Genomic DNA, 122,330 nt, shown 5'->3' on the forward strand with positions numbered 1-122,330 from the left:
CCATTCCTTTCCCGTCCATATAACTATCCAATTTATTTTTAAATGATAAAATCGAACCTGCCTCCACCACCTTCACTGGAAGCTCATTCCACACAGCTACCACTTAATCAGTTCTGTACATGAACAGTTGATTGTGGCCTTTAAAAAGCAAACTAGATTGGTGTATTGTGGGCTGAGGAAAATGTTAAGGAAAATTAATAACTACCACCGATTCCAAGTAAAACAATTGTTTCAATTTTAATATTGCAATTTAATATGATGATCCTGGGATACAATCATTTTATTTTTTTTAAATCAGCTATGGGATCTGTGCAATGCCATTGAGTCTAGCGATTATTCTCCATCCAATATTGCCCTTGAGTGTGTGGTGGATCACCACTTTAAACCACATCAATCCTCCTGTAACATTACCAGAGCAGGACATCAGCTCCTGAGCAAACATTATGGGTTCCCAGTTACAATTTACTTGCATACCGTCAAGTTGATGCATACTGGTTTAACCTGATAATAATTCATGTTCGTTCCCGACTTTGGTCTTTTCATGGAAAGCGACGTCCGTTTTTTTATATTAACTGCAGTGCAAGGATGAAGCAGGAAAACTAATTTTGGAATTGAAAGTCTTGATTTTCAAAGTAACTTACAAGCAAACATTGATTCTAATGTGTTTAAGAAGGAACTGCAGATGCTGGAAAATCGAAGGTAGACAAAAAAGCTGGAGAAATTCAGCGGGTGCAGCAGCATCTATGGAGCGAAGGAAATAGGCAACGTTTCGGGCCAAAGCCCTTCTTCAGACTGATTGGGGGTGGGGGGGCGGGGAGAAGAAAGGAAAAAGGAGGAGGAGCCCGAAGGCTGGGGGATGGGAGGAGACAGCAGGAGGGCTGAGGAAGGCGAGGAGACAGCAAGGACTAACAAAATTGGGAGAATTCAATGTTCATGCCCCCAGGATGCAGACTCCCCAAGCGGAATATGAGGTGCTGTTCCTCCAATTTCCGGTGTTGCTCACTCTGGCCATGGAGGAGACCCAGGACAGAGAGGTCGGATACGGAGTGGGAGGGGGAGTTGAAGTGTTGAGCCACCGGGAGGTCAGGTTGGTTATTGCGGACCGAGCGGAGGTGTTCGCCCAACCTCTGCTTGGTCTCACCGATATAGATCTGCTGACATCTAGAGCAGCGGATGCAATAGATGAGGTTGGAGGAGATACAGGTAAACCTCTGTCGCACCTGGAACGACTGCTTGGGTCCTTGAATGGAGTCGAGGGGGGAGGTAAAGGGACAAGTGTTGCATCTCTTGTGGTTGCATGGGAAAGTGCCTGGGGAGGGGGTGGTACGGGAGGGAAGGGAAGAATTGTTGATTCTAATGTGATCTTTTCCCTTTTGTTTTAAATAGGGCAGTATAAAGAATTGAACCAATTTGGGTGATAAATCCTGAGAACTCTGTTTCCAAGTACAACTTCCCTATTGTTAGGCAAATGTTAGTCCAGGTTAACCGACCTCAAATCATAATTCATATCTAAACTGAATTTCATTTTCATTTCATTTTAATATAGAAAGGTAATTAATGATTTAGGCCTTGTTTTAATGGCTGGATCTGGCACAACTTTTGTTTGTCTTGATAAGATCCATTGCACCTTTGATTTGTGGCAGTTCTGTAGGGAGCAATGGAAACAGGCCCAACCCCACAGATAATCCAGTTGGCCGCTGAATGTTGCCACCAGCATAGGCAAGTTTCACTTTCTTTTTTAAATCTTGACTTTTAGATATAGTCATAGTGATACAGTGTGGAAACAGGCCCTTCAATAGGTGCCTGATATTCAACACACATTTTGCAAAAAAAAAACAAGTTCAAACTGAAAATGTTATCTTGAATGGTTATTAACATTTAGTTATGAATGTCACTGGTCCCGTTTAAATTAATAGGGTCGGTGTTTACCTGTCAGCCGGAGGTAACATAAAACCAGCGGCTAGTTTTATGGTTCATCTACCCAGTATGATCTGGAACTGCAATCGAGAGGCAGAGTGGAAAGTCAGATCATGCAGCACCTACTCTTTTAATGTGTTATCTGCTTGTGTATCCAGAGGTCTGAATGCCGCTAAAAGAATCACCGCCTATACTGGTGCACATTCTGGAACAATAATGTGTTCTAATCATGTGGTCTGGTCATTTGTCTTTGCTATGATCTCATTTCAAAATAGTATCCTCTGTTAGAGTCAATCAAAAGATTGTAGCAAAACATGCAAATTGGTTTTAAAGAATTTAGTTTTTTAAACTAAATTACATTCTGATGAAAGGTCTGAACGAAAATATCAACCGTTTTCTGCAGATGCTGCCTGACCTTTTGTGTTTTGACAGTTTTTATTTCAGATTTCCAGCACCTGCATTTTTTTAAATTTTATTTTCTATACTTCAGCTTCTGCTTATGTACAAGATGTGTAAGAAGGAACTGCAGATGCTGGTTTAAACCGAAGATAGATTACTGAAGAAGGGTCTCAACCCGAAACGTCACCCATTCCTTCTCTCCACAGATGCTGCCTGTCCCGCTGAGTTACTCCAAATGTTTGTATCTATCTTCTGCTTATGTGCAGACAGGACTCATTTGACAGCACATCACTAATGAGCAGTTTTGACTCATTCTATTTCTGCCAAACAGCAAAATAGTTTATTAGGATTGTGTTCAGAAACAGGTGTTTAATTGAAGAATACCTGATTAGGATTTCACTTCCATTAATTACTCTTAACAGATATCCTGCAACACCAAAAAATGGGAAATCAGCCTTCTGTTGGCATACATCACTTTGTGAGATGCACTTGGCTGTACTAGTAGTGTTCACAAAACACCTGTCATGCCATCTGTTTGAAATAACTATAGACACACACTAATGTTCAAGTCGTGTTTGGTTTATCAAGTCAAAAAACTAAAAACATGTTGGTCCCTCATTTCTTTCAAACTGTTAATTAGCACATCAGAATTGGAGTAATCAAATGTACAGGTAGCAAAATGATTTTTAAAATATCAATTAACAGATTGAACTGTAGTGAAATAATTCATCAATCCATTTCAATTGTCTACCACTGCGCCTAAATGGTCCCAAGAGTGACTTTCTCTTATAGGAGGTCAAAAGGACAGCCCGATGGCAAAACGGCAGAGACCCAGGTTCGATCCTGACTTAGGGCACCGTCTGTATGGAGTTTGTACCTTCTCCCCCTAACCTGCGTGGTTTTTTTCCAGTTTCCTCCCACACTCCAAAGATGTACAGGTTTGTAGGCTCATCGGCTTGGTAACATTTTTAATTGTCCCGAGTGTGTAGGATAGTCTTAATGTGCAGGGATCGCAGGTCAGCGTGCCAAAGGGCCTGTTTCCACACTATCTCTAAGCTAAGAGAAACTGGTTTGGTGGGATCCTAATTGAAGTTGGTCATGCTCTATTCTCTGGGACTGGCAAGTTTTTTAATTTAAAACAAGGTAAATTATTTAATGAAGATTGCTCGTTTAAAAGCAGATAAAAATCACATTTTAGCATATTTTTGACCAAATAATGTATTTGAGCTCTATCTTGACAACCTTCACAGCAATAAAATGTACATGCATTCATTCCTGCAGGTTTGCAGTTCTATTCACTATTTGGCTCCTATTGCAGTTTAACGTAATGCATTCCATAGCGAATTTCTGGCTCCTCAGTGACTATTGTTTTTTAAAGGTAAGCTCTAATGATTGTGACATTTGAGGTTTTCTTACAGGAACTGTAGTTTCCCAAAATGCAATTCAGATTGAAGATGCTGAGAGAAGAAGAAAATGTCGTAATGATTGGTTTAATCTTTGTAACTAAAGATTGCGTGGTATTATCAGAACATATCCTGTAAGCAAAAACAATAAGCAGGCACGGTTTTATAATTCTTCAAACAAAATGACTAAACTAGCAAGATGGCTTCCACGGTAAATTCATTATTCCAGCTACAATTTGGTGTGCATTGTATTAAAATATATCTTGGAAGAATTTGATTTCCTGCATTTTAACACAATGGTCAATACCTTGCACACATTTTAATTGAACTTCAATTTGGTTTCTTTATTGCATCTTCAGTATACAATATCAAAACAAGTACTGAAAATAGATTCATTGAAGAGTAACTACAGTATTTCATTGTGATTAAAAGCGGGTCTTTTAAAAACCGGTAACCAAATTTGTAAATTAGCTAATTAGTAAAATTAATTAATTGAACAGCAAATACAAGTAGGGTTTGCTCTAAGGGGAGCAGCCTTGTTGAGGTGAAGTGTCTTGGTGAGTAAAGTGCGAGTCTTTGGCTCAAGAGTCTTCGGTGAGGAGGCTACACTTCTTCTGTTGTGTGTTTAAATATTGAAGCGTAATGGCAGGGAGGCGAGAGCAATGTTATGCTGCAGGATGTGGAAGTCAGGGCGCTGCTGGTGTCACTGGCCACCTGCGGGAAATGTGTCCAGGTACAGCTTCTCAATGCCCGAGTTAGGGAACTGGAGCATCAGCTGGATGACCTGCGGTCCATCCGGGAAGACGAAAGCTTCCTGGACATGACCTACAGTCAGATCGTCACTCCAAGAGTGCAGATGGTGCAATGGGTAGGGACGGAAAGAAAGGGGATGAAGTAGGTGCAGGAGACCTCGGTGGAAGTTCCACTTGCAAACAGGTACGGCCTGTTGGGAGCTGTCGGGCAGACGATGCTTCCAGCCCGAGCGGTGGACTCCAATCCTAGCGATGAGACTCGACCGGCAAGACCGACGCGGACAGAGCCATAGTGGTGGGTGACTCCATTGTCCGAGGTGCGGACGGGAGATTCTGTGGCGGCAGGCGGGACTCGAGGATGATGTGTTGCCTCACTGGTGCCAGGGTCCAAGATGTCTCCGACTGACTTCAGAACATCCTCGAGAGGGAAGGTGAGCAGCGGTCATGCATGCAGGCACAAACGACGTCAGGAAGAAGAGGAAGGAAGTTCTGCAACTTGAGTTTAGAGAGTTAGGAAAAAGGCTGAAAAGCAAGACTTCTGGGGTGATTATCTCTGGATTGCTGCCAGTACCTCATGCTGTTGAGGGCAGGAACAGGGAGATAGGGGATCTGTATGTGTGGCCGAGGAGCTGGTGCAGGGAGCAGGGATTTAGATTTATAGACCACTGAGATCTCTTCTGGGGTAGGGGTGACCTGTACAAAAGGGACGGGTTACACCTTAACTGGAGGGGGACCGACATTCTGGCAGGCAGGTTTGCTAGTGCTACACGGGTGGGTTTAAACTAAATAGCGGGGGGGGGGGGGGGACGGTTGAGAAATTGGGTGTATAAGGATGGAGTTAAAGGGGAAGAGAGTATAGGAAAAGTTACGAAAGACAGCCAAATTAATGCGACGGAATGTTCAAGAAGGGATAAGAGTAAGGTTAGATGAAATAGGAACCAGTGTGAATACAGAATTAAAAGTGTTATATATGAATGCATGAAGTATAAGAAATAAAGTGGATGTGCTTGAGGCTCAGTTAGAAATTGGTAAGTATGATGTGGGAATTACAGAGACATGGCTGCAAGAGGATCAGAGCTGGGAACTGAATATTCAGGTGTATACATCCTATCGAAAAGACAGACTGGTAGGCAGGCTCTGTTGGTAAGGAATGAAATTCAGTCCCTTGCGAGGGGTGACATAGAATCAGAAGATGTAGAGTCATTGTGGATAGAATTGAGAAATTGTAAGGGGAAATGACCCTAACGGGAGTTATCTACAAGCCCTCAAACAATAGCCTGGAGATAGGGTGCAAGTTGCTTCGGGAGTTAAAATTGGCATGTAACAAAGGTAATGCTATGGTGGTTATGGGAGATTTCAACATGCAGGTTGACTGAGAAAATCAGGTTGGTGCTGGATCCCAGGAAAGGGAGTTTGTAGAGTGCCTACGAGGTGGATTCTTAGAGCAGCTTGTACTGGAGCCTACCAGGGAGAAGGCAATTCTGGATTTAGTGTTGTGTAATCAACCAAATTTGATAAGGGAACTCAAGGTAAAGGAACCATTAGGAGGTAGTGACCATAATCTGATAAATTTTAATCAGCAATTTGAGAGGGAGAAGGTAAAATCGGAAGTGTCAGTATTACAGTTGAGCAAAGGGGACTATGGAGGCATGAGGGGGGAGCTGGCCAAAATTGACTGGAAAGGGACCCTAGCAGGGATGACGATTTGGGTACCTTTGGAAATGGCAGACTTCTGTGAAAAAGGACAAGCTTTGCTGAGGTGACAGAGTAAGTGCCTCTTGCTAAGTGGTTTCATCTATACATTGCTTGCAACTAAGCAAAGTAAGTGCCCCTTAATGTGATCTCTTTTGTGTAAGAAGTGATTGACATGTCAGGATGACCATCCCATTGTATTTTCTCGCCCTTAGTGTCCCCGCCTCTGTTTAGGGGTATAAAAGTGTAAGTAATTTGTTTGGGCATGTCAGTTATTTCTTTCTGTTCTGTTTACGCGAGGCTGCTGAGGGCTCGAGAGAGTAGATCTGAAGCCGTCCCCGCTGAGTTGTATACGAATAAAGAAAGAGTTTGGAAACCAGTGTTTGACTCGGTCATTGACTGAACCAGACTAAGGGGGATAATATTAGATCCGGAATCAACAGAACTGCAATGGCAGGTATTTCTAGCAATAATCCAGAAGATGCAGGATCATTTCATTCCAAAGAGGAAGAAAGATTCTAAGGGACTCCCCTTAGAATCTTTCTTCCTCTTTGGAATGAAATGAAAGAAGCAACCGTGGCTGACAAGGGAGGTCAAGGACAGTATATATATAAAAATAAATGAGAAGACGTATAATATAGCAAAGATGAGCGGGAAACCAGAGGATTGAGGAACTTTTAAAGATCAACAGAAGGTAAGTAAAAAGGCAATACGGGGCGAAGGTAAGCTAGCCAAGAATATAAAGGAGGATAGTAAAAGCTTCTTTAGATATGTGAAGAGGAAAAAATTAGTTAAGACAAATGTGGGCCCCTTGCAGACAGAAACAGGTGAATTTATTATGGGGAACAAGGAAATGGCAGACTAGTTGAACAGGTATTTTGATCTGTCTTCACTAAGGGAGACACAAACAATCTTCCAGATGTACTAGGGGACAGAAGACCTAGGGTGACGAAGGAAATTCACATTAGTCAGGAAATGGTGTTGGGTAGACTGATGGAACTGAAGACTGCTAAATCTCCAGGGCCTGATGGTCTGCATCCCAAGGTACTCAAGGAGGTGGCTCTAGAAATTGTGGATGCATTTGGGATCATTTTCCAATGTTCTATAGATTCTGGATCAGTTCCTGTGGATTGGAGGGTAGCTAATGTTATCCCATTTTTTAAGAAGGGAGGGAGAGAGAAAGCAGGGAATTATAGACCAGTTACCCTGACATCAGTGATGGGGAAGATACTGGAGTCGATTGGTAATGCCCGTCCCACTTAGGAAACCTGAACGGAAACCTCTGGAGACTGTGCGCCCCACCCAAGGTTTCCGTGCGGTTCCCGGAGGTTGCAGGTAGTGGAAGCAGGTAGGGAGACTGACAAAAACCTCCGGGAACCGCATGGAAACCTTGGGTGGGGCACAAAGTCTCCAGAGGTTTCCGTTCAGGTTTCCTAAGCAGATGCAGTATAATGTGGATAAATGAGGTTATCCACTTTGGTGGCAACAGCAGGAAGGCAGATTATCTGAATGGTGTCGGGTTAGGAAAAGGGGAAGTACAACAAGACCTTGGTGTCCTTGTGCATCAGTCACTGAAAGTAAGCAGGCAGTGAAGAAAGCTAATGGCATGTTGGCCTTCATAACAAAAGGATTTGAGTGTAGGATCAAAGAGGTCCTTCTGAAGTTGTACAGGGCCCTGGTGAGACCACACCTGGAGTATTGTGTGCAGTTCTGGTCTATTCTTGCTATTGAGGGAGTGCAGCTTAGATTCAAGAGGTTAATTCCTGGTATGGAGGGACTGTCGTACAATGAAAGAATGGCGTGACTGGGCTTGTATACACTGAAATTTAGAAGGATGAGAGGGTATCTTATAGAAACATATAAAATTATTAAGGGATTAGACACGCTAGATGCAGGAAACATGTTCCCGATGTTGGGGGAGTCCAGAACCAGGGGCCACAGTAAGGGGTAGGCCATTTAGAACTGGGATGAGGAAAAACTTTTTCACACGGAGTTGTGGAGTTCTCTGCCTCTGAAGGCAGTGGAAGCCAATTCACTGGATACATTCAAAAGAGAGGTATATAGAGCTCTTGGGGTAACAGAATCAATGGATATGGGGAGCAGGCAGGAATGGGTTAATGATTGTGGATGATCACATTGAAAAGCCGAATGGCCTACTCCTGCACCTATTCTATCTATATATTAATGACCATTACCTACAGATTATAACCCCATCAATAAAAGCAGCATGGTCTCATTAACTTTAAATTAGTATTGAAGCACATTGAGCTGAACTTTACTTAAATACCTAATTCTGTGTATTCATCCAGTCAAACATTTCACCAACACCTAACAGAACCATCTCATCTGCCTCTTTGACCAATGAACCTAAGAAGTGCTGTGGTGGATGGTATTTTTAAAAGACAGCATTCCATCATTGAACCATTTCAGAGTTTTATAGTTCACTAGACCAAGTGCAGACCCGTTGGGTCTGTTTCCCCAACGGCGTTTGCGGGGGGGGGGGTGAGAAGAGGGGAGGAAGGGGAGAGGAGGAGGAGGAAACGGGATAGATTTGGGAGAGAAAGGAGAGCGGGGTAGGGGGTGAGAGATGGGGAGAGAGATGTGGGGGAGGGGGGATGAGGAGGGAGGGATGGGGGGAGAGAGGGGAAAGAGTGGGGAGGGAGAGTGGAGGGGGAGAGAAGTGGGGAGGGAGGAGGAGAGGGGTAGCGGGAGTGATGGAAGAGGGACAGAGGGATAGGGGAAGGGGGTGGGGGGAGAGAGGGAAGGGGGTAAGGTAGAGAGGGAAGGGGGGTGGGGGAGAGAGGGATGGGAGAGGGGTGAGGAGAGGGGGAGGAGAGAGTGGGAGAGAAGTGGAAGAGTGGGGAGGGAGGGGTAGCGGGACGGGGGAGTGGTTGGAAGAGGGACAGAGGGGAAGGGGTGGGGGAGAGAGGGGAAGGGAGCGGAAGAGGGGTGGGGGAGAGAGAGGCGTCAGGTAAGGGGATAGAAGTGGAAGAGTGGGGAGGGAGGGTAGGGGGAGTGGTGAAAGAGGGACAGAGGGGTAAGGGGGTGGTGGTAGAGAGGGAAGGGGGGTGGGGGAGAGAGGGATGGGTGGGAGTGGGAGAGGGAAACATAGAAATTAAGTGAAGGAGTAGGCCATTCGGCCCTTCTAGCCTGCACCACCATTCAATATGATCATGGCTGATCATCCAACTCAGTATCCTGTACCTGCCTTCTCTCCATACCCCCTGATCCTTTTAGCCACAAGGGCCACATCTAACTCCCTCTTAAATATAGCCAATGAACTGACCTCAACTACCTTCTGTGGCAGAGAATTCCAGAGATTCACCACTCTCTGTGTGAAAAATGTTTTTCTCATCTCTGTCCTAAAGGATTTCCCCCTTATCCTTAAACTGTGACCCCTTGTTCTGGTCTTCCCCAACATCTGGAACAATCTTCCTGCATCTAGCCTGTCCAACCCCTTAAGAATGTTATACGTTTCTATAAGATACCCCCTCAATCTTCTAAAATCTAGCAAGTACAAGGCGAGTCTATCCAGTCTTTCTTCATTTGAAAATCCTGACATTCCAGGAATCAGTCTGGTGAACCTTCTCTGTACTCCCTCTATGGCAACAATGTATTTGAGCATTGGGCATTGTGACATCACACGATGGAACGTTCACCAGGGGCTGGGGCTCCTGCAAAGGCATATGTAAATGGATCCATTCCGATTGGACATATGTGAACATTGGGCATTGTGACATCACACGATGGAACGTTCACCATGGGCTGGGGCTGGTGCTAATTCTATGGGTGAGAAGCCAGTTTATGTTTGAAATATTGGGGGGGGGGGGGAAGGATTTGATTAAAAACGTGTACTTAAACACGACGAAATGTAATGAGGAGCGGATACTTAGAAAGAAAAGTGAAATCTCTACCGAAATGGAAAAGATGTCGGCGATTCTGCGTCTGGTTTCGGAGTTGCAGGGAATCAAAGGAAGAAATGCGGTCGGAAGCCGTACATGTAAATGGATCCATTCCGATTGGACATCTGCGAGCGTCGGGCATCGCGATTGGACATCTGCGAGCATTGGGCATTGTGACATCACACGATGGGAACGAATCGAAAGGCAGGCAGGCAGCCGGACGGACGGCAGGCGACATGCACACAGTTTTAAAGATAGATAGATTTCATGAATACATGAATGAATTTGAGGAAACAGAAGAGCCAGGAAGGGTAAAAATCAGCTTAAAAGAGGTAGTTTGTGTGGTTTTTGAAAGAACTGCTGATACAGAATCTGAAGATTGTACCACAGCAAGACATTAGTTGGTTTTAAACTTTTTTTTTTTGAATGGTCCAATACTCAACTTCGGCTCTTATTTTTCATAACAAATTGAGACAACCTGGTTGACTAAAAATGTCACGCTTTTTAAGGCACAGGCAGGAGCAACTTTGTTTAAACATTATTATTTGATTCAAAATAAGGTCAAGAATTTCCTTTAGGCAATTATAAATCTTATTAAAATAATAGGAGGAAAATGTAATGCCATACATCAGATGTACTGTGAATTTTTTAATTTTTTTTCCCCCCTCCAATAAAAAACTATTAATTTTTTTTTTAATTGTTTTTTTAAATAATAGCCTAATTGGAAAAGCTGCATCGTCGTGATGAAGCTACAACAGAGATTGTAGTAGAGTGAGATGGACATTGCAATGTCCAGTTAATGCAGATTTACAACAATACCCACAAAGAGCAAATTAAATAAAGTATTTCAAGTTCAAGCGATGAATTATTCAATTGACCATTACAAAATCTATTCCATTCACAGGACCACCATATTTAGGGGATTTATTTTATGCATTATTCAAACTAGTTGCTAGGAAGAAATAATGAAGATTAAAAATAATTATGAGACTACTGCAGCCCTAGTGCAATTACAGTATATTCATGCAGTTTCTTTGTTCATTACATATCATTGAGGTACAAATTCATGACTCATCAGTACCATTGAAAGAGAACAATGTATTTCTTCACACGCAAATCTTCCTCGTCTCCCAAATCCTAAAATTAGTGGGAGTGGTTCAAAGGTTTCTTTATTAGTCACCTACACCAGTTGGTGTAGTGAAATGCTTGTTGCCAATGCAGCACATAAAACAAGAATACAAACATGACAATAATAAATAAATTTAAACATAAAAAAACATCCCCCCACAATGGATTCCATTATGAGGGAAGGCACCAAGTCCAGTCCCATCCCCCATGTCCACCCATAGTCGGGGCTATTGAGGCCTCCGCAGTCACCGCTATGGAGGTCTGATGTTCCAGGCCGTTCTCGCCGGGTGATGGTGCTCCAGCGTCGGGAGAATCCTCTCAGCGGCATGGGACATCTGGAACGGCCGCCTCCTCACTCGAGACTGCGGCTTCCAAAGCCGACAGGCCGTGCCGGATGGAGCTCCACAACTGGCGATCTCGCCGAGAGATCCCAGGCTCCCTGTGTAAAGTTCAGCGGCGCCGCCCGCAGCCGGCCGCTCCACAGTCCCGCAGCTCCGCGATGTTTTTCGTCGGTCTCGGCTCACCGGAGTTCCAGCGTGACGACCCGGGCCAGGCGTCGCCCACTCCGCTCCTCGATAGCGCTCCAGTGCTGCGCCGCTGCCGAAGCCGAGGCTCTGGGCGGCCCCCTCAGGAAACGCCGCTCCAGGCCCGCTGGTAGGCCGCGAGGACAGGTCGACGGTGCAGCCCGGAAAAAAGCTGCCTCTCCGACCAGGTAGGGACCCTGAAAAGTAGTTTCCCCTTTCCCCCTCCCCCCCCTCCTTATAACTGTGACTGAATATCCTTATAATATTTAGAAATACTACGGGGCTAATTGGACATTTGTGTCTCTTGCCTGCAATTCACTTGAAAGTTGAAGGATTCCTTAGCCAATAAAGGAATTGCATTATTTTTTCTTCTTCTCTGGCTGAATTCAAACTTCCAGGAGCTCACATGAAAGATGTGTTATAGCCCCAGGTTTATGTCTGTGCCATTTATAGAGAAAACATAAAAACTGAGAAATTGCTGCAGTTTTTTGTCAAAGTTGCTGTGACAAGGAAGAATGGCTCTTTTCATTGCAAAAAATAATGTAATCACAGCACCATCAATGCTATAGTGTATATATTAGACATGCAAAAAGTGCATGTGATGGCCTTTTCTGGAAAATAGCAAGGGAGTCTAGAACACTGATCATTTTCAGTCTTCTGCACTGAGACCTCAGCAGCAATATCCAACCATATAATTGGAGAGAAGGAACTGCTGATGCTTGTTATGGTCTGGTATGGTTTGCCTCAATCACACAGAACAAAGTTTTTCACTGTATTTCAGTACACATGACAATAATACATCATTGTCGATGCGAATAAGTCTGGAACATGGAACAATGGGTTATTGGGATATTCCTTCCTCTGGTTTCACAATTTTCACCTCTTCCTTATTTCACACTTTTTGCCTTTTTATTTCTGGCCTTTGTCCAAACATCTGCCTATCAAAACCACCCTCGCCTGTATCCACCGATCACTTGCCAGATTTTGTTCTGATCCCACCTCTCTCTTCCCCGCCACCCCCACCGCAATCAGTCTGAAGAAGGGCCCCGACATGAAACATTACCATTCCATGCCCTCCCGAGATGCTGCATGACCCGCTGAGTTACTCCAGCACCATCTCCAACCATATTACTGTTTGCTTGTTTTTGTGTTTTATGCTCATTATGATCTCGTGTATGATTAACGGCAAGTTATATTATTGAAAATAGAGTATGAACTGTACATTGCTTTTGTAACAAGTTAGATCCTGCTGGTTGAGCATAAATTACAAATGATATTGAGGGATGTATTTAATCATATATACTGTGCACTATCTGAGAAGAATCGCTCTGAATCAATGTTAGTGTATCCATTTTTTTTAGTCTCTATCTGACTTGGGGGGTTTTCTCTGCACTCTGCTGCAATTTAAACCCATGCCAGTTTTTTATTTCCCTCCTCCCAGTTCTGATAAAAACTCAACCTGAAACATCAACTGTTTTGGTCTTCGTGGATGCTGCCCGACTTGTTGAGTATTCCCAATATATTCTGTTGTAATTAGTTTCCAACTCGCCATATTTTCCACATATCGGCACACACAGAAAGTACTTAGGCTTGGGTGTAGCAACATGCAAACATTACAAGACCAGTAGAGCTGCTGACAACCTGATTATGTTCAGAGCTGCCTTTGTTAATAAAAAGGGTTCATCAAATATCGGATTATGACATTCTGGTGACACATAAACATCACAAGGGTGAAAAGGACACCAAAAAACTGATGCAACCTAAACCAACAAAATTATTGTCCACATTCAGCAATTGTATACTTGTGATATGTGGATGAGTCTCAACAAAACATGCAGACTGAAAGTAAGGTACATCACTTTAACCTCAAGCACAGGAAATTAAGTGACCTGACCATGACCTGAAACGTCACCTATCCATGTTATCCAGAGATGCTGCCGGATCTGCTGAGTTACTCCAGCACTGTGTATCCTTTTCTGTATCCGCCAGCAGGCCGCTCAGTTACATAACAATACCACCCGCACACTGAACTTTGCGTGTGATGCCTCCAATGATGGAGCAATCACAGATTTTATTGCAGATAATGGCTGAAACACCCATTGTTTTTGTGTCATACACATTAACAGCGACAGAAAATGGACATCTGGCAATCATGTTTAAGATCACATGTTGCCACAGCTTCTTGCGATTGACACCAACAGCATTGCCAGGCCAACGCTTGGCTGGACCGACCCCGCAACGTCACCAGGACAACGGGCCTTCGTGGTCAGGCCAGGAACCCTGCACTTACAACAACTGGGACTTGAAAATGGCACTAAATTGGCAACTCTATACTGTCTCAGTGTACCTCTGCTATACACTTGTACAGTATCTGAGATGCTTATCTAAGATGTATCTAAGGTCTAATGTATAGTGATACTTGTACTGAACTGTATACAAAAATTAATTTCACTGTACCTCAGTACATGACAAATAAAATACCATACCATACCCCTGCAACACTGACTCAGTGCCGCCACCAGGACAACTGGCCTTTAAGGCCAAAATAGACGCTGTACTATTAAGAACTTTGAAACTTGAAGGGCACAAGTTGGCGGCAGAAACGTGGTGACTTTGTGTACGGCCTCGGTGAAGTAGACTATTTTTACACTATAATTGTTGCAATTTGGTACTTATCTGTGGTCTAATTTTACCAGTTTGTATGCAAAACAAAGAATTTCATTGTACCCAAGTACATGTGACAAAGTATCATTGAATAAAATTATTGTTAGGTACATGGACTGAAAATCCTTGTTGGTCATTCTTAGACTCAAGACTACAATTACAACAGTGTCTGCCTCAAGAATGCAATTTTAGGCCATCAACCTGCCCCAATACGATTACGGCATTGAATAGAGCATTTAAATTGAAAGCGAATGAAGTGAGAATGAGGAATTGGAGGAAATAGTTATCAATTATGGAAGTTGAGGTTGAAAACTGATAAATCCCAATAACCCATTGTGCCATGTTCCAGACTTATTCGCACCGACAATGATGTATTATTGTCATGTGTACTGAAATGCAGTGAAAAACTTTGTTCTGTATGATTGAGGCAAACCATACCAGACATGAGTACAATAGGTCATGCAAAAAGGGGAAATGAAGTGCAGAATAAAGTGTAACAGCTCTAGAGAAAGTGCGGATTAATATATAGTCCAAGGGCCACAATGAGGTAGATTGGGAATGTATCCTTAAGGGCCTGTCCCACTTGGCCGTCATTTACGCGACAGGCCGGTAGTGACTGACACGGGACAGTCGCGCGCGTCATCATGCATCAGCACAGCCGTCTGGAGCATGTGACGTCATTTGAATACCCAGTTGATGATATTTACCCTGTTGATGATATTTATGGTGATTTTCTAAAATGTTCCAGTTTCTTGAGTGGTGCTAGCAATTGGAAAACTGCAGATGTAATGCCCCTATTCAAAAAAAAGAGGTGAATGAAAAGTAGCAAGCTACAGACCAAATTAATCTGTAGGAAGGAACTGCAGATGCTGGTTTAAATTGAAGATAAACACAAAATGCAGGAGTATCTCGGCGGGACCGGCAGCATCTCTGGAGAGAAGGAATGGATGATGTTTCAGGTCGAGACTCTTCTTCAGTCCCATTGCTTCTCTCCAGAGATGCTGCCGGTCCTGCTGAGTTTGGTTCGGCGGTGGCGCGACTCACGTTGCTGCGGCCCCTACAGCCTGTCTGTCCTTTTTTTATTTTTTGTCTAGTTAAATGTAGTTGTTCGTGTTTATTAATACTGTTTTTAACTGTGTATATGTGGGGGGCTGGGGGGCGGGGGGAGGGGAAACTTTAAAAAATCTCTTCCCTGCACGGGAGACCCGACCTTTTCCCTATCGGGTCTCCGTTGTCGTTGGGGCCTAGCAACGTGGTGCAGCCTCCAACTGAAACGACCTGGGGTATCCAGTCGCGGAGCCTGCGGCCTTACCATCGTGGGGCTGGCAAGCTTCAGAGCGTGGGGAGCGTTGGTGGCTCGCTGCTGCGGCCCGACTCCGGAGCTCGGAGGCTCCAGCTGCAGATTGGGAGCTCGCGGGTTCGGGTGGAGACCGCTTTTCGGAGCTCCCGCAACGCAACTTCTCCAGCCCGTGTCGCGGGGTTGGAACGACCCGGAGCGGGGCCGTACATCGCCCGGTGCAGCTTTAATGGCCGCGGGACATTCCAGCGCCCACCGGGGGCTCCAACTTTATGACTTTTGGGCCTGGAGCGGGGCCGTACATCACCCGGCGCGGCCTGGGGCTTCGACATCGGGAGAGAAATGGTGCAGGGGAGAGAAAAGGCTTTGCCTTCCATCACAGTGAGGAGGAGATTCACTGTGATGGATGTTTGTGTAAATTGAATTGTGTGTATGTCTTGTAGAAGTTGTCTTTGTTTGTATGGCTGTGGAAACGGAGTTTCGTTTGAGCCTCACTGAGGTTCAAATGACATGTATTAAAACATTGTATTGTATATATTGTATTGTATTGAGTTACTCCAGCATTTTGTATCACTTATCTGGTTTGCTCTTCCATTTCTATATTGGTATGTATTGGTATGTAACCTTTCAGGAATTTGTGTGCAAGGATTTCCAGCTCGTTATGAATACAAACATCTGCCAAACCCTCAATTTCTCATTCCTCATGTGAATTGCCTGTTGCCAAAGATTGCCAACTTTCCCATTGTTCTGAAAATGCTAAATAATTATCCACAATATACTCTTACATCACTGATGATGTGTTCAGGAGCATCAATAGATGTATTTTTAGCAATCACTGTGCTGGTGAAACCAGTGGCGACCAGGAATAGACTGGTTGACAACCAAGAATAGGGTGGTGACGACTGGAGAGACAGTGGACAGCTCTGATAGACGGCAACCGGGGCGGGGCGGGTTGGCAGCCCAAACCACATCCTCTGAGAGGAGGAGACCCAAATCACGCTGCAGAAAATCACATGGAAAAATACCCCCAGGGTTGCCCGAGAGGGCGGGAGGATTTGACGGATCAAAGATTAACAACTAATGGCAATGGACAACCGACTATGAGTATCAAATGCAGATGTGGTAAGGTTTGCAAGAACAGCCGAGGCCTGAAGATTCACCAGACCCGGATGAAGTGTTTGGAGGGACAGGTAGTGTCACAACGCACAGGTACTTTACCTGGTGAGACGGAGGAGGAGCCGGGCCCGGAATCACCCCATTGAGCCCGAAGCCTCCAAGTGGCGCAACTAGTCCTTCGGAACAGTTCTCCAGAGAAGGTTCGAGTCAGATGGCCTCAGGCCTGCAAGGCGGCAGTCTGGCATCAGTTCGACGAGGACGTCGACAAGGTGCTAGAAGCAACTGCGAAGGGAGACGTGGACCGAAGGCTGCGGACGATGACGACAATCATCATCAGCCTAGCAGTGGAAAGGTTTGGAGAAGTGGAGAAGAAGCCGGCCAGAACACCTTTCAACATGAACCAACGAGCAACAAAGATCCACAAGATCTGGCAGGAGCTGAAGTCCCTCAAGAAGCAGTATAAAGAGGCCAGGGAAGAGCAACGTCCCCCCTTGGCTGAGCTGCGAACCATCCTGAGGAAGAAGCTGATGACCCTCCGTAGAGCTGAGTGGCACCGAAGACGCCGGAAGGAAAGAGCCAGGAAGCGAGCATCCTTCATAGCCAACCCCTTCGGCTTCACTAAACAACTACTCGGGCAGAAGCACAGTGGGAGTTTGGCTGCTCTAAGGTGAAGATCGACCGGCACATCCAGACGACCTACAGTAACCCCGTCAGGCAGCAGGAGCTGGGCCAGTGCAACATCCTGATAAAACCACCTCCACCCATCAGGGAGTTTGATAGTAGAGAGCCACTCCTGATAGAGGTCCAGGACGTTGTGAAGAGAGCAAGAGCTGGCTCAGCCCCTGGCCCGAGCAGAGTCCCCTACAGGGTCTACAAGAACTGCCCCTTGTTACTGAAATGGTTGTGGAAGATCCTGAAAGTAATCTGGAGCAGAGGGAAAGTGGAGCAGCAGTGGTGATTCGCTGAAGGAGTCTGGATCCCAAAGGAAGAAGATTCCAAGAAGATCGATCATTTCAGGATCATCTCCTTGCTAAGCGTTGAAGGAAAGATCTTCTTCAGCATAGTGGCGAGACGGCTGACCAACTTCCTCTCCAGCAATGGCTACATCGACAGCTCAGTGCAAAAGGGAGGCTTATCTGGAGTGCCGGGGTGTCTAGAGCACACAGGAGTGGTGACCCAGCTCATCAGAGAAGCCAGGGAGAACAAGGGAAACCTGACAGTGCTCTGGCTTGACCTGGCCAATGCCTATGGCTCCATCCCACACAAGCTGATCCAGACAGTTATGGCCAAGCATCATGTGCCGGGCCAAGTGGCAGATCTCATCCTGGACTATTACAACCAGTTCAGCATGAGAGTCTCAGCAGGGTCAGTAACATCAGAGTGGCACAGACTGGAGGTTGGGATCATCACAGGCTGTACCATCTCTGTAATCCTTTTTGCCTTGGCGATGAACATGATCATCAAGTCTGCTGAGCCAGAGTGCCGGGGCCCTCGGACCAAGTCAGGAATGCGCCAACCACCAATCAGAGCCTTCATGGACGACCTGACTGTCACCATTGAGTCAGTGCCAGGAGGCAGGTGGATCCTGCAGGGGTTGGAGAAGCTGATTGGATGGGCAAGGATGAGATTTAAGCCAGGAAAATCAAGGTCACTGGTGCTGAAGAAGGGCAAAGTCATGTACAGGTTCCGCTTCAGCATCGAAGGAACACCAATCCCAACTGTCTCCGAAACGCCAGTGAAGAGTCTTGGCAAGGTGTTTAACAGCAGCCTGAAGGATACAGCATCTGTCCAGGCAACCTGTCAGGAGCTGGAGAGTTGGTTGAGAGCAGAGGACCGGTCGGGGCTTCCCAGCAAGTTCAAGGCATGGATTTACCAGCATGGTATCCTGCCAAGGATACTCTGGCCACTGCTTGTCTGCGAAGTCCCAATATCCATCATAGAGAGATTGGAGAGGAAAGTCAGCAGCTTCCTCAGGAGGTGGCTGGGACTGCCCAGGAGCCTTAGCAGCATCGCCCTTTACGGAAACAACACCAAGCTCCAGCTGCCCCTGAAGTCCCTGTAGGAGGAGTTTAAGGTGACTCGGGCCAGAGAGGTCAGGGCCGGCCTTAAGCCGATTGGACCGATTGTTCCCAATTGGACCCCGCGAGTAAGGGGGCCCCGCGCCAGAGTAATCTACTCTCGGCTCAGGTAGATCTACCCTGGGTGGAGAGAGAGTAGAGGGGTGGAGGGGGAAGAAAGGGATAGACGGGGAGGGGGAAATGGAGATGGGGAAGAGGGGGAGGTGGGTCATTCGCTCACGGCAGCGCTGCTGCCCCACCAGTCGCCGTGCTTCACACACACAGCCCCGGCTGCCCCCATTCTCTCTCCCCGGGGAGACGCGGTGAACAATACACGGAGGGCCGGGCTGGGGGTTGGAGCAACGTTTACAAACATCGGCCTCAGCTCACACCCGTCCGCCTGGGCCCCGGCATCTGCTCCTGCCGACGGCCTTCTCCCTCCCTTCTCTCCTTCCCTCCTTTCTCTCCTTCCCTCCCTCCTTCCTCTCTCTTTACCTTCTCTCATTCGCTCCATCCCTTCTTTCTCTCCTTCCCTCCCTCCTTTCACTACTTCCCCCCCTCCTGTCCTTCCTCCCTTCCCTCTCTCCCTCCCTCCCACACACACACATCACGCACAGACAACTAACACACACAACAAAGTTAGGATGGGGTAGAAGCCCAAAGGGTGGTATGGGGCTGAAGTCCAAAATTTAATGCCTGGACTGGTTTTTCACCAATGGTTATTGGTTTTCCAGGATCTATTTAATTCAATTTTGTTTATTTTTTTTCATTTCACAGTCACTAAAACAAGTGGTATTGTAACTATGTACTTTTCATCTACGCATTTTGTTAGTTACTTGTAGGCTTACATGTATGCAATTTTATATTAAAATGTAGCTTAGATCTGTTTGGTCCATTAAGTCGCAGGCACTTTTTAAGCGCACATTTTGATTACTTTCCATTCTACCAGAGAGATATCAAGTCTATAATAGACTTTAATTATATTTCTATGAAACTACAGACCTTGGCTGGAACCTGGGGCTCACCAAAATTGTTCCCAATTGGGCCCCGCACCTCCTAAGGCCGGCCCTGAGAGAGGTGATACTGTACAGGGACTCCAGTGACCCCAAGGTGGCTCAAGCAGGGGTGGAGGTGAAAACTGGGAGGAAGTGGAGAGCCGGCGAAGCTGCAAGCGGAATCTCGGATACGTCACAGAGTCGTGGTGGGAGCAGTGACTCGGGGAAGAGCTGGTCTGGAAATCTTCCCAACTCGCCAGTTTGACAAGGCCAAGGGCAAGGAGAGGCGCAGGCTGGTCCAGGAGGAAGTGAGGGCAGTGGTGGAGGAGGAGAGGTGTACCAGAGCAGTTGGCTTGAGGCAGCAGGGAGCCTGGACAATGTGGGAGCAGGCCATGGACCTAAAAGTCACATGGACAGAGCTCTGGCAGGCTGAACCACAGCGCATCAAGTTCCTGGTCCAGGCAGTGTATGATGTCCTGCCCAGCCCATCGAACCTCTTCATCTGGGGCAAAGAGGAATCTCCAGATTGCCCGCAATGCTCAGGCAAGGGTACGTTGGAACATATCCTGAGCTGCTGCTCAAAGGCTCTTGGGCAGGGCCAGTACACATGGCGTCACGACCAGGTTCTTAAACCCATTGCAGAAGCCATCAGCATGGGAATCAGCAGCTGCAGACGAGAACGCCCCTCCACCCAGATGATCATCTTCGTGAAGGCCGGAGTGCAGCTGCCAAGAACCACAGCAGCCAGGAATCCGTCAGGAATCCTGGCGACTGCGCAGGACTGGCAGCTTTCTGTAGACCTGGTGAAACAGCTGAAGTTCCCACAGCACATTGCCACGACCACCCTGAGGCCAGATATCCTCCTGGTCTCAGAGGCGACCAAAAACATTGTCTTGTTGGAACTGACTGTGCCGTGGGAGGACCGTCTAGAGGAGGCCCACGAGAGGAAGATGACCAAGTATGAAGAGCTGGTCATAGACTGCCGCAAGCAGGGCTGGAAGGCAAGGTGTATGCCCATCGAGGTTGGCTGCAGAGGTTTTGCAGGGCAATCGCTCTACAAAGCCTTGAGTGCACTGGGCATCAACGGAGTGGCGAGGAGAAGAGCCATCAAGAACACCACAGAGGCAGCGGAGAAGGCCTCGAGATGGCTCTGGATCAGGAGAGGAGGTCCATGGGGAGGAGCGACTGCCACCTGAGCACGTTGTGGTCTGATCAACCATGGCTGGGTGAGGGTGTCTGATGTTGAAAGACCCGAAACACCCAATGACCCCAGTTTACATCACTGATGATGTGTTCAGGAGCATCAAAAGATGTATTTTTAACAATTAAATCACGCTCGTTTATATCCATGACGCGTAAAAGGCGGGCCGACTGCGTATGGTCGGTGAGCGGCGGCGCATGGTTACGCACGGTGACGTAATCATGCGTCACCAGGCACTACACGTAAGAGGTCAGGACGTCAGCGTGCGACCGCAGTACGTCTGCTTGCGTAAGCGATACGCCACGCTGGTGGCGTGCGAAGATTTTGTGCAGCACAACATCCTGGCGCCTCGCGTGATAACTCCACGCCTCTCCACGTGCCCGTCCCACGCTACCCACATGCTACCCGTGCGTCACAACGTGACAACACATTTTTGGATGTCGCGTAAATGGTATGCAAATGACGGCCAAGTGGGACAGGCCCTTTAAGGCGTATGAATCGCGGTGTGACGTATGAATCGCGGTGTTTTTTTCAAGTGTTGCAACACTTTGTCGCCGCTGGTTTTTCAAATGTTCAAAATCTTTTGGCGACACTGATATGACGCCGGTAAAATCGCCAAGTGGGACAGGCCCTTTAGTTCTTGAGATACATGTTTGACAGAGGCACAGTGTAAAGCTGCTGCCTTAGAGCACCAGAGACCTGGGTTTGATCCTGACCTCTGGTGCCGTTTGTGTGGAGTTTGCACATATTCCCTGTGACCATGCAGGTGTACTCCAGTGCTCCAATTTGGTGGATACAGGCAAGGGGAGTTTGCTTGGCAGATGTGTGGAGTAAGTGACAAAGACTACAGATGAAAAAGAGACAAAGGGATGTCAAATAGGAGAGGAGGGTTGAAAGGTAAAGCCAGAGGGAGGAATGTGGGTGGAGGGTGTAGTGGGAAGAGGAAAAAGGTGGGAGGAAGAAAGCTAAATGGGAGATGACTGTTTGAAGGAAGGGAAAGAATCAGGGATGGAGGAGATAGTGGGTAGAATGGGTGTGCACGCGAGTTGGAGAATTCAATGTTTATACCGAAGATAGACACAAAGTGCTAGAGTAACTCAGGTCAGGCAGCATCTCTGGAGAAAAAGGATGGGCAACATTTCGGGGCAGAACTCTTCATTGGACTGAAAGTAGAGGGAAGGCAGGAGGGGGGAACAGACCAGAACAAATCAGGGTCGACAACTGATGACCAAGGGGGGTGGAGCCCATAATTGGCAGGAGAAGAGATGATAACGAAGGGATACAGGGATTTTGCTCAGTTCGCCATGGCCTACATGATCTCCCAGTTGCCAAATATTTTAACGCCCCTTCCCATTTCCATATTGACCTTTCTGTCCTAGACCACCTCCACATTCAAAGTGAGGCCACATACAAATTGGAGGAACAGCACTTCATGTTTTGTTTCTAGCTGCAGAACAATTCCTTTCCAAATGTATTCAACTATACAATTGGGTATCAATATTATCAGGATCAATTGCAACATTCCTCTAGGAAACACAGCTTCAACCAAGTATTTAGCAAGTGGATAGTGGTTAAAGGCGTTAAGAGAAACATGAAATCATTTTTGTGCATAGAGATAAAATGACATTTGAATTCTTCAACTGGGAAAATGTGACAAAATATTTAAAAAAGGTCTATTATCTCAATTTTTCACTTCAGCTGGATCTTAAAGTCTGTGACATTTTCAAATGCCATGGAGACTCCATATAGATCAATGAGAATACTGCAAACTGAATACTGGTCTGTGAGTTAAGAAATCTAATCCACAATGTGAAATTAATATAGTTTCTTTGCCTGCTCCATGGTACGACATGAACACCAATTTACTGTATGTACTACCACTCAAAAAACAGTAATTGCAGCATAAAACAACCTTTTAGCCCAACAGAACCATGCCAGTGTTAATACTTACACAAACAACCTCTCATTCCTCTTGATTTAACACATATTGGGAGAATGAGCAGAGAAGTGGCAGATGGAATATAGTGTAGCAAAGTGCAGTCATGCATTTTGGTAGTAGGAATAAAAGCATAGACTATTTTCTAAATGGGGAGAATCCAGAAAACAGAGGTGCAAGACCATATATATAGTTCCTCACAGCGCCAGAGACCCGGATTCTGATCTCAAGTGCTGCCTGTGTGGAGTTTGCATGTTCTCCCTGTGACCACATGGATTTCCTCTGGGTGCTCCGGTTTCCTCCCACGTGTGGTGGAGACGCCCGTCAAAGTAAGAGAAGGGATTTCACGCCAGTGGGCCACATGAGTGGTAAGGGTGTGGGGTAAAATTGTGATTTGGGAAAACTGTATTGTATATATGTATAGCCTCCAGGAATGTCGGATGGAGTTTTGTAAGGATCATGTATTGTATATATTCATTTCTCGAATAAAGTCTATTTTGAATTTTTTTTTTTAATATTGCGAACTGAGCGGAGGTGTTGGGTGAAGCAATCGCCAAGCCTACACTTGGTCTCACCGATGTAGAGCAGTTGACATCTGGAACAGCAGGTGCAATAGATGAGGTTGGAGGAGGTACAGGTAAACCTCTGCCTCACCTGGAAAGACTGCTTGGGTCCTTGGATGTAGTCAAGGGGGGAGGTAATGGGACAAGTGTAACATTTCCTGTGATTGCAAGGGAAAGTACCATGGGATGGGGTGGTTTGGGTGGGAATGGGCAAATTGACCTGGGACTTACGGAGGGAACGGAAGCCAAAAGGGGAGGAGATGGGAAGATGTGGTCAGTGGTGGGAATCCCGTTGGAGGTGGCGAAATTGTCAGATAATTGGATTTTTATATGATAATGTATTAAAAACAATCGATTTAAAGCAGCTGTTCCATTTTTTTTTAATTTTAGTGACTGTTACAATTTGGCTGATTAGATTATTTATAAATTTGTATTTTGTTGTCAACCTTATACAAATAGATGGCAGAAGTCAACGGTGACGTGAGAGGTATGTATTCTCCTCATCCTACACAACAGTGACACCTTTAGGAAGAGAGAGTCATGAATCCTGTGAACTACAACACAAAAGCATAATAAATGCTTCAATTTTTTTTATTTTTTTTTAATCGCGTAAAATGGCTAAAGCTGATAAATAGCTCTAGATCCTAAATGGACACTTAACTTTAAAGTAATCGATGGAGTTTAATCAGAGATATTATATAATAACCTTTCTAAAGGTGACGGTACATTGTACTTGTGAACATTAGGGCAATTGTTGCAAACTCACAGAGGATCAAAGATCATTGCGTTAGCAAGCACATCCACAGCTCAGCACAATCAGAGGCTACTGGTAGCATTAATCAGCCATAATAATAATAATAATAATGTCTTTGATAAACAACTTCCATTACCATGGCATTTTTATTTTTTCCAGTAAATACAATGAGCACCATAAAAGTACTACTGACGGCAATAAGTTCATTTTTTAAACAAGATGTTACAATCTATGAATAATCACCATCTTCTTTCCGAGTACATATTAAAATAAATGTATTTTCACGGCTGGAGCAAAATGCCACTCTGCATTCTGGCACCCAGATAATATCAATTTCAGGCAGGGATCGTTTTATTTCTAATTTGCATTCTCAAAACTCCTCTCAGATAATCTTAAACCTTGAATAAATACAACCCATCTTTCAGACCCTTCTTCCCCCTTTGTTGATCCGATCACAGAAGTTCTTATTAGCATCATTTGTTATTAAATCACACCAGTCTGGACAGCCAGTGGCCTGTCAAGTCATCAGTTCTTTCACATTTAAATTAAATTGCATACAAAATCCCATTATGCCTGTGAATAAAACCTGTTCTTTGTAAATGTTATCCCAGCAGATAACCTGGCCGTTTTCATTTTAATGAAACCATTAATCAATTCACACTATGCGCACTTGGACTTTAGATGAAGGCCATTTAACACTGTGTTTAATCCAGTGCAGCAAACCATACCATCGTTGTGGCATGAATAAAAAAATTTGGGCGAGATTTGTCATGTTTGAAGGGGCTTGACACTTCATTAGTCAGCAGCTCACTGTTTTGTATTAGTACAAGTCGAGGGAAGAACTACTGTAATCTCGAATGTAGCCAGAAACGATTCCATTTCAGGAATCATTTGTGGCTTTATTTAAACTGAACAGCATAAATAAAATACAGGCAATTGAACCATTCCGCATCATCTTTGTACACAAGTGCAAAGCAACAGTTTTAATAAATGAATGGATTATTGACAGAAATTATTTGCTGAATGCAATTCCAGTCGATCTCTGCAGCCCTTCACTCAAACAATGCTAAAAACAACCAAACTGAAATGGGGGAAGGGGAGGTGTATTTTAATTATTATAATTTAACTATTAACCAAGGCCTAAACTTCTGTGTAAAATACTAGTTTTTAGTTTTAGAGATACAGTCTGGAAATAGGCTCTTTGGCCCACGGAGTCCCAAGCCGACCAGCGATTACCCATACACTAGTTCTATTCTACACACAAGGGGCAATTTTCAAAAGCTAATTAACCTACAAACTTGTACATCTTTGGAATATGGGAGAAAACCAGAGCACCTGGAGAAAACCCACGCCGTCACAGGTAGCATGTACAAACAGCACCAGTAGTCAGGATAAAACCAGGCTCTCTGGCACTGTAACACAGCAACTCTACCATTGCACCACTGACTAATGGGGTGCCACAGGGATCTGTGTTGGGTCCACTGTTGTTTGTCATGTACATCAATGATCTGGATGATGGTGTGGTAAATTGGATTAGTAAGTATGCAGATGATACTAAGATAGGTGGTGTTGTGGATAATGATGTAGATTTCCAAAGTCTACAGAGAGATTTAGGCCATTTGGAAGAATAGACTGAAAGATGGCAGATGGAGTTTAATGCTGATAAGTGTGAGGTGCTACATCTTGGCAGGACAAATCAAAATAGGACGTACATGGTAAATGGTAGCGAATTGAGGAATGCAGTTGAACAGAGGGATCTAGGAATAACTGTGCACAGTTCTCTGAAGGTGGAATCTCATGTAGATAGGGTGGTAAAGAAAGCTTTTGGTGTGCTACCCTTTATAAATCAGAGCATTGAGTATAGAAGTTGGGATGTAATGTTAAAATTGTACAAGGCATTGGTGAGACCAATTCTGGAGTATGGTGTACGAATTTGGTCACCCAATTATAGGAAGGATGTCAACAAAATAGAGAGAGTACAGAGGAGATTTACTAGAATGTTGCCTGGGTTTCAGCAACTAAGTTACAGAGAAAGGTTGAATAAGTTAGGTCTTTATTCTTTGGAGCGCAGAAGGTTAAGGGGGGACTTGATCGAGGTCTTTAAAATGATGAGAGGGATAGACAGAGTTGACGTGGATAAGCTTTTCCCATTGAGAGTTGGGAAGATTCAAACAAGAGGACATGACTTCAGAATTAAGGGACAGAAGTTTAGGGGTAACATGAGGGGGAACTTCTTTACTCAGAGAGTGGTAACTGTGTGGAATGAGCTTCCAGTGGAAGTGGTGGAGGCAGGTTCGATTTTATCATTTAAAAATAAATTGGATAGGTATATGGATGGGAAAGGAATGGAGGGTTATGGTCTGAGTGCAGGTAGATGAGACTAGGGGAAAATAAGTGTTCGGCACGGACTTGTAGGGCCGAGATGGCCCGTTTCCGTGCTGTAATTGTTATATGGTTATATTATATGGTGCCAACCTAGCGGCTTATTTTGTTCTATTCAATAGAATAAAAAGTATTGCAGAGGATATAATGATAATGTGTTTTATGCAGCACAACCAAGTTTTAAATTAACAACTAAATGTCTTCCAGTGAAGTAGTTCCAATTTTAAAATATGGTCTATTCCTTTGACATTTCTGCTGCACATTCAACTAATTGCTCTGGATAGACCGCGATCAAATACTTGTGTTGAACCTCGATGTTGCGCTTTCACATTCCATCAAGCACAAACCGCACAAACCCAAGGCTTATAGCATGACGAGTACTTGCTAGTATTAGTCTCTCCTACGTATCATGTACCAGAAATAAAGGAAATGCAAGAATACATTGTCCACAGTTTTATCTAAGATGTGTGTAGGAAAGAACTGCAAATGCTGGTTTAAATCGAAGGTAGACACAAAATGCTGGAGTAACTCAGCGGGACAGGCAGCATCTCTGGAGAGAAATGGGTGATGTTTCATGTCGAGACCCTTCTTCAGACTCCAGTCAATATCCCTTATTCAATAAGATTGCGATTGAACCAATCTTGGCATTCTGCAAATCCAAATGCACTACACAGTAAGCCAAAGGACCTGTTGCTGTGTTTTATAACTTCATGACTACATATACCGATTCCCCTTTACTCAGCCTACTTGCTTCCTTCTTATCAAGCTGGTCTTGTTGTTTTTTGAAAAATCAGGTCCCGGTCTCTTTTATTGCCACAATTTTAGAACTCCACATAGGCAATTACAACTATAGCTCACCAACTTGCTTAACATTTGGCTCTGTGTTTACTTCTTATAGTCTAATAAATAGCACAGGTGTGCTTCAAGCTGTGAAATATGTTGGTACCGTTAAAGTAAATAACAGGTAGCACTCACAACTAGCAGTCACGGTGGAGCAGCGGTAGAGTTGCTGCCTTACAGCGAATGCAGCGATGGAGACCCGGGTTCGATCCCGACCACGGGTGCTGTCTGTACGGAGTTTGTACGTTCTCCCCGTGATCGGTGTGGGTTTTCTCAGAGATCTTCGGTTTCCTCCCACACCTTCAGAATGTTGTATGGTTCCCACTCCAGGTGTACTCACCATTGCCCCATGAAGTTGTATTAGAGCTCCTCTACTGTTGTACCCAATAACAGAATGCTGTCATTATGTGATTCATCACTACATATAAAATCATCATTTATTTCACCTGTTTTTAATTCCAAATTGGACAGCCTCACATGTCTGCAGATTATTCCTTTCCCCTGCACTTAGCCCATTTTTCTCACATCACGCTAACTCACCTATTTTCATATCATCTGCATATTTGACTTCCAGAATCATCATAACAATTACTCATCAAGAATTCCATAGATACCAAGGATTGATTATGACTTGAAAGAATCTAGTTTGAAAATAATATATTTTCTACATTCTGCAGAGTTTGTGAAGCACAATATAATTGAATATAATTTCCAATAGTTTCTGAAATTATAATCATTTTTGAGATCTGCATTTTGTCTGAGCGATAACAATTTATTTTATGTGATTGTGTGTCTTACTTCCTTTTTACTTGGTGTGGCCGTATGGTAACTCGAATTCCACTGTACCTGACGATAAACCCATCTCGAATCTTGAACACTTGAAATAATCAAATAGTGAATGCATGATTTAAGATCCAAAATCTGTTTTTGATTTACAGAAATAACATTTTGGTTTTAATTTCTATTTCAGGGTTTCAGATTATTCACGTGACAGCATGATAAATGGTTTGCAGCTAATGCTCAACTCTCTTCCCCTAACTGGGAAATTGTAAACAGGGGGACATTGTTACAAGAATACGAGACAGTCATTAAAAACAAGAGGTGCTTACAAATTTCTTCTCCAGAGGTGGTCAAACTCTGGAATTCTCCGTGCCAGAGGGCTGTGGAGGCAACATCATTGGAAATAAAAATAATTTTAAAGATCAGGGAATTGAAAGGCATGGGGAACCGGGACAGAAGATGAATTGAGGCTTGGTGCAGATGATTAATTAGGCATTTGGCAAGGTCAAAGAATGAGGCAGGAAACAAGTTGCAAGGTGGTACAGGTGGCCACATTTCATTTCTGTAATCCACAAATCTACTAGTTCATCGAGTATATACTTGTGTAATGAAAATCAGTGTATATTGCATTAAGAAATAATTAGAGTCATGAAATATTTAGTGCAGTCATACAGGTTTGGACAGTTACATAGAACACAGAAGAGTACAGCACAGGGTCAGGCTCTTCAGCTCGCTATGGCTGTGCCATGTTAAACTAATGCCAGCATGTGATCTATATCCCTCTATATCCATGTGCCTATCTAAAAGCTTCTTAAACAGGACCATCAGGGCGGCACAGTGGCGCAGTAGCAGAGTTGCTGCCTAACAGCGCCAGAGACCTGGGTTTGATCCTGACCTCAAGTACTGTCTGTAAGGAGTTTGTACATTCTCCCTGTGACCGCATGTGTTTTCTCCAGCTGCTCTGGTTTCCTCTCACATTCCAAAGACATACAGGTTTGTAGGTTAATTGGCTTCGCTAAATTGAACTATTGTCCTTCGTGTGTGTATGTTTGTGTACGGGGTGATCGCTGGTCGGCACAGACTCAGTGAGTCAAAGGGCCAAAGGGCCTGTTTCCTTGCTGTATCCCCAAAGTCTAAAGGGATCAGGGGGTATGGAGAGAAGGCAGGTATGGGATACTGAGTTGGATGATCAGCCATGATCATATTGAATGGCGGTGCAGGCTTGAAGGGCCGACTGGCCTACTCCTGCACCTATTTTCTATGTTTCTATGTTTTTGTGTCTATCTTCGGTTTAAACCAGCATCTGTCACAGTTCTTTCCTACACAAAACAAACAAATGATTGGGCTGTACTCCTGTTGTAAACCCGTTGCCAATGGTTATACTTTTTATTTCAAATTATAGATTATATGCATCTTGAAATGAATACATTGAAACATTATCAAATGAGATACACACAAAATCTCTGTGCATTCTCTCTCTATGTTTATAATGCAAAATTGTATCTGATTGTGCTTTCCATTTGATAAGGAAATGCCAATATGAATCTTTAAAATAGCTTGAAACAAATCACATTGAGTTGTTTGAAGTGGAATGACCTGTTTAATTCCCAAGAATAAATGTTTTTTGCAGAAAAAAAAATATTTATTCTAAATAAGACTCCGTAATCTTGGAGATAGACACAAAAGGCTGGAGTAACTCAATTAGACAGGCAGCATCTCTGGAGAAAAGGAATAGGTGATGTTTTGGGTCCAGACCAACCCAAAAACGTCTCATCCCGAAACGTCAACTATTCCTTTTGTTCAGAGATGCTGCTTGACCCGCTGAGTTACTCCAGCATTTCGTATCTATCTTTGGTGCCAACCGGCATCTGCAGTTCATTCCTACGCTCCTTAGCCTCAGATTGGTTAGGCTCAGCAAACCTTCAGTACCAGCATCTACAGTTCCTTCCTACACAGTACCAGGATGTCATATCCATTTTCTCCACAAATAAATTGAACGCCGAACTCCTATTAGTGCAGTTGCTGGCAGTGTCTCATCCTGTTAGCACCCTTGTAGATGATCTCATGTTTGCACAAGGGTTCATTGAATAATGCTGAGCAATTGCTGCCCTTCATCTGAGGATAACGTTTTAAACAGATATATAGGTGTTTATACTGCTGTCTTAGGATACAAAAGTAGAAAAATGATCTATTGCCCAAGATCAATATTATTTACTTCAAGAAAATAAACAACCCAAACATTCTTTTAAAGAAAACAACATTTAAATATTTGATCGTCTCCAAGGAGGTAGGCAGGAGGTCAAAACCACACTCTGGCTAATACGAGGGCCGTTCAGTTGCACACCAACAGCAGGGAAGAAACAGTTCCTGAATCTGCAGGTATGCGTTTTCAAACTTCTGTGCCTCTTGTCTGGTGGGAGAGGGAAAAAGAGGGAGTGAACGGGATGAGACTAACCCTTGGTTATGCTGGCAGTCTCGCCAAGGCTAAGTGAAGTGTAGATGGAGTGAACTGAAGGGAGGTTGCTTTGTATGATGCTCTGGGCTACATTCACAACTGTCTGCAATTTCTCACTGTCTTGGATGGAGCTCTTCCAAAACCAGTCTGTGATGCATCCCGATAAGATGCTTTCTTTGGTGCATCTGCAGAAGTTGGTGAGAGTTGTTGGGGACATGCCAAACTTCATAAGCTTTCTAAGGAAATAGAGGCGTTGCTTTCTTGGCCATTGCTTTGATGTGGCTGGTTCAGGACAAGTTTGCTGATGATATTTAGCACCAAGGTACAAGGTTCTCAATTTCATTTTTGTACTCCATCTCATCATTATTTAATATCCGACCAACTACAGTGGTATCACCTGCAAACTTGTAGATCAAGTTGGATTTGTATTTGGCTGAACAGTCATGAGCATTGAGAATCATCATACGGAGCGCGATTTGTCATCTATCCTCACTGATTGTGGTCTGCGAGTCAGGAAGCCAAGGATTCAGCTGCAGAGGAGAGTGGCGACTCCAAGTTCCACGCATTTGAAGATGAGCCTGGTTGGAATAATAGTATGGAAAGCAGAATTATAGTCCATGGTTTCCAGTTGGGGAACACTCGGATTGTCTTCTTTGGCATGCATCACCTTCACACTTACTTATGAAGTCTGTCACAGCAGCAGCGTACTCATTCAGGTTGGATGCAGATGTCCCAAATATGGACCAGTCTACTGAGGCTGCAAATTAGCTTCAAGGCAATTGAACCCAATTTAGTGAGTGTGCTAATACCGTATAATGTGGAGGTGAAGATGGGTGCTATAAGACATACAAATATGTTTTTCTCCTGGACCCAAAGCAATTCCATTTATCAGGTATATCATTTCACTAACCGAGCTAATTATTAATAGACTGGGGTAAATCCATGTCTGAACCATCGAAGGCTTGCGCTTGAATCCAGTTCAACTCTCATTTAAAAAACTTGGGTGAAAGAATATCTTGCCATGGGGTTCACCAGAGTAGTGGTTCAAAACATAGAAAATAGGTGCAGGAGTAGGTCATTCAGCCCTTCGAGCCAGCACCACCATTCAATATGATCATGGCTGATCATCCAAAATAAGTTCCTTTGCAAATTTGCATTGTTATTCTCAGTGAACATACTGGAACTGCATTTCACCGAGAAGATAAATTGCTCTGGTACAGTGCTTAATATATACCAATATAATTGTGCATTCTATCAATATATAATTTCTGATAATGGCCACTGAAAGCATTCATATTCTTGACCTTCACCATGAAGGTTTTCCAACTGATATAGATTTTTCAACTGATATATGGACAATTACAGCTCAAAAAAGTCCCATTCCAGAAATAATGCCATACATACTTGCACACATGCATTTCTCTTTTTATTAAATCGTATTTGTAGAAACAATAATCGTCTCTAATCATCTGCTGCATTCTTGACCAGAGGTCCCACAGCAGTAAGTACTTTAACCCAAGTGTTGAAGGTTGCTATATTTCTGCCTTTGTATAAACATCAAAGCTTGGAGTGACTCCCTGTCTGCAGTTTCAAGCAGACTAATTCTCTTTTTAGCAATTTAATCTCTCGGCTGTTAGATGATAATTACGTTTTGCCCAGGAAATGTCAATTTTCATTGCTCTTTTGTTTCATAATTAGAAATCTTGGGTTATGTCCTTGGATGAATGGATTTGTTATTAATTCATTTGTAAGTCGTTCCTATGTAAGTGTTTTTGTCTACGAGTCAGGATATGCAATTAGAATTTTATATGGCCTGATTTAAATTACTTAAAAAGTGCTACAGACAAAAACATTAACATAATAAACTGTACCAAGTGTTTACAATTTTAATGTCAATTAAAAACCTGTTTTTATAGTAATTGTATGAGAATTTAGTCATGTGGATACAGTTAATTAGGAAAGAGCAGACTGACTTTTTAAAAGTTACATAAATAAAATTATTAAATGGAACAAAGATATTCTATTGTACACTGGTTCATCTTGCTTAATGACCAGTGAAACAAAACTTTGAATGACTTTTGAACCCTAATTATAATGTGAAACACTCCCAATATAGGTCAGCCCTGAAAATAGCTTTGTTCCCAATCTACACTTAAAGCAGAAGAAAAAAAAATGGAAGACCAAAATTAAATTAAAAATACTGCAAATATTCAGCAAGTCAGGCAGTACTTGTGGAGAGAAAATCCATGATCATCTCAGGTCCAGCATCCTTCATCAAAACTCTGACAGTTTATTTGCTGTGACCAAGCGTCCGAGATTTGAAACATAAATCTGTTTTCTCCTTGCAGTTGCTGACTGATTTGCCGAGTTTTGCCAGAATCTTTGATTTAATTCCTAATCCAAATGTGTTTTATGCCTTGGACTGGTCTGGGATAATAAAACAAAAATCATTGCCCATTGCTAGTTCTGGTTGACAATAGTTGAGTTTAGATATAACGTGCTAATACTTGGGTTGAGTAAAAATGCTGGAGAAACTCAGCGGATGAGGCTGCATCTATGGAGGGAAGGAATTGGCGACGTTTTTCTTCAGACTGATGAATACTTTGCATCTGTTTTCGCTGGGAAAGAGTTATATTACACTAAAACTAACTGTGGAACTATCCCCAAACAAGGATGCACACCACTTCAACAATATGCATGAAAACACAAACCTTCTTCAACAGCCCTGTGCCCAAACTTCCCTTTGTCAGAGTGAGGCCCAGCGCAAATTGGAGGAACAGCACCTCATATTTCGCTTGGGCAGCTTACACCCCAGCATTACACCTCAGGTCAACATTGACTTCTCCAATTTCAGGTAGTCCTTACTTTCTCCTTCCTTCCCCTCCCCTTCCCACCTCTCCCACAGCCTACTGTATCCACCTCTTCATTTCTTTTTCTCGCCCCCCTCCCCCCGACATCATTCTGAAGAAGGGACTAGACCCAAAACGTCGTCTATTTCTTCGCTCCATATATGCTGCCTCACCCGCTGAGTTTCTCCAGCTTTTTTTGTCTACCTTCGATTTTTCCAGCATCTGCAGTTCTTTCTTAAGCATTGTATCTCTGTTTGCTTTGTTGTCATCTTCTCCTCGCTAACAATGATCTATTCTACGTTTTCCTTGATCTGCATCTCTTTTGATCTCTTACACTTCCTTATCTCTGTAACTCCCTCTTCCCTGATGCTCAGTCTGAAGAAGGATCTTGACCCAAAACATCACCCATTCCTTCTATCCAGAGTTGCTGTCTGTCCCGCTAAATTACACCAGCATTTTTGTCTATCTTCCCTTTAACATTGACGTACCAAGGAAATGCATGCAACAATTAATATATTTTTGTTTTTGCCTCCAAATTATATCATATTCAAATCTTTTCAAAATAAAACCCAAGTTAGGTACAGATTGTTTCGTTGCATTTCTCCCAATAAAATTTAAAGGTTTAACATCCAGATATATGTCAAGAAAGCTTGATTTAAAAAAAATGCATGCACCAGAAATTGGAAATGCAATGCAGCAGCTGAAAGTCTTGAAAGTAATAGTCCCAATCTTTCCCACACCTTCCAGGAACCAACAGTTCAAAGATATTCAAATTACAGCAGCAAGGAAGATGGATGTGATTCACTGTAACCAATTTACATATGTAAATTGCAACGTGTAATTGGAGCACTGTGATAGTTCTGCAGCTTCCTGAATATGTATTACTGCGTGCCCCATTGCTTCCAAACAATGCTGAACCAGCAGCATCATGTGCAGTATTTCTGAATCGGGTATGGAATATTATGAGAAATTTAAAAAGCAGTCTCTAACTTGCTTCAGCCAGCCTCCCATCTTCCAGATGGGAACAGATTAACAATATGCCCCCATTGACAATCCATCTGGAAACGTAGTCGATACAGCCAGAAATCTATTTCATTTTTAAAGATTAAATATTCAACAGAATGGGGAGTGCAGCTGTTGAAAACAAATGCCAAGAACGCAGGTGTAAAATTCCATATTGAAGGAATTCTAAACACAAGGCTTTACGTTTAACATCAGTGAGAACATAAATGAACTCAGATCCTGAATGCCGGAAGGAATGCATGCTTCAACCCACTTCAAATGGCTTTGCTCTCTACTGAACTATCAGTTTGTTCCAAATGGACACTCATTTTGGTTTAAAAAGCTGGAAATGATTTAAAATTAAATCAGAGTCAGGCACATATTGCATTCTGCCCATTGATTTATAAATGTGCTGTCGGAAAATGGTTTCATTCGGGCATTTTTTTAGATGCGATGAAAATTTAGATGATATAATATGGAGAATATTCTACAGGCCACCCAAGAGCGAGACAAAAAAAAGGGTTCTTCATTATTCAAATATAATTGATGTTGAAGATCAAAGAGAGGACTAATTCCTAAAATGTGTGCAAGAGATATTTATCGGTGGATGTCTCACCAATGCAATAGGAACATGTTTGGGGAAATCAAATTTTGGGGAATGAGTTGGCATGTATGGAAAATGTTTCAGCCAGAACATTTGGAAAGCTGATTGCAAGATCAAAGATTTAGAGTAGATACAGGGAAAGATGGAAGATAATCAAACACAGAAACACTTACTAGAGCAAGGCCATCTTCATTATCGGAGAGGGGTCTGGCCCACATAGATTGGAATTCAGAATGTGAGCAAAATGCTTATTTAAGAGTGGAATCCCTTTAATGAGCAGATTATTTAATATTTCAGATACAGTATGGAGGTGAGCAAAGGATGGGCAATCCTGTATTAAAGTTAAAATAAGACATTTGTCTTATAAGACATAAATAATAATAAGACATAAGGGAAATATTAAATTACAGAGAACTACTAAAATATACTGTGCAGGAAAGAACTGCAAATGCTGGTTTAAATCGAAGGTAGACACAAAATGCTGGAGTAACTCAGCAGGACAGGCAGCATCTCTGGAGAGAAGGAATGGGTGACGTTTCGGGACGAGACTGTAGAAGGGACTCGGCCCGAAACATCACCTATTCCTTCTCTCCAGAGATGATGCCTGTCCCGATAAAATATATTCTCAACTAAAGAGCTATTAGCTCAAGGATAAATCAACAGCTATGTGTAACCAAATATCGTTTATCAATCATATAAATAGTACAAGGGTAGTTCAAAGTAAAGATGGGATGATTAAGGAGCAAAATTCTCGTGGAGGACGAGATCCCAGTTCAGTACATTGCATTATCTTCACTCAAGAACTGGGGGTTGCTAATGTAGCAGTAAATGAGAAGATGGCAGAATTATTGAAGAAGATAAAAATAGTTAACGAGGTAGTTCTGCAAAACAAATCAAAGCGCGTGCAGAGAAAAAAAAGCTTGTTCTCACACAGCTTCTTTCTCAATAGGGATTGGCATTGTTATTACTAATAATTAACCCAAAGGGCAGCACAGTGGCACAGATGGAGAGTTGATGCATTACAAGACCCAGGTTCGATCCCGACCATGGGTGCTGTCTGTATGTGGTTTGTACGTTCTCCTTGGGACCACGTGGTTTTTTCACCATATTCCAAAGACGTGCAGGTTTGTAAGTCAATTGGCTTCTGTAAATTTCCCCTAGTGTGTAGAATAGAACTAGTGTATGGGTGATCACTGGTCGGTGTGGACTCAGTGGGCTGAAGGGCCTGTTTCCATGCTGCATCTCCAAACTTAAACTTTGTGTCCAAAGTACACACAAACAGAAATAAGCAGCATCCTGTTACACTGCATGCGTTGGAGATTAAGCCTTATACCCTTTTAATACATCGGATGGAGAGAATATTTCTGAACAAGCAAGTTAGCTCTAATTTATAGGTATATGGGTGCCTGTAAATGGGTATATGGAATGAGTTACCAGAAGAGGTAGTTGAGGCAGGTACAATAACAACATTGAAAAGACACTTGGACAGGTACATGATGAGGAAATATTTACAGCAATATGGACCAAATACAGGCAAATGGGACTAGCTTAACTTGGGCATCTTGGTCAGCATGGACAAGTTGAGCCGAAGGGCCTCTTTCAGTGCTATACATCTCTTTGACTAACTGGCTTATTAATTGAGCTGAATACAGAAAAATGATGAGTAAAAATGTACAGAATTACCACCAGATCATGCAACAAATATTCTGATCCAGCATTCATCTGTTTATCCAGTACACATAAATGAAATCAACTGACAGAGAACATCCAGGAGACTAGCATATTAACCAACACACAGAGAATGCCCAAACAGCACAGACATTGACTAATTTAGCAGCTACACATAATCTAATGAGAATCAAAGCAAGGGCTAATCCTACATCAAAACACTTTATGGTCGACTATCCAATTGGTACTTGAATCAACAGTAATACCACAGAGATAATTAAATATCAAACAAGGATAATTTAAATGAGACAAACGTGTTTGGTGCATTGAAACACAAAGTTAAGGCACAAACTAATACATATCAAAAAATAGCAACACTAATTACCTTGGCCTCAAAATTCTAATCAGCTGAAAACTGACAAAATGCTCCAGTCACATTGGTGAGTGGAAATGCTTTTGTCCCCAAGATTTTTGATCTACCACATTCATTATTTATAATAATCAAATCTCCTTCTGAATTACCCTACCCTGCTGTATATCTATAAAAACACAATTTGTGCATCTCAACACATTTCAAATCATGTCATGTACCATACAATCTTGCCTTTTAAGCTGCAATGAGCAAAGAAACAATTTCATTTTCCAAGAAATAAAATATTTATAACTAGTAATCAAAAGTGAAACAATAAAAATCTCAAAATATTGTTGAAAAGGCTTACCGCAAACTTCATACAAGTAGGAAATGGATCCAAAGAACGGTTTGAAGTCCATATTAAAATCCTTCAGAGGGTGACCTTTGTTCAAGTTCAGGTGAAGGATCACTTCTCACATACAAAACAAAGATTAATTTTCAAGAAAAAAACCCCATTCAAACCACACTGAAACAGAAAAGGGCACATGCATGTCTAGGAAAGCAAAATTAGTTACAAATAACCTGAGGCAAGACTGAGAGATTCACTTAAAAATAAAATAAGGGGGAACACCAAAGTCCGACTAGAAAATCAAACAGCACTGAGCACTAAAACCTAAATCACAGACCCTTTAACACCAGACAGTCTCTGGAGCAACATACTGGGGAAAGGACTTTCTGGTATGGGCACAAATGCATGCTGGGTAATCTGACTCTTTTTTGACAGTTATTCATGAAACAATCTTAATTTAAGTATATAGTAGCAAACATTATGTCTGTCAAAGTAATTCAACAAAAAAAAGTGCTTCATTGGGTTTGCCAATTTTGTGCAAGTTCCACCAGGTAATTGGTGGATTGGAGAAAAGTAATTGCTCCATTGGTTGATTTTAATTGAATTCCTTGTGTTTCATCAGCATTCCTTGCTATTTTTTAATTTTAATACCATAACGTTTTCATCACCTGAAAATGTATTACCAATGAATTATGGTTAATATATAACTAATGAAGTAATGGACAGCAGCAAATGGCATGGTCCTAGATATATAAAGGAGACTGTTTGCCATATTGAATCCATGTCAATAACTTGAGGAAAATTAAATCAGTTTTTTTTTAAAGCTGTTGTTTGAGAAGATGTTTCTTTTTGTGAGTAATGTTTCTATTTCAGACTGAGGTGAGAAAAAACGTTTTCACCCAGAGAGTTGTGAATTTATGGAATTCCCTGCCACAGAGGGCAGTGGAGGCCAAGTCACTGGATGGATTTAAGAGAGAGTTAGATAGAGCTCTAGGGGCTAGTGGAGTCAAGGGATATGGGGAGAAGGCAGGCACGGGTTATTGATAGGGGACGATCAGCCATGATCACAATGAATGGCAGTGCTGGATTGAAGGGCCAAATGGCCTCCTCCTGCACCTATTTTCTATGTTTCTATGTAATGCCAGGTAGTCTTTACATCTACTTGATAAGACAGGCAAGTTTTGTTTAAAATCTAGTTAAAACATGGGGATCGCTGGTCGATGCGGACTCGGTGGACTGAAGGGCCTGTTTCTACACTGTATCTCTACACTAAAAAAAGGCAACAGCTCAAAATTCTTCAATGTGCAAGAAGAATGTGCAATCGATGCAGCAATGCGTGAAATAGACCAGCTTAGGTTTTTAGGCTCTACCAAGGAAGAGTTGCTTTACAGAGGGACAACCTCAGGCCATTGAATGGACACTTTTGGTAGTGTTACAGAACTGGTGAAGTTAAATGTAAGAAAAATAATATTGGAGATGCTGGAATCCTGAACAAAAAAATGAGGAACTCAGCAGTTCAGGCAGCATTTGTAGAAGGAATAGGCTGATAATGTTCTGGGTGGAGTCCCTTATTCAGACTGATTAATACTGTTAGGGAATAGCTGCCATAGTCTGAGTGTATAAAACATATCAGATATAGCAATGCAAATAAGAAGCAGCCTTCAAAGTCTCTCAAATGTAACCAACAAGCAATAATCATTTATGACAGCAGCATAGTAGGTGGTAGCGTAGACTGTGAAGATGGTTATCAAAAATTACAGGGGGATCTTTCTCAGCTGGGTAAGTGAGATGAGTACTGGCTAATTTGGAAAGTTTCTGCTGTCTTGCATTTTGGGAAGTTAAACCAGGGCAGGACCAAAAATCTTATAGCATCTAGATCTTTGGGCAGGACCTTCATCCTTCACAGTGTATGGTAGGCCCCTGGGAAATGTTTTGGAGCAGAGCGATCTAGGACTACATGTACATAGTTCCCCGAAGGTGGCTTCACATGTAGATAGGGTGGTATAGGTGGGTTTTGGCCCATTTGCCTTCATCAATCAGGGAATTGATACAGAAGTTGTACAAGATCTGGTGAGGCCACAATTGTAGTATGGTGTTCAATTTTGGTCACCATGCTATAGGGAAGATGCCATTAAGCTGGAACGAGTGCAGAGAAGATTTACAAGGATGGTGCCAGGATTTGAGAGCCTGAGCTATAGGGAGATGTTGGGCAGGCTAAGACTTTGTTCCCTGAAACGTCAGAGGCTGAACGGTGATCTTATAGAGGTGTATAAAATCATGAGGGGAATGGTTAGGGTGAATGCACGGTCTTTTTCCCCAGAGTAGTGAAATCAACCATTGGAGAGCATAGGTTTAAGGTGGGCGGGGAAAGATTTAATAGGAACCCAAAGGGTAAGTTTTTCACACGGAGGGTATGAGGATATATGGAATGAGATGCCAAAGTAGTTGAGCCAGCTACAATAATAACATTTTAAAGACATTTGGACATGCACATGGATAGAAAAGATTTAGAGGGATATGGGCCAAATGCAGTCAAATGGATCCAGATTAGATGGGAGAACTTGTCGGTGTGGATGAGTTGGGCCAAAGGGACTATTTCCGTGCATAATCGTCCACATGTGAACCATTTGGCCACATCAAAATAGGTAAATAAAATGTGCAATTATTACTACTGAAATTGTATTTAATCACATTGTCTTTGTATTTTAAGGGAATAGAGTCGCATTGTACTTTTAGGCCAGGAAGATTCTTCCACTAGGTCTCCCTGCATATCTGCTTGGACTGAGATATCCACAGATCTGCTCTTCGGGTGATCCATCATCAAGATTGAGGAAGGGTTCCAACTCAAAATGTTACCTGTCAAATCCCTCCAGAGATACTACCTATCCTGCTGAGTTACCCCAGCAGCTTGTGTTTTACTTAAGATTCCAGCATCTGCAATTCCTTGTGTCTCCATCACAAAATCCTTGCGTTGATTTTATCACATATTCTATAATGTATCAAAAGATTAGTTTACTTAATATGCATATAAAGGTGTGTTTTTAATCTTATTAACTAAATGATTCTTGGTGTCATCTGATTGCACAGATTGGCCAACTAAATTGAATATTTGCCAAAGAATGGTAAATTGGTTCAAATTTCACAGCTTGCTGTCATAATGGCAGTGTTGCAGAAAAATCACTGTGTGGTGTTTTGCACAATAATTTTTTGGCATGGTGACTTTAAGAATAAGGGGTAAGCCATTTAGAACGGAGATAAGGAAACACCTTTTCCACAGAGAGTTGTGAGTCTGTGGAATTCTCTGCCTCAGGGGGTGGTGGAGGCCGGTTCTCTGGATACTTTCAAGAGAGAGCTAGATAGGGCTCTTGAAGATAGCGGTCAGGGGATATGAGGAGAAGGCAGGAACGGGGTACTGATTGTGAATGATCAGTCATGATCACATTGAATGGCGGTGCTGACTTGAAGGGCCGAATGGCCTACTCCTGCACCTATTGTCTATTGTTATTAGATCAGTGAACTGCAGGTTTTTTTTTTCAAAACAGCAATTAATTAAAGATCAGGCATTATATTTCCAGAGGCCTTGAGTGAATGGTCATTGGGTGGTCAATGGTCAATGTATGGTTTCCCATTTATTAAAAATTTATTGTCCATTATATAATTAACCTATATTTTCTCTCCCATTGGCTTCAGCATTTAAGTTCTAAAACCACATCACCACCTCCTCTTTCTTACCACACTCACCAATATCCAGTCAACTATCCCCACAGGTTGGAATGTAATCAAGATGAGAGCAAACACATGAAATAAATGCAGCAAAATAGCAGGGAATGGACTTCATTTTAAACCATTGATAATTTTTAAGAGTCCAAAAGATTGTAATGTAATTTTAATTACATAGAATAGAATAGAATATGTTTATTTGTCAATGCACAAAACTGAGCAACGAAATTCCACTTGCTTCTCCTCCGTTAAAAGAAATACAACACAACAACCAATACACATATGTACAGTTAATAGTAAAATAATAGATACATTTTTAAAAGAGTTTAAAAGAATTTAGCGGTATTCCTCTAAGTTACTTCTTGCTTCCCAGTGTTCACTATTGGAGTTAAGATCTTTTACCGCACATGGGTAGAAACTATTTTTTAGTCTACCGGTGCGAGCCTGCAGAGACCTGAGTCGCCTCCCCGAGGGTAGCAGAGTAAAAAGGTGGTTGGCAGGGTGGGATGTGTCCTTCTTGATATTTATGGCCCTGCGCAAGCATGGGCCTTGTATATGTCATCCAAGGAGGGCATCCAAGTATTTGGAGATTAAATTGAAGTTTCTAATCATATTGATCCAATGGATTCAATAAAAATAGATTGGAGCAAATTCTTTTTTGGACATGAGATAATATGCAAACTCTAGACAGCCAGCTGTCAAGGTCAGGGGGTAACCCAGCCTACTGGACCCATCACCAGCTGCTACATTACGGTACTGCTGTTTAAGATTCGTAATGAGCCAGGGGACACAAGTTCAGCAAAGCACAAAGGGCTAGAAGAACTCAGTGGGTCAGGAGGAAGAAGGGCCCTTTGTGCTGGAACAACAGTCCCAACCCAAAAGGTCACCTGTCCATTTCCTCCACAGATGTTGCCTGACCTGCTGAGTTCCTCTTGCATCTTGTTTTATGCTCAATTTTCCACCATTTGTCTCCAATTCCTCATGTCTCCATTTTGTGGCAGAACTTGAGGATGTCAAAAGACACTTGGCTGCACTTGGCCTTATCCTTCTAAACCTTTCCTATCCAAGTATTTGTCCAAATGTCTCTTAAATTATGTTATAGTACCTGCCTCGACTACCTCCTCTGGCAGCTCTCCTCTACACACCACCCACGGTGTGGAAAAAGTTGCCCCTCAGGTTCCCATTAAATCTTTCCCCTCTCACATTGAACCCATGTCCTCTGGTTCTTGAATTACATAGCGCAGAGTGTAAGTTAACCAAAGAAACATTAGAGTTGAACTCCAGAATCTTGGCAAGCTTTATAAGTCAAATTATTTGTTTAGGCTGACAGTGACCATTAGGAATATGTTTTATCAAAATATTGTTGTAGAGGCCTACTACTATTACTTCAGCAACACATTTTACCACGTAACCAAATTTTCACAATGTAAAGTCTAGACACAAAATATCCCCATACTTGACCGGCTGAGTTCTTTCAATTTACTTTGAACCACATTCTCAGTTAGGCAACCACATCATGAAATCAATTAAATTGCCTTCATGTTGAATGCAAGGAAAGATCCCCTGAGATTACTTTACACAGCTGTGCTGCTCAACGCTGGTGACATCTGTTATACTTCACTCGTTGTCTCATCATTGGCCATTTGTATGAAACAGATAAATTTTTCCATTTAACGAAAAATTGTGATTGGAGTGTCAAGTCAGTGAGTTTATTGTCATGTGTCCCAGATAGCAATGCAAGAATTTCATTATCCTGCAGCACTACAGAATATTGTAGTCATAAATACAGATCAGATCAGTGTGTCCATATACCATAGAATATATATACACACACACATCAGTAAACAGATAAAGTGCAATAGGTTGTTAGAGTTCAGTTTGTTTGAAGTTGTGTTTAATAGTCTGATGACTGTGGGGAAGTAGCTATTCCTGAACCTGGATGTTGCAGATTTCAGGCTCCTGTACCTTCTACCCGATGGCAGCAGAGAGACGAGTGTGTGGCAAGTATGGTGTGGGTCCTTGATGCTGGCAGCCTTTTTGAGGCAGCGACAGCGATTGATTCTCTCGATGGTAGGGAGGTCAGAGCTGATGATGGACTGGGCAGTGGTTACAACATTTTGCAGCCTTTTCCACTCCTGGACGCTCAGGTTGCCGAACCAAGCCACGATGCAACCAGTCAGCATGCTCTCTACTGTGCACATGTAGAAGTTCGAGAGTCCTCCTTGACATACCAACTCTCCGTAATCTTCTCAGGAAGTAGAGGTGCTGATGTGCTTTCTTTATGATTGCATCAGTGATCTGGGACCAGGAGAGATCTTTGGAAATATGAACGCCCAGGAATTTGAAGTTCTTGACCCTTTCCACTATCGACCCGTTGATATAAACGGGACTTTGGGACCCCATCCTACCCCTTCCGAAGTCCACAATCAGTTCCTTGGTTTTGCTGGTGTTGAGAGCCAGGTTATGACACAAATTAAGAGTAAATGGCTCAATTGTAAACATGTATTGTCTTTCCGCTGACTGGATAGCACGCAACCTCAGTACATGTGACAAACTAAACTAAATCTCGCAGAGCTATGAAATAGGTTCAACTTGAGAAGGTCTAAATGAGAAACTGGAAATATACATACATTTTCCTTTATTCAAATACAGTGCTGTCTCACTATTCTCATTTTATTGAGGACATTTTAGTTTTACTGCAATGAAAAAATTGTGAATATACTTCCACGATAGTCTGGATCAGGAACAATCACACAAACCCTGCCACATTAAAGACCTGAAAAAAAACATTATTCCATCACAAATGTAGATGTAATCTATGCTGCACATGCTGTAGAAACAAAACAATTATTGCTGTCAAGTGCACAAGTGACAATTATAAAAATCTGTTAAAGCAAAGAAAAATAAAGAACATGCGCCAAGTCATTTGAAAGCTTCAGGTTTTATTTTCAGTTTAGTTGTCACTGGAGAGAGAATCTGAATACATTGTTGGATATACTAACATTGTTAGTAATGACAAACAGATGTTGTTCATTAGTCTCAAAAGCTGAAAAGCTGAAGAAAATCAGAAAGTCCAAATGTCAAAGTCTGGTATTTTATACATCAAATCATTTTAACTGATTCTAAATATTGCAGCACATGATTTAATTCCGGTTCTGAAAATTATTGTAGTCTTTCATTGTTTCTCATTCAAAGTCTTGATAGTTGCTATAAAATCACGAATCCTCTTTATTCAAACTTGATTCCTTGTGCCAGAGGAAGTTCCTTGCTGTAGTTGATGGTGCTAAAGCAAATAGGAAAAGGGGTTACTTACTGTCAATGAAGTAAATCACCCTGGCTAAGATACCAAGAAAAATCAGTATGATCCTTATTAAACTAAATTTACGTTGTGATTTATCACTGTTGTCCAAGAATTATTCTTGGCTGTTTATTAAAATAAAGATCAAATACTGCAGAGGCTGGAAATATATTAAAAAGAACAGAAAATGCTGGAACATCCAGATTCTAAAGCAGCATCCGTGGACAAAGGAAAACAACATTTCAAGTTGATAACTTTTCATTAGATTTGATCACGTCATCAACCCAAAACATTTGTCCAGTCCTTGGTGCATCCAATTGACAATCCGTCCATGAAATACAGCAGGTCCAAATTAACAACCAGATCTCAGGTGATGGAATCAGCAGCCATGTCCTTACCTCAGAAGTCATTTAAATATAATTGAATGGATTATAAGGATGAGTAATGTTTCAGGACAGGGTCAGAAACATCATCCATTCTTTTTCTCCAGAGATGCTGCCTGAGCCATTGAGTTACTCCAGCACTTTGTGTCTATCTTTGGCAGAAACCAGAATCTGCAGTTCTTTGTTTCCACAAAGAAACATTCTAATTGGCCGAGTCTCATTTGTAAAATTATAGCCAGCCCGACATCAATGAGCTGAGAATATGCCCTTCAGCCTTGAACCTGCCATCAAAGATATGGCTTACATCTGTGGAATACCAACATTATACCAAGTTACAGGCAAATTGTCAGCAACATGTTATTACATCAGATCCCAAATAGTATAATTGCCCTGTTTTTACAGACACAGCATTTTGCAGACTCAAGTCCCATGAGAAAACTGCTTTGTTTTTTTTTAATTCCTCATTTGACAAAGAATATAATAAATTATTTCTCTCTTCAAATGTAGGCATCAATTTTCAGGACATCAATCGTGAAATGTATTACATTCACCAAATTGAGGCCAATGATCAGATCACTCATGGTATTTCTGAATAATTGAGCAGGATTAAATAATCCTCCTCATGAATACAATTCCCAATTTAAAGCTTTGGCAATTTTTTTAAGTATTCTTTTATCCTGTCTACTGCTCATATTATAGACATTGAGTAACACCAGCCAACTACCCATTTACATACCAGGTAGATCTCCTCATGTAATGCTTCCAAGCATCACTGCCAGATTCTCTGCCTCCACCCGTGTGTTTTTCTCCACCTGCAAACATTCAAACAGTCAGGATAATAAATGAAAGGAAAAAAAAGGCTGCAGTGCCTTGCATCAATAACTTCTGGAAATATCAACTAAAAAATTACAACTCCATAAAACGTCAATAATCCAGTTTAAAAGTAGTGCAGAAAGCGGGGTTTCACCGCTTTAAAAGATGTGCAGGAAACAAGGACCTGGTGAAATTAAACGGAACAGGTATCAGTGCTGTGGCGAGTATAAAGGCACCACGGGAAACAGATACAAGTAGGTCAGATGCCGAACGATCAGGATTTACGAGACGGGGGATAGTGGATTATCAGTTTTGCTGTACGACACAATTATCACCCTTAATGAGGTTACTGTGTCACCAAATCACCATCTAATTACCTACATCAGGGCTGTGCTAGGATTAAAGAGTTTAAAAACAGCTTCGGAAACCAATTCTCAAATGCTCCAAATGTCACAACTCTTAAGTATAAATATCATCATACTTAATGTGTGTTGCCTCATCTTTGAATGAAATTGTCTGAAGAAGGGTCTCGACCCGAAATGTCACACATTCCTTCTCTCCAGAGATGCTGCCTGTCCTGCTGAGTTACTCCAGCTTTTTGTGTCTAACTTTCTTTTCATTTCCTTCAAAATTAGTGAATGTAAGCATGGACAAAACCTAAAACCAGGAAGATTAGATGTTTGAAGTAGGTGTTTAGTGAATTTAATAAATAATAATCATCAGTCTCCGAGAGTAAAGTGTAAAAGGAGAACTGTTTAATGCAAGATGACAAATTTTCCCAGCAGACAGAATGAGGAACACTGGGTCAATCTGATGATAAAGAACAGAAAGACTATGTGAGTAAAGCAATGGCGAGAGAGATTTGAATTCTTTTTTTTTCTTTTTTTAAAAAAAAAATTTATTTTATTAGAAGTACAATCATATGGCACCAAAGTGACTAATATATATTTTCATAATACATTTTATGTACAGATTCTTATTTTTTTTGTTATATTAAAGAAAGATTAGAATAAGAAAAATAAATTAGATAGTAAAGGATAGAAAAGCGTGAGATATATAGTGTGTGAAGAAAAAGAAAAAAGATGAATGAGTGAAGAAAGTTGAGAAAAAGAAAATAGAAAAAAGAGAATAAGACAAAAAAAAAAAAAAAGGTAAGGAGATCATTGTTTATAATCTTGACCAACCCTCGTCCAGTCCTGAAACAGTTAGTTTTTACAATTGTGTTGCACCATATGATTCCAAAAAGACGACAAATGGAGACCAACTCGTTATGAATTGGTCTGATTTATCCATTAGGAGGAATCGCATTTCCTCAAGATGTGCGGTGTCCAACAAAATGTAAAAGCATAGTCAAAAATGATGTGATGGGCATGGCAAAAAAAAACAAAAAACGTGTGTTTGTTTAGGTATAAACTGTTGTGGGTTTTTAAATCAAGAAAACTTAAATCTTTCATCTTTGCGTACTTATTTGCTGTCAATTATGAATAGCTACGTGATGCAAAACCCATGACATTAGTATAAATCATTTGGTTTCATATCATGTGAAGCCTAACAAGATATTGTCTTTTAACACAACGTCACAGTATTGTTGGACATTAATTGGACCAGAGGGTGATTTCCATCATTTTGTAGACACCCCATTTTCTTGCTGAACCATAAAGTTCAGATGTGTTTATTCTGCTACACTTACTCCAATGACAAGCACGAAGTCTGTGTTTGGCTCGTCTACAGATTATTAATTCTGCAACACATTTCCCATAATATTGCAATAAGACACTTGAAATTGTAAATTAAGAAAGTCGCCATGATAAAAGTAATTTTAAAAAGTACCAAAAGCTCCTCCAATTTCAGCACCACTGGTTGGAATGTTGACATTTACAACTCCACAATCTGAACCTTTGGGTCTGAGCAGAAAAACAAAAAAATATTAGGAAGCAACTCACAGGAAACAAATAATCAATAAATGCTTCAGAGGAAGGATCTTTAAAGCAAAAAATCAAATTTCCACCAGGTTTTACTGTGCTTTTTACAATGTGATACTGAATAGAATTTCTCTGCAAATGCAAACAAGAACAAAGATTTGAAATAAAAACTGCTTCAATTCTGCTCGTTGTAAATGTGTATCTGATAAGAGATTAACTTAAAGCAAAAAGATACCGAGTGGCCAAATGTATTCCGATCTTTTAACTTCACTTTACAGCAACAGCAAAATGATGACAAAAGGAAAATTACACTCTGGATCTTTATATTTTTGGTGGGGCTGAGAAGACTAAACCTAAGTGGACAAAGAGAGAATCAGTATTGCCTGGAGATTTGAATACGTGCATTTTACTTAATTCATGCTGAGCAATTAGGTTACAGCCGTGCTTCAGTTTACAGGTATATTAGTGCAAAGTGCTCACTCAGAAATAAATTTAAAAAGCTTACCCAAGCCAACGGAACATTCTACCTACATCCTTGGTGAAGATGCTGCTGGAGAGACCTTGTTTGACCTCATTGTTCCACGCAAATGCTTCTTGCTCTGACTGCAAGATAAATACAGCATTAAGGGATGCATAAAGGAAAACTGAATATTTATGTTTTAATTACGTGCTAAATGTCAATCCTGAATGGGCAACATTTTTTGCATTTACCATTACACTATTAAAATTGCACAATTATATTTTAAAAAGCAGTAACAATAAACTGTGATGGTACATTCACTAACCATAATCAGTACTTTATTCAAATAAAACCAGGATTAAATGCAAATAAATCAGAACATTCAAAGGCCCAATACTGCATTTTAAAGTGCATTCATTCAAACAATAAACTTACTTTACCTTAAATTTGAGAACATAAAGAATTGGTGCAAACGTCTCAGTATGAACAATGGTTGCATCGTGGGGAAGTCCAGTTACAATAGTTGGTTCTACATAGTTGCCTGGGCGATCAATTTTCTAGAATAACACAACAATATCAATATTGGTATACATCATCTTTTTATGTTATAATAAACCACTAGCACAAAGAAAGAATAAGATACAAACTTAATTCATGCTCGAGTATTCTGCTCCTGCAGGAAGAGTTTGTCCATTCAGTCAAAGTCAACTAATCAATGCTTTCACACCAGCATTGATCTGGCATGCTATCTTCATGAAACAGCAATTTAGAATTGGAAGATTCCTCAAGATATGATAAGAAAGACCATTGTAGCGGCGCCAAACGTGGTCAGGAAGAGGCCAGACGTCAGGCTGGTTCAAACAGTAGTTTTTATTCCATTGTTACAGGTAAGTTTGATCCGCTAACGTAATTGTCATTGCTGCTGTAGCTGAGCGAGGTTGTTCTCTTGAGCTCAGCTACCTGTTGACTGCGTATATCTCAAGGTGAGATAAGCTTATGTAGCAGGACACTCCCCCTAGCCCATGACGTCACGTGCCAGCCCTCGTAGCTACTGACGAGGGTTCGACCATAAGTGGTCTGTGTATCAGCTGACGCCACACCATGAGATATCCTAGATCATTTAAGTGCACTGCACTGCTGGTAGTTTATGATAGAGCACACTGGATGAGTAGAAACCAATACTTCTCAATGTTGTCAAATTACCTATCTAACAACAGCTATGCAATCTTCAAATGAACAATTTGAAGGCTTGTAGCTATTGCCATGGCCTGCCAAAATTCCTCATCCATGACGAGGCTGTTTATTTCCATCTCCTCAAAATTGCTCACTTCCGCTTCTACTTCACTCCCTTAGATGCTGAAGTCCTTCATCAGCAACCCATTATCCCAATGTTCTTCTTCATACACACTCTGTAACCATAGAAGTAAAGTGTAGAAACATGCCTTTCAGCCCACAATTCCTGGGCCAACCATGATACCAAATTAAACTAACCCCATCTTCCTGCACCTGATCCATATCCCTCTGTTCCCCGCATGTGCACGGGCCTGTCTAAATGCCTCTTAAGCATTGCTATCAAATCTGCTGCCAACATCTTCCAGGCACCCACCACTCTGTTTAAAAAAAAAAACTTGCCTTGCATATCTCCTTTAAATGTCCCCGCCTCTAACCTTAAAGCTACGCCCTCCAATATCTGCCATTTCTATGCTGGGAAAAGGCCTGACTGTCTACCCTCTCATAATTTTACACGCTTCTATCAGGTCACCTCCTTCAGGCAAAGTTCCAGAACTAAAAAGCAATGAAAGTTTGTCCAACCTCTCCTTAAAGCCAACACTAACATGGAAACATCCTGGTGAACCTCTTCTGCACCTCTCACAAGACCTACACCTCGTTCCTTTAAATACGATGACCAGAACTGTACACACTGCTCCAAGTGTGGCCCAACAAAAGTGTTATGTAGCTACAACTTGACTTTGTGACTTTTATACTCAAGTGTTGTGTATTATTTGATCAAACCAATTACCATATTACCAAGTAACTAACTTCCACCTTTCATTTGCACACATCCTTTCTAAAGAAATACTGATTTAAACCCTCATCTTCAAATTCCTCCACTGTCTAAAGACATCCTGGCTGTGTGAAATCCTGTAACCTAAACTTATTGTTACCCGCCATTTATCCATCATAAGTGGCAAATGTCTTACCATTCCACCACAAGCCATATTGCCACCTTGCTCTCGGGCCTGTTCCACTGCATTTTTGTACATCTCCACTGACTGCTTAGTGTGAAGGGGGCCATATAAAGTATTAGCTGAAAGAAATAAAAATATTTACTTGATTTGGTTAAAACATAGATAGACTCCAAGAATAGAACACATTTGTTATGATACAATTATATTCCAGAACAGATGGTATAATTACCAACAATCATTATACAAGCTTGCCTCAGATGATAAATCATGCATAATTTTCTAGTCACATTCAATTCACGATTGGTTTTCACACATGGCACGACAATGTCCCCAAGGGAAATAAAAAGTTAAATATTTAGTATTTGAAACCTTTAGCAAATCTTTCATGATATTTTTCATGGCCCCTTTCTACTCACTGATGCTGTAACAATAAACATATTTCTTATTTTCCCCTTAATTTCAGTCATATGGCATGGAAATAAGCCCTGCAGCGCAACTGACACACACAAACAACAATGTCCCATCTATACTAGTCCCATCTACCCATGTTTGGCCCATATCCCTCTAACTTTCTTTCATCACCTTCCATGCCAAATTCCAGCCTCCAACCTGGATGGGGTATTGGATCCGCCCCATCCAGCCAACCTAGTTTAAACCCACCCTGGAGCACTAGCAAACCTGTCTATCAGGATATTGGTATAGTGCAGGTGCGACCCATCCCTCTTGTACAGGTCACCTCTGACCCAGAAGAGACCTCAATGGACCAGAAATATGAACCTCTACTCCCAGCGCCAACTCCTTAATCACAAATTCACCCGTCTTATCTTCCAATGCAGGGGAACATTGCCCTCCTGTCCTCCTGTGCTCAGCCTTCTCGCCAAAGCCTCACAGATCCCCTCAACACAGCCTCTCTCCCAACACGGCTGCTCCCAATAGGCCTCTCTAATACATCTGGCCTTCCCTTTCTTGGCTGCTCAACAAGCCAATTTTAATCACTCAACTAATCCAACAGCTGCCTTTTGAAATCTGACAATGTCTCAGTTTATCTGGTAGATAATTCAGCTGATGTTTATCGTCAGACTTCTCCGTGGATTGTCACCTTGTCGTGGTGGAGAAGCTTGTGTGGTCCTGAGATCTTGAGAGTGATGCCGTATGGAGCTCTGCTCCTGGTGGGGTCACCCATGGTGGTATGGTCGAGGGGGAGGTCTCTGACAAAGAGCAATCCAACCAAGACCTCAATGGTGGAACAGGCGGAGGATGATGGCTGACCTTAGTGGAGCGTCACAAAGGGTGGGGAGGCGGATGAAGGCTGCAGCAGAAAAGGGTCCCCGGTCGTCTTGGATTCCATGCCACTGAATTCTGATCCAGCTCTGTCAAGGACCGTGTGGTGGCTGTCTGTGCACCAGTCTCCCCACATTAAACAAAGTCACACACAGGCGTCCTCCATGAGAGGACAGTCATACTCGTTTCGGGTGACCGCCGATGATGATGATGATGATCCTGTCAGTATCCAATTGTAAATAAGGATCTCTCTTAGGCTGTAAGTAATTATGAACTGCCAACTTCTGGGATCTGATTGTGCGGTGCAAGAGTTGGCAGGCTGCCAGCAAATAGATTGGAGAATGGCAGAGAGTTACAAAATGTGACAAAAAAATGGCAGCGAGCACACAAAATTTACTGCATCTATTACTACTACTGGTAAACTCCACCTGGTATTGCCTTTGACCTGGTTGCAAGAAGTGGTATAGGGTAGGGACAGCATTTTGAGTTGGCAGAGATAGCTGAAGAGGTGGGAGGTATTGCCAAGAATAGGAGGCAGAAGAAGAGCAAGCAGGGAGGATCAACACAGGGGAGAAGATGTGAGTGAGTTGGTGGTTTGCTGGAATGGTTGATTTACATCACTTTGGATGGGAAGACCAGAGAGAAGGAATTACCGATTTATCTTTATGTTACAAAAATGTTCACCTTGCACTCTATATACCATCTAATCTTAACTAACTTCTTGTACACTACAGCAATTAAAAATATGCATGACAAACAAAAACAGAATTTCAAAGACTAATGAAGCTCCAGATGATCTGAGGAAATTTAGTAACTTTGTTAACATCCAAGGTGGAAAAATTAAACCTTTCTTCCAGACTTGCAGTGCTAAATTTTGAATACTGCTGTTCTCCGCTTGCTTGCTTTAATGATGATCCTAGCTTTGTTTATTGTACCTTAAGATCCCATTTCATTACTTAAAAGTGCATTTCAGTGTACCTTCAGAACAGCTACTCATATGAATTATTGCTAGCAATGGCTTTCAATCTACAAACAATGTTTCTTTAAACTTACAGTCCAATGGATCTCCAATTCGGACCTGTCTGTAAGCCTTGACCAGTCTTTCCACCACCTCATCGTGAATGCTTTCATGTAAAAACTATAAGGAAAAGCAGAAAATGGGATGGCCCACTTCATGTTGCTGAAATGCAAAACTGTAAAATATAAATTTGAGCCAATGGTTTCTTTCTTTAAGCAAGTAAACCTGCATTACAAGTGACTGACTGTTTACTTCAGAAAATATTTATTAGAAAAATTGTACCAACTGCGATGTAACAACTCACCAGCCGCCTGGTTGATGTGCACCTCTGTCCCGCAGTTCCCACAGCAGCAAACAGAACAGATGGAATTACCATATTTAGATCGGCATCATCAAACACTGCCAAGAAAAAGACAATATCAGTCAAATCCCATGAAGAAACACAGGGAAACAAACATATTGTAAAAGTGTTCATAAACCATACTCTCTGATACAAGTCAAAGTTTCCCATTAGATATTTGGCGACCAGACAATGCAGCAGAAGATTATCTTGATTTCCTAAAAGGATGATCGATGAACATATTTAAAGTCAGATGCTTCAATGCTCAGACCTACAGAGATGTAATTAAATACTTTAAATTGTACATTTGGGTACAACATGTCTGTTCACACAGGGAAACGTAATTTGATAGAAAAAGCTACACTAACTGGACAAAAAAAAGACACAAAGTGCTGGAGTAATTCAGCCAGACAGCATTTCTGGAGAACATGAATTTGTGATCAGTGGGAATCGGTCTATAGAAGGGTCCCAACCAGAAATGTCACCTATTCATGCTCTCGAGAGGTGCTGTCTGACCTACTGAGTTATTCCAGCACTTTGTGCCTTTTTTTGTAAACCAACATTCGCAGTTCCTTGCTTCTAGAACAAACTGCACAACCCTGCATTCATAATTACATGAACATAGTTACATATTAGTCTGAAGAATAGTCCCAACCCAAAACATTGTCTATCCATTCCTCCACAGATGCTGCTGAGTTCTAGCATTTGGGCTTTGCTCACAATTCCAGCAATTTCATGTGTCTCCGAGTAATATATTACTCTTCCAATTGTAGATATCTGTTTTAGGGTTAACATCACATTTGGCTTCCTGCCATGGATGTATTAATATAAGGCTCATTTGTGAATTACTTAAATATTCTCTAAATTATCAACATATGCTCAAAATGTCAATGTCGCAATTGCACTTGAAAATAATGGGATGAGGTGCTCTCCAAAGACAAATTAACTGGGCATTCTTTATTTAAAATATAGGTTACTTTAAACAAGAGGCTGGGACAGTTACACAGCACTGATTCCAGAGTTCAGAAACATTAAAACCCAGAAGTAATAGTTTGTTCCACTTGTAAGAGCTTTGTACAATGTCCAATAGATCCATATATTGTTCATATTAAGAGAAAATAAACATTTCCATAAACCTTTACAGACATAATACATTGCATTATATTCCTGCAAGTGGAAAAAAGTTCTTATTTAGCATTTCCACAGGTGAAGTGTAAAATAAACCCAAGTTACAACAAAACAAATCGAGAAAGCTTCAACCCCAATTCAAATCTGGTAGACTTGCAGTACCTATTTTTTACCAGAGGATGGCAACCAAATTAGGATTCCTTAGCAAATATTATTAATTTTACAATATTGAGATGAGGCAGCAGCAGTAAAGATTTATAGAATCCTTCCTCAGTCTTCAGATGTTAGGCTTCCCCAAAGCAATCTATGATGATGCTTAAGTATTTTGAAGGCAAGTTATTGCTCTCATGTAGAAAATTTTGCACATAAAGGTTTCATAAAGCACAAGGCAATGATGGTCTCGTTATAAGAGTATCAATTATTACAACACAAGATAATTCTCCTCGTCTTCGTCAAAGTAGTGCCACGGAAGCTTGCATGCCCACCTGGGAGAGCAGACAGGACCTTGCTGTAGCATAGGTAGACACAAAATGCTAGAGTAACTCAGCAGTTCAGGCAGCATCTCTGGAGAAAATGGATAGGAGACGTTTAAGGTCTGAAGAAAATCCCGACCCGAAACATCATCTATCTATTATCTCCAGAAATGCTGATTGACCTGCTGAGTTATTCTACCATTTTGTGTCCATCTTTGGTATAAACCAGCATCTGCAATTCCTTGTTATTACACCTTGTTGTAACATCTTGTCCGAAAGATGGCACTCTGACAGAGTAACTACCTTTTCAAACTGACTCTAGTCATTTAAACCAAAATAGAGGGATGTGGCCACCCCAGCAATTACTTTTTCAACAATGTGGCAGCTGGAGTGATAACTCTTTCCAAATTGGTGGGACATACCAATGAAAATATATATTTTATATTTAAACAAGATAATTAAAAAACAATTTATCGACATGTCATATTCTATTCAAGATAGGAGACACCTTCTGCAGATAATGAACAGGTTGAGGATGGATTTTTGGCACAAATGGAAAACTGCTAAAGCTGTAGCTAATGTTGTTGGACCTTTACAAGTTCAGGCACAGGTAAATGTATCAAATGATTACATATATATTGCCTTAGCTTCTGTGTCAAGATAACAACTGCTATAGACTGTCATTTAAAAATTGCCAAAACCAAATTAAAGGGGTTGCTCAAATAGCAGTATACTCGAGATTTTGGAACACCTCTCTTAAAAATGGGGCAACCAGAACTACATATAATATTCCAAATACGGCCTAACCTAAGTTTTCTAATGCTGCAAAGTGACTTCTTGACTCCTTTGCTTAATGCACAGACCATTTAAGGCAAGCATAAAGCATACCATATGACTTCTTTACCATTTTATTTTCAATGAAGTTCACAAAGAGTTAGGTCTCCTTGAAGACCCACAGTGTTTGACATTCTGCACTTTTTCTCCTCCCTCTCCTCTGCCACATTCCTCCTCTCCCTTCTTGTCCATGTTCCTCCTGCCTCTTTACTCCCCTCATGGCCATAGTGGAAACCCGCCAGATCGGCCACCACTGCGGCAAGCATCGCCACAAATGGTTTTTCCAAACTTAGAATTAACTTCCATATATTGGATAGAGGTCCACAGAAGTTAACAAACAACCTGAAAGGCCAAATGGACAATGAATCTGCATCTGCGTGAGATACTGCTTTACAGAGCTGTTGAAAGCACTTTCCCTCTTGCGGATGCTACGAGCTCTTCACGCTCTTTATTATATTGTATGACAGACATTGGAGCAAAAAATTACGATACATTGCATATACTAATTTGTTTATTCAACCTATAATACGTTTCTTACACGCATCCTCGAAGAAATGTACTTCTGCAAAGATTATTTTATTCTGCTATCTCGATGGTTAGGGGTTAAGGAAAGTGTCAGTCAGTGCATGCTCAATTCGGGAAATCTGTCCCTAGCTCTAGAAGGTTAGATTGCATGGGATCCAAAGAGAGATAGCTGAATGGATATGGGCACTGGCATGGACCCTAGCTATGCCTGCCTCTTTGTAGGGTACATCGAACAATCGCTGTTCCAGGCGTACACTTGCCCTATCCCCGAACTCTACCTGCGCTGCATTGACGACTGCATTGGTGCTACCTCCTGCACCCATGCAGAACTCATTGACTTCATCAACTTCACCACCAATTTCCATCATGCACTCAAATTCACTTGGACCATTTCTAGATCTCACCGTCTCCATCACAGGAACAGACTATTGGCCGACATCTACTACAAACCTACTGACTCTCATAGCTATCTATAGTACACTTCTTCCCACCCTGCTTCCTGTAAAGACTATATCCCCTACTACCAATTCCTCCATCTATGCAACATCTGTGCCCAGGATGAGGTTTTTCATACCAGAGATGTCCTCAGTCTTTAGGAAATGGGGGTTCCCCTCTTCCATTATAGAGGAGGCTCTCACTAGGGTCCCCTCAATATCCCTCAGCTCCGCTCTTGCTCCCCCTCTCCCCCATTCGTAACAAGGACAGAGTCCCCCTTGTCCTCACCTTCCTCCCCATCAGCTGTCGCATACAATAGACAATAGGTGCAGGAGTAGGCCATTCGGCCCTTCGAGCCAGCACCGCCATTCAATGTGATCATGGCTGATCATCCCCAATCAGTACCCCATTCCTGCCTTCTCCGCATATCCCCTGACCGCTATTTTTAAGAGCCCTATCTAGCTCTCTCTTGAAAGCATCCAGAGAACCTGCCTCCACCACCCTCTGAGGCAGAGAATTCCATAAACTCACCACTTTCTGTGAGAAAAAGTGTTTCCTCGTCTCCATTCTAAATGACTTACTCCTTATTCTTAAACTGTGGCCCCTAGTTCTGGACTCCTCCAACACCGGGAACATGTTTCCTGCCTCTAGCATGTCCAACCCCTTAACAATGTTATATGTTTCAATGAGATTCCCTCTCATCCTTCTAAACTCCAGAATGTACAAGCCCAGCTGCTCCATTCTCTCAGCATATGACAGTCACGCCATCCTGGGATTTAACCTTGTAAACTTACGCTGCACTCCCTCAATAGCAAGAATGTTCTTCCTCAAGTTAGGGGTCCAAAACTGCACACAACACTCCAGGTGTGGTCTAACTAGAGCTCTGTACAACTGCAGAAGGACTTTGTTGCTCCTATATTCGATTCCTCTTGTTATAAAGGCCAACATGCCATTCGCTTTCTTCACTGCCTGCTGTACCTGCATGCTTACTTTCATAGACTGATGTACAAGGACCCCCAGATCCCGTTGTACTTCCCCTTTTCCCAACTTGACGCCATTTAGATAGTACAGCATATAATCCTCCAACATGTTTGCCACCTCCAATGTGATCCCACTACTGGCTACATCTTCCCATCTCCACCCTTTTCTGCATTCCACAGAGCCCATTCCCTCAGAAACTCCCTGGTCAACTCGTCCCTTCCCACCCAAACTACCCCCTCCCCAGGTACTTTTCCCTGCAACCACAGGATATGCAACACCTGTCCCTATACCTCCCCCCTCGACTACATCCAAGGACCCAAACATTTTTTCCAGGTGAAGCAGAGGTTCACTTGCATTTCCTCCAACCTCATCTAGTGTATCTGCTGTTCCAGGTGTCAACTTCTCTACATCAGCGAGACTAAGCGCAGGCTCGGCAATCATTTCGCTGAACACCTCCGCTCAGTCAGTCTTAACTTACCTGATCTCCCGGTTGCTCAGCACTTCAACTCCCCCTCCCATTCCCAATCTGACCTTTCTGTCCTGGACCTCCTCCATTGTCAGAGTGAGGCCCAGCGTAAATTGGAGGAACAGCACCTCATATTTTGCTTGGGTAGTTTACACCTCAGCAGTATGAACATTGACTTCAAATAGCCCTTGCTTTCCCTCTCTATCCCTTTCCCCTTCCCAGTTCTCCCACCAGTCTTACTGTGTCCGACTACATTCTATCTTTGTCCCACCCACTCCCCTGACATCAGTCTGAAGGGTTTCGACCCGAAACGCCACCCATTCGTTCTCTCCAAAGATGCTGCCTGTACCCCTGACTTACTCCAGCATTTTATGTCTACCTTCGATGTAAACCAGCATCTGCAGTTCTTTCTTACACATAAGATCATAAGACATAGGAACAGAATTAGACCATTCAGCCCATCAAATCTGCTTTGCTCTTCGATCGTGGCTGATTTATTTATTCCTCTCAACCCCATCCTCCTGCCTTCTTCCCGTTACCTTTGATGCCCTTGCTAATCAAGAACCTATCAATCTCAGCTTTTGAAAATATGCAATGACTTGGCCTCTATAGCCATCTGTGGCAATAACTTCCACAGATGCACCATCCTGTGGCTAAAGAAATTCCTCATCTCCATTCTAAAGGTATGTCCGTTTATTCTGAGGCTGTTCTCTCTGGTCCCAGTCGCTCCCACTGCGGTGTCTTGGGGCAAAAGCCTACCAAAAGCACTCAAATATCACTTCTGCTAGACTCTATGAGTTGCACTCCCATTGAATTATCCAACATTGACCAGAGACTGGATTGGCACGAGCATGAAATTTCTGTTGTATTTAAAATATGCTTCATCCAGTAGAATGACGTGCACATTTTAGCTCAGCTTATGATTTACTAACCTTTTTTAAAGGTTTAATAAGTTTAAAAACAGTTCACTGAACATTAAACTGAACTTTAGTTGTCAGCCAAGCATACAACATTAAATTATAGAAAAACAAAGTCAATATTTTCTTTTCATTGTTTTATTCATATAATCAGTATTAGGGAAGAGGTGATTTGTAACAGTGAAACTCCCAAGATATTTCTAACAGAGTATCGTCAACTCAATTAAGCAGATTAGGTAGAATGTGGGATAGTACATTAGAATTTGCAAACTTACTAATCATACCTTGAAATTCTCATCCAAATCATTGATATAGATGGCAAACAATAAAGGGCCCTGTACCTCTAGCCACAGGCCTCCAGTCTGATAAACAACTTTTCACCAACACCTAATGCTTCCTACCATGAAGCCAAACCATGTATCCATTTAGCTAAAGATAGACCAGGGCTCGAAATTAACGGTTGCCCAGTTGCCAATGGCCACCTAAAGTCCCACCGGGCAACCTAAAAGCCGTGTCATTTTGCCTGGCTTGGCAAGCACCCGGGACACCTGCCGTTCAACTCTGAGCGGGCCCCCCCTCTCTATCTCTCTCTCTGTCACTCTCCGTCTCCACCCGCCATCCGTGTTCGGGTCTCCGCTCTCCGCTCGCTCCTCATCCGCCGGCACGGCAGGCTGCCTTACACATGCGCACTGCTCCGGCCAGCACATCATCCCCTTGCACATGCGCACAACCACGGCCAGCACATCATCGGCCGCCCTGCACATGCGCACTGCCACGCAACTGGTCAGCACCAGGCACTTTCTTCCCCCCCTTAGCATTGTGGGAGATCTGGCTGCCATTGCTGTCTGGTCGCCGCCTCGCCGCAACCGCTGAAAACCAACGCAGAATCACTCCCTGGAGTAACTCTTGCTTCTTGGTTTCCTGGTCCTCCAAAAATATTCCAAATGGAATTTAAATTGGAGGTGGTGGAGGATCCATCACCAAACTCCAAACTCTGAACAATAGCAGCCTATTGCACTTTGTCTGTTTATTTATTATATATATAGACGCACTGAACTTTTATCACCTGTTCTGTATTATGTTTACATATTCTGTTGTGCTGCAGCAAGCAAGAATTTCATTGTCCTATCTGGGACACATGACAATAAAACTCTCTTGACTCTTGACTTGGACTTGGGAAAAAAAGAGCTACCTTAAATTTAGTAGCGTCTGGCTGGGTAACTATGGTAGGGTGAAGACTATTCCATGCTTTAATTGTGCAGGGGAACTCAATGGAGCAGCCAGTATCTCTGGATAGAAGAAATTGGGCAACATTTTGGGTAGAGACCCTTCTTTAGACTCACTCTGGTTTTAGTGTTTTTAGTTTAATTTAAAGATAGTGTGGAAAGAGGGCCTTCGGCCCACCGAGTGCACGCCGACCACCGATCACCCGTACACTAATTCTATCCCACACATTAACGACGTAAGTCAAGAATGTTTTATTCTCTCAGGTCCCAGTTGGAACAATGAAATCTGGGAGGGGGAGTTGAAGTGCTGAGGTACCGGGAGATCAGGTTAGTTATTGTGAACTGAGTGGAGGTGTTGTGTGAAGTGATCGCCAAGCCTGCGTTTGGTCTCACCGAGGTTGATCATACGCTGAATAATCCAACCACATTTTTGTTTGGAAATGGAAAGAAATAATAGAAATTGCATTCATTGCAACGTGTAAAAAGAGTTGAGATACTGTATTATAATTTTGCTGCATGCCATTGTGGTATATATCATGTCTTGATTGGTGAATATGTTTAGTTTGTGACTTTATTTGAAGCAGAAATAATATGAGAATGCTTCATTGAGCATAATTCCGACTGGTAACTACGCACTTCGTCCAAGCACATTATCGCACGCATCATCAAGCCGTCTTAAATGACCACCTAAACTGTCATTTGGCAACCTAAAAAGCTGCCTAGGTTGCCCGGCTGGCAACAGAGAAAAAAAGATGTGAGAGCCCTGTAGACACAAAATGCTGGACAGGCAGCATCTTTGGATAGAAGGAGATGCTGCCTGTCCCGCTGAGTTACTCCAGCATTTTGTGTCTATCTTTAGTTTAAACCAGCATCTGCAGTTCCTTTCTACACATCCAGTTAGCTAGCTCTCCCTGAATCCCAGGCGATCAAACCCTTTTGTACATGCATCAGACTCCAGGTTCCAAGTTCCCAAATGATAATAAGAAAATACTGTCAAATGAGTAAACGATGGGCTGAATTGCCTAATTCTCCTACTTTGTCTTATGAAATGAGATGCAAAATTTGTCCTAGATCTGAGAGTATTTTTTATTTGCCTTATGCAAGAGGAATTGGAAATAGAAAAAAATTCCAACCTGGCTCTATAGCTAAAGTGCTAAAATATTAGTTCTACAAATAATTCAATACTTTACCAATAATAGCATTATTGCCACCAAGCTCCAGAAGGTGTCGTCCTAAAAAGGAAAATAGAAGAGATAATTAATTTTCACATTCTATATTGATGAACAACCAATGCAATCCATTTTAAATTATCAAAGAAAAGTTAAACATCAGATACAGCGATAACAATCCCTTACCAAATCGCTCCTGAACTAGTAAAGAAACTTGTTTTCCAACATTTGTACTTCCAGTAAAGGACAAGAGATTTATTCGCTCATCTCTACTCATTGCAGTACTAAAAGCAATAAAGAGAGAAATTTAGAAAGACAATCATTTTCCAGAATACTCTATTATGTACTGATGAAAGTTTATCCAGTTGGCACCTGGCAAGTTTAATTAAACCAACGAGCAATTCTTCAATTCCAAGTCTGCCCCTGCTCTGCTAAGTCCTTGAACATGTCAACACCTCACAGGGAAGTGCAAATCAAACTCAGAATTCCTTGCAAGATGATTTGAGATTTCCATTCACACTATTAAGTCAACTTAAGGTCACAAGGACATTCTAGGTGAGCATGAAACAATTAGTCTATCCTCTGCGTCTTGATCACAACATCCTCCCCAGCAGCTTTTCACCACTATTACATCCTCCCCAGCAGCTTTTCACCACTATACACTTAATTTTAATTCTTATTTATCCATTCAATGTCAATGAGAAGGAGGGGGGGGGGGGGGGGGTCATGAGGAGTGAGCAGGAAGAGATAGGAAAAAAGGGGACAGGGATGCTGTCATCTATGAGGATGCTGCCAGGACTCGAGAGCCTGACTATATTGAGAGATTGAGCAGAGTAGGACTTTATTCCTTGGAGCACAAGAGGCTGAGGAGGTTGGACAGGCTTTTTTTTCCTCTCTCTCTCTTCTCTCCATGCAGATTTCTCTCATAGAATCATAAGAGAGATGAAACAATCATTTTGGTGCAACTCTCCATGTGACCAAGATACTCCATAAAAGCAGTTTCATTTTCCCACGCTTGGCCCATATCTCTCTAAATCTTTCCTATCCATTTACCTGTCCAAATGTTTTTTTAAATGCTGTGATAGTGCCTGCCTCAGTCACTTCCTCTAGCGGCACATTTGATATACCCACAATCCTTTGTATGGACAAAGTGTCCTTCGGGTTGCTGGTAAATTATTCCCCTCCCACCTTAAATCTTTGCCCTTTACTTCGTGATTCCCGCACCTTATCTATTTTCCTCGTGTTTCTATACATCTCTACAAGATCACCCCTCAACCTCCTGTGCTCTAATGAATAAAGTCCTAGCCTGCTCAATCTCTCCGAAGATCTTAGCCTCTCGAGTCCCTTTAATCTCCTCTCCGCAATTTGACCAAATGACCAGCCACCTTAAAATGGGCAACCTGCTCCAACTTTAAAAAAAACTATGCAATGCCGTGCCCACTCCCATTAAGTCAATTGAAGTTTGGAGCAAAATGCAGCAATGCACATTTAGAGCACTCACAAGGGAACAACAGACTGATTTAGTACTTTTGCTCTGGTGTGTAGTACAACAATAACCCAGATGACAACTGGATATATTTCAGGAGAATGAACTTCAGCATTTACTTTTGGTTAATATTCACAATTCACTTACCCAATGTCAGCACCTCCGCAGGTTAAGGAACAAATTGCTCCGGGTAATTTATTATCTTCCAAAACCTGTGCAACAATTCTGGAAAGAAAAACAAGAAACACCACTTGCAGAGTTAAAATTTAATTTCACTATTAGGGAGTGTAAAACCAAAGTGCAGCAGAGTGGCGCACCAGTTAGTGCTGTTGCCTCACAGCTACAGCAATGCAGGTTTGATTTCAATGTCAGTCGTTAATTTTGTGGCGTTTTTGTGTTACCTTTCCGAGGGGTTCCCCTGTGTTTCTTCCCACATCCCTTATACACGGTGGTAAGATAGGGAACTGTGACAGAATAAGTTGCAGAGCTACAGGGAAATAAAAAGGGGAATGCAATAGATGGGATTGCTCTGCTTGGAAATGGTCTGGACTCAATGGGTTAATTGGCCGACTGTATCTAGTTAAGAGAAACACTGTTTTAGTTGCCATGGCAGCCATTGATAAAAATGTAAACTTCTTTCTGCAGCTTTTTGGGTTACTGTTAAATAGATTGGAACAGGCCATTCAAGTAACTTATAGTACACTGCAATGATTATAAAATAGAAACATGTTGGATAGAAAAATGAATCTTAGAAAATTCAGTCAAGTTCACATAAATTTGGACCAGAAAGTTCATGACTGCAAGGTGCTCAAGGGGTAAACTAAGGACAGAGTGTAGACTTTAAATCTGGAACTGGGTTAGATTGGGAATTCAGTGATGTGCAAAATGTATAAAACCAACCTGAAAATGTAATTTAAGCTTAATATTTAAACCCCAAGTTAGCCCTTGGGACACAACTGTTCATCAACATTTGAAAGAGGAATGTTTTAATTGTTTTTAACCACATGTTTCAGCCCCCCCCTTCCCTCCCCCCCCCCCCCCCGCCCCTCCCCTCCCCTCCCCCTCCAAGTGTTTCCGACACTTCCTTTACATGCATGTAAAAAAGGGTCAATAAAGTCTTATGGAACAATTTTACTATTGTATTCTTGATGAACAAGGCCAAAACAACATCCCTGCATAAAGCTTACTTTGTTACAGCAACACTAGTGAGAGGTGTGGTTGGCGCTCCTTTCCTAGAAAAATAAAATGAATGGATAAAATTTTTTAATACATTTAAAATCTCAATAAATCACTGATAAAACCATGCTTAATGCCGGAAAAGCTTTTTTTTAAATGACATTATGTAAATTCCAGCAGTTGTTTGTTACAATGATATTACATTCATGGAGTCATACTGCATGTGAACAGGCCATTCAGCCCATCATGACCAAGCTTATCAATGGGCAACCAATTCAAAAATCAGCTGATTCCGTGTCTGGGAGTTTTCTGCTCAAACTTAATTGCAGTTAAAATTGCAAATGTTAATTATATCCTGTGGCGCCACCCAGTGGTTAGGCTACTCATTATACGAACCCTCAGCAGTCGGGGGTAGGGTCACGTGACTGGGTAATGGCGGGAAAGAGTTGGCACGGGGTTTAGTGGTGTGCCCTAGTATATATAAAGAACCCCGTGTCAACCTTCCCCCATTCGCATGTGTACCGTGATCAGCCATGATCATATCGAATGGCGGTGCAGGCTCGAAGGGCCGAATGGCCTACTCCTGCACCTATTTTTCTATGTTCTATGTTTCTATGTGTGTTGGTGTCTTTGCTTTGGCAATGAACATCTCTTTGATTCACCACGTGTGGCTTGCTTATTCGCCCGCCATAATCCCATCAAATGTAAAACTAACTCCCAGTACAAACTAAGCAATTTTGCCAAAATACTTTATTCTGCATTTATTGATGGAACTGTAAATTTGAAATAATATTTCTAGTATATACCCAGTTATAAAATTGCAAAATATAGAAGGCAATTCAGCCCCTCATGTGAATGCTGGCTTTTTCAAAGAATTTAATTTTGTATCACAGCCCAACTTTTTCAGCATCACCAAACAAATTGATTTTATAAAATTAGTTGGTTTCTATTACGTTATATATTTCTGACTGTTGTGTAATTTTTGCAAGATTAAAGTAAAAGACGAGAGCTAGAGTTATAACAATGGCTAGACTAGGAATTTTTCCAAAGATTACCTCATCATCTTGAATATTCATAAATCAGGTAACACACTCTAAATATAAACACTTTTATGATTTAAGACAAATATATCAATACAAAAAGCACATGAATGCAACACCGGCAAACTAACTTACCATAGGCAACAGTTTCCGCAGACAAGTGCAAGAGCATTGTTCCAGCCATAAACAGCCACTGGGAAGTTAAATGCAGTGATGATTCCTACCAGACCTAGTGGATTCCACTGTTCAATGAGAGCATGTCCTGGACCTTGGAAAGATTTTATGGAAAACAATGAAATATTGCTTGACACATTCTCCAATGTGATAAAAACCAAATTTCCTGATTTATAATTTCCTGATAGTTTTTCCAATAATTATATAATTTGTATGGGGTGGGACAGGGAATTCAATTCAACTGCCATTTAAGTATTGTGAGAGAAAGGGAGGAATCTCACAGACATTCCTTACCTGGCCTGTGAGTACATTCCCTTTCAATTAATCAAATGTACTTATTTTTAATCAGGAAAAGTCACTCCCAATACAACACTATTGAAATTAAGTTTAAAGATAGAGCATGGATACAGGCCCTACAGCCTACTGAGACCATATCAACCATCTGTCCATACCAGTTCTGTGTTATCCATTTTGTTATCCATTCCCACACATTGTGGGACAATTTACAGAGGGCAATTAACCTACAAACCCATGCATTTTTAGAGATGTAGGATGAAACCTGAGCATCCGGAAGAAACTCCACAGAGACAGCACCCGAGGGTAAGATCACACCCAAGATCAGGATCAAACCTGGGCCTCTGGCACTGTGAGGCAGCTGCTCAACTAACTGCACCACTGTGCCACCCTATTTAATTACCAATAGATTAAACCAAGTTGTTATTAATGAACCGTGTTGCAATTAGTTTAGTTTAAAGATACAGCATGGAAACAGGCCCTTCAGCCCACCGAGCTGCGCTGACCAGCGATCTCCGCACATTAACGCTATTCTGCACATACTACGGCCCATTTACAAATCTGTATGTCTTTAGAGTGTGGGAGGAAACCGGAGATCCAGGAGAAAAGCCACACCGGTCACGGGGAGAACGTTTAAACACCGTACAGACAAGCACTGTGTTCAGGATCAAAACCAGATCTCTAGTGCTTTAGGGCAGCAACTCTATCGCTGCACCACCGTGCTGCCCAATTAAACTGATATCAAAATGATCCGATTTAAATATAGGATGAGAAATTAGGCAAACTATATTTTTTTCAACTCTGCCTCCTGCACAGCCTCCAAACCAATGTTTTCTCAGTCTCCATAATATTTACTCCAATGAAATTTTCCTCAGAAATGTCTCCTGGATGGTATTATACTTTCTGAACCATGGTTGGCAGAGACCTTGACTGGATCTCATCTATTTCCCCCACACCTCTGCTCTCATCCATTCTTCTGGATGGAACAAAGATAGAGTTCCGTTAGTCTTCACCTTCCATCCTGTAAATAAGCAAACTGTACAATCTGGAGTTCAAGATCATCTTTAATTGGTACCAATAGTATAGCGGTACAGCAGGTCGTTAGTTCACCGTTACTGCTTCCAAGACTGACCAGTGTAGGAAGTGGGTGTTAGTATGAATCATACAGTAAGGTGGGGTTAGTGATGCTATTTCTACTATGATTGGTTCACATGCAATAATCAATCTACATCCTTCCCCGTAAAGAGCGAATATAGTTAAACACGCATGCAGCTAGAATTCAAACATACTCGCCATATCTGTCAGGCGGTCTACAAATACGGCCTGAACGCGTACGGACCAACCCCTCTCCCTCTTCGCCAGAAAAGTTAGAGGGAGGCGGTGAACCCGGAAGTGAGAAAGCAACAGGAGACACTCGTGGTGACCGACAGGGGGAGCATGCGGGAGAGGTAGTGTTGTTGTTAGTCATAGTCACTGGACGTGGTGGAGTCAGGGACATGCTGGAACTGGTGGTGGCCACAGCAGCAGACGGCTGGAATAGTAGAGGCGGAGTGAAAGGATCAGCCGGTGGGGGACGTGGTTCCTTCACAGCCAGCAAGTGTTGGCGACTCCGACGGTACAAGGCACCCTCGATGTCAACAAGGTAGATTCGGGGTTCTTTGGACGGGCCATCAACGTAACCTAGACGGGGATGTCCCAAAGTAGTTTGCAAATGGAAGACCTGGTCCGGCAGTGGTGGTTTAAGTGGTTTGCTGGACTTAGAAACATAGAAACATAGAAAATAGGTGCAGGATTAGGCCATTCGGCCCTTCGAGCCTGCACCGCCATTCAATATGATCATGGCTGATCATCCAACTCAGTATCCTGTACCTGCCTTCTCTCCATACCCCCTGATCCCTTTAGCCACAAGGGCCACATCTAACTCCCTCTTAAATATAGCCAATGAACTGGCCTCAACTACCTTCTGCGGCAGAGAATTCCAGAGATTCACCACTCTCTGTGTGAAAAAAGTTTTCTTCATCTCGGTCCTAAAAGATTTCCCCCTTATCCTTAAACTGTGACCCCTTGTTCTGGACTTCCCAACATCGGGAACAATCTTCCTGCATCTAGCCTGTCCAACCCCTTAAGACTTGTCATGTGATCGTTTCTGGATGTTGTGTTTCTCCTGGATGTGCTTCTGGATCGTGGCTGGCTTCAGCACCTGTGGCTCCAGCTTCTGCTGGGCGATTGGTATCGGTGGTCTCGTTGTTCTGGACATCAGGCTTTGGGCTGGCGAGCCCAGGACCCCGTCTCGAGCGATGTTTCTGAGGTTTAAAAGGTCGAGGTGCACATCCGACTTGGCTAGGTGGGCGCATTCCATTAGCTGTTTTGCGCTTCTGACGGCCCGTTCAGCGAGCCCGTTACTTTGTGGGTATTCGGGGCTGCTCGTGACATGGTGGAAATTCCATCGGTTGGCAAAGTGTTTGAACGCGTGGCGTATAAATTGTCTTCCATTGTCGGTTTGCAAGCGGACAGGTGCGCCGAATGTGGTGAAGTGTCTCTGTAGCTTTTGAATGACCATTTCTGATGTGATAGAGGGCAGTAAATCAAGTTTGAACCAGTTCGTATGCGTACGGACCAACCCCTCTCCCTTCTGGTCTCCAACTGGAGGTGTGGGTTCGTATCTCACTTCTGACACCATGTAAATAATCAAGCTGTACAATCTGGAGTTCAAGATCATCTTTAATTGGTACCCATAGTATAGCGGTACAGCAGGTTGTTAGTTGTTAGTTCATCGTTACCGCTTCCAAGACTGACCAGTATAGGAAGTGGGTGTTAGTATGAATCATACAGTAAGGTGGGGTTAGTGATGCTATTTCTACTATGATTGGTTCACATGCAATAACCAATCTACACATCCCAACAATTTTGACATTGTTCCTAAACATTACATACAGTAAGCATATGACAATACCTACGACTTGATATTTGTATTGTTGAAGGGATTATTGATCATAACAGTAGTGTGAATTAAAACAGTTACACAATTTACTATGATGACTATGTTTTAACTAACTGTAGAATATTTTGCAGTTGACTCAATTAATCCCAATGTCATGTGTCAACCTTCCTGACGGCAAAATAGTTGTAAAATAACTGCAATTTGTTACCCATAAACCAAGCTAAACATTTACTTTCAAGCATGTATACCTTTGGGCAATAGTAAATTACAGGAATGAACATGGAAAGTTGTTCACAATAACCTGATGATCATTGCAAAGTGAAAAATATTTCCGGGTAAGAATCTAAACACTTGCCTGCTATTTTCAAACATAAGATTCCTGGCTCTCAGGGTGAAACAGCATTACCCATGTTGGATTATTTATTTAGGATTATTTCTGTTTTTGCATCTCAACTGCAGCTTTTACTTGACTGAATGTATTAAATGGTAGAGACACGAACAAAAGAACAATAAAATCAGCATTCACACCACTATTAAGGTCTGAAACATGTGGTCACACTTACGTTCAGATGGTAGTACAGGTCCTCCAAACATTCGTGATAATCCAACCGCATAGTCACAAATATCTATATATTCTTGAACTTCTCCTACCCCTTCAATAGAAATTTTCCCCATCTCCAAAGAAACCTTAAAATGTCAAAAGGAAAAAGTCAAAATAGAATTTGATTGTTTACAGATAACAAATTAGGCTCTTAGAGTTGTGACTGTTCAGGCTCCTATTCTGGATTGCAAATCCTTTCAATGTCATAAATCAGACCCCATAGATACTTCTATAAATGCCCTGAAATAGCAGCCTCTTGCAAAGTCAATTTTCCATTTCAATTTTCACATTATTAGACTAAAATTGAACATGGAAAAACCTCACTATAAATTTATTAAAATGCATAATTCCAGTATAGTCTCAAAGATAAAGACAGAACTAAAATACTTTCGTCTATATACTTGCTGAAATGTTCTAAAGTGCCCCAAAAAGTGGCAGCTAATTTGCACAAAGCAGATAATCACTTTTGATATTTTTGGTTGTGTGATTCAAAGGAACAATTGTGCTGGATTCAGGAAAACATTTCCCAAATTTTACTCAAAATCTTACATTACTAATCAGTTATACACACACTCCTCAAACTGACTTTAACCTGTCTTTTCTCTGCAAACCAAAGCAAAAATTCAAACCAATTCCCTTAAAAAAGAGAGAGAAATAATCAAATCAGACTGATAAATCATCCAGCTGAAATGTTGACTTTTTTTTTTTTTTTTTTTAAACCTTCTGATATATGGAGACCCCAACTTAAATAGATCACCACAACACATTTGCTTCCTCAAAATTCCAACCCTCTGACTGAATAACTGTTAGAATGAATATAAAATAAAAATAAATCTAATACTACTGTGGAATTCTCTGCCACAGAAGGTAGTTGAGGCCAGTTAATTGGCTAGATTTAAGAGGGAGTTAGATGTGGCCCTTGTGGCTAAAGGGATCAGGGGGTATGGAGAGAAGGCAGATACAGGATACTGAGTTGTATGATCAGCCATAATCATATTGAATGGCGGTGCAGGCTCGAAGGGCTGAATGGCCTACTCCTGCACCTATTTTTCTATGTTTCTACTATATTTTGTCTTTCTCCCCCCCCCTCCCCCTCTATGAAAGTAATTTGGGACAATTCTATTGTCTCATCTGCTTTACCATTGTCAGCTATTGGGTGATTGTTGAATTTCTTTGAAGAAAATTTCAAAATGATTTTAGGTTTTTATACTTCATTTTACTTGCTTGTTCCTGCTGATGTCGCCAAGATGACATTGCAAAACAATACTATCAAGGCTATTAATAAAATCAACTTGAAATGGTGAAATATTCGTCTACAATTTATATTTTTCTAAAGAGAAAACATACAATGGTTTATCAAATTTCACCTACCAGGTTGCCCAGGATTTTAAGTTTCTTTCTGAGAGCATCACCAATTTGTCGCACTATTTCTCCTCTTTTTGGTGCTGGAATCTGTACAACATCAAAACGTAAAATTACACAAAGCTGGGTGGCAGCGTGAACTGTGAGGAGGATGCTATGGGAATGCAGGGTGACTTGGACAGGTTGGGGTAGTGGGCAGATGCGTGGCAGATGAAGTTTAATGTAAATAAATGTGAGGTTATCCACTTTGGTAGCAAAAACAGGAAGGCAGATTACTATCTAAATGGCGTCAAGTTGGGAAAAGGGGAAGTACAACGGGATCTGGGGGTCCTTGTACATCAGCCTATGAAAGTAAGCATGCAGGTGCAGCAGGCAGTGAAGAAAGCGAATGGCATGTTGGCCTTTATAACAAGAGGAATCGAATATAGGAGCAAAGTTGTACAAAGCCCTAATGAGACCACACCTGGAGTATTGTGTGCAGTTTTGGTCCCCTAATTTGAGGAAGGACATTCTTGCTATTGAGGGAGTGCAGAGTAGGTTTACAAGGTTAATTCCCGGGATGGCGGGACTGTCATATGTTGAGAGAATGGAGCAGCTGGGCTTGTACACTCTGGAGTTTAGAAGGATGAGAGAGGATCTTATTGAAACATACAAGATTGTTAAGGGCTTGGACTCGCTAGAGGCAGGAAACATGTTCCCGATGTTGGGGGAGTCCAGAACCAAAGGCCACAGTTTAAGAATAAGGAGTAAGCCATTTAGAATGGAGACGAGGAAACACCTTTTCTCACAGAGAGTGGTGAGTTTGTGGAATTCTCTGCTTCAGAGGGCAGTGGAGACGGGTTCTCTGGATGCTTTCGAGAGCTAGATAGGGCTCTTAAAAATAGCGGCGTCAGGGGATATGGGGAGAAGGCAGGAACGGCGTACTGATTGGGGATGATCAGCCATGATCACATTGAATGGCGGTGCTAGCTCGAAGGGCCGAATGGCCTACTCCTGCACCTATTGTCTATTGTAAATTGTATTTTGGTCGCCTGAGTCTGCATTTCAACATATTAAATGATCGGCTCTCTGAAAAACGCTGAATTATTTTTATAACCTTTTAAAAACATTGAAACAAAATATCAGTTAGAACATTAACTACACGCATAATCTGATGAAGGACAGATACTGTAGTCAGCCTTACTTGAACTATGTTTGGTCATCTTCCCGGTAATATTTAAAGCACTATTTTAAAAAAAAATGTTTAAGCACAATGATTGATTGCGTGTGTGAAATGTTTATTTGGACCAACCCAAACGAATTGCGGCCAATGTTTTTTTTCCTCCGTTTTGATTTATTGCTATTCACATAGAACATAGAACAGTACAGAATAGGAACAGTAGAAACAAACAACTCCACGTGTTGGTTGATACACAAAAGGACAGAGTGCTGGAGCACACAAAATTGCTGGAGGAACTCAGCGGGTGCAGCAGCATCTATGGAGCGAAGGAAATAGGCGACGTTTCGGGCCGAAACCCTTCTTCAGACTGATGGGGGGTGGGGAAAGAAAGAAGGAAAAAGGGGAGGAGGAGGAGCCCGAGGGCGGGCGGATGGGAGGGTGTGAGGAGACAGCTAGAGGGTGAAGGAAGGGGAGGGGACAGCACAGGCTAACCAAATTGGGGGAATTCAATGTTGATGCCATAAGGGCGCAAGGACCCCAGACGGAATATGAGGTGCTGTTCCTCCAATTTCCGCTGTTGCTCACTCTGGCAATGGAGGAGACCCAGGACAGAGAGGTCGGATTGGGAATGGGAGGGGGAGTTGAAGTGCTGAGCCACCGGGAGGTCAGGTAGGTTAAGGCGGACTGAGCGAAGGTGTTCGGCGAAACGGTCGCCCAACCTACGCTTGGTCTCACCGATGTAAATTAGCTGACATCTAGAGCAGCGGATGCAGTAGATGAGGTTGGAGGAGATACAGGTGAACCTTTGTCGCACCTGGAACGACTGCTTGGGACCTTGAATGGAGTCGAGGGGGGAGGTGAAGGGACAGGTGTTGCATTTCTTGCGGTTGCAACGGAAAGTGCCCGGGGAGGGGGTGGTGCGGGAGGGAAGGGAAGAATTGACGAGGGAGTTGCGGAGGGAGCAGTCTTTGCGGAAGGCAGACATGGGGGGAGATGGGAAGATGTGGCGAGTGGTGGGGTCACGTTGGAGGTGGCGGAAATGGCGGAGGATTATGTGTTGTATTTGCCGGCTGGTGGGGTGAAAGGTGAGGACCAGAGGGACTCTGCCCTTGTTGCGTGTGCGGGGATGGGGAGAGAGAGCAGTGTTGCGGGGTATGGATGAGACCCTGGTGTGAGCCTCATCTATGGTGGCGGAGGGGAATCCCCGTTCCCTGAAGAACGAGGACATTTCCGATGCCCTGGTATGAAATGTCTCATCCTGGGAACAGATGCGGCGTAGGCGGAGGAATTGGGAGTAGGGGATAGAGTCTTTACAGGGGGCAGGGTGGGAAGACGTGTAGTCCAGATAGCCATGTGAGTCAGTGGGTTTATAATGTATGTCGGTCAGGAGTCTGTCCCCTGCGATGGAGATGGTGAGGTCAAGGAATGGTAGGGAAGTGTCGGAAATCGTCCAGGTGTATTGGAGTGCCGGATGGAAGTTGGTGGTGAAGTGGATGAAGTCAGTCAGTTGTGTGTGGGTGCAGGAGGTGGCACCAAAGCAGTCGTCAATGTAGCGGAGGTAGAGGTCGGGGATGGGGCCCTGGTACGCATCGAACAAGGATTGTTCAACGTACCCGACAAAGAGGCAGGCGTAGCTGGGGCCCATGCGTGTGCCCATAGCTACGCCTTGTGTTTGGAGGAAATGGGAGGAGTCAAATGTAAAGTTATTGAGGGTGAGGACCAACTCCGCTAAGCGGAGGAGAGTGTCAGTGGCTGGGTAAAGGTTGCTCCTCTGGTCGAGGAAGAACCGGAGGGCTTTGAGGCCATCCTGGTGGGGGATGGAGGTGTAGAGTGACCGGACATCCATGGTGAAGATGAGGGGGTGAGGGCCCAGAGAGTGGAATGCGTGGAGGCGGCGGAGAGTGTCTGAGGTGTCTAGAACAAAGGTGGGGAGGGATTTGACCAAGGGGGATAGGATGGAGTCAAGGTATGTGGAGATGAGTTCGGTGGGGCACGAACACGCAGAGACAATGGGTCTGCCGGGAGAGCCAGGTTTGTGGATTTTGGGGAGAAGGTAAAAACGGGCCGTGCGGGGCTGGGGAACGATGAGTTTGGAGGCTTGGTCAGGTAGGGCGTGGGAATTGATGAAGTCGGTGATGGTGCTAGAAATGGTGGCCTGGTGCTCGTCAGTGGGGTCATGGTCCAAGGGTAAGTAGGAGGAGGTGTCCGAGAGTTGGCGCGTGGCCTCAGCTTTGTAGAGATCGACGCGCCAGACTACCACGGCACCTCCCTTGTCGGCTGGTTTGATGACCCAGTCTGGGTTTTTGCGGAGAGATTCGATGGCAGTGCGTTCAGAGGGGGAAAGATTGGAGTGAGACAGGGGAGTGGAGAAGTTGATGCGGTTGACGTCGCGGCGGCAGTTCTGAATGAAGAGTTCCAGAGCCGGGACTTTCTGAGGGGGGTTCCACGAGGAGGGGGTGCGTTGGAGACGGGAAAAGGGGTCATCATTAGGGGGCGAGGACTCCTTCCCATGAAAGTGCGCTGTGAGGCGGAGACGACGGTAGAAGCTCTCCAAGTCATGGTGGGCGCGGAACTCATTGAGATGGGGACGGAGGGGGACAAAGGTGAGACCTCTGCTGAGGACAGACCGTTGGGTGGGGGAGAGGGGGAGGTCGGGGGGGATGGTGAACACCCGGCAGGGGTGGGAGTTGGGGCCAGAGGAAGGCAGGTGGGTAGACTGGGTACGGGGTTGTGGGTGTTGGAGGGGTGGTGGGTGGTCAGGGGGTGGGGGGGAGAGAGGGCTGTAAGGTGGGTGGGGAAGAGCGGGTGTGACATGGTTGGGGGGGGATGGGGGAGGGTCAGTGGAGCGGCCACTGAGGTTAGCACGGCTGGGCAGACGGGCGCTAGGACCCGGTGGAATTAAATCGAGGAGAGTGGGAGTAAGCAGCGTGAAGGCTGCAGGCCCAGTGCAGAGTGCTGGAGCAGCTCGGCAGGTCAGGTAGTATCTCTGGAGACTATGGTTAGGTGATGTGTCGGGTCGAGACCCTTCTTCAGACAGGTGCAATCACCTACGATGTCTGTGCCAGTCATGATGCCTAGACCAACTCTTATCTGCCTGCACATACAGTATTCCACATCCCTCCATTCCTTGCATATCCATCCAACTACCTAAAAGTCACTTAAATGCCACTATCTGCCTCCACCACCAGCTCTGGCAGCACATTCCAGCCACTCTGTGTAGTAAAATGCCCTGCAGATGATAAACTTTGCCACTCTCACCTTAAAGCTATGCAATTATCAAGAAAGCTCATCAGCGCCTCTACTTCCTGAGAAGATTACGGAGAGTCGGTTTATCAAGGAGGACTCTCTCTAACTTCTATAGGTGCACAGTAGAGAGCATGCTGACCGGTTGCATCGTGGCTTGGTTCGGCAACTTGAGCGCCCTGGAGAGGAAAAGACTACAAAAAGTAGTAAACACTGCCCAGTCCATCATCGAGGAGATTTATCGCAGTCGCTGCCTCAAAAAGGCTGGCAGTATCATCAAAGACCCACACCATCCTAGCCACACACTCATCTCCCTGCTACCTTCAGGTAGAAGGTACAGGAACCTGAAGACTGCAACAACCAGGTTCAGGAATAGCTACTTCCCCACAGCCATCACGCTATTAAACCTGGCTCGGACAAAACTCTGATTATTAATAACCCATTATCTGTTATTTGCACTTTATCAGTTTATTTATTCATGTGTGTATATATTTATATTATGGTATATGGACACACTGATCTGTTATGTAGTAAATGCCTACTATGTTCTGTGTGCTGAATCCCCCTCCCCCTCCCCCCCCCCACCCCCCACCACCACCGCCACCACATAAAAAAGAATAGACCTTCAAACAAAAAACTTTTTTTTTCTTTTTTTTAAAAATTTATTTATTAGAAGTAGACATATTATAAAATGTAGTTACATATTATAGTAAAAAAACTTTTCATATACATCAGTCATACATTATTAAAATTTCCCATTATCAATTACTTCTGCTTCTAGTGTTTTTATTTTTTATAGAAAGAGGAAAAAAGAGAGGGTAGAAAGTTACAAAAAAAAAAAAAAAAAAAAAAAAAACACAACAGAAAAACAAGGGAGGTGGAATGGGTTACCTGTAATACATCAATGGCGATAGGTTCGTAGGTCATAAAGTATAGCTTTTCATCTATTCCTGAGTTCAAGTTTCAGTTGGGTCCTCGTGCTGTGCCAATCTATCCCTTCAGATAGTTAATGAATGGAGCCCAAATTTTATGGAAAAGATCTTGTTTGTCCATTAAGACAAGTCTAATTCTTTCTAAGTATAGGGTCTCCGACATTTCCGTAATCCATTTTAATTGTGGGGGTTGTAGGGCCTTTCCAAAATTTTAATATTAATTTTTTTCCGGTTATTATACTGTAGTTGAGGAAATTTCTTTGGTTTGTTGTGAGTGTTAAGCTTTGTTCTGATATTCCAAGTATTATTAATTTTGTGTCTGGGTCCAGTTTTGTATTAATAACTTCTGAAGTTATTTCAAAAATATCAGTCCAGAAATGTTTAAGTTTTATACAGTTTGCAAACGTATGTGTTAAATTAGCCTCTAAATGTAGACATTTATCACAAATAGGAGAGATTTGTGGGAAGATTCTATTTAGTTTTATTTTAGAGAAGTGGAGTCTATGTAAGACCTTGAATTGTATTAAAGTATGTCTGGCATTTAATGAACATTGATGTATTTGTTGTAAACTTTCGTCCCACATATCTTTCGTGATAGGATGACCTATTTCATTTTCCCATTTGTATCTATATGGTTCGGTCGGTGGTACCTCGTTGTTTAGTAGGGTGTTATAAATATAAGCTATTAGTTTTTCAGTATTAGGATGCTTGTTCAGACATTCATCAAGAATTTCTGATTCCCTATTCCTGTAGACTTGTGTATTAGATTTAACATAATCTCTAATTTGTAGATATCTGAAGAAATTATTTGAGTGCAGTCCATAATTCTGTTGTAACTCTTGAAATGAAAGAAAAGTATCTTTCCCATAAAGATGTCCTATATTTTTGATTCCATAATTGTTCCATTGTGTGAAACCTTTGTCCATAAAGGATGATTTGAATAAAGGATTATTTACCATGGGAAGGCAGAGTGGTATATTATTCAATTTTAAATCTTTTTTTATTTGTTTCCAAATTCGTATTCCACTATGTATTATGGGGTTTTCTTTATAGGTTTTTTTGTGCAGTTTTGTGGGGGTAAATATGATCGGTCCAATTTCAAAAGGTAGACAGTCTTCCTTTTCCATCATTAGCCAATCTGGTTGTTGATCCATTTCTTCCAGCCAGAAATTCATGTTTTTAATATGGACTGCCCAAAAATAAAATAAGAAATTTGGCAAAGCCAGACCTCCATTTATCTTTGATTTACATAAATGTTTTTTACTTATTCTATGATTCTTATAATCCCAGACAAAACTTGTAACAATGGAATCGACTTTTTTGAAAAAAAGTTTTTGGGATATATATCGGAATTAATTGAAGTAGGTACAGCAGTTGCGGTAAAAAAATCATTTTTATAGCATTAATTCTCCCAAGCATAGAAATGGGGAGTGTTTTCCAGTATTGAATATTCTTATGTAGTTTATTCAGTAAGGGTGGGAAATTTAGTTTAACTAAAGAGGTATGTCTTAGTTACATAGATTCCTATTTAAATTTATCTTTAACTATTTTAAAAGGGGATTGTTGTATTGTATGTAAATTGAATTTTGTTATTGGCATGATTTCGCTTTTATTCCAATTAATTCTATATCCCGAAAACTGACCAAATTGAGTTATTAGATTTAATAGGTTTGGAATACTAGTTTCTAATTTTGTAATATATATTAGTATATCATCTGCATATAAGGAGATTTTATTCCTTGTGTCTCTAGTATTGTATCCAAATATTCCTGGATGGTTTCTAACACTTTCTGCTAGGGGTTCGATTGCAAGAGCAAATAATAGTGGGGATAGTGAGCATCCTTGTCTACAGCCTCTAGAGAGATTAAATTTAGTTGATAACATTTTGTTTGTTAATATTCTAGCTGTTGGATTAGAATATAACAATTTAACCCGTACAGTACTTCTCTCCTAGTTGAAATTTTTCCATCACCGAAAATAAATATGGCCATTCTACCTGGTCAAATGCTTTTTCAGCATCTAACGAGATAATTGCTAGCTCTGCGTTAGGGATTCTATTGGAGTATATAATATTAAATAATCTTCTCAGATTATAAAATGAATACCGTTTGGGGATAAACCCTGTTAGGTCGGGATGTATTAATTTGCTGATCACTAAGCTCAATCTATTAGATAGAATCTTAGTTAATATTTTCTGATCAGTATTTAAGAGGGCTATAGCTCTGTATGAACCTGGGTCTTCAAGATCCTTGTCCGTTTTTGGTATAAGTATGATTGTAGATTCATTTAGAGTTTCTGGGAGTTTCTGTTGAGTATAAGCGTATTTGTACATTGTCTGTAGGCGTGGGGAAAGCAAATCATAATTTTTTTTATAAAATTCCGAATTTAGACCATCGGGTCCTGCCGACTTTCCGTTTTTTAAGGACTTTATTGATTCTTCAATGTCTTTTATCGTAATTTCAGCCCCTAGCAATTCTCTCTCTTTCTGATCTAGACCCGCAAACTTACAATTCTGTAAAAATGTTTCCATTCCCGTTGATTGTTCTGTTATTTTAGATGAATACAATTTTTGGTAGTATTGTAGAAATCTATCATTAATATCTTTAGGCAGTGTTAATGTTTCTCCCTTGTCTGTTCTAATTTTGTATATTGTTTTTTCCCCATCCAATTTGCGAAGTTGACGCGCTAATAGTTTTTGTGGTTTGTCACCAAATTCAAAATTTAATTGTTTTGTATGTTGATAAAGTTTTATAACTTGGTCTGAATAAATCTTGTTTAATTTATATTTCAATACTGCAATTTTATTGTGTTTTATCGTGGATGGTGCTGCTGCATTTTCTGTGTCTAATTGCTTTATTTCCATTTCCAGTTTCTGTTGTTTGGCCCTATTCTCTTTATTAAAAATGATTGGGAAGAAATTAATGCTCCTCGTACAAATGCTTTAAATGTTTCCCAAAGAAGGGAGGCAGAGATTTCAGGGCTATCGTTAGCCTCAAAAAACATTTTAATCTGTTTTACTAGGTATTCATTACAGGACTTATCTTTTAAGATTTGGGGATTAAATCTCCATTGTGACTGTGTCTCTGCCATTCCGTTTACTTTGATCATAAATGTTAATGGAGCGTGGTCTGAGATTATGATGTTATGATATTGTGAGATAGGTAAATGGGATAAGTTTTGAATCTACTAAAAAATAGTCTATCCTTGAGTAAGTTTTATGTACTGGTGAGTAAAATGAATATTCTCAGCCCGATGGATTTTCAATTCTCCAAACGTCCTTAATATTAGTAGTATTAATGTATGAATTTAAAAATTCACTTGATCGAGATTTTAGTTTTCTTTGAGTTGATGATCTATCCAAACAAGCATCCAAAGTGCAATTTAAATCTCCACCGATTATTAAGTTTTGTTGTGTACCTTCCGGGATATTGTTAAGAATTCTCTTAAAAAACAGAGGGCTATCAAAATTTGGTCCATACACATTGAGGAGAGTCACCTTTTTAAGTATAACTCCCCTATTATTACAATATATCTGCCTTCAATGTCTTCTATCGTTGATATATGTTTAAAGGGTATACCTTTACGAATTAATATTGCAACACCTCTTGATTTATGTGAGAATGAAGAGTGGTGCGCTTTAGCAATCCATTTTGCTTTCAATCTGTGTTGTGCTTCCTTTTTAAGATGTGTCTCCTGGAGAAATATTATATCTGTTTTCAATGATTTTAAATGAGCCAACACTTTGCCTCTCTTGATAGGTTCATTAATTCCCTTAACATTCCAACTACAGAATTTAATTCCCTCACCCCCAATTTTTATATTCATGTCTTGCATCTTGTGATTAAGTGGTAGAGCAGATGATTCAGCACACTCAACCCTACCTTATACTTGAACATCAGGTAGATGAATTTTAGGTCACGTCTGTTTTCCATCCGAACATAGCTCCTTAAATAAAATATGCAATTCCATTCCAAATACAAAATATAATATGATATAAGATAAAAAAGGTGATAGCAAATAGGGTTAGTAAAGTGTGGAAAGTAAAAAAGGAAAGCAACTACAACTACAATTAGTGCAGTTATGGATAGCCACCCTAATGTGGCTAAGCATCTATGGACTTCCGTAGCTTTTGGTTTATAAAAATACTAGCTCCGTACTTTCCTTGAAAGGAAAGTTTCCAATTCGATGCATACAATTTGTGGGGGGGGGAAAGAAATATTGATTATATTCCATTAATGGTATAATTAGTAGTCTCAAATTGAAAAGTTAGTTTTGTATAATATAAACATTTATCAAAGAATAATCAAAAACGAAAACATCAGAGAGAGAGCCACCAAACATTTCTCATTATAAAATACCTGAATCATACTTTACTTATATTTCATACTTTTAGTTAATTCTTAAATAATCTAAATAATCTTATTATCATTAGTTAGTGTTAGTTAATATTCTTGATTATTAATAGTTGTTAGAGGTTAGTACTAGAATGTTAGTATTATATATCCGTTGCAGGAAATATACCCAATTCTTATTGCGAATTTTAGGCAACTCTTAAATATAATAGCTTAAAGTTTAGAGTTCCATATCTTCTCTGCGAGATAGCAGTAGATGTTAAGAGTTGAATATTTTTCAATCTTCGATCTTGTCCTCGATGTTCTTGGCAAATTCAAATGCTTCCGTGTGCTTGATGAAGAAGTATTCCTTCTTCTCGTAACTGACTCTTAGTGTTGCGGGGTATAACAGTCCATATCTCAAATTCTTTATGTTCTTCAGTATTCTTCTTGTTTCTGTGAACAACGCTCTTTTCTTAGCAACTTCCACAGGGTAATCTCTGAATACGCTAATCTTGTCTCCTTCATATACAAGATTTCTGCTTTTGCCAATTTTCCTCATCATGTCATCCAATACATGGTCATATTGGACCTTTACTATCATTATTCTTGGTCGGTCGCCCACCTTTGGGGGACGTCTCGGCACTCTGTGCGCTCGGGCAAGTAATGGCGCCTGGTCCAGGTTCAAAATTGTTTTCAGTACTTCTGCAGCAAATTCACGGGGGTCACGAGTCCCCTCTCTGCCTTCCTGGATGCGCACGATTCTTAAGTTCTGACGCCTCTGTCGTCCCTCCAAGTCTGTACATTTTTCAGTTATTTGATGCAATAACTTTGATAGGCGTTGGTTCTCAGTGATGAGTTGTTTTGTAGTTGCGGTGCTTGTCTCAGCAAGTTCCTCAAGTTCTTTTACAATCTTGTAGTGCTGGTTTAATGTCAGGAGAATAGGTTCACGTTTAGAATCAAATCTGGATTCCATCTTATTCAGTTTTTCATTTACTTCTTCAACATTTTGAGTCATATTTCTTTCCATATCTAATTTCCAGTCTTCAAGGACTTCGTGTACAATCTCTGTAACATCTTCTTTAATTTGTTCTTTAATTTCTTTTTTAAAAGATGCCAGCTCCTCTTTAACCTCTTGAAAGTTCTGTCTAAGATTTTTAAGTTCCTCCTTAAGGAACGTTTTTAATTCTTCCATCTCAGTCTTTTTCTTCTTCTTTGAGATGTCTTCTCGGGATGCTGTTAAACCTGAGGCCGAGGCTTCAGTTGGGCCTACCTCTTTAGTCTTGCCGTTTTTTGTCTTGCGGGGGGGAGTATGTTGAGTCGACATACAGCCGGTGTCGCGCGCCTGATGACGTCACGGGCTTAGTGTAAAACAATCGGTGCCGTTTTCTGCAGGTAGGATCTGTCTTTTCCCCCCGTTTTTTCGTTTTTTTCACGGAGCTAGTTGGCGCGAGTCTCTCCTACTCCATAGCGCCACCGGAAGTCCCAAACAAAACACTTTTTAACACACTAACAATAAAAGAAAGAAGTGAAAAGACAGACAGCTGCAGGCTGGGCAGCCATACCCAACTGGACGGCGCCCCCGCACTGGCCTGTGAATAAATTTACAGTGCCAACTTTGTTTCTTGGCTTCATATTGTTGTACATATTGTTTTATTTGATGATTAGTTTGCTGAGCAGGAGTAAAATATGAATAAAGATTCATATTTTACTCCTGCTCAGCAAACTAATCATCAAATAAAACAATATGTACAACAATATGAAGCCAAGAAACAAAGTTGGCACTGTAAATACTTATAAACAAAGACAAGCTTTAAATGCTGCATAAAGTGGATCATAATTTGATGAAGGAAGGATAGTTCCAATACAAAACAAAAGTGCAGGCAAATGGAGTTCTCGTCAAATTAAGATTGAATGTAGGATGCAGCTCCGTATTATATTGAAGAATAATCACACCTGGAAGTTGCATCATAAAGCATATGGTGGATGTTCATTCCCAGGACATTCACAATGGGACAGGTAAACAATGCTGACGAGGACCAGCAGAAGCAGGTCATGGGCACTCGTTTCTACTTCATGTTAAGCATCTTGATTGTAATCATGTATTGTCTGTCCACTGAATGGTGAGCACTGTTGGACACTGTAAAGTTATTCCCAGCCCAGCAACAAAAGCTTTTCACTGTACCTTGGTACACATGACAATAAACTAAACTAACTATTTTAAGTACTGGTTTACGACACTTACGTCAGCCCATGCATCCCACGCGTCTTTGGCCTTTTGTACCGTTTCTTCGTATTCTTTCAAAGTGGCCTGGAATATAACATATATCAATGCCAAAAAATTACTAATGTCAGCAGGGTCCAACAAATGCATCTGAACAATTTAACAAATTTTGAGGAGGAATATATAAAAGATAATCACCTGTCTTACTCTGGCTATTGGTTCATTGTTTGTTGGACAATAGGAAGTGACTACCTAAAGTAAAGTAGAACAGAGTCATTTCATCACTCAACATTGGTTTTGGATAGTTAGCAACATCCAAATAGATAACATATTTAACATACTACTCGTAGCAACGAATTTCAGTGAGAAATAGGCCCAAAAATAATGAAAGAGCATAGACACAGGCTTTCAGCTATATTTTGATGGCGCTGAAAGTGTGAACTATGACACTTTTGGAAAAGACCAGGGTAAAAGACAAGTAGGGAAATGAAATGCAAACAGGCAGAAAATAGACAGGCAGACAGGCAAATGGAGGGAAATGATTTAGACAGACAGACAGGTGCAGGTGGCAAGATGTGCAAGAGTCTACTGGGGAGCATGTTATGCAAAACCGGTGCTCACATTTTGAAGGAACGCCATCCAAAACATTCCACCAACAGATAAGACTGCACAGACAAGAATAAACCACGGAAATACTGTTGTTTTCAGACAAACAGTTAGGGAGATTAAGACCATTTCTATAACAATCCGAAACGTCTAGATTTCAGCGTGGCCTCTACAGTGTCAGGTAAAGGAGTGTGCAGGATATATTGTAAGGAGGAAGGAGTGAGCTGGAAACTGTGATCAACTTTCAGGATTGGAGGAGCAAATTTAAAAGTAGGACTTTTTTCATTATTCCCTGCGTCACCAACTAATGACTGTTAGAATTATGGCAAAAAGGAGAATCATGGTATGGCTTGAAACACCGCACAGGAGCAATGGTCACAGGTGTTCTCGGTATTAGCACCAGGTTTGGGGCTACAAGCACCTAATCAAAAGGGACGAGTTAAACTTTGAGGATGAGTGGGTTTAACATCTTCATGGAGAGTTCCATCGGTGAGTTTGATTGAAAAATCAAGTTAATTTGTCAGGAGGATGATTGAACAGAGGCCAAAAAGCTTAGAAGCAAGGTAAAATACATAATTGGACTCTACATGGGTGATTATTATGCCAGAGAACGGTGACTAAATGCCAATAGATGTTTAAAGCAATGGATGAGGTTAATTTATTCATTAACTTTTGATAATCTTGCCATCACTGGCAAATCCAACATTTACGGTCCATTCCCACTTGCATTTGTGAATGTGGTTCTTCTTGAACTGCTGCACTTCTTCTGGAAGGTACTCGTACAATGGCACCAGATGTAGACTCACAGCAATTAAAGACCTGCAATGCACCAGCAAATATGGGTGGTGCATGTTTTGGTGAGGAACGTGCAAGTGGCGGTGTTCAGTGTTCTCCCACCCCCTCTTGCCTCCCCTCCCCCCTCCTCAGCGCAGAGGAGCAGAATGAGTGTTGTAGGTGGTAATCGGAGGACGTTTCTTTACCCAATTTCTCCCTAAGCCACAAATCTTCAGAGGGCTTGTAGTCGATATTGAGGAGGAAAAGATTAGTTAAAACAAATGTAGGTCCCTTGCAGTCAGAAACAGACGAATTAATCATGGGGAACAAGGACATGGCAGACCAATTGAATAACTACTTTGGTTCTGTCTTCACTAAGGAAGACATAAATAATCTGCCGGAAATAGCAAGGGACCGGGGGTTAAATGAGATGGAGGAACTGAGTGAAATCCAGGTTAGCCGGGAAGTGGTGTTAGGTAAATTGAATGGATTAAAGGCCGGTAAATCCCCAGGCCCAGATAAGTTACATCCCAGAGTACTTAAGGAAGTAGCCGCAGAAATAGTGGATGCACTAGTGTTAATTTTTCAAAACTCTTTAGATTCTGGAGTAGTTCCTGAGGACTGGAGGGTAGCTAATGTAACCCCACTTTTTAAAAGGGGAGGGAGAGAGAAAACGGGGAATTACAGACCAGTTAGTCTAACATCGGTGGTGGGGAAAATTCTGGAGTCAGTTATTAAAGATGGGATAGCAGCACAATTGGAAAGTGGTGAATTCATTGGATAAAGTCAGCATGGATTTATGAAAGGTAAATCATATCTGACGAATCTTATAGAATTTTTCGAGGATGTAACTAGTAGAGTGGATAAGGGAGAACCAGTGGATGTGTTATATCTGGACTTTCAGAAGGCTTTCGACAAGGTCCCACATAAGAGATTAGTATACAAACTTAAAGCACACGGTATTCGGGGTTCAGTATTGATGTGGATAGAGAACTGGCTGGCAGACAGGAAGCAAAGAGTAGGAGTAAACGGGTCCTTTTCAGAATGGCAGGCAGTGACTAGTGGGGTACTGCAAGGCTCAATGCTAGGACCCCAGCTATTTACAATATATATTAATGATCTGGATGAGGGAATTGAATGCAACATCTCCAAGTTTGCGGATGACACGAAGCTGGGGGGCAGTGTTAGCTGTGAGGAGGATGCTAGGCGGCTGCAAGGTGACTTGGATAGGTTGGGTGAGTGGGCAGATGCATGGCAGATGCAGTATAATGTGGATAAATGTGAGGTTATCCAATTTGGTGGCAAAAACAGAAAAGTAGACTATTATGTGAATGGTGGCCGATTAGGAAAAGGGGAGATGCAACGAGACCTGGGTGTCATGGTACACCAGTCATTGAAAGTAGGAATGCAGGTGCAGCAGGCAGTGAAGAAAGAAAATGGTATGTTAGCATTCATAGCAAAAGGATTTGAGTATAAGAGCAGGGAGGTTCTACTGCAGTTGTACAGGGTCTTGGTGAGACCACACCTGGAGTATTGCATACAGTTTTGGTCTCCTAATCTGAGGAAAGACATTCTTGCCATAGAGGGAGTACAGAGAAGGTTCACTAGACTGATTCCTGGGATGGCAGGACTTTCATATGAAGAAAGACTGGATAGACTCGGCTTGTGCACGCTAGAATTTAGAAGATTGAGGGGGGATCTTATAGAAACTTACAAAATTCTTAAGGGGTTGGACAGGCTAGATGCAGGAAGATTATTCCCGATGTTGGTAAAGTCCAGAACTAGGGGTCACAGTTTAAGGAAAAGAGGGAAGTCTTTTAGGACCGAGATGAGAAAATCATTTTTCACACAGAGAGTGGTGAATCTGTGGAATTCTCTGCCACAGAAGGTAGTTGAGGCCAGTTCATTGGCTATATTTAAGAGGGAGTTAGATGTGGCCCTTGTGGCTAAAGGGATCAGGGGGTATGGAGAGAAGGCAGGGATGGGATACTGAGTTGGATGATCAGCCATGATCATATCGAATAGCGGTGCAGGCTCGAAGGGCCGAATGGCCTACTCCTGCACCTATTTTCTATGTTTCTATGGCCCCAAGGACAACTCCCCCACCAAGCCTCTAATTATCCAAGTGTCACTTAGTCAGTCTACTGCTTGATTGGTCTGTAGATCAACTGGTCACATTTAGACACTTATCTCTAGATGTTTGACACAAGACTTTGCTCTTTGGTACAGCTTCTGGGCAGCAGAGGGGTCTACAAACAACTCCCATCAGGACTTCCAGAGACCTATAAAGCACATGCCTTCTCTTATACAATGCCCTGATCGATAAAAGTAAGCATACCATATGCCTCTTTACCGCTCTATCTACTCGTGTTGCCACTTTCAGGGTGCTGTGGACTTGTTCTTAAATATCCCCCTGTATATCAATGGTCTTAAGGGTCATACAATTAATTATATATTTTCCCCTTATATTCAACCTCCCAAAGTGCAACACTTCATATTAGCTCAAATTAAATTCCATCTGCTATTTCCCCACCATATTCTGTAGTTGATCCTGTTGTATAATTTGTATAATTTGACAACCATTCCACCCATGTTGATGTCGACTTGATTCCTTCTTCTAAGCCCCAAATACTACTAACTTTACCTGCGCTTGGACTTTCAGGGATTTGTGTGATAGTCACCATTAATCCACCCACTTGTGTCAACCGAAACAAGAGTTTGCAATAAGAATTAACACGCAAAAGGAGGCAATAACCTAACCAATTGACCTTTACATTTAACAATAACACGCGATATTTATCCGGCTTCAATTCTTCCCGTGGGATTTTTTTGCTGAAGACTGAGGGGTACACATATCACAACATTATTAAAGTTTCGGGGAAAGCTGTGCAAGGCAGAACTGGAAATGTCTTTCTAAATGAGCTGGTCGGGAGGTATTTCTAATAATAACTGCACCAACCTGCTGGACATGTTGCAGCGTGTACAGCCTGCCCCACTTACCTCTCCACTCCCTCCCCAGCTCCCGTTGAACACGCCGGGGTTGTCTTCCTTCAGCCCCAACTCTTTCAGCCAGCTGTATTTGGGCTGCTGAATGAGAAGGCTAGACATGGCCGCAGATGGTCTCCAGCCCCAGAAAGCCTTTCTCCGGAGCAGAGGCCAGGCCAAGGCGAGCGTCACTCGCTGCATCGTTATGCGAAACGCAAGTCAAACGTGAAAACACTCGCACAATCGGAAAGCCAAAAGCCCACGCCTATCATTCTGATTGGTAAAAGCGAGTACCGCCCTCCCACTGGCACACGAAACGCAGCCAGAAGTTGGATGAGGAAACTTCCAGTGGAAATTAAATACTGCAGCGCCATAATGTGCACCTTCCCTCTGTACTCGGCAGTTTAATTAATGCACGCTGGATTTATTATCAAATAATCCTCTGCGTTTCATTGACACCTATCATTGATTTGGCACTGTTGTATATATTTTCTTCACTACAGCATTAATCAATTCGTATATATACCTTCATTAAAATGCACACCAGGAATTCGATCTAAAGAAACTGCCACCTTAAATCAGGTTTATGTTTCAAAGGGTATGTTAAATCGAACATTGAGAGAACCAAGAACGGGACATCTCAAATAAAAAAGAAAACGGGGAAAATATTCGGCAGGTGAGGCAGCATCTGTGGAAAGAGAAACAGAACTGATGTCTTAGGCTGGACATCAGTAGTTTCTGTTTTTATTTTTAGAAATTAGCAGCTGAAGGCACGGCGATGGTGAGGAGAATGAAAGGGGATACACAAGTTAAAAAAGTGAGACGACTGTACGTAGATCCCCGTCTGGGACAGCACACAACCAGCCGCCACATTCCGGTGCTATCTTGCAACATTCAAGTCTCTGAAAAATCTGACCTTGGCCTAGGCAAAGGCCTAAGGTAAGGGCCTTTATTAATTTTGTCTCCTTTAGGCTCGGTGTCGTGCAGTACTGAATTAATAAAGCAGGGTTCGGCTTGGCCCAGTGTAGGAATAGGAATACTTCATTGTCACATGTGACTAGGCACAGTGAGAATCCATGCTTGCAAACACAATGTGTACAAATAGCGGCCACCTACACAGCACTGACAAAGTCACAAAGCGCGCCGGCTCCCCTTTTTGTCCCCACTCCCCTTACAGTTACCCCACGCTGGGTCCCCAGTGTCCTTCGTCCTTCCCCCCCACCCCACACCACTGTGGTTCTCCACACTCTCATTGACCATCGACCACCGAGGCCTCGCCGCTGTCGACGCCCCCACTTCACGCCTCCCCAGCCGCGGGCTCGGTCGGCCACGACGCCTGACCCGCGCTTCTACCAGCGAGGCCCCGGCCCGGGCTTCTACGCGGCGATCGAGAGGTATCGAGACCGCGGCGCCCGCTCCGGCCGCGTTCCCAGTCCTCAGCCGCGGCCTCTCCCTGCAGCTGCTGCCGGCTGCAGTCACTGAATTCGTTCACCCGGCTGGTACAAGGCTGCAGAGTTGACTGGAGGAATAACATAAACAGCTAACATGACAGAATCCCCTTCTGAAGTAATAAGTAAATGGCTTTCTTGATCGTAGGCACTAAGTTGAGTAGAGCTGACCTGGAACAACATATTGGCCAGAGCAAGTGCAGGTGATATATTCCCTTCATGCGACATGCATCAACTGCCTTCAGATTCCTCTCAACCCTAGCAGAATTAAGTTTTCCCAATATTTCCTCCTGCTGAACTTGGGATCATTTGATTATTTTGGTCTGAGTTTATTATACAAAAGGAACAGCTCAGTCAGTTCAGGAAGTAATATCACTGAGGTAGTACCAAAGGTTGTGGTTCAATGGAGTAGACCCAATGCATTGAAACACATCCCAAGAGATACGTTGGTGTCGAGTGGCTTCTTGGGTTTTATCCAGATAGATGAGAACTTGAGTTTTAGCTTTAGTCCCTCGATGACTCGGGCTATTTACCTTTGAGTGCCAAAATCCATGGGACGGGTTCTTCCTCATTTCTGATGCTTTTCCTGTGGTTTGTCTCAGCTTGGACTCTACACAAACCTACACTGCGTCTTTGCTTAAAACAAATTGCTGGAAGAACTCAGCGGGTGAGGCAGCATCTACGGAGCCAGCGACTGTTGTGACCCTTCATATTGGTTGATCTTTGACCAAATTCTTGATATTTTCTGGATATAGAAACATATAAAATTCTTTGGGGATTGAACAGGCAAGATGCAAGGTGAAAAAAATCCGATGTTGGGGGTGAACCAGGGGTCACAGTTTAAGAATAAGGGGTAGGCCATTTGGGACTGAGATGAGGAAAAACTTCACCCAGAGAGTTGTTAATCTGTGGAATTCTCTGCCACAAAAGGCATTGGAGGCCAATTCACTGGATGTTTTCAAGAGAGAGTTAGATTTAGCTCTTAGGGCTAAATGAATCAAGGGATATGGGAAAAACCAGGAACGGAGTACTGATTTTGAATGATCGGCCATGATCATATTGAATGGCGGTACTGGCTCGAAGGGCCGAATGGCCTACTTCTACACCTATTTTTCTATGTTTGCCCCACATCCTTTCATTTATTTTGTCAATATTTATAAAAATGTTAGATTTAACATTAGTAATTTAGTTGGGATCAATGGTCATTTTCAGAAGACAATCCAAACTTAAATACCCTTTACAAGTTGCAATGTTTCAATCCTGTTTTAAGACCGTGACCCTGGCCCTAATCGCCTCCTTTCACCTCCCAAGGAGGTGAAATATTTCCTATCTTATAAGGAGTAAACACAAATGCTCAAAAGTCGTAAACAAGTTGACAAATAGTAAACAAGTTGCTTTCTCCTTTTTTTCCCCTCCCCTTCCCAGCTCTCCTACAGCCCAGTCTCCGCCTCTTCCTTTCTTCTTCCCGCCCCCCATCAGTCTGAAGCAAAGATAGCATCTTTGGTCTGAAGAAGGGTCTCGACCCGAAACGTCGCCTATTTCCTTCGCTCCATAGATGCTGCCTCACCCACTGAGTTTCTCCAGCATTTTTGTCTACCTTCGATTTTCCTGCATCTGCAGTTCTTTCCTAAACAAGTTGACAAAGTGATTTAAATACATTATAAATTCTGCCATATGTAAACAGTCGGTTGGACTTTAAGAGCAAAGATTTTAAGCCTCTTTAAAACGCTGGTTCGGTTGAATACGTCAAATTCATGTAATGGGACCAGAGGAGATCACGAACTGCAAGAGTTGGTGCAAATAAATGTCTGCGGTGGTGGGCGGTCACAACCAAAGATCCTATATAGATTGGGTGAATCAAATTGGCTGGGGTGCTGAGGAAGAGGATTTTTTGGAATGTATGCGGGATAGTTATCTAAATCAACATGTAGAGGAACCAACGAGAGAGCAGGCTATTTTAGACTGGGTATTGAGTAATGAGGATGGGTTAGTTAGCAGTCTTGTTGTACGTGCCCCCTTGGGCAAGAGTGACCATAATATGGTTGAGTTCTTCATTAGGATGGAGAGTGACATTGTTAATTCAGAAACAATGGTTCTGAACTTAAAGAAAGGTAACTTTGAGGGTATGAGACATGAATTGGCCAAGATTGACTGGCAATTAATTCTAAAAGGGTTGACGGTGGATATGCAATGGAAGACATTTAAAGACTGCATGGATGAACTACAAAAATTGTTCATCCCAGTTTGGCAAAAGAATAAATCAGGGAAGGTAGTGCATCCGTGGATAACAAGGGAAATCAGGGATAGTATCAAAGCGAAGGATGATGCGTACAAATTAGCCAGAAAAAGCAGCATACCGGAGGACTGGGAGAAATTCAGAGACCAGCAGAGGAGGACAAAGGGCTTAATTAGGAAAGGAAAAATAGATTATGAAAGAAAACTGGCAGGGAACATAAAAACTGACTGCAAAAGTTTTTATAGATATGTGAAAAGAAAGAGATTAGTTAAAACAAATGTAGGTCCCTTGCAGTCAGAAATAGGTGAGTTGATCATGGGGAACAAGGATATGGCGGACCAATTGAATAACTACTTTGGTTCCGTCTTCACTAAGGAAGACATAAATAATCTGCCGGAAATAGCAGGGGACCGCGGGTCAAAGGAGTTGGAGGAATTGAGTGAAATCCAGGTTAGTCGGGAAGTGGTGTTGGGTAAATTAAATGGATTAAAGGCCGATAAATTCCCAGGGCCAGATAGGCTGCATCCCAGAGTACTTAAGGAAGTAGCTCCAGAAATAGTGGATGCATTAGTAATAATCTTTCAAAACTCTTTAGATTCTGGAGTAGTTCCTGAGGATTGGCGGGTAGCAAACGTAACCCCACTTTTTAAGAAGGGAGGGAGAGAGAAAACGGGGAATTACAGACCAGTTAGTCTAACATCGGTAGTGGGGAAACTGCTAGAGTCAGTTATTAAAGATGGGATAGCAGCACATTTGGAAAGTGGTGAAATCATTGGACAAAGTCAGCATGGATTTACAAAAGGTAAATCATGTCTGACGAATCTTATAGAATTTTTCGAGGATGTAACTAGTAGTGTGCATAGGGGAGAACCAGTGGATGTGGTGTATCTGGACTTCCAGAAGGCTTTCGACAAGGTCCCACATAAGAGATTAGTTTACAAACTTAAAGCACACGGCATTGGCGGTTCAGTATTGATGTGGATAGAGAACTGGCTGGCAAACAGGAAGCAAAGAGTAGGAGTAAACGGGTCCTTTTCACAATGGTAGGCAGTGACTAGTGGGGTACCGCAAGGCTCAGTGCTGGGACCCCAGCTATTTACAATATATATTAATGATCTGGATGAGGGAATTGAAGGCAATATCTCCAAGTTTGCGGATGACACTAAGCTGGGGGGCAGTGTTAGCTGTGAGGAGGATGCTAGGAGACTGCAAGGTGACTTGGATAGGCTGGGTGAGTGGGCAAATGTTTGGCAGATGCAGTATAATGTGGATAAATGTGAGGTTATCCATTTTGGTGGCAAAAACAGGAAAGCAGGCTATTATCTAAATGGTGGCCGACTAGGAAAAGGGGAGATGCAGCGAGACCTGGATGTCATGGAACACCAGTCATTGAAAGTGGGCATGCAGGTGCAGCAGGCAGTGAAGAAAGCGAATGGTATGTTAGCTTTCATAGCAAAAGGATTTGAGTATAGGAGCAGGGAGGTTCTACTGCAGTTGTACAGGGTCTTGGTGAGACCACACCTGGAGTATTGCGTACAGTTTTGGTCTCCAAATCTGAGGAAGGACATTATTGCCATAGAGGGAGTGCAGAGAAGGTTCACCAGACTGATTCCTGGGATGTCAGGACTGTCGTATGAAGAAAGACTGGATAGACTTGGTTTATACTCTCTAGAATTTAGGAGATTGAGAGGGGATCTTACAAAACTTACAAAATTCTTAAGGGGTTGGACAGGCTAGATGCAGGAAGATTGCTCCCGATGTTGGGGAAGTCCAGGACAAGGGGTCACAGCTTAAGGATAAGGGGGAAATCCTTTAAAACCGAGATGAGAAGAACTTTTTTCACACAGAGAGTGGTGAATCTCTGGAACTCTCTGCCACAGAGGGTAGTCGAGGCCAGTTCATTGGCTATATTTAAGAGGGAGTTAGATGTGGCCCTTGTGGCTAAGGGGATCAGAGGGTATGGAGAGAAGGCAGGTACGGGATACTGAGTTGGATGATCAGCCATGATCATATTGAATGGCGGTGCAGGCTCGAAGGGCCGAATGGCCTACTCCTGCACCTAATTTCTATGTTTCTATGTTTCTATAGCAAGCAAGATAGATCACTCGACGTAGTACGGTCATGGGCAGATTCATGGGTCATTTTAGGCCCCATTTCTGTAACCGGCTTCCGTCTCCGCACCAAAGATCCCATAGGATAATATTGCGGAGACAGAAGCCAGTTACGGAAACATCCTCGTAAAAATCAAAGTTATTTGGGAAAAATGTTCACCTCATTTTCTGAATTATAATTTATAACAGAAATATAATTTATAACAGAATTAACAAACTGTTCTCCCGCAACGTTGATTACACTGCGAGTCGGGTCGGGTTACTGAAATGGATGAAAAAAAGGCCCACGTTCCGCTCCGTTGCGTACTACACGTCAGCCCATTGCATTTAGCAGGATTGGTCTATCTAGCTTGCCATTGGAGAGGCGATGGGAGGTGATAAAGCAGCGACAGCGCCATCAGTAGTGGGAGGCGTTACAGGCAGTGACAGCTCTGTCGGTGGTGTGAGGTGGTACAGCGCCTCTGTGGTGCTGGGAGGCGGTACAGCAGTGACAGCGCCATCAGTGGTGGGAGGTGGTACAGCAGTGACAGCGCCATCAGTGGAGGGAGGTGATACAGCAGTGACAGCGCCATCAGTGGAGGGAGGCGGTACGGCGCCGTCAGTGGAGGGAGGCGGTACAGGCAGCGCTGTCGGTGGTGGGAGGCGGTACAGCAGTGACAGCGCCATCAGTGGTGGGAGGCGATACAGCAGTGACAGCGCCATCAGTGGTGGGAGGCGATACAGGCAGCGGCACCGCGGTGGGATGTGATAAAGGCGGGACCCGGAGACCGGAAGTGTCCCCACATCCCCAGAGTTTGTCTAGAGTCGAGGGTGAAGTGATGGCGGCTCCGCTGGAAGATGGCGAGGTGCTGGACTCGGATTCGGAGTCAGACTCGGAGATGACGACCGGCGCCGACCAACAGGTACGGGAGAGGCGTGGTGTGTGCGGTGCTGCAGGGCTGTGCCGGGAGCGCGGCCTGGTGCAGCTGCGAGGCTGTGCCGGGAGGAGGCTCTCCCGGTAAAGCCGCTGCCTACCTACCTACCCCACACGTGGAGGTGAGAAGGGCCCAGGCAAGGCGAACAAGAGCTGCCATTCATTATGTTTGATGTCTACACATGTATCATGCCGGGAACACTCCATCCCTTTCTCAAACCCAATCCCTATCTTTGCAGAGCCCCCCCCCAGATACATTTTCCCATTATCCATGTTGAAATTTCAGTTCCATGTTTGAATTCTACAATTAAGATTTAGCATTTACCATTTGCATTTATCAGAACATTGACATCTCTGATTAAAGAAATGTATGCTGTGGATATGGTAATCCAGCCCATGCGTAAATCATTTTGCAACTATGCTGCCTGTTTCCCCGTCTATCCCGAGGACCACCTTTCATCCCTGCATTGACTATTGCGTGGCAAACTACTTTGATTTCTAATATTTAAGAAAGAACTGCAGATGCTGGAAAAATCGAGGATAGGCAAAATTGCTGTAGAAACATAGAAATTAGGTGCAGGAGTAGGCCATTCGGCCCTTCGAGCCTGCACCGCCATTCAATATGATCATGGCTGATCATCCAACTCAGTATCGCATACCTGCCTTCTCTCCATACCCCCTGATCCCTTTAGCCGCAAGGGCCACATCTAACTCCCTCTTAAATATAGCCAATGAACTGGCATCAACTACCTTCTGTGGCAGAGAATTCCACAGATTCACCACTCTCTGTGTGAAAAATGTTTTTCTCATCTCGGTCCTAAAAGAGTTCCCCCTTATCCTTAAACTGTGACCCCTTGTTCTGGACTTCCCCAACATCGGGAACAATCTTTCTGCATCTAGCCTGTCCAACCCCTTAAGAATTTTGTAAGTTTCTATAAGATCCCCGCTCAATCTTCTAAATTCTAGCGAGTACAAGCCGAGTCTATCCAGTCTTTCTTCATATGAAAGTCCTGACATCCCAGGAAACTCAGCGGGTGAGGCAGCATCTATGGAGCAAAGGAATAGGTGACGTTTCGGGTCGAGACCCTTCTTCAGACTGATGTGGGGGTGGCAGGACAGGAAGAAGAAAGGAAGAGGTGGAGACAGTATGCTTTGGGAGAGCTGGGAAGGGGAGGGGAAGGAGGGAGAAAGCAAGGACTACCTGAAATTGGAGAAGTCAATGTTCATACCGCTGGAGTGTAAACTACCCAAGCAAAATATGAGGTGCTGCTCCTCCAATTTGCAGTGGAACTCACTCTGGCCATTGAGGAGGACCAGGACAGAAAGGTCGGATTCGGAATGGGAGGGGGAGTTGAAGTGCTGAGCCACCGGGAGATCAGGTTGATTAATGCGAACTGAGCGGAGGTGTTGGGCGAAGCGATCGCCAAACCTGCGCTTGGTCTCACCAATGTAGAGCAGTTGACCCCTAGAACAGCGGATGCATTAAATGAGGTTGGAGGAGGTGCATGAGAATCTCTGCCTCACCTGGAAAGAATGCTTGGGTCCTTGGATGGAGTCGAGGGGGGAGGTAAAGTGACAGGTGTAACATTTCCTGCAGTTGCAAAGGAAAGTACCAGGGATGGGGGTGGTTTGGATGGGAAAAGACAAATTGACCAAGTAGTTACGGAGGGAGCAGTCTCTGCGGAAAGCCGAAAGGGGAGGAGATTGGAAGATGTGGCCAGTGGTGGGATCCCGTTGGAGGTGGTGAAAATGTAGGAGGATTATCTGTTGCATGTGATGGCTGGTAGGGTGGAAGGTGAGGACAAGGGGGACTCTGCCCTTGTTACGAGTGGGGGGATGGGGGGTGAGAGCGGAACTACGGGATATAGAGGAGAACCTGGTGAGAGCCTCATCTATAGTCGAAGAGGGGAACCCCCGTTCCCTAAAGCATCTGCACCCAGGATGAGGTGTTCCAAACCAGTGCATCGGAGATGTCCTCATTCTTTAGGGAACGGGGGTTCCCCTCTTCGACTATAGATGACGCTCTCACCAGGGTCTCTATATCCCGTAGTTCCGCTCTCACTCCCCATCCCCCCACTCGCAACGAGGACAGAGTCTCCCTTGTCCTCACCTTCCACCCTACCAGCCATCACATACAACAGATAATCCTCCGACATTTTCGCCACCTCCAACGGGATCCCACCACTGGCCACAACTTCCCATCTCCTCCCCTTTCGGCTTTCCGCAGAACTGCTCCTTCCGTAACTCCTTGGTCAATTTGTCCCTTCCCACCTAAAACCACCCCCTCCCCTGGTACTTTCCTTTGCAACCACAGGAAATGTTACACCTGTCACTTTACCTCCCCCTCGACTCCATCCAAGGACCCAAGCAGTCTTTCCAGGTGAGGCAGAGATTCTCATGCACCTCTTCCAACCTCATTTAATGCATCCGCTGTTCTAGGTGTCAACTGCTCTACTTCGGTGAGACCAAGCGTACGCTTAGCGACCGCTTCGCCCAACACCTCCGCTCAGTTCGCATTAACCCACCTGATCTCCCGGTGGCTCAGCACTTCAACTCCCCCTCCCATTCCGAATCCGACCTTTCTGTCCTGGGCCTCCTCCATGGCCAGAGTGAGTCCCACTGCAAATTGGAGGAGCAGCACCTCATATTATGCTTGGTAGTTCACACCCCATCAGTATGTACATTGACTTCTTCAATTTCAGGTAGTCCTTGCTTTCTCCCTCCTTCCCCTCCCCTTCCCAGCTCTCCCACACTCTACTGTCTCCGCCTCACTTTCGTCCTCCCCCCCCCTCCCACCCCCACATCAGTCTGAAGAAGTGTCTCGACCAGAAACGTCACCTATTCCTTCGCTCCATAGATGCTGCCTCACCCGCTGAGTTTCTCCAGCAATTTTGTCTACCTTTGATTTCTAATACTTTAACTTCTGTTTTCATTTTCTTCTATACTTTTACCATATTCATTTATTCATCTATTCACTGATACTTGTACATGTACCTCCACGATGCCTTTCAGTCCTGCAATATTTCAACATTTCTGTTTCCTTATAAATAATGTACATTACTAATTTTGATTGCTCTACCATTGATGGTCAAATGTCAAGACTATAAATTATTGTTTTCCCTGAACACACTCCAAGCCTCTATCTTTTAAGACACTTAACAATTTCTCTTTGATCAAGCTTGTGATTACCTGCCCCAGGTCTTGGTGTTAAATACCAGAGTCTCAACCCAAAACGACACCCCTTTCCATCTTTCCAAAGATGCTGCCTGTCCCGCTGAGTTACTCCAGCTTTTTATGTCTATCTTCGGTTTAAACCAACATCTGCAGTTCCTTCTTACACAGTTTATCATACAATTTGCGTGAACAAAATATTTGAAAATTATGATTGTAAGAATTTTGGGGTAAATAAAGTTAAGAAATTTGATAGTGGAGGGAGAAATTGACAATAGTTAGATTATGCAATAATAGCAAGTGATTATTCTCATGGTATAAATGGCTGAAAAATAAATAATTCATTAAATTGTTTGAGATATTCATTCTTGTTAATTGTATTTTATTTCATTCAAAGAGTCAGCAACCTGCTCTTCCCAACTACCCTGCAACACTGTTTACTGCGCAAGATGATTTTCAACCTCGTCCATCTTCATTTGATTTGAGCAGTCGTTACCAAATCACAGAATCTGACAACTCGAGCGAAGAGAGTGAGCAAGACTCTGAAGAAGAAGAAAGACTCTTGCGGCGAAAACGGCAGAAATGTTCACACAGCGGGAATGTATGTACAAAATCAGCCGTGATGCCTTTTGGCACAGATGGGGAAAGTGTTGCACCTTCTGGCAACTTTGCCAAACCGGCTGGTCGCAAAGTTAACAATATTTGGGGCTCTGTGCTGCAAGATCAAAATCAAGATGCCGTGGCAACCGAGCTAGGAATTCTGGGAATGGAAGGCAACATTGACATGGATTCTCGTCAGTCTGAGACTTACAATTATGTACAGGCAAAGAAAATGATGGAAAAAGAACGTCAGGAGGAGGAAGAAAAGGAAACGACTAAATTAGAAAAAGAATTGGATGACTATGTTCAGGATGGAAAGGGCAGCAATCGCCAGCAAGCATGTAACCCCAACAACCTCAAGCGAAAAAGGCCTGTCAAAGAGCGTCTGGGTGAAGTACTTGAAATGGACTATAAAGGAAAATGTGTTATTACAGAAGATGATAGTCCAGATAAGATTTCTGATGAAATAGCACACAGGTTAGTTGGCGCTGAACACTGTTGGAAATACGTGTTGCTAACGTGCCATTAACAGTTTGGATACATTTAATGTGGCTCTCAATATTTTTCACTGCTCAGTGTGCTCAGTCTGCTCAGCCTTTGGCGTGTCCAGTGTAAGCAAGAGTTATCACATTTTGATTCTGTCCTGTCTATTTTTATTATTACTCTTTGACAAATGAAGTCAGTAATACTAGAATATAGAGCACATTTCTTGCAGGATCGTGAAGTGGGCTATCAAAATGTCAAGAGAGTTTTATTGTCATGTGTCCCAGATAGGACAAGTTAAATTCTTACTTGCTGCACAACAGAATATGTAAACATAATACAAAACAGAAGATAAAAGTTCAATGTGTCTATAGACCATTGACCATATATACACAATAAATAAACAGATATAGTGCAATAATAATAATAGACTGTTAATGTTCAGAGCTGATTTGATGTCGTGTTTAATAGCCTGATGGCTGTGGGGAAGCAGCTGTTCCTGAACCTGGATGTTACAGATTTCAGGCTCCTGTACCTTCTTCCCATTGGCAACGGTGAATTGAGCGTGTGATCAGGATGGTGTGGGTCTTTGATGATGTTGGCAGCCTTTTTGAGGCAGCGACTGCGATAGATCCCTTTGATGGTGGGGAGGTCAGAGCCGATGATGGACTGGGTAGTGATCACAACAGTGGTCACTGGACACCCTATAATTTTTCTTATGGGCAATAAGTTACTGCCGTATGTCAAATATGCTATAGCTGAAAATCAGACAATTGAAAAGTGGGTATGTGTTTCACTTGAATCTTATAGACCATATATTGAGTTTTCTAAGTTGCTACACATGGGTCAGTTAGTGGTAAATATGTGATGGTTAAGAAATTGTTCAGCATTTTGTTTTTGCTTTTGGCCTCACAAGGCAAGGCATGTACTTCAATGCTTCCGCTACAGTGCTTGTACATCCCAACGTACTCTGCCCACCCTCTGTTGTATATACGTTCAGTCTTATAAGACATAGGAGCAGAATTCAGCCCATCAGGTCTGCTCCACCATTCGATCATGGGTGATCTATTTTTCCCTCTCAACCCCATTCAACTGCCTTCTCCCCGTAACCTTTGACGCCCTTTTAATTCAAGAACCAGTGAATCTCTACTAAAAATATCCAATGACTTGGCCGTCTGTGGCAATGAATTCCACGGATTCACTGCCTTCCGGATAAAGAAATTCCTCCTGATCTCCATTCTAAACATACATCCTTTTATTATAAGGCTGTGCCCTCTGATCCAAGACTCTCCCACTAATGAAAACATCCTCTCCACATCCACTTGGTCGGCCTTTCATTATTTGGCAGGTAATCACTTTAATTACCCGCAATGCCAAATAAAGTAATATATTAATTGCAAATTGCAAATGCAAATGACCAATCAATTATAATGCATCCAAATAACAAAGTTATGATAAACAGTGAAATGAATTAGAAGATAATCTGTTTTTGTGATGTTCTTTTGAGATATACTTATTGACTAGGACATCGAGAACTCTGCAGGAAAATTTGAAGCGGTTTGGCAAAGGTTTAGGTCTTCAGGTTCTGCGAGGCTCCAAATATTTTATACAGGTGTACTGTTCATTATCCAACCTCTGATGTCTTAAAATCTAATCATAAAAAGAAGATAACAAGAATAAACTGAACCTGTCTTCTTCCTCCCCCCCCCCCCCCCCCCCCCCCCCCCCCCCCACAAGGGCCACATCTACCACCCTCTTAAATATAGCCAATGAACTGGCCTCAACTACCTTCTGTGGCAGAGAATTCCAGAGATTCACCACTCTCTGTGTGAAAAATGTTCTTCTCATCTCAGTCCTAAAAGACTTCCGCCTTATCCTTAAATTGTGACCCCTTGTTCTGGACTTGCCCAACATCGGGAACAATCTTCCTGCATCTAGCCTGTCCAACCCTTTAAGAATTTTGTAAGTTTCTATAAGATCCCCCCTCAATCTTCTAAATTCGAGCGAGTACAAGCCGAGTCTATCTAGTCTTTTTTCATATGAAAGTCCTGCCATCCCAGGAATCAGTCTGGTGAACCTTCTCTGTACTCCCTCTATGGCAAGAATGTCTTTCCTCAGATTAGGAGACCAAAACTGTACGCAATACTCCAGGTGTGGTCTCACCAATACCCTGTACAACTGCAGTAGAACCTTCCTGCTCCTATACTCAAATCCTTTTGCTATGAATGCTAACATACCATTTGCTTTCTTCACTGCCTGCTGCACCTGCATGCCTACTTTCAATGACTGGTGTACCATGACACCCACGTCGCGTTGCATCTCCCCTTTTCCTAATCGGCCACCATTCAAATAATAGTCTACTTTCCTGTTTTTGCCACCAAAGTGGATAACCTCACATTTATCCACATTATACTGCATCTGCCATGCATTTGCCCACTCACCCAACCTATCCAAGTCACCTTGCAGACTCCTCACAGCTAACACTGCCCCCCAGCTTCGAGTCATCCGCAAACTTGGAGATGTTGCATTCAATTCCCTCGTCCAAATCATTAATATATATTGTAAATAACTGGGGTCCCAGCACCGAGCCTTGCAGTATCCCACTAGTCACTGCCTGCCATTCTGAAAAGGACCCGTTTACTCCTACTCTTTGCTTCCTGTCTGCCAGCCAGTTCTCTATCCACATCAATACTGAACCCCCAATTCCGTGTGCTTTAAGGTTGCATACTAATCTCTTATGTGGCACCTCGTCGAAAGCCTTCTGAAAGTCCAGATATAACACATCCACTGGTTCTCCCTCATCCGCTCTACTACAGGTGCACAACCTTTTATCCGGAGTTCCGGAAACCGAAAAGCTCCGAAAACCGGACACCAAAGCTCGCGTTTGGCGCCAAACTTGACCCGAAACGACCCACGGTCAACCCGGGTCTGTACTACTGTAGCGGCTGCCTCCTCCTCGGAGACCGGGGAGACACTTAAACGTCTGTAAATCATTGCTTAAATGTTAGTCAGTTAGTTTGGAGGGCTTTTATGTGAAGGGGGAAACTTTAATTCTTAGTCCCCTACCTGGTCGGAGAGGCGGGGAACGGGCAATGCCTTACCGGGTCACCGTGCAGTAAGCTCCGGAGCGCTGTGGACGCCGACTCCCAACATCGCGGAGCTGGGGCTGCGGGCGTCCGGCCGCGGGCAGCGCCGGTTGGAGCTCCGACCCCGGCAACTCTACCCCTGGCTGCGCGGCGCTCCAAATCCAGCGCGGCCCGCAGCCCCAGCTCCGCTATGTTGGGAGTCGGCGGCGTCGCAGCGCTGGGGTACCAGCGGGGAGCGGGCAATGCCTTACCGGGTCGCCGTGCGGTAAGCTCCGGAGCGCTGTGGCCGCCGACACACAACATCGCGGAGCTGGGGCTGCGGGCGTCCGGCCGCGGGCCGCGCTGAATTTGGAGCGCCGCGCAGCCTGGGGTAGAGTTGCCGGGGTCGGAGCTACAACCGGTGCCGCCCGCGGCCGGACGCCCGCAGCCCCCAGCTCCGCGATGTTGGGAGTCGGCGGCCACAGCGCTCCGGAGCTTACTGCACGGTGACCCGGTAAGGCATTGCCCGCTCCCCGCCTCTCCGACCAGGTAGGGGCCTAAGAATTAAAGTTTCCCCCTTCACCCCCCCACCACATAAAATCCCTCCAAACTAACTGACTAACATTTAAGCAATGATTTACAATGATTCCCCGGTCTCCAGGGAGGAGGCAGCCGCTCCAGACTTTTCAAGCCGCCCGCGCTACCTACCTAATCTATGCTAAAAATCTTCCATTCGGAAATCCGAAAAATTCCGAAATCCGAGAAGTGTCTGGTCCCAAGGCTTTCGGATAAATGGTTGTGCACCTGTAGTTACATCCTCGAAAAATTCTATAAGATTCGTCAGACATAATTTACCTTTCATAAATCCATGCTGACTTTATCCAATGATTTCACCACTTTCCAAATGTGCTGCTATTCCATCTTTAATAACTGACTCTAGCAGTTTCCCCACTACCGATGTTAGGCTAACTGGTCTGTAATTCCCCGTTTTCTCTCCCCCTCCCTTTTTAAAAAGTGGGGTTACATTAGCTACCCTCCAATCCTCAGGAACTATTCCAGAATCTAAAGAGTTTTGAAAAATTATCACTAATGCATCCACTATTTCTGGGGCTACTTCCTTAAGTACTCTTGGATGCAGCCTATCTGGCCCTGGGTATTTATCAGCCTTTAATCCATTCAATTTACCTAACACCACTTCCCACTAACCTGGATTTCACTCAGTTCCATCTCATTAGACCCCCGGACACCTGCTATTTCTGGCAGATTATTTATGTCTTCCTTAGTGAAGACAGAACCAAAGTAGTTATTCAATTGGTCTGCCATGTCCTTGTTCCCCATGATCAATTCACCTGTTTCTGACTGCAAGGGACCTACATTTGTTTTAACTAATCTTTTTCTCTTCACATATCTATAAAAACTTTTGTAGTCAGTTTTTATGTTCCCTGCCAGTTTTCTTTCATAATCTATTTTCCCTTTCCTAATTAATCCCTTTGTCCTCCTCTGCTGGACTCTGACTTTCTCCCAGTCCTCTGGTAGGCTGCTTTTTCTGGCTAATTTGTATTATTCATCTTTTGTTTTGATACTATCCCTGATTTCCCTTGTTATCCACGGATGCACTACCTTCCCTGATTTATTATTTTGCCAAACTGGGATGAACAAGTTTTGTAGTTCATCCATGCAGTCTTTAAATGCCTTCCATTGCCTATCCACCGTCAACCCTTTAAGAATCAATTGCCAGTCTATCTTGGCCAATTCACATCTCATACCCTCAAAGTTACCTTTCTTTTAGTTCAGAACCCTTGTTTCTGAATTAATTATGTCACTCTCCATCCTAATGAAGAACTCAACCATATTATGGTCACTCTTGCCCAAGGGGCCACGCACAACAAGACTGTTAACTAACCCTTCCTCAATACCCAGTCTAGAATAGCCTGCTCTCTCGTTGGTTCCTCTACATGTTGGTTTAGAAAACTATCCCGCATACATTCCAAGAAATCCTCTTCCTCAGCACCCCTGCCAATTTGATTCACCCAATCTATATGTAGATTGAAGTCACCCATTATAACTGTTTTACCTTTGTTGCACGCATTTCTAATTTCCTCTTTGATGCCATCCCCAACTGCACTACTACTGTTAGGTGGCCTGTACACAACTCCCACTAGCTTTTTCTGCCCCTTAGTGTTTCGCAGCTCTACCCATATCGATTCCACATCCTCCAAGCTAATGTCCTTCCTTTCTATTGCGTTAATCTCCTCTCTAACCAGCAACGCTACCCCACCACCTTTTCCTTTCTGTTTATCCCTCCTGAATATTGAATATCCCTGGATGTTCAGCTCCCAGCCTTGGTCACCCTGGAGCCATGTCTCCGTGATCCCAACTATATCATATTCATTAATAACTATCTGCACATTCAACTCATCCACCTTATTACGAATGCTCCTTGCATTGAGACATAAAGCCTTCAGGCTTGTTTTTATAACACTCTTATCCCTTATACAATTGTGTTGAAAAGTGGCCCTTTTTGATTTTTGCCCTCAATTTGTCTGCCTGCCACTTTTACTTTTCACCTTGCTACCTATTGCTTCTACCCTCATTTTACACCCCTCTGTCTCTCTGCTCACACATTAAAGAAACCCACCGCTTATTCACTGTTTATTATATTTTTCTTCTTTCTCCCCTACATGTTGGGCCTGAGTGCTTCCCTTCTCTGCCTCCTGCCTCACACACTGTCTACTAGCTTTCTCTATTTGAGTCCCTCCCCCCAACCGTTCTAGTTTAAAGTCTTCCCTTCTGAAGAAGGGTAAATTATCCCTTGCGTCCAATATATTTAATCAATCAAAATCATGGAATGGATTTCTTGGCAATTATCACCCTTGGGCATTATTGGCAATAAAATGCTTTGGGATGTCCCATGGTCCTTTGGGATGTCCCATGGTCATGTGGGACAGTAAATCTGTTCTTTTTTAATATTATGCATATGGTAAAATATTTTTCCTAGATATTGTGAACTGCACATTCTGCTTAATTAAGATGAGAAGATTTGAGTTCAAATTGGTAAAGGTTTGTGATTAGGCTTGCCTAAAGCTAAGAATACCAAATCCCATCTGCTGGATCACTCATGTTCCAAATAACATGTCGGGATGATAAATCAAGTGTTCAAGAGTATTTATTTGTCATGCACACAATATATGAACCGGAACAATTAAATACTTGCTGCAGCTTTAACGGTGCATAAAATGCAACAATAACAAATTTAACATATAACAAGTTAGTTTAGTTTATTGTCAGGTGTCCTGATGTACAGTGAAAAGCTTTGTTGTTACATGCTATCCAGTCAGCGGAAAGAGTATACATGATTACACTCAAGCCAACCACAGCGTGCAGATACAGGATAAAGGGAATAACGTTTAGTGCAAGATAAAGTCCAGTAAAGTCTGAATAAAGATAGTCTGAGGGTCTCTAATGAGATAGATTGTCGGTCAGAACTGTTCTCTAGTGGGTGATAGGATGGTTCAGTTGCCAAATAACAGCTTGGAAGAAACTATCCCTGAATCTGGAGGTATGCATTTTTGCACTTCTGTACATCTTGCCTGATGGCAGAGGGGAGAAGAGGGAGTGTCCGGAGTGAGTTAATCTAAGTAAACTAGACAAATACCAAATTACGTAGAGCAATCTTAGTCCTGCAGTCCTCAGTGTTGAGGTATGGTTGTGATTGGAGTTGTGCGGGGTAGTTCAAAAAAGGTGGATGGGAGGAAGGTGTTCTTTAACCTGGTGGTAATGAAATCTTCCTGCAGATCAATTTGATGATGGGAGGTCAGTACCCGTGATGCACAAGGCAATGTCCACCACTTTCTGTAGCCTCCTTCATTCTTAGATGTTTGAATTTTCTAATCAGACCATGATGCAACTAGTCAGTCTGCTCTCCACCTTACAATAGATGCATGAGTAGGCCATTTGGCCCTTCAAGCCAGCACCGTCATTCAATGTGATCATGGCTGATCATCCACAATCAGTACCCTGTTCCTGCCTTCTCTCCATATCCCTTAACTCTGCTATCCCTAAGAGCTCTATCTAACTCTCTCTTGAAAGCATCCAGAGAACCAGCCTCCACCGCCCACTGAGGCAGAGAATTCCACACACTCATAACTCTTTGTGTGAAAAAGCTTTTTCTAATCTCCGTTCTAAATGGCTTGCCACTTATTCTTAAACTATGGCCCCTGGTTCTGGACTCCCCCAACATTGGGAACATATTTCCTGCCTCTAGCGTGTCCAAACCCTTAATAATCTTATATGTTTCAATAAGATCTCATCCTAAATTCCAGAGTATACAAGCCTAGCCGCTCCAATCTATCGACATATGACAGTCCCGCCATCCCGGGAATTAACCTTGTGAACCTACGCTGCACTCCCTCAGTAGCAAGAATGTCCTTCCTCAAGTTTGGAGACCAAAACTGCACACAATACTCCAGGTGTGGTCTCACTACGGCCCTGTACAACAACAGGATGACCTCTTTGCTCCTATACTCAACTCCCCTTGTTATGAAGGCCAACATGCCATTCGCTTTCTTCACTGCCTGCTGTACCTGCATGCTTACTTTCAGTGACTGATGAACAAGGACCCCCCAGATCCCGTTGTACTTCCCCATTTCCCAATTTGACACCATTTAGATAATAATCTACCTTCCTGATTTTGCCACCAAAGTGGATAACCTCGCATTTATCCACATTAAACTGCATCTGCCATGCATCTGCCCACTCACCCAACCTGTCCAAGTCACCCTGCATCCTCATAGCATCCTCCTCACAGTTCACACCGCCACCCAGCTTTGTGTCATCTGCAAATTTGCTATTGTTACTTTTAATCCCCTCGTCCAAATCATTAATATATATTGTAAATAGCTGTGGTCCCAGCACCGAGCCTTGCGGTACCCCACTAGTCATTGCCTGCCATTCTGAAAGGGATCTGTTAATTCCTACCCTTTGTTTCCCGCCTGCCAACCAATTTTCTATCCATGTCAGCACCTTACCCCAAATACCATGTGCTCTAATTTTGCCCACTAATCTCCAATGTGGGACCTTATCAAATGCTTTCTGAAAGTCCTGGTACACTACATCCACCGGCTCTCCCTTGTCCATTATCCTGGTTACATCTTCAAAAGATTCCAGAAGATTAGTCAAGCATGATTTCCTCTTCGTAAATCCATGCTAACTCAGATCAATCCTGCTACTGCCATTCAAATGTGCTGCTATTTCATCTTTTATTATTGACTCCAGCAACTTCCCCACCACCGATGTCAGGCTAACAGGTCTATAATTCCCTGTTTTCTCTCTGCTGCCCTTCTTTAAAAGTGTGATAAAATTAGCTACCCTCCAATCCACAGGAACTGATCCTGAATCTATAAGAACATTGGAAAATGATCACCAATGCGTTCACAATTTCTAGAGCCACTTCCTTAAGTACCCTGGGATCCAGACCATCAGTCTACCCAACACCATTTCCTGCCTAATGTGAATCTCCTTCAGTTCCTCCGCCACCCTAGATCCTCTGGCCACTAGTAGATCAGGGAGATTGTTTGTGTTCTCTTTAGTGAAGACAGGCCAAAGTACCTGTTGAACTCATCTGCCATTTCCTTACACTTATAGAAGCTCAATACATGCTGCAACATGGTTCTTGAAGTTTCAGAGCAAGTGTGGGCACTATGCAAGAGACTATTCTTAGCATTAAAACGTGGCTGGTAACTGAAATGGCATCTACCAGAGTAGCCTAACGCTGTTAATGCACATTTCAATAGATATTTGGCCACATGTCAAATCTAAGGAAGAGGTGGCATTGGTGAGCTTTCATCGTGGGCGGCGGCATCGGTGGGCGGCGCGACTCACGGTCCGGTGGGCGGCGCGACTCACGTCGCAGCGGCCTCTGCAGTCCGTCTGTCTTTTTATTATTTTTTGTCTCGTTTGAATGTAGTTTTTATTATTTTTTTTGTGTATGTGTGTGGGTATGTGTGTGGGGGGGCGGGGGGTGGGGGAAACTTTTAAAAATCTATCCCCTGCACGGAGAACCCGACCTTTTCTCTGTCGGGTCTCCGTTGTCGTTGGGGCCTAGCACCGTGGAGCGGCCTCCAGCAGGAACGACCTGGGGCTCCAGTCACGGAGCTGCGGACCTACTCACCATCATGGAGCTGGCCGAGTTCGGAGCGGGAGGAGCGGTGGTGGCGCGCTGCTGCGACCCGACCTCGGGGATTCGGAGGCTTACCGCAGGTCTGGCAGACAGGAACACCGGGAGCCCGCGGGTCCCTGCTGGGAGACCGCTTTTCGGGGCTTCCGCAACGGCGACTTCACCTGCCCGAGTTGTGGGGTTGAAGATTACCTGGAGCGGGGCCTTACATCACCGCCCCGCGCGGCTTGGAATGGCCGCGGGACACTTACCATCGCCCGTCGGGGGCTTTGACTTTGACTCTGACATCGGGAGGGGAATGGGAAGTGCAGGGGAGAGATAAGTCTTTGCCTTCCATCACAGCGAGGAGGAGATGCGCTGTGATGGATGTTTGTGTAAATTGTGTTGTGTCTTGGTTCTTTTTTGTGTGTATGACTGCAGAAACAACATTTCGTTTGAACCTCAATGGGGTTCAAATGACAAATAAATTGTATTGTATTGTATTGTGATTACATCAACATGCTGGGTTCAGTACAATCTTCAGAGAATGCTCCACGGTTTCAATATGTCTGTATCGTATCTCCAAAGAACTCGCTTCCTCACTACCAAGAAAAGTCACTAGTCAGTGTGGTGTTGCACTATATTCACAGTTTGGCAAAAGAATAAATCAGGGAAGGTAGTGCATCCGTGGATAACAAGGGAAATCAGGGATAGTATCAAAGCGAAGGATGATGCGTACAAATTAGCCAGAAAAAGCAGCATACCGGAGGACTGGGAGAAATTCAGAGACCAGCAGAGGAGGACAAAGGGCTTAATTAGGAAAGGAAAAATAGATTATGAAAGAAAACTGGCAGGGAACATAAAAACTGACTGCAAAAGTTTTTATAGATATGTGAAAAGAAAGAGATTAGTTAAAACAAATGTAGGTCCCTTGCAGTCAGAAACAGGTGAGTTGATCATGGGGAACAAGGATATGGCGGACCAATTGAATAACTACTTTGGTTCCGTCTTCACTAAGGAAGACATAAATAATCTGCCGGAAATAGCAGGGGTCAAAGGAGTTGGAGGAATTGAGTGAAATCCAGGTTAGCCGGGAAGTGGTGTTGGGTAAATTGAATGGATTAAAGGCCGATAAATCCCCAGGGCCAGATAGGCTGCATCCCAGAGTACTTAAGGAAGTAGCTCCAGAAATAGTGGATGCATTAGTAATAATCTTTCAAAACTCTTTAGATTCTGGAGTAGTTCCTGAGGATTGGCGGGTAGCAAACGTAACCCCACTTTTTAAGAAGGGAGGGAGAGAGAAAACGGGGAATTACAGACCAGTTAGTCTAACATCGGTAGTGGGGAAACTGCTAGAGTCAGTTATTAAAGATGGGATAGCAGCACATTTTGAAAGTGGTGAAATCATTGGACAAAGTCAGCATGGATTTACAAAAGGTAAATCATGTCTGACGAATCTTATAGAATTTTTCGAGGATGTAACTAGTAGCGTGGATAGGGGAGAACCAGTGGATGTGGTGTATCTGGACTTCCAGAAGGCTTTCGACAAGGTCGCACATAAGAGATTAGTATACAAACTTAAAGCACACGGCATTGGGGGTTCAGTATTGATGTGGATAGAGAACTGGCTGGCAAACAGGAAGCAAAGAGTAGGAGTAAACGGGTCCTTTTCACAATGGCAGGCAGTGACTAGTGGGGTACCGCAAGGCTCAGTGCTGGGACCCCAGCTATTTACAATATATATTAATGATCTGGATGAGGGAATTGAAGGCAATATCTCCAAGTTTGCGGATGACACTAAGCTGGGGGGCAGTGTTAGCTGTGAGGAGGATGCTAGGAGACTGCAAGGTGACTTGGATAGGCTGGGTGAGTGGGCAAATGTTTGGCAGATGCAGTATAATGTGGATAAATGTGAGGTTATCCATTTTGGTGGCAAAAACAGGAAAGCAGACTATTATCTAAATGGTGGCCGACTAGGAAAAGGGGAGCTGCAGCGAGACCTGGGTGTCATGGTACACCAGTCATTGAAAGTGGGCATGCAGGTGCAGCAGGCAGTGAAGAAAGCGAATGGTATGTTAGCTTTCATAGCAAAAGGATTTGAGTATAGGAGCAGGGAGGTTCTACTGCAGTTGTACAAGGTCTTGGTGAGACCACACCTGGAGTATTGCGTACAGTTTTGGTCTCCAAATCTGAGGAAGGACATTATTGCCATAGAGGGAGTGCAGAGAAGGTTCACCAGACTGATTCCTGGGATGTCAGGACTGTCTTATGAAGAAAGACTGGATAGACTTGGTTTATACTCTCTAGAATTTAGGAGATTGAGAGGGGATCTTATAGAAACTTACAAAATTCTTAAGGGGTTGGACAGGCTAGATGCAGGAAGATTGCTCCCGATGTTGGGGAAGTCCAGGACAAGGGGTCACAGCTTAAGGATAAGGGGGAAATCCTTTAAAACCGAGATGAGAAGAACTTTTTTCACACAGAGAGTGGTGAATCTCTGGAACTCCCTGCCACAGAGGGTAGTCGAGGCCAGTTCATTGGCTATATTTAAGAGGGAGTTAGATGTGGCCCTTGTGGCTAAGGGGATCAGAGGGTATGGAGAGAAGGCAGGTACGGGATACTGAGTTGGATGATCAGCCATGATCATATTGAATGGCGGTGCAGGCTCGAAGGGCCGAATGGCCTACTCCTGCACCTAATTTCTATGTTTCTATGTTAAGTTATAACATTTCTGGCCTGGAAAACTGATTGTGGACATCTGTAAGTAGTTCTGCTTTTTAATTTTGAGAGGACAATTGCAATTGTATGCTGTTTATTTATATTATCAAGAACTAAAAATGTATTTGGCTAAGACAGTTATAATATATCTGGCGCATTGACCTGACTTTTGTTTTGGAGGGGATAGAGACCAGGTCACTCAAGTTTGGAGCTCATATGTTTATTATCATTTGCAGAAAATAAATTAAAAAATTTGCCTTATCCATAATTTGACCTCAGCATAATTAATTGCTTTGATGAATATAAATGTTGTTAAATAAGTGATGTAGAAAGCTGTTCTCAATTTTTTATTTCAATTTTCAGACTCCGAGAGCCAAAAACTGCCTTGATTCAAAGGGTTGTAACAGCCATCGGGAAGAAGAAAGCAATAGAACTCTTGGTGCAAACAGCTGAGGTTGAGCAGAATGGCGGACTCATGATTGTTGTAAGTAACAGTTTTTCTATTTCTTTGTAATGATTTGTCAAATACAACCTATTTCAGTGATAACTAAAAACATCTGTAAAGTCTGTTCAGTTAAGCAGTATTGCCCGTTAATGATGGGAGAGTTATATTTGGCGTCTGCACTTTCGAGTTTGGGAGAAATAATGGTGCCAATATGTCTTCCTTGCAATGTTATTTTTATTGTGTTGCAAGTGATAGCTTGTGGAAGAGACTTGCTCCAAGGAGATGTGGTAATAGGGAAGTGTGGTAGTTAAGATAATTGGTTTTCATTAATAGAATTTCACCCACTTTAAAACTAAAGGCATTGCTCCAAAATTTTTTCTTCTTCTCTACAGGATGGCAGTCGCAGAAGGACACCTGGTGGTGTTTACCTACAGTTGTTGAAAAGTACTCCAAGTATCACTCAAGACCAAATAAAGGTCAGTGATGAAATATTTTTTGGTTATAAATGTAATAATTTTATAAATAAATTAAAAATAATTAAATGAATACAGTTAAAAATGGTCAATATTTTTTTCTTTTAACTTACCACTTGCATAAATAGAAACACTAGGAGGCAATAGTAATTGAAATGAAAATGTTTTGCTTTTCTTTTCATAACCACTGCACTCCACCGCCACGTCATGGGAGCCAATGGGTGCTCTATTGTCTGGGCATTTTTCTTCCTGATATATGTGAGCCAATCTAGTGCAGACTACAGTGTGGATGTGAAATTTTGCTTCATCACATAAACCTCTAATCTTTATATGGGAAGAACTGCAGAGGTGTACATGTATTAACAGCGTTAGGCTACTCTGGTAGATGCCATTTCAGTTACCGGCCACGTTTTAATGCTAAGAATAGTCTCTTGCATAGTGCCCACACTTGCTCTGAAACTTCAAGAACCATGTTGCAGCATGTATTGATCATCTATTCAAATCCATTCATGGCCTTGCACTAATCTCTATCTCCAAACTTCTCATACCTTTCCTCTGACACCACTCCCTCTCTCTATTCCAGAACTTGGATTCCATTGACTGATTTTCTGTTAATCAAGTGGTTAAACTCTCAAAGTGTTATTTAAAAAATGCAAAATGTATCATTTTCCCCCCCCGTAGCAAGAAGGCTTAAACTGTACTTATCTAAAAATAAAAGCATCTCTTGATTTACATCAACAGGAAATATTTTATGATGAAAATCAGAGGGAATATAATTCCAAAAAAGCAGCGAAAAAGAGGAGGCGCCACATAATTGGAAAAAAGATGAAGCAGGCAATTAAAGAGCTGAATTTGCAAATGGATGATGACGCTTCACGAGAGACTTTTGCTAGTGACACAAATGATGCCTTGGCTTCTGTTGAAGATACGGAAGAAGTTCAGATGGAAAAATCAACATTAGATCCAGAAGATGTAATTGAACTTGATCATAGTAATGATCTGGAAATATTTTGAATAATGCTGTACACACTGATATTGCAACAAAACAAATGTAATTAATATTCCTGTATTGATTTCATTGAAATTTCCATTTGAAATATGTTACATTTATAACAACATAGTTTCATTTTTGATTCTTTAAGGTGGCAATTGTTTGTCAACTTGTGAATTAGTGTCTTCATTGTTTCAGTCTAACAATATTGCAAAAAAATCTAGCATCAAACAACATTCATTTTGGCAACAGGTTATTTCCCTTCAACATTCTGTAAATTTAACTTTATGTACATCATAATTTTCTACTCTTTCAGCCAACTTTTTATAATGAATTAAATGCAGATACTCTTTGCCGCTCATTTTATCCTTTTCAGCAGAATGATTTTGATTTTAAATACAACAAAAATGACTGCCAAGTTATAGGGATCACAATATAAAGGCTACTCTGACCACTGGTAAGAATGTTAGTGAAGATTTCACATATAATTATAGAACATCATCTTAATTGAATATAATCAAAATCAGATCAGTTACCATGTGTTCAGTCTAAAGAAGGGTCTAGACCCAAACCGTCACCCATTCCTTCTCTCCAGAGATGCTGCCTGCCCTGCTGAGTTACTCCAGCATTTTGTGTCTACCTTCGATTTAAACCAGCATTTGCAGTTCTTTCCTACACCATATGTTCATTGGTAATTGGTGATCATTTCAAGATCCTGAGGCCTTTGCTGACACTGATGCCTGGTCATGCTTGACAAAGACACTCCGAACACAGTTGAAATGCCTTGGCTACCCTCGGAGGTGGGAAATCTCTGAGGTAAACTATCTAGCTGAGGCAAACATGATAGCCTGACTTGCTTTCAGGTGATGTTTGCCATCTACCTCCAAGCTGATTTCAAGTTGAATTTTAAATCAACACCAAATATAACTCCATCATCCTAGCTTAAAATCCTCATCTGCTCCCTGGCTGAACGTTCAACTGAATTTACCATTTGCCTGCTGATACCAAATCAAACTTTAAATGAATACCCAAAATAAACCACTCATCCATGTCCTGCCTCTTGGGCAGCTGCCTCCATGCGCCAGAGTCCCGGGTTCAACCTGACTAGGTGCTGTCTGTACAGTTTATATATTCTCCCTTGGACCTTGTGGAGTTTCTCTAGGTGCTCCGGTTTCCTCACATTAAAAAAGACGTGCAGGTTTGTACGTTAATTGGCTTCTGCAAATCGTCCCCAGTGTGTCAGAAAGAATTAGTGCTGGTTGGCATGGACTCGAGCCAAAGTTTAAGGAACCAGCTAATGCTACTATCATCCTATGATACTGAACTGGGCTGGAAAGGCACAGACCAGCTTAGTCTGAAGCCAAATATTTAGGCAGCACATTGACCCACCCTGAACAGCAGGGCTGTGGAGTAGATACCCAAAACACCCGACTCCGACTCTGATTTCTTGTGTCCGGACCCTGACCCCGAGGTATAATAATTCTAAATCTGCTATGATGACATTACACAAGATGGCATTTCATAGTAACCACATGAATCATCAGGCTACCTTTTAAACCCATGTCCTTAAAGTTTTGAGTCTAATGGTTGTAGCTTTGCTATTGTGGCTTTTTTAATGTTTATTTTTGTGAAAAAAACTTAATTCATTATGCTAAAAGAAAAAAAATTACAGAAAGGATTATGACAAAATTTAAATTCCATTGAATTAAAAAAAAATTACAATAACATTACTTCAAAATGTATTAAATTAAAGCCACAGGTATGAGCTAAATGGCTAAATTATGACAAAAAAAATCTCACGTGAAATAGAAATTAAAAGTAAATGCATAGGTAGTTAAGTTTGCTACAAAAGTACACACCTAAAATTTATTGATAATGTCCTTAGGAACAGAATTGCTTCCGCCAGATCCTCTTTCATTGAAGCCCTTAAATCTAATTTAATTATTTTCAGTGCGGAGAACAGTCTCCACGTTGACCTGAGTGGGTGGAATGGCTGTTAGTAACATAGCTGCAAATTTTACTATTTCTGGATAAGCAGCGATGACGGGGAATTATAGAGCAGTTAGCCTGACATCAGTAGTGGGGAAGATGCTGGAGTTAATTATTAAAGAAGTAATAACGCTGCATTTGGATAGCAGTAAAAGGATTGGTCCAAGTCAGCATGGATTTATGAAGGGGAAATCCTGCTTGACTAATCTGGAAGTAAAATGGATGAAGGAGAGCTAGTGGATGTAGTGTATCTGGACTTTCAGAAAGCCTTTGAATAAGGTCCCACACAGGAGATTAGTGGGCAAAATTAGAGCACATGATATTGGGGGTAGGATGTTGATATGGATAGAGAATTGGTTGGTAGACAGGAAACAAAGAGTAGGGATAAACAGGTCCCTGTCAGAATGGCAGGCAGTGGCGAGTGGAGTGCCACAAGGCTCGGTGCTGGGGCCACAATATTTACAATATATATTAATGAGTTAGATGATGATGGAATTAAAAGTAACACGAGCAAATTTGCTGATGACACAAAGCTGGGTGGCAGTGTGAACTGCAAAGGGGATGCTAGGAGGTTGCAGGGTGACAGACAGGTTGAGTGAGTGGGCAGGTGCAGTATAAAGTAGATAAATGTGAGGTTATCCACGTTCGCGGCAAGAACAAGGAGGCAGATTATTAACTCAATGGTGTCAGATTAGGAAAAAGGGACCTGGGTGTCCTTGTGCACCAGTCTGAAGAAGGGTTTCGGCCCGAAATGTCGCCTATTTCCTTCGCTCCATAGATGCTGCTGCACCCGCTGAGTTTCCTCAGCAATTTTGTGTACCACTGAAAGTAAACATGCAGGTTCAGCAGGCAGTGAAGAAAGCTAATGGCATGTTGGCCTTCATAATGAGAGGATTTGAGTATAGGAGTAAAGAGGTCCTCCTGCAGTTGTACAGGGCCCTGGTGAGACCACATCTGGAGTATTGCGTGCAGTTTTGCTCCTAATTTGAGGAAGGACATCCTTGCTATTGAGGCAGTGCAGCGCAGGTTCACGAGGTTAATCCTGGGATGGTGGGACTCGATATGAGGAAAGAATGGAAAGGTTGGGCTTGTATTCACTAGAATTTAGGATGAGAGGGGATCTTATAGAAACACATAAAATTATAAAAGGACTGGAAGCTAGATGCAGGAAAAATGTTCCCAATGTTGGGGGAGTCCAGGACCAGCAGCCACAGTCTAAGAATAAAGGGGAGGCCATTGAGGGGAGGCCAAATTGAGTTTTCACCCAGAGAGTTGTGAATTTGTGGAATTCTCTGCCACAGAAGGCAGTGGAGGCCAATTAGACAATAGGTGCAGGAGTAGGCCATTTGGCCCTTCGAGCCAGCACCGCCATTCAATGTGATCATGGCAGATCATCCCCAATCAGTACCCCGTTCCTACCTTCTCCCCATATCCCCTGACTCCGCTATTTTTAAGAGAGCCCTATCTAGCTCTCTCTTGAAATTCACTGGATAAATTTGAAAGAGAGTTAGATAGAGCTCTTGGGGTTAGCGGAATCAAGGACATTCAAGGAAAGACAGCTGAATGGATAGAAAATAGGCTTCAGGGAAGGAAGCAGAGGGTGATGGTGGAAGGTTACTTCTGGAGGCCTGTTACAAGTGGTGTGCCTCAAGGTTTGGTGCTGGGCCTGTTACTGTTTGTTATCTACATCAATGATTTGGATGAGAACATACAGGGCAAGATTAGCAAGTTTGCTGATGATACAAAAGTGGGTAATTTTGCAGATAGTGAAGATGATTGTGAAAAATTGCAGCAGGATCTGGATCGATTGGCCACGTGGGCTGAGGAATGTTTGATGTAATTTAATACAGAAAAATGTGAGGTGTTGCATTTTAGGAAGTCTAACATGGGCAGGACCTACACAGTGAATGGTAGGCCTTTGGATAGTGTTTTAGAGCAGAGGGATCGAGGAGTACAGGAACATAGTTCATTGAAAGTGCCATCACAGGTAGACAAGGTGGTCAAAAAGTATTTTGGCACATTGGCCTTTATCAGTCAGAGTATTGATTATAGAAGTTGGGCGGTCATGTTGCAGTTGTATAAGACGTTGGTGAGGCCACATTTAGAGTTTTGTGTTCAATTCTGGTCACTATGTTATAGGAAAGATGTCGTCAAGCTGGAAAGGGCACAGAGAAGATTTACAAGGATGTTGCCAGGACTAGAGGGTCTGAACTATAGGGAGAGGTTGTGTAGGCTAGGACTCTATTCCTTGCCCACTCCGCCTATTATTGTGGATAATTGGCCTATACGTCACGTGTGGGAGAGATGCCTGCTGTGTTTTTAAAAACAAGTTATTTTTGTGATCGAAATTCAATTGCAGGCACATAGCTCCTTGAAAGTGGTCACAGGTCTACAGGATGGTCAAGAAGGCTTTGGTTACATTGGCCCTCATCAGTCAGAGCATTGAATATAGAGTATTAGTCACCGTATTATCGGAAAGATGTCAAGCTGGAAAGGGTGGGCAAGGTGGGTAAGGTGGGCTGAAGGCCCTCTTTCCATGCTTTATGACTCTAAGAAAAAACATTGAAGACATTGGATGTTATTTGCATCACGTTCAACACGGACATTGTGGGCCGAAGGGCCCGTTCCTGTGCTGGACTGTTCTATGCTCTATTCTATTCCATTACAAAGACTATATTCTACAACAATATGCTATATTCTGTTCTATAATAACTATGATATTTATATTCTTTTGCATAAATATATATGTCATAAGGTCACGTGGTAGGAATAGAATTAGGCCATTTGGCCCATCATGTCTACTCCGCCATTCAATCATGGCTGATCTATCTCTCCCTCCTAACCCCATTCTCCTGCCTTCCCATAACCCATGCTAATCAAGAATCTATCTATCTCTGCCTTAAAAATATCCACTGATGGTCTCCACAGCCTTCTGTGGCAATAAATACCACAGATTCACCACCCTCTGACTAAAGAAATTGTTCTCAAAACTCCAGCGAGTACAGGCCCAGTGCCGACAAACGCTCATCATAGATCAACATACTAATTCCTGGGATCATCCTTGTAAACTTCCTCTGGACCCTCTCCAGAGCCAGCACATCCTTCCTCAGATATAGTGCCCAAAATTGCTCACAATACTCCAATGGAGCCTTACCAGCGCCTTATCAAGCCTGATTATATGATTCTATGTGCTGAAGTTCTCTCTCTCTGTGTAGCTGCTTTGCAGCAACAGGGTTTTATCGGCATGGCAATGTGTATATATGGGCAGAGGTTGGGCATATTTTAAAGATGTTATTGTTTGTGGGTGGTGATGGTGTCATTGGCATTTATGATCCACCCCTAACTAACAGAGTGCAGATTTCACTGCTGAGGCTTAGCGTTATGTAAGGGTGACATAACGTCACCCCGAACGTCCTTACTGAACTACCTGGGATTTGTAAAGTTTACAGTAGTTCAGTTCAGTTTCAATTTATGTGTCGGAAGGAACTGCAGATGCTGGTTTAAACCGAAATGCTGGAGTAACTCAGCGGGACAGGCAGCATCTCTGAATAGACGTATAGGGTCGAGACCCTTCTTCAGACTCCTTTCTCTCCAGAGATGGTGCCTGTCCCACTGAGTTACTCCAGCATTTTGTGTCTTAGTTTCAGTTCAGTTTAGTTTATTGTCATGTGTACCGAGGTACAGTGAAAAACTTTTGTTGCGTGCTAACCAGTCAGCAGAAAGACAACACATGATTACAATTGAGCCATTTACAGTGTACAGATATATGATAAGGTGATAACGTTTATTCCCTTAAGGTAAAGCCAGCAAAGTCAGATCAAGGATAGTTTGTGGGTCACCAAAGTGATAGATAGTAGTTCAACACTGCTCTCTGGTTGTGGTAGGATGGTTCAGTTGCCTGATAACAGCTGGGAAGAAACTGTCCCTGAATCTGGAGGTACGCGTTTTCACACCTGTACTTTTTGCCTGATGGGAGAGGGGAGAAGAGTGGCCAGGGTGAGACTCGTCCTTGATTATGCTGCTGGCCTTGCGGAGGCAGCGTGAGGTATAAATGGAGTCAATGGAAGGGAGGTTGGTTTGTGTGATGGTCTGGGCTGCGTCCACAATTCGCTGCAATTTCTTAATGCTTGCTGAACTTATTTCTTTTTCTGGGGAGAGTTAATTTATTGTCATGTGGACCGAGGCATAAAGTCAGCATGGCCTGATTCTGTTCAGTTTAGCTTTCTTACCATATATTCATCTTGAGAACATACACAGCATGATTAGCAAGTTTGCAGGTACTAAAGTAAAATTGGTTAGTACAGTGTCAGGGGTTATGGGGAGAAGGCTGGAGAATCGGGTTAGGAGAGAGAGATAGATCAGTCATGATTGAATGGCGGTGTAGACTTGATGGGCCGAATGGTCTAAGTCTGCGCCTACTTGTGGGAGAGTCTAGGACTAGAGGTCATAGCTTCAGAATTAGGAATGAGATGAAGTGGAATTTCTTAAGTCAGAGGGGGGGAATCTGTGGAATTCTTTGCCACAGACGGCAGTGGAGGCCAAGTCAGTGGATAAGGCAGAGATTTACGTAGTTTCTGATATTTGTGTTGAGGTCGGAGGCGGGACTTTTTTACTGACTCTGACTCCAGCAGCACCAATATTGCTCCGACTCCACGACTCCGACTCCACAGCCCTGCTGAACAGAACATTGGTTCTAATATTGAAGTTACATGAAGAATGCTACTTACTGGATGCTCTCTGTTTGGACTGAGGGCTGCCTTCAGTAGCACATAAGTCCTTACATTATTTATCAAAGTAGAAACAGGAATGGAATGGCAAGATTTCAGGAATTGAGAGCCATCTGTAGAACTTAAAGGTAACCAGTATAAACAGGCTTCGGATCCATTAGTCTAAAAGGTTGTACTTAACGAATAGCATACGCTGCAATTATTTGAACAAAATTGTCCATGGAAATGGCAAATCACAGTACAGGTTGTTCTGCTATAATGCATGTCTTCACATTGCAATTGGACATAATGCAATCGGTAAATTAAACACTTTGTATTATGCCGGCTAAACTGATTATAATGTGATTTCTATCGGAAACGAGAGAACCACTTGAAAGTTACTTCGGAAATTGACAGGCAAACAAAAAGATCTCGTTGGAGAAACAGTCGAGGGAAAATAAAATGTTTCCACGTTACATCCCTGAAGTAGGGTGGCACAGTGGTACAGCGGTAGGGTTGCTGCTTTTCAGCGCCAGAGACCCGGGTTCTATCCTGACAATAGGTGCTTGTCTGTACAGAGTTTGTATGTTCTCCCTGTGACCTACGTGGGTTTTCTCCAGGATCTCTGGTTTCCTCCTACACTCCAAAGACATACAGGTTTGTAGGTTAATTGGCTTGGTATAATTGTACATTGTCCCTAGTGTGTGTAGGATGGCGTTAATGTATGGGGATAGCTGGTTGGCGCAGACTCAGTGGGCCAAAGGGCCTGTTTCTGCACTGATTGATAAAAATACATCTTTTGATGCTCCTGAACACATCATCAGTGATGTAACCTGGGGTCATTGGGTGTTTCGGGTCTTTCAACATCAGACACCCTCACCCAGGCGACCCAGCCGTGGTTGATCAGAACACGACTTGTGTTCAGGTGGCATTCGCTCCTCCCCATGGACCTCGTCTCCTGATCCAGTCATCTCGAGGCCTTCTCCGCTGCCTCTGTGGTGTTCTTGATGGCTCTTCTCCTCGCCACTCCGTTGATGCCCAGTGCACTCAAGGCTTTGTAGAGCGATTGCCCTGCAAAACCTCTGCAGCCATCCTCGATGGGCATACACCTTGCCTTCTAGCCCTGCTTACGGCAGTCTATGACCAGCTCTTCGTACTTGGTCATCTTCCTCTCGTGGGCCTCCTCCAGACGGTCCTCCCACGGCACAGTCAGTTCCAACAAGGCAATGTTTTTGGTCGCCTCTGAGACCAGGAGGATATCTGGCCTCAGGGTGGTCGTGGCAATGTGCTGTGGGAACTTCAGCTGTTTCACCAGGTCTACAGAAAGCTGCCAGTCCTGCGCAGTCGCCAGGATTCCTGACTGATTCCTGGCGGCCGTGGTTCTTGGCAGCTGCACTCCGGCCTTCATGAAGGTGATCATCTGGGTGGTGGGGCGTTCTCGTCTGCAGCTGCTGATTCCCGTGCTGATGGCTTCTGCAATAGGTTTAAGAACCTGGTCGTGACGCTATGTGTACCGGCCCTGCCCAAGAGCCTTTGGGCAGCAGCTCAGGATATGTTCCAACGTACCCTTGCCTGAGCATTGCGGGCAATCTGGAGATTCCGCTTTGCCACAGATGAAGAGGTTCGATGGGCTGGGCAGGACATCATACACTGCCTGGACCAGGAACTTGATGCGCTGAGGTTCAGCCTGCCAGAGCTCAGACCATGGGACTTTTTGGTCCAAGGCCTGCTCCCACCTTGTCCAGGCCCCCTGCTGCCTCAAGCCAACCGCTCTGGCAGACCTCTCCTTCTCCACCACTGCCCTCACTTCCTCCTGGACCAGCCTGCGCCTCTCCTTCCCCTTGGCTTTGTCAAACTGGGGAAATGGGAAAATTCCCAGGCCAGCTCTTCCCCGAGTCACTGCTCCCACCAGGACTCTGGCGTATCCGAGACTCCACTTCCACTTCCTCACAGTTTTCACCTCCACCCCTGCTTGAGCCACCTTGGGGTCACTGGAGTCCCTGTACAGTATCACCTCTCTGGCCCGAGTCACCTTAAACTCCTCCTCCAGGGACTTCGGGGGCAGCTGGAGCTTGGTGTTATTTCCGTAAAGGGCGATGCTGCTAAGGCTCCTGGGCAGTCCCAGCCACCTCCTGAGGAAGCTGCTGACTTTCCTCTCCAATCTCTCTACAATGGATATTGGGACTTCGTAGACAAGCAGTGGCCAGAGTATCCTTGGCAGGATACCATGCTGGTAAATCCACACCTGGAACTTGCCGGGAAGCCCCAACCAGTCCACCGCTCTCAACCAGCTCCCGACAGGTTTCCTGGACTGATGCTGTATCCTTCAGGCTGCTGTTAAACACCTTGCCTAGACTCTTCACTGGCCTTTTGGAGACAGTTGGGATTGGTGTCTCTTCGATGCTGAAGCGGAACCTGTCCATTACTTTGCCCTTCTTCAGCACCAGTGACCTTGATTTTCCTAGCTTAAATCTCATCCTTGCCCATCCAATCAGTTTCTCCAACCCCTGGAGGATCCACCTGCCTCCTGGCACTGACTCAGTGGTGACAGTCAGGTCGTCCATGAAGGCTCTGATTGGTGGTTGGCGCATTCCTGACTTGGTCAGAGGGCCCCGGCACTCTGGCTCAGCAGACTTGACGATCATGTTCATCGCCAAGGCAAAAAGGATCACAGAGATGGTACAGCCTGTGATGATCCCAACCTCCAGTCTGTGCCACTCTGATGTTACTGACCCTGATGAGACTCTCATGCTGAACTGGTTGTAATAGTCCAGGATGAGATCTGCCCCTTGGCCCGGCACAAGATGCTTGCCCACGTATCTCTAAACTAAACTAATCAGCCACCTTTGTCTCAAGAACAGTTTACCAAGGGTGACCACTGAATTGACAAGCAATTGCTTCTACTGACACTTGTGCAACAGTACTCTATTAAACAATGTAACATAGTATTTTAAAAATAGATTTGTAGTTATTAAAATGAACCCTTTATTGAAAATGCCAAGTGAGAAACAACCTCTTTACAAAAATAAACACAGCTATTAAAAGACCCCTTTTGTTTGAAAATCTGTGATTTGCAATTCTAGCCCCCAACTTCCTCTCCCCCATTGACACAATTGCTTCTATGACACAATGTTGTATAACGTGAGATCTCTTACAAATGCAACTATCATGCTAAAGCAGAATTACCTGAGAAGGGAATCCTATACTGTATTTCAAAGAATAGTTTTGCAGCACTGCAACTGCCAAGTTGTGAGTTTCACAGTTCACAACCAACCAACTTTAACCAATAAAAACTACTATGGAACAGATTTAACTTATAATCATACAACATAAGCTTCAGTGAATATAATTCGACCTGTACAACAGGTCAGATAGTTATCATGCATTCGTTGGAAAATTTATAAAATAATTCAGTCTTATGATAATCCAAGTGCTGAACAGATAATGTCCAAATGTAATCCACATGTAAAGCTTTAAAAAAAAACCCAGCTAGCACATCAACGGAGGTTGCACCCAAAAGAAAAGCATTGTGTTGTGTTCAAATGATCCACTCCCACTGACCTCCAACTTGGCCAATGTTACCATGACAATGGGTCCCCTTCTGAATGTAATATATATCGGTTTCTGTCCTTCACAGTTGGATGAAAGCACATCATGTTCCTTCCCAACTAATCCCATGCCTGGCACAACAGTCATACACACCAACATCAAGGATGAAATGCTAAAAAAACTGGCATTAGAATATGATCTTTGTCACACAAACCGAGGGAACGACCTCAGTACAGAAACTTGTAGAGAAGACATTCAACCAAAAGTTTGGATTCATATAGGAACTGAAAGCAAGGAATAATAATATGGAGGCTCAGCAATCAGTGCTGCTACCTCACAGCTCCAAGAACCCTTTTGCAATTCTGATTTTAAGGATTATCCATGCAAAATTTGCGCATTTTCTCCATAAAAGATACACGTGCATCAATTGATCCCTGTAATTTATGATTAATTATTGGTTAATGGCAAAAAGAACCAAAAGGTAGATGAGGGGTTTGTGTGAGATTAAGTCGCAGGGATAGAGAAAGAGGGGACGAGTACCAATAAGATTGCTCTCATGACAGCTGGCATGGACTTGATGGGCCAAATGGCCCTTTTCAATGTCATTATATGTATGAATTCTTTATGCAGTTTGAAGGCACAGATACAAAGCAGAAATCAAGGACACAGAAACTGAAAGAATGAGATGAAAGTCTTTATGGATAAAGATGCAATGAAGTATGATTCAGCTAGTTACATTTGCTGCTCGCAGCTATTGTGATGCAGTGTTGTAAAAGTTATTGGCATACAGT

At 42.9% G+C, this 122,330-nt stretch overlaps 2 protein-coding genes across 2 annotated transcripts; one reads left to right on the forward strand and one right to left on the reverse strand.

Annotated features, from left to right (window-relative positions):
• Positions 1–44,223: 44,223 nt before the first annotated feature.
• aldh7a1 (aldehyde dehydrogenase 7 family member A1) lies at positions 44,224–86,767 on the reverse strand. The gene is made up of 18 exons (XM_033017539.1): positions 86,503–86,767; positions 82,321–82,374; positions 82,144–82,209; positions 70,243–70,323; positions 68,834–68,957; positions 64,997–65,129; positions 63,833–63,877; positions 62,793–62,870; positions 61,346–61,443; positions 61,181–61,222; positions 52,970–53,064; positions 52,701–52,785; positions 50,379–50,485; positions 48,618–48,734; positions 48,223–48,320; positions 47,626–47,699; positions 45,719–45,794; positions 44,224–44,584 (listed from the first exon to the last, which is right to left on the reverse strand). Exons 1-18 carry the CDS (start codon positions 86,686–86,688, stop codon positions 44,530–44,532), a joined length of 1,614 nt encoding a protein of 537 aa, XP_032873430.1. The 5' UTR covers positions 86,689–86,767; the 3' UTR covers positions 44,224–44,529.
• A 6,246-nt stretch (positions 86,768–93,013) lies between these two features.
• On the forward strand, positions 93,014–111,661 carry phax (phosphorylated adaptor for RNA export). The gene is made up of 5 exons (XM_033017540.1): positions 93,014–93,184; positions 96,764–97,443; positions 109,750–109,870; positions 110,224–110,307; positions 111,046–111,661. Exons 1-5 carry the CDS (start codon positions 93,101–93,103, stop codon positions 111,316–111,318), a joined length of 1,242 nt encoding a protein of 413 aa, XP_032873431.1. The 5' UTR covers positions 93,014–93,100; the 3' UTR covers positions 111,319–111,661.
• The last annotated feature ends 10,669 nt before the right edge of the window (positions 111,662–122,330 follow it).

This window comes from Amblyraja radiata, chromosome 3 (genome assembly GCF_010909765.2).
Source record: "Amblyraja radiata isolate CabotCenter1 chromosome 3, sAmbRad1.1.pri, whole genome shotgun sequence".
Lineage (NCBI taxonomy): Eukaryota > Metazoa > Chordata > Chondrichthyes > Rajiformes > Rajidae > Amblyraja > Amblyraja radiata.

Excerpts from the sequence above, each read along its gene's own strand:
- aldh7a1 (XM_033017539.1), bottom strand. The coding sequence starts at position 86,688 with ATGCAGCGAGTGACGCTCGCCTTGGCCTGGCCTCTGCTCCGGAGAAAG. Across the intron at positions 68,958-70,242 it reads TTAAAATCCTGGGCAACCTG|GTTTCTTTGGAGATGGGGAA; the intron begins GTAGGTGAAATT and ends TGACATTTTAAG. Across the intron at positions 48,735-50,378 it reads ATATGGCTTGTGGTGGAATG|AAAATTGATCGCCCAGGCAA; the intron begins GTAAGACATTTG and ends GTGTTATTCTAG.
- phax (XM_033017540.1), top strand. The coding sequence starts at position 93,101 with ATGGCGGCTCCGCTGGAAGATGGCGAGGTGCTGGACTCGGATTCGGAG. Across the intron at positions 109,871-110,223 it reads ATGGCGGACTCATGATTGTT|GATGGCAGTCGCAGAAGGAC; the intron begins GTAAGTAACAGT and ends TCTTCTCTACAG. Across the intron at positions 110,308-111,045 it reads TCACTCAAGACCAAATAAAG|GAAATATTTTATGATGAAAA; the intron begins GTCAGTGATGAA and ends TTACATCAACAG.